Source organism: Ranitomeya variabilis, chromosome 2 (assembly GCF_051348905.1).
Source record: "Ranitomeya variabilis isolate aRanVar5 chromosome 2, aRanVar5.hap1, whole genome shotgun sequence".
NCBI lineage: Eukaryota > Metazoa > Chordata > Amphibia > Anura > Dendrobatidae > Ranitomeya > Ranitomeya variabilis.
In genome coordinates, this window is record NC_135233.1 from 790,152,789 (window position 1) to 790,296,967 (window position 144,179).

At 43.4% G+C, this 144,179-nt stretch overlaps 2 protein-coding genes and 1 long non-coding RNA gene across 6 annotated transcripts in view; 1 reads left to right on the forward strand and 2 right to left on the reverse strand.

Moving 5' to 3' along the window:
* The window catches only part of LOC143809925 (uncharacterized), a 17,467-nt gene extending 5,391 nt beyond the window's left edge, over positions 1-12,076 (reverse strand). Inside the window, exons 1-5 of the mRNA XM_077292882.1 lie at positions 11,681-12,076; positions 5,342-5,392; positions 3,369-3,506; positions 2,849-2,995; positions 2,109-2,473 (exon numbers count right to left, since the gene is read on the reverse strand). Of these exons, the coding sequence (XP_077148997.1) occupies positions 2,109-2,473; positions 2,849-2,995; positions 3,369-3,506; positions 5,342-5,377 (686 nt within the window). The 5' untranslated portion in view covers positions 5,378-5,392; positions 11,681-12,076. The remainder of the gene's footprint in view (positions 1-2,108; positions 2,474-2,848; positions 2,996-3,368; positions 3,507-5,341; positions 5,393-11,680) is intronic.
* Positions 12,077-27,425: 15,349 nt separating this feature from the next.
* Positions 27,426-32,155, reverse strand: LOC143809926 (uncharacterized). Its single transcript, XR_013222536.1, has 3 exons — positions 31,347-32,155; positions 28,416-28,686; positions 27,426-28,327 (listed from the first exon to the last, which is right to left on the reverse strand). It is a non-coding gene; the product is annotated as an uncharacterized LOC143809926 (long non-coding RNA).
* An 11,521-nt stretch (positions 32,156-43,676) lies between these two features.
* Positions 43,677-103,663, forward strand: HMGN3 (high mobility group nucleosomal binding domain 3). 4 transcript variants are annotated; one of them, XM_077289843.1, is made up of 6 exons: positions 43,677-43,954; positions 100,412-100,462; positions 100,899-100,928; positions 101,303-101,353; positions 102,493-102,606; positions 103,121-103,663. In XM_077289843.1, the coding sequence occupies exons 1-6, from the start codon at positions 43,940-43,942 to the stop codon at positions 103,157-103,159; spliced, it is 300 nt and encodes a 99-aa protein (XP_077145958.1). In that variant the 5' UTR covers positions 43,677-43,939; the 3' UTR covers positions 103,160-103,663. The 4 variants fall into 4 exon arrangements, with proteins under 4 accessions (XP_077145958.1, XP_077145956.1, XP_077145957.1 ...); XM_077289841.1 differs by lacking the exon at positions 103,121-103,663 and adding an exon at positions 102,711-103,109; XM_077289842.1 differs by lacking the exon at positions 103,121-103,663 and adding an exon at positions 102,711-103,114 and having other exon boundaries at positions 43,752-43,954; positions 102,496-102,606.
* Positions 103,664-144,179: the final 40,516 nt, after the last annotated feature.

Genomic DNA, 144,179 nt, shown 5'->3' on the forward strand with positions numbered 1-144,179 from the left:
GACCAATCCGCTGCGGATCCGCATCCAAATCCGCACCGTGTGCACATAGCCTAATTCTGACCCTAATTCTAACCCTAATTCTAGCCCTAAGTGCAACCCTAGCCCTAAGTGCAACCCTAGCCCTAAGTGCAACCCTAAGTGCAACCCTAAGTGCAACCCTAGCCCTAAGTGCAACCCTAGCCCTAAGTGCAACCCTAAGTGCAACCCTAAGTGCAACCCTAGCCCTAAGTGCAACCCTAAGTGCAACCCTAGCCCTAAGTGCAACCCTAAGTGCAACCCTAGCCCTAAGTGCAACCCTAAGTGCAACCCTAGCCCTAAGTGCAACCCTAAGTGCAACCCTAAGTGCAACCCTAGCCCTAAGTGCAACCCTAAGTGCAACCCTAGCCCTAAGTACAACCCTAAGTGCAACCCTAGCCCTAAGTGCAACCCTAAGTGCAACCCTAGCCCTAAGTGCAACCCTAAGTGCAACCCTAAGTGCAACCCTAAGTGCAACCCTAGCCCTAAGTGCAACCCTAAGTGCAACCATAAGTGCAACCCTAGCCCTAAGTGCAACCCTAAGTGCAACCCTAGCCCTAAGTGCAACCCTAAGTTCAACCCTAAGTGCAACCCTGGCCCTAAGTGCAACCCTAAGTGCAACCCTAAGTGCAACCCTACCCCTAACCCTAACCCTACCCCTACCCCTAACCCTAATGGAAAAAACAAAAATAATTATATTTTCTGTATTTTATTATTGTCCCTACCTATGGGGGTGATAAAGGGGGTGATTTATTTACTATTTTTTTTATTTTGATCGCTGTGATAGAACTTATCACAGCGACCAAAATGTGCAGGAACGAATCTGCCGGCTGGCAGATTCGGCGGGCGTACTGCGCATGCGCCCGCCATTTTCCAAGATGGCGGCGCCCATGAAGCAGACGGCCGGACACCGGGAGGGACATCGGAGCTAGGTAAGTATGGGGGGGTGAGACCGGAACACGGGGGGGGGGATCGGAGGACCTGGGGAGCGGACAGGAGGACCGGGGGAGCCGACAGGAGGGAGGAGGGGAGCGGAACGGAGATCGGGGCAAAAAGGACGACTGGGGGGGCGATCGGTGGGCTGGGGTGGGGGCAGATCGGGGTCTCCAGCCATGGCAGATGCTATTGCAGCATCGGCCATGGCTGGATTGTAATATTTCACCATTTTCATAGGTGAAATATTACAAATCGCTATGATTGGCAGTTTCACTTTCAACAGCCAATCAGAGCGATCGTAGCCACGGGGGGGTGAAGCCACCCCCCCTGGGCTGAAGCACCACTCCCCCTGTCTCTGCAGATCGGGTAAAATGGGAGTTAACCCCTTCACCCGATCTGCAGGGACGCGATCCCTCCATGACGCATACGCTGCGTCATAGGTCGGGAAGGCACAGACTTTCATGACGCAGCGTATGCGTCAAAGGTCGGGAAGGGGTTAATACAAAATTGAGAAATGAGCATTGTATTACACTATATGGAGGAGTATGAAGAGTGTATTATGCTATATGGTGCACGTTGAGGAGTGTAATTAAATTTTATGGAGTAGTGTAAAAAACTATATAGAGGACTGAGGAGTGTACTATACTATATGGGTGACTATGGTGAGTGTATTTTCCTTGAAGGAGGACTATGGGGGTGCATTATACTTCTTATATGGATTCCCAATGAATTTTATGTTAGCCCCGGATGAGTATAATAATTTACTTTATTATAGAAATTACCTAACAATTAAATAACGGTGGACTAATATAAGGCAGGATGGTGTTCACCTTAGTTATGCAACTGAGGTGACACTAGAAAACTGTGCAATAAAACTATAGTGTGGGTAAAAGTACGTTTGAGAAACTGATTTTGTTATGAAAATCTTTTGGCATGGTGGGGTGGAACTTTTAGAAATTTTGCACTGTGGCCCATAACTTTTGGAGTTACGATACTGTATTCAAGGTGTGAATTATCCCCCCAAAATTTAAAACAGATTAGAAAAGTTAAAGTCAATGCAGTTTTAATTTTTAGGAAACCATACAATCGTACTTTTGAAAAACATATAGAATATTATGCTTGCTCCGGAGTAAAAATAATACTGTAAAAGTAATAACCTTTTCATTTCCTTGGATGGAGGTGGATGTAAATTATGATCCACAGTTCTTAGTACAATGTTAACTGTTTCACTCCGTTCACAGAATGTGTGAAAAAACTCGTGTAGAGTTACACAACTAAAATCCAACATATATGGTTCAGCATTTGGAATTTCTTGACAACAAATTGATTCAATAGCGGTTGGCATTGGAACACAGTTTCCACATTGACACCAATCATTTTTCCCACTTCTATTTTCATCCGTGTCATCGTTGAATTCAATGTAATTTTGATTGTTGATCCGCAAAGGGTTGGAAGGAAAGCACTGTTCACTTTCACAATCCCCACCAAATTTTCGATGAAGTTCTGCAAGCATTGTTTTCATCTGTGGAGAAATGTAAAGTAAAGATTTATTATTATTTTTTCAATTTTAAAATTTGTTAATTAAACATTTCGATATAGTTAGCATATATTTTTTCTATAGGTGTCTCTCTGTATATATATTTATATTTAGATATAGATGTATAGTAATCGTAATCTATTTAGATATTTAGTGAGATATATTTACATATATTAATACATGCTACATCATGTAATGAGATGCAGGGATATATATGTGTCGATGATGCCAGGAGGGTGAGTCAAATGTGTTCTGCTACCACAACCACACTCCACAGCCATAACAGATTGTGTTGAAGTCTCTAGGATAATTTAATTACACAAACTGCCTATTATACAAGAGTATATCCGTTAAACACACCTCTTCATCAGTGCTATCAGCATGAGTCATCATGTTACTCTCTGGGATCACAAATCCTTCATCCAATGGTCTATCATCAAGATAATTAATATCAATAACATTGTTTGTTGAGTTACTGGCAACATGTTCTTCCTCAGCAAATAACGTCTAAAAAAATAAATGATAAATTTTACATCAATTTTTATAGTAACATAAAATGTTAATGAAGTGAATAATTATTTTATTGTTTCGTATAAAATGAGAATGTATTTTATTAATTGTATTATTGTTCAAAAATAAAAGCCTGATTCCGTGTCGAAAGGCATGATTAATAAGCACATTGGATAAAATGTGAATGAGCAGTAACAATAATACACTAAATATATGTGTTGTTAGCAAGGTAAAAATATTTTTATTTATTTTTTGGCTGTATTGAAAGAAATAAAAAATTGTTTAAAATTTAAAAAAATAATGACAACAGTATTTGGTTTTAAATATATGTATATGAAAGTTTAATATAAATATTTAGAAGTTCACATACCTGTATGTCTTCGTATTGATCTTCAACAATACATGACAAAACGTTGTAGTTTGTTTGCAACACCAACTCTGAATCATCTCCCCTTGATATTTGCATTATTAGACCATCACCGTCAGTTATCAAAATGTTTTCTTCTGCCTACAATACATAAAATCAATATGTTAAATATTATATTAAAACCATATCATGAGGCTATTGACCAATTAAACGCATAATCGTCACAGCGCTCTGATGTAGAGTAATATTATATCTGCAATAACCTTTGAAAATAATACTATTATGAATGTTAGTAATTAAAAAATTCTGCATTGTACACTTTGGTGTGATGTTTAACCCAAGCGCCGGTAGTCATATTGACTTAACAAAGTACTGAAAGCTCAACCAACACATGCCCCAAGTACAGCGCCATAGTTATAAAGTCAGGCAAAGAAAATGTGGAATAGAAATTCAATAGATACAATACTTTACAATGGTTGGATGAATGTGATGAATCAGTGATAATTAAAAATTGAAAAATAAAGAAAAGTAGGTAGTTGACATAATTATCTGTGAACAATAATACCGTATAAATATTTACAAAAACTTACAATTTTTTGAATAACGTGTTGAAAAAAGGTGTATTACAAATACAAGTATTGATACTTCACCATCATGGAATCCTCCTTATTGCGTCATTTTAACTTTCCTTAAAACTTCACGTTATTTCTAAATCATAATGTAAATTTTAAAAATGTTGAGATCCTAAATTAATATTTCTAGGCCCTTCAAAAAATGAATATAATTACATATATTTTTTATTATTATGGTGCTTTGACCTTAGGTTCAAGGAATATATTGTAATCAGATTTCGTATATGTTATTATTATTCTTCTCCGCGTTTTCCACAATTAATGCTGCATGAACCACTCGGCGCAGAGACCTCGTTCTGGCTGCGTTTCAAAGCCCTTTGTGGGGACAGGTGTGCTATGTATTTGAGGAGTTTTTTTGTTTGTTTTTTTAAAGATAGCATTTCAAACCAAAAATTTCTCAGACAAATTCATAGCAAAATTTCCATGACCACAAACTTGACCTTCCAAAGATGGCAGCTATGCAAATTTATGGCATCAATTTTATGACATGATCATTTACGAAAGTAACAAATATCAAAATAAAGTGACTATGACACTCACACACTGCGACAACCGACACTCCTATACCCTTACAACCTACACTGTAAGTGACCCCCCATCCTGTATGTTAAAGGGACTCTGTCACCTGAATTTGGAGGGAACAATTTTCAGTCATATGGGCGGGGTTTTCGGGTGTTTGATTCACCCTTTCCTTACCCGCTGGCTGCATGCTGGCCGCAATATTGGATTGAAGTTCATTCTCTGTCCTCCGTAGTACATGCCTGCACAAGGCAATCTTGCCTTACGCAGGCATGTACTATGGAGGACAGAGAATGAACTTCAATCCAATATTGCAGCCAGCGGGTAAGGAAAGGGTGAATAAAAAACCCGAAAACCCCGCCCATATGACTGAAAATTGTTCCCTCCAAATTCAGGTGACAGAGTCCCTTTAAAAATAACTGGCCCCGTTTCCGTGTGTGAAAAGTAACTGCACCCCCCCTTCCCATTTGTTATTAAGTAATTGCACCCACTTGTTCACGTGTTTGCAAATTAAGTCAAACCCCGCTACCGTGTGTGAAAAGTAACTGCACCCCCAGGCTCATTTGTGAAAAGTAACTGCACCCACTGGCCCTTGTGTGATAATTAATTGAAACACAATGCCCGTGTGTGAAAAGTCAGTGGACCCCTGGTCCCGTGTGTGCAAATTTATTGCCCCCCCCCCCGATCCCTTGTGTGAAATTAACGGCAACCCCCCTTCCTAGTTGTGCAAAGTGCTGCTGCAAAGCTGGCAGCGCTGTTCAAGCACCATGTATTTCAGTAAGGAAATGGCCATTTAGTTTTTTTAGTTTGCTTAATTGTACTTACCACATTAATTACTGTTTCCTGTTCAGTGCTTTCCATTCTAATACTAAAAATCTAAAAATACAATGTTAAACAGAAAAATAACTTGTTAAAATTGTAAAATTTTTGAAATGTTAATAGCTTTTTTAATATATATATAAAATGTTATACAGATATTCTTTAAAAAGGAGGCTTGAAAGTCAATCTTGCACCACCACAACATATAAGAGGTAAGTAAAAATTAATCTGGGTCTTATGTCCAGCACTGTCAAATTCCGACACTGTCCCGTGAAATGTATGCAAAAAATATAATATGATACTCATCAAGGGGCGGTGCATGCATATGTGATGGACGTTGCGTATTGGGTACGGCACTTCACTTTTTCATAAGATGATGTACTCTTCTTGTCTTCCTGCATAAGCTACGGTGCAGGCATACTTAGTCTGCCTTGTTACAGGTAGAGTAAATACTGCAGTGCGCCGGAGTTTAGGATTTTTAACCTTTCCATGCGCCCGGGCACTGCCTTACACGGAGCGTGACGCCCATCCAAAAATACCGTGACGACCATGAAAACGTTCTGCAATGCCCATTGAACATGACCGCCCCTGGGTGGGTATAATATAAAGTCTTTGATTTCTTATTTTTATGGATACATTGTGGGGTTATCTATAGCATTACAGAATGCATTTCAGAATGCTGTAGATAAGCCCTTAAAATGGTGGCCTCAGTTCAAATCCATTGTTTGTGGTGACAGCTTACCTATTAGAAAACATAGATAATTCGTCTTAGTTTTATTGAAAATTTTAATTGTTATTATTGTAGTAGAATTATTTTGTTTCAGCACAGGTTACTTTGCATTTTGATGTACGATAAATGTTGAATTTCTGAAATATCATATAACAATTATTTAATAGATAGCGTATATAAAACATAATGTGAAGATGAAAGCAATGATTATCATAATTTTATAAATGTTTTGACATGTGCCCGTAGTTTCCATATCTCATTATCAAATTTTGCAGTGATTGTACGTTGTAAGCATGGTTGGAGTCTTTAACATACGCCCACTACCTTTGATGGATTGTGTATTTGGCTAATGTTTTCGATAAGCCACTGATATAATGTAAAAGACCATGAAAATATTAATTAAAATAATGTACGAGTGTGGATCAGATTAACCACAATGGCCCTAGTGGGTCTGGTTCATTGCACGGCGAAGTTGTTATATTGAAGAAATTTAACAAAATAGACAAACAAATATTAAATGCGCAAAAGGTACCACCAAACAATCAACGGATATGTTGACAGCTAATCATTGCTTATGTATAGGACCATTCATATATTACCCTTACTGTTAACCAAAGTGGATATATGGCACTATATAAAAAATTTTCCAAACTGTATCAGGATTAAAATTACAGATAGATAGCAAAACTTCATGAATCCCATGGTGTGAAGCAAGTAACGATGTTAGAAGTTTGACATAGAATCCCCAAATAAATTTAAAAAAAAAAAAAAAGGGTGCTGCCGCGGAAATTTCTGCGCCAGAGGGGGAAAGCCGATGGCCGTGGACCAATATTTGTAGCCTGCTATGAATATCAGCCCGCAGCTGTCTGCGTAGCCTTTAATGGCCATTAAAATAGGGGCCCCCCCCAAAAAAAAAAATTACGTGGGGTCCCCCTATATTTTATAGCCAGAAAGGCTACGCGGACAGCTGCGGGCTGATATTCATAGCCTAGAGAGGGGCCATGGATATTGCCACCCTCCCCCCGGCTACAAACACCAGTCCCCAGCCTCCCCGGAAATGGCGCATCTTTGGGAAGCGCCAATTCCGGAACTTAGGCCCTCTCTTCCCACTCCCGTGTAGCGGTGGGATATGGGGTAATAAGGGGCTAATGTGACCTTGCTATCGTAAGGTGACATTAAGCCGGGTTAATAGCAGATAGGCGTCAATAAGACGCCTATCCGTTATAAATCCAATGATAGTAATGGGTTTATAAAACACACGCATTGTTTGAAAATTTATTTTTAATATTCTTCATTTGACCATACTTACCATAGTTCTGCACCTGTAAAAATACTAAAATCATACACCGTATACTACCTGTATTAACCGGAGTACAATAACTATCGCAGGTCCCACGACGATCTCCCGTATAGAACAGTGAGATCGGGTGATGTCACTGCTCTATAGGACCCTCAGCGACACACTGACAGGAGACAATGGCTCCTGCACTGCATCACTGAAGAGGTTAACCTTAGTTCATAGTCTCAGTTTCTGTCAAAGGTGCCTGAACAGCATTGCCAGAAGTGAGGCCAGGGACTATTTTCTCACAATGGTGTAGGAATATATTGTGAGGAACACATTGTGGATGGATATCTTCCATCATTGTGTTCCTGTAGCCCCGGGAGAGCAGTCACATCAACAGATGCTCCTGCTCTCCACGGTAGATCGTCGTGGGACACTCGTTTACATTGGATTTCTGCGGACAGGGTGTTAATTAATTTTTTTTGTTTAAAGATGACACTGGCTTCGGGGATAAAAGTGACAAGTGATGGTGAGTATGTAATGTATGTTATATGTACTGTATGTCTGTATTGTATGTATGTTGTGTATGGTGTATGTTGCATGCTGCATGTCGCATGCTGTTGCAACTCACATGCTATCACATGTGGCATGGTTCTGCATGTTGCATTCTGACGCATGTTTTTTGCATGTCTCATGTGTTTGCATGTCGCACGTAGTCTGATGTTGTTGCATGTAGTCGCATGTTGTTGCATGGCGCATGTACTCGAATGTTGCATGTTGTTGCATGTAGTCGCATGTTGATTGTTGTTGCATGTTCTTCCATGTAGTAGCATGTCGCATGTAGTAGCATGTTGTTGCATGTCGCAAGTTGCATGTTGTTGCATGTCGCATGTCATTGTATTTAGTCGCATGTTGACGCATGTCGCATGTATTCTCATGTTGCACGATGTTGCATGTCGCATGGGGTTGAATGTTGTCGCTTGTCGCATGTTGCTGCATTTAGACTCATGTTGTTGCATGGCACATGTAGTCGCATGTTATAGCATGTTGCATGTAGTGGCATGTTGCGTGTAGTCGGTAGTTGCATGTCGAATGTAGTCGCATGTAGTTGCATGTCGCACGTACGTCACTTGTTGCATGTCGCATGTAGTAGCATGTTGTTGCATGTCTCATGTAGTCGCATGTCGCATGTTGTTGCATGTTGTCACATGTCGTCTCATGTAATTGCATGTCGCATGTTGTCACAATTTTATTTCATGTTGATGCATGTCGCATGTAGTCGCTTGTTGGCGCATGGTGTATGTAGTTGCATGTGTCATGTAGTCGCATGTGGCATGTTGTTGCATGTCGCATGTAGTTGCATGACGCATGTAGTCGCATGGTGCATATTGTTGAATGTCGCATGTACTCACATGTAGTCTCATGTTGCTTGTCGCCTGTTGTTGCATATCGCGCATGTAGTCGCATGTTGCGTGTAGCATGTTTTCATATGTCGCATGTTGGAATTGCACGTTGCATGTCGAACACAGTATGTTGCATGTCAAATGTGGTAAGTTGCTAGTCGTATATCGCAGGGTGTATGTCATAAGTGTTTATGTTGCCGGGTGTATGTTTTATGTAATCTGCTCTTAGATAGATGAGATAGACACATAGATATACAGAGGGAATAAGAAAGTTAGAAGGTATACCATAGATAGAATGGGATAGCTAGCTGAAAAGAGATAGATAATAGATAGATAGATGGATACATAGATAGAAAAATAGATATATAGTAAGAACGATAGATAATTGATAGATAGAATGATCGATAGATAGATTAAAGATAGACAGATAGAAATAACGATAGATAAATAGATAGTAAGAACGATAAATAGATAGAAAGATCGATAGATAATAGATAGATAGATAGAAAGAACGATAGATAGATAGATAGAAAAAACAATAGATAGATAATAGATAAATAGAAAGATCGATAGATAGAATGATAGATAGATAATTGATAGATAGAATGATTGATAGATAGATTATAGATAGACAGATAGTTTAAAGATAGACAGATAGAAATAACGATAGATAAATAGATAGTAAGAACGATAAATAGATAGATAGAAAGATCGATAGATAATAGATAGATAGATAGAAAGAACGATAGATAGATAGAAAAAACAATAGATAGATAATAGATAAATAGAAAGATCGATAGATAGAATGATAGATAGAAAGATAGATCGATAATTGATAGATAGAATGATTGATAGATAGATTATAGATAGACAGATAGAAAGAACGATAGATAAATAGATAGTAAGAACGATAAATAGATAGATAGAAAGATCGATAGATAATAGATAGAAAGAACGATAGATAGATAGAAAAAACAATAGATAGATAATAGATAAATAGAAAGATCGATAGATAGAATGATAGATAGAAAAATAGATATATAGTAAGAACGATAGATAATTGATAGATAGAATGATCGATAGATAGATTAAAGATAGACAGATAGAAAGAACGATAGATAAATAGATAGTAAGAACGATAAATAGATAGAAAGATCGATAGATAATAGATAGATAGAACGATAGATAGAAAAAACAATAGATAGATAATAGATAAATAGAAAGATGGATAGATAGAATGATAGATAGATAATTGATAGATAGAATGATAGATAGATAGAAAGATAGATAGATAATTGATAGATAGAATGATAGATAGAATGATTGATAGATAGATTATAGATAGACAGATAGATTAAAGATAGACAGATAGAAAGAACGATAGATAAATAGATAGATAGAAAGAATGATAGATAGATAGAAAAAACAATAGATAGATAATAGATAAATAGAAAGATGGATAGATAGAATGATAGATAGATAGATAACTGATAGATAGAATGATAGATAGATAGAAAGATAGATAGATAATTGATAGATAGAATGATAGATAGAATGATTGATAGATTATAGATAGACAGATAGAAAGAACGATAGATAAACAGATAGATAGTAAGAACGATAAATAGATAGATAGATCGATAGATAATAGATAAATAGAAAGATCGATAGATAGAATGATAGATAGAAAGATAGATAATTGATAGATAGAATGATAGATAGATTATAGATAGACAGATAGAAAGAACGATAAACAGATAGATAGTAAGAACGATAAATAGAAAGATAGATCGATAGATAATAGATAGATAGAAAGATCGATAGATCATAGAAAGAAATAACGATAGATAGAAATAACAATAGATAGATAGATAATTGATTGATAGATTGATCAATAGATAGAATGATAGATTAATAGATAGCTGTATAGGTATAAACAACGATCGATAGATAGATCCATAGATAGATAATAGATAGAAAGATCAATAGATAAATTGAACGATAGATAATATATACTTCGAAAGATCGATAGATAGAAAGAACGATAGATAATACATACATCGATAGATAGATAGATCAATAGAAAGAACGCTAAACAGATAATAGATAGAAAGAAATAGAAAAACAGATAGCAAGATAGATAGATAGAAAGATAGATAATTGATAGATAGATAGAATGATAGATAGATAGATAGATAGATGATAGATAGAAAGAACGATAGATAGATAGATAGAAAGAACAAAATATAGATAATAGAGAGATAGATAAAAAAAAATCGATAGAAAGAAAAAACGATACATAGATAATAGATAGGTAGAAAGATGCTGAAGGGAGAACGTTGTGAGGTGAAGGCTGCTGGTAGCCATGAAATAGGATGTCTGTGCCAAATCCTTGCTTGCTCTCACTAATTGGGTGCATTTAACACCATCTGTATGCGGATTTTCGATAGTGATGTAGAATCGGTAGCAGAACAGTTTCAAGTATGACCAGCGGTGCATGTAAACACTGGCAGTGTTGATGGTGAGCTGAGATACGTGAATCGATGCCCCATGTCCTGGATGAGGTTGGCAGCTTGTTGCCGGTACGACAGCTCCTTATCGGCCTCCACTACGCTGCGCCTGGACGGGCTGATCTCCAGCTCCTCCCGGGTGAAGAACCAGCAAGGATTCGGCTCTCGGCAGTCCGCCATCACCGTCTGCCGCTGAACCCCAGGGCGTCACAATCACCGGAAAGATATAGATAATCGATAGAAAGATAGATAGATAATAGATAGATAGATAGGAAGAGCGATAGAGAAATAAGAGATAGAAAGAAGGATACATAGATGATAGATAGATAGAGCGATAGATAGATAGATAGATAGATAGATAGATAGATAGATAGATAGATAGATAGATAGATAGGTAAGGAATCTTGGCACCAAACTTACGATCGCAGCTGGGGAAGAGAAACTGTTACCGGCATCCACATAAACACAACGTGCATATGATAACTTCCGGGGCACCCAGGGAGTGACGACCCGCGCATGCGCACTGATGTAAAGTGTGCTATGCCCACAGATGGGAAAAGCATAATACGCAGGCGCCAAAGTAGAATTAACTGCGCAGGCGCTAAACACAACGCCAACGGCGGTAATAAATTTCGCAGGGAAACGCAAGAGGTGGGGGAGGAACCGTTATTTCTCAACGCCCATATGACCTGACCAGACTGAGTGACAGCCCAAAACGGAGACTTTGCAAAGATATTTCGGCAGCTTCGGTGGGTAATAAATGCATAACACACACACTAATGTAACGCCCACCTCTGCCCCTATTTAACGCTGTTTTTAGCCCATCTTCCAAAAACGTGGTGACAGGTTCCCTTTAACATTCTTAGAACCCGGAAGATTCGAGACCACAAAATCAAAGCGGGAGAAAAACAGGGACCATCGGGTCTGTCTAGGATTCAGCCGTTTGGCAGACTCGAGATAAATCAGATTCTTATGATCGGTCAAGACCACAATACGGTGCTTGGCCCCCTCAAGCCAATGTCGCCACTCCTCAAATGCCCACTTCATAGCCAACAACTCACGATTGCCGACATCATAATTGCGTTCCGCAGGCGAAAACTTTCGAGAAAAGAAGGCACACGGTTTCATCAAGGAACCATCAGAATTCCTCTGAGACAAAACGGCCCCTGCCCCAATCTCAGAAGCGTCAACCTCAACCTGAAAAGGAAGAGAAACATCCGGCTGACGCAACACAGGGGCAGAAGTAAATCGGCGTTTAAGCTCCTAAAAGGCAGAAACAGCCGCAGAGGACCAATTCGTCACATCAGCGCCTTTCTTCGTCAAATCGGTCAGGGGTTTAACCACACTGGAGAAGTTGGCAATGAAACGGAGATAAAAATTAGCAAAGCCAAAAAATTTCTGAAGGCTCTTCACGGATGTGGGCTGGATCCAATCATGAATGGCCTGAACCTTAACCGGATCCATTTCTATAGATGAGGGAGAAAAAATGAAGCCCAAAAAAGAAATCTTCTGTACTCCAAAGAGGCACTTAGACCCCTTCACAAACAAGGCATTATCACGAAGGATCTGAAATACCATCCTGACTTGTTTCAGATGAGACTTCCAATCATCTGAAAAAATCAAAATATCATCCAAATATACAATCATGAATTTATCAAGATAATTCCGAAATATATCATGCATGAAGGACTGAAACACAGATGGAGCATTAGAGAGTCCGAATGGCATCACAAGGTATTCAAAATGGCCTTCGGGAGTATTAAACGCAGTTTTTCATTCGTCACCCTGCTTAATACGAACAAGATTATATGCCCCTCGAAGGTCAATCTTAGTAAACCAACTAGCCCCCTTAATCCTAGCAAACAGATCAGAAAGCAAAGGCAAAGGGTATTGGAATTTGACCGTGATCTTATTCAAGAGGCGATAATCAATACAGGGTCTCAAGGAGCCATCTTTTTTGGCAACAAAAAAAAACCTGCTCCCAATGGTGAAGAAGATGGCCGAATATGCCCCTTCTCCAAGGATTCCTTAACATAGCTCCGCATGGCGGTATGTTCTGGCACAGACAGGTTGAAAAGTCGGCCCTTAGGGAACTTACAGCCTGGAATCAAGTCAATAGCACAATCACAGTCCCTATGCGGTGGAAGGGAACTGGACTTGGGCTCATTGAATACATCCTGAAAATCTGATAAAAACTCAGGAATTTCAGAAGAGGGGGAGGAGGCAATTGACATCAAAGGAACGTCACCATGAACCCCCTGACAACCCCAACTAGTCACAGACATAGATTTCCAATCTAATACCGGATTATGCACCTGTAACCATGGGAAACCCAGCACAATAGCATCATGCAAATTATGCAACACCAGAAAACGACATTCTTCCTGATGGGCTGGCGCCATGCACATGGTCAGCTGTGTCCAAAACTGAGGTTTATTTTTAGCCAACGGTGTAGCATCAATGCCCCTCAAAGGAATAGGACTCTGCAAAGGCTGCAAGGGGAAACCACAACGTCTGGCAAATTCTAAGTCCATTAAATTTAGAGTGGCGCCTGAATCCACAAATGCCATGACAGAAAATGACGATAATGAGCAGATCAGGGTCACAGATAACAGAAATTTAGGTTGTACAGTACTGATGGTAACAGAACTAGCGATTCTCTTGGTACGCTTAGGGCAATCAGAAATAACATGAGCAGAATCGCCGCAGTAAAAACACAACCTATTCTGACGTCTGAATCCTTGTCGTTCAGCTCTAGACACAATCCTATCACACTGCATAGGCTCAGGACTCCGCTCGGAAGACAATGCCATAGTGTGCACAACTCTGCGCTCGCGCAAGCGCCGATCAATCTGAATGGCCAGAGACATAGAATCACTCAGACCAGCAGGCGTGGGGAACCCCACCATAACATCTTTAACGGATTCAGAAAGACCCTTTCTGAAGATTGCCGCCAAGGCATCCTCATTCCATTTAGTCAGTACAGACCATTTTCTAAACTTCTGGCAATATGATTCTGCCGCTTCTTGACCCTGAGACAGGGCCAACAAGGTCTTCTCAGCATGATCCACTGAATTAGGTTCGTCATACAATAACCCAAGCGCCTGAAAAAAGGTGTCTACATTAAGCAACGCCGGATTCCCAGGTTCCAGGGCAAATGCCCAATCCTGGGGGTCACCACGCAGCAGAGATATAACAATTTTAACCTGCTGGATGGGATCACCAGAGGAACGGGGTTTCAGAGCAAAAAACAGTTTACAGTTATTTTTAAAGCTCAGAAATTTGGACCTATTCTCAAAAAACAAATCAGGAGTTGGAATTCTAGGCTCTAAAACCGGAGTCTGAACAATATAATCGGGAATACCCTGTACTCTAGCAGCAAGTTGATCCACACGAGAAGCCAATCCCTGAACATCCATACCAGCGCTGAACTCCTGAGCCACCCAGAGGTAAAGAGGGAAGAAAAAAAACCACAACAGACTACAGAAAAAAAAATGGCTCAGCACTTTCCTTACCTTCTTCTGAGATGCGGTTAACTCATTGTTGGCCAGTTGTACTGTTATGATCTGGTGGCCTAAGAGCAGCATGAGACGTACTCTGGAGAAGGTGGTACCTGTACTGACCGCAGACCCTGAACCTAACACCGCAACTAGAAGTAGCCGTGGAATGTACCTAGCGCTCCCTGGACATCTCGACACAGCCGGAGGACTAATTACCCCTAAAGATAGAAAAGGGAAAACTATCTTGCCTCAGAGAAAATTCCCAAAGGATAGGCAGCCCCCCACAAATATTGACTGTGAGAGGAGAGGGAAAAAACATACACAGACTGAAATCAGAATTTAGCAAAGGAGGCCACTTTTAGCTAAATAGAAAGGATAGGACAGAGTACTATGCAGTCAGTATTAAAACACTAGAAAATATCCACCACAGAAAATACAAAAACTCCACAGCAACTAAAGATATGGAGGGTATATCTGCATCTCCAGAGATACCACATGGAAAAGAACTGAACAATAAGGCCACAGCATGTGGACAGCAAAAAATCAAGGCCAGAACTTATCTTTGTTGAAAAGAACTGCAAAGCAGGAGAGACCAGGCAGAGATGTGAATCCTCCAGGAACAATGGACAACTGGCACTGACTAAAGGGTGAAGCAAGACTAAATAGCCCAGTCAGATTTGCAAAAAGTGAACACACCTGACAAATGCTGCGACTCAGAGACAGCAGCGCTACCACTTACAACCACCGGAGGGAGCCCAAGAGCAGAATTCACAACACAGTTCATAGCTACACCACGCTCCAGAGTGCAGCACCCCTGCAGCAAGCAGCAAGACCGCCATCAGGGCATTACAGCCATTACTACAGTATGGCGCCCGGTGATGAGGAGCAAAAAGTGGGGCCCGAGCACGCTGGCAGCCCGGTCCGCGCTCAGCTCAGGCCCCCCTGACATTTTATTCAGGCTGCCGATTACGCCAACAACACTGTGGTGCAATGCAACAGAAATGAGCGCTGTAGCTTTAAGCTGCCGCCCACGGCCCGGTGCTTCATGGGCCAGTTTGTGACGTCACACGCTGCACTGCTCCACTTCCTCATTCCGGAGCAGAGCGGCGTGCGGTGTGCCACGTGGCTGCGGACGGCGGAGCAGAAGAAGCAGGCGGCAGCGGGGGACCACCGGATGACGAGGGACCGGACTAAGCGACGGGGGACACTGGCAGGACGGGCCGAGGTCAATGTGCAGGCTGCAGACCGGACGAGCAGGTGAAGGCGGCGGGCGAGCAGGGTGAGTACCGTGAGGCGTGCCGCGTGAGCTGACTCTAGGCTTAGCCCACATTCAAACAGGGTCCGGGGGAAAGGGGGTTTGCTGCCCGACTGGGGGCAGAGATGCTGGACACGCTGGGGCAGAAATGCTGGACACACTGGGGCAGAGATGCTAGACACGCTGGGGCAGAAATGCTGGACACGCTGGGGCAGAAATGCTGGACACGCTGGGGCAGAGATGCTAGACACGCTGGGGCAAAGATGATGGACACGCTGGGGCAGAGATGCTGGACACGCTGGGGCAGAAATGCTTGACACGCTGGGGCAGAAATGCTGGACACGCTGGGGCAGAGATGCTGGACACGCTGGGGCAGAGATGCTGGACACGCTGGGGCAGAGATGCTGGACACGCTGGGGCAGAGATGCTGGACACGCTGGGGGCAGAGATGCTGGACACACTGGGGGTAGAGATGCTGGACACACTGGGGGCAGAGATGCTGGACACGCTGGGGGAGAGATGCTGGACACACTGGTGGCAGAGATGCTGGACACACTGGGGGCACAGATGCTGGACATTGGGGGCAAAGATGCTAGACACACGGGGGCAGAAATGCTGGAGACACTGGGGGCATAAATGCTGGAGACACTGGGGGAAGAACGGAGATACAGGCATGATTGGAGACACGGGGCAGAATGAAAGACATGGGGGCATGATTGGAGACACTGGGGGCAGGATTGGAGACAGATCATGCAGGATCATGGAGCAGGATGGATACGATGGAGACAGATGGGGCAGGATGGGGAGATCATATGGGGTAGGATGGGGAGATCATATGGGGCAGAATAGATAATCATGAGGGCAGGATGCGAGAACATATGGCTGGAGCCAGGATGAGACACACGGGGCCAGGATCGGGGATATTATTACCATAGGGGCTAATTAAGGGATATTATTACTGCAGTGATGTATTTATTTTATTCTTTGAGTATACTGTTTTAAATGGGGGGGCGGTCCTGTTACTGTGTAGAGTGATACTATGTCACCTTTTTTTCTTCATGTGCTGTAATGTAAAGTTGGGAAAAATTAAGTAATGTGTTCTGCAAGCGGAGCTCGAGATAACTGTGTTATTTCCTGCAGAGACAAGTCCTGGCTGGAAGAAGTGATGGCGGTAGGCGCTGGATGAAAGATGAAGGACTTCACCTAGAGACGTCACTGGTGAGTCAGTGTTACCTATACACTGACACTATACACTATATACAGAGCTCATGTGTATAATGTCACCAGTGATCACTGTATTACCTCTACACTGACACTGCATGCTAAGTACAGATCTCCTGAGTATAATGGCACTTATGGTGATGGTATTGTGTTTTTTTTATTACTGATCAGTATTGTAGCATTCGGTCACTTTGTGGTGGTAATATGTGGTCTGGTCATGGTGTGGTGGTATTTGTTCCTTGTATGTGATATTATTCGGTCACTGGTGGTAATATATGGTTTGGTCATGGTGCAGTGGTATTTGTCCTTTGTATGTGCCATTTGGTCACTATGTGGTAATAATATGGTGTCTGGTCATGGTGTTGTGGTATTTGTTCCTTGTATGTGATATTATTGGTCATTTTAACCCCTTAATCCCATATGACGAACTATCCCGTCGAGGTGGGGTGGGCCTTAATTCCCACCGACGGGATAGTACGTCATACTGTTTAATGCGACATTGCGACTTAAGTCGCGGTGATCGCATTAAATTTCCGGCGCCATCTTACCTGGATGAAGATGGCGCCGACATCCCCGGGCCTGGCTCCGCCCCCCAGGCCTCTGGTTCGCTGTGATTGGCTGTTCAGAATTGAACAGCCAATCACAGCGTTCCTCATTGTTTCAGCCAATCGGAGCGGCTGAAACAATGAGGTCGCAGGCTAGGATCGAGTACCGATGTACTCGATCCTAGGGCCGGTGCCTGGCAACGCCAGGCACCGGCAAAACCCCCCGGATTGGCGCGATCGCCGATGGTATCGATCTCGCCAATCGCAGGGCACAGCGGCGGTATTACCGCCGCTGTGCCCTGCTGTACTGGCCTGGATCGGTGCTGCAATAGCACCGATCGTAGGCCAGAGCCTAGTGCAGGCCCAGCAGGGCCTGCAGGAGCTGATTGGCGCGATCGATGCGATCGACGATCGCGCCAATCACAGGGCACAGCGGCGGTCACAACGTAGGATCGGAGGGATCCTAGGCAGTTGCCATGGTCACCAAGCCCTGCAGGGATTGGTGGGATCGATGTTATCATTCGATCCCACCAATGACAGCTCACAGCAGCGGTGTGACCGCTCTGTGACCTGTCTGTCACCTGCAGGTGACCTGTGTCACCGCTCTGCAGGGGTCCTCACTCTAGCTGAGGGACTCCTGCTGAGCCGTCACACAGCCAGATCCTGTCTTGCTGGGCCTTGTGGTGCTACAGAAGCCTGTAACACCACAATCCCCTGCGATACATAAAAAGCGAAAGAAAACTGAAGAAAGAAAACCAAAGAAAGAGAGACTACAAAAGGTAAGTGCTAACAGCCCCTACCTGGTCTCACTTCACCCCCCATCCCCCCTTCCCCCCTCCATCCACCCCTCCCCCCCCTCCCCCCTCTTTTTTACCCCCTCCGTCCCTCTTTGCACCGCCTCCGTGCACACGTTTAGCAGCCGCCGAGCGTTGATTGGTGACGCAGTTCACCGATCAACACTCGTGCTCGCTTTTTTTTCAGCAGCCCCCTTTGCCAAATTCCGTACACCCATCCCGCTGCCGCCAAACTTTGATAAGTGACGCAGTTCACTTATCAGAGCTTGTGCCTGCCGTTTTCCTTTTTTTTTTCACCACACCTGTGCGCACACCCAGCAGCCGCCGAACTTTGATAAGTGACGCGGTTCACTTATCAAAGCTCGCGTGCCTGCCGTTTTCTTTTTTTTTTTACACATCCCCATGCGCTCACCCAGCCTCCGCATCTGACCCTTGCCTTCCTTTTCTTTTTTTTTCCCCACATCTCCGTGCGCTCACCCCGCCGCATCTAACCCGTGCTTTCCTTTTTTTTTTTCCCACATCTCCGTGCGCTCACCCCGCCGCGTCTAACCCGTGCTTTCCTCTTTTTTTTTTCCCCACATCTCCGTGCGCTCACCCCGCCGCGTGTAACCCGTGCTTTCCTTTTCTTTTTTTTTCCCCGCATCTCCGTGCGCTCACCCCGCCGCGTGTAACCCGTGCTTTCCTTTTCTTTTTTTTTTTCCCCACATCTCCGTGCGCTCACCCCGCCGCGTCTAACCCGTGCTTTCCTTTTCTTTTTTCTCACATCCCTGTGCACGCACCCAGCAGCCGCTGAACTTTGATAAGTGACGCGGTTCATTTATCAGAGCTCTCGTGCCTGCGGTTTTTTTTTTCACATCCCCGTTCACACACCCAGCAGCAACTGAACTTTGGTAAGTGACACGGTTCATTTATCAGAGCTCTCGTGCCTGCGTTTTTTTTTTTCACATCCCCGTTCACACACCCAGCAGCAACTGAACTTTGGTAAGTGAGGCGGTTCATTTATCAGAGCTCTCGTGCCTGCGGGGTTTTTTTTCACATCCCCGTTCACACACCCAGCAGCCGCTGAACTTTGATAAGTGACGCGTTTCATTTATCAGAGCTCTCGTGCCTGTGTTTTTTTTTTCACATCCCCGTTCGCACACCCAGCAGCCACTGAACTTTGATAAGTGACACGGTTCATTTATCAGAGCTCTCGTGCCTGCTTTTTTTTTTTCACATCCCCGTTCACACACCCAGCAGCAACTGAACTTTGGTAAGTGACGCGGTTCATTTATCAGAGCTCTCGTGCCTGCGGGGTTTTTTTTTTCACATCCCCGTTCACACACCCAGCAGCCACTGAACTTTGATAAGTGATGCGGTTCATTTATCAGAGCTCTCGTGCCTGCGTTTTTTTTTTCACATCCCCGTTCACACACCCAGCAGCCGCCAAACTTTGATAAGTGACGCGGTTCACTTATCAGAGCTAGGGCCTGCTGTTTTATACTTTTATTTCACAGGTATTTTTTTTTCCTTTAGCTTTTTCTTTTCAGAGTAGTTTGCACCAAGCACTATCCCCCCACACTTACACATAGTTACCAATAAAGTACACCCAAGCACCACACTTACAAAAAAAATGTCCCGCTCGTCCCGTTCGTCCCAACAGCGCTATTCAGCGGAGGAGGCATATTCTTTCCTTGTCTCCGACACTGATAGCGAGGGAGAGGATCCCACTTTTCTTTATTTTTCTGATTCTTCCTCATCCTCTTCCCACTCCTAATCTTCCTCCTCCGGCCCTGCGGAACCGCCACGCAGACGCCGCAGGACAGAAGATGAGGCTAGGCCCATCGTTGATGAAGATGAAGATGAAGCGCCCACCATTGCTGAAGACGAAACAGCGCACCCCACTGCGGACCCCATATGGACCTCGCCACCCGAAAATTACGAGCCACTTATTCCTGATTTTGTAGCAGAATCAGGAATCAAGTTTGACACCACCGGCCTCACAGAACTAGACTTTTTCAAAGTCTTTTTCTCTGAGGCTTTCGTCAACCTCATGGTGGAGCAAACTAATCTGTATGCTCGGCAATTTTTGGACCAAAACTCGGGTTCATCATATTCTAACTGGTCTCCTGTAGACGCAGTTGAAATGATGCAGTTTTGGGGCCTGGTCCTCCACATGGGGATCCTGAAGAAGCCTGAACTTCGGCAATATTGGAGTGTGGATATTTTATAACACTCCAGTACTCAGAATGGTCATGACCCGGACCCGTTTTGAGGCCATCCATAAGTTCCTGCATTACAATGATAATGCACGGTGTCCCGCACGAGATGACCCCAACTTTGACCGTCTGTTCAAAGTTCGGCCGGTCATCGAACACTTCAACAAAAAGTTTGCAGAAGTGTACGTGCCTCAAAGGGACATCTGCGTGGATGAGTCCTTAATTCATTTTAAGGGGCAGCTTAGATTCCGTCAATACCTGCCCAGCAAGAGGGCCAGGTACGGAATCAAACTCTACAAGCTGTGTGAGAGTACCTCAGGGTACACCCACAGCTTTAGAGTCTACGAAGGGAAGGACAGCAGGATTGAACCGCCTGAGTGTCCTTCTATCCTGGGAGTGAGTGGGAAAATTGTGTGGGATTTGGTGCACCCACTGCTGGATAAAGGAAACACCTCTATACCGATAACTTTTATTCCAGCATCCCACTCTACAAATCTCTCTTTGCGCGAGGTACCGCAGCCTGCGGTATTGTCCGCAAAAATCAGAGAGGCCTCCCGAAGACGCTACTTGGGCAGATTCTCAGAAAAGGCGAGAGCAAAGCCCAATGTAGCAACCACCTGCTGGTTGTCAAGTACAAGGACAAAAGGGATGTCCTTCTGTTGACCACCATACATGGTGATGGCAGAGCCCTCAGCACTATACGGGGTACCTCTGCACAGGTCTTCAAACCGGACTGTGTACTTGGGTACAACAAAAACATGGGGGGCGTTGATCTCTCCGATCAACTCCAACTGTACAGTGCTTTGAGAAAGGCCAGGGTGTGGTACAAAAAGCTGTCCGTGCACATCGTACAAATGGCAATGCTCAACGCTTTCCTGCTGTCACGATGTGCACGCAACACCGATACGTCGTACCTTCATTTCCAGGAGGTAGTGGTTAAGGCCCTGATGTTTGGCACGAGGGAAGGAGCGGGCCCCAGTACTTCTGGAACTGAAGGTGCACGTATCGTACCAGGCCAGCATTTTCCTGGGGTGGTCCCGCCAACTGAAAAAAAAGGTAAGCCGCAAAAAAGGTGCCGAGTGTGCTACAAAAGAGGAATTCGAAGGGACACCATCTATCAATGCGACACCTGCCCCGACAAACCTGGCCTGTGTATGAAGGATTGCTTTAAATTGTACCACACCTCCATGCACTACTAATTTACTTTACAGGAAATAGAATAATTCCAAAGTTGGCACATCTACGTAAGTTCTCTGGGGGTCTACTTTCCAAAATGTTGTCACTTGTGTTTTTTTTTCCTGTTTAGGCACATCAGGGGCTCTTCAAATGGAACATGACGCCCGCAGACGATTCCATCAAAGTCTGCATTCAAAAACGTCAGTACTTCCCTTTCGAGCCCCAACGTGTGCCCAAACAGTTTTTTCCCACATGTGGGGTACCAGCGTACTCAGGGCAAATTGGACAACAACTTTTGTGTCCAATTTCTCCTGTTACCCTTGGGAAATTAAAAAATTGGGGACTAAAAGATCATTTTTGTGGGCAAAAAATATGATTTTTTATTTTCACGCCCGGGCGTTATAAACTTTAGTGAAACACTAAAAGTTCTCACCACACATCTAGACAAGTTCCTTAGGGGGTCTAGTTTCCAAATTGAGGTCACTTGTGGGGGGTTTCCACTGTTTAGGCACATCAGGGGCTCGGCAAACGGAACGTGACGGCCACAGACAATTCCATCAAAGCCTGCGTTCCAAAACGTCACTACTTCCCTTCCGAGCCCTGACGTGTGCCCAAACAGTACTTTTCTCCCACATATGGGGTATTGTCGTACTCAGGACAAATTGGACTACAACTTTTGTGGTCCAATTTCTTCAGTTACCGTTGTGAAAATAAAAAATTGGGGACTAAACGATCATGTTTGTGGAAAAAATACGTTTTTTTATTTTCACGCATGGGCGGTATAAACTTCTGTGAAGCACTTGGGGGATAAAAGTGCTCACCCCACATCTAGATAAGTTCCTTAGGGGGTTTAGTTTCCAAAATGGGGTCACTTGTGGGGGGTTTCCACAGTTTAGGCACATCAGGGGCTCACCAAACGCGACATGGCGTCCGATCTCAATTCCAGCTAATTTTAGCTTGAAAATGTCTTATGGCGCTCCTTCCCTTCTGAGCCCTGCCATGCGCCCAAACAGTGGTTCCCCCCCACATATGGGGTATTGTCGTACTCAGGACAAATTGGACTACAACTTCTGTGGTCCAATTTCTTCAGTTACCCTTGTGAAAATAAAAAATTGGGGATTAAACGATCATGTTTGTGGAAAAAATACGTTTTTTTTATTTTCACACATGGGCGGTATAAACTTCTGTGAAGCACTTGGGGGATAAAAGTGCTCACCCCACATCTAGATAAGTTCCTTAGGGGGTTTAGTTTCCAAAATGGGGTCACTTGTGAGGGGTTTCCACTGTTTAGGCACATCAGGGGCTCACCAAACACGACATGGCGTCCGATCTCAATTCCAGCTAATTTTAGCTTGAAAAAGTCTTATGGCGCTCCTTCCCTTCTGATCCCTGCCATGCGCCCAAACAGTGGATCCCCCCCCACATATGGGGTATTGTCGTACTCAGGACAAATTGGACTACAACTTTTGTGGTCCAATTTCTTCAGTTACCCTTGTGAAAATAAAAAATTGGGGACTAAACGATCATGTTTGTGGAAAAAATATGTTTTTTTATTTTCACGCATGGGCAGTATAAACTTCTGTGAAGCACTTGGGGGATAAAAGTGCTCACCACACATCTAGATAAGTTCCTTAGGGGGTCTAGTTTCCAAAATGGGGTCACTTGTGGGGGGTTTCCACAGTTTAGGCACATCAGGGGCTCACCAAACGCGACATGGCATCCGATCTCAATTCCAGCTAATTTTAGCTTGAAAAAGTCTTATGGCGCTCCTTCCCTTCTGAGCCCTGCCATGCGCCCAAACAGTGGTTCCCCCCCACATATGGGGTATTGTCGTACTCAGGACAAATTGGACTACAACTTTTGTGGTCCAATTTCTTCAGTTACCCTTGTGAAAATAAAAAATTGGGGACTAAACGATCATGTTTGTGGAAAAAATAAGTTTTTTTATTTTCACGCATAGGCGGTATAAACTTCTCTGAAGCACTTGGGGGATAAAAGTGCTCACCACACATCTAGATAAGTTCCTTAGGGGGTCTAGTTTCCAAAATGGGGTCACTTGTGGGGGTTTCCACAGTTTAGGCACATCCGGGGCTCACCAAACGCGACATGGCGTCCGATCTCAATTCCAGCTAATTTTAGCTTGAAAAAGTCTTATGGCGCTCCTTCCCTCCTGATCCCTGCCATGCGCCCAAACAGTGGATCCCCCCCCCACATATGGGGTATTGGCGTACTCAGGACAAATTGGACTACAACTTTTGTGGTCCAATTTCTTCAGTTACCCTTGTGAAAATAAAAAATTGGGGACTAAACCATCATGTTTGTGGAAAAAATAGGATTTTTTATTTTCACACACGGGCGGTATAAACATCTGTGAAGCACTTGGGGGATAAAAGTGCTCACCACACATCTAGATAAGTTCCTTAGGGGGTCTAGTTTCCAAAATGGGGTCACTTGAGGGGAGTTTCCACTGTTTAGGCACATCAGGGGCTCACCAAACGCGACATGGCGTCCGATCTCAATTCCAGCTAATTTTAGCTTGAAAATGTCTTATGGCGCTCCTTCCCTTCTGAGCCCTGCCATGCGCCCAAACAGTGGATCCCCCCCCCACATATGGGGTATTGGCGTACTCAGGACAAATTGGACTACAACTTTTGTGGTCCAATTTCTTCAGTTACCCTTGTGAAAATAAAAAATTGGGGACTAAACCATCATGTTTGTGGAAAAAATAGGATTTTTTATTTTCACACACGGGCGGTATAAACATCTGTGAAGCACTTGGGGGATAAAAGTGCTCACCACACATCTAGATAAGTTCCTTAGGGGGTTTAGTTTCCAAAATGGGGTCACTTGTGAGGGGTTTCCACTGTTTAGGCACATCAGGGGCTCACCAAACGCGACATGGCATCCGATCTCAATTCCAGCTAATTTTAGCTTGAAAAAGTCTTATGGCGCTCCTTCCCTTCTGAGCCCTGCCATGCGCCCAAACAGTGGATCCCCCCCACATATGGGGTATTGTCGTACTCAGGACAAATTGGACTACAACTTTTGTGGTCCAATTTCTCCTGTTACCTTTGGGAAAATAAAAAAATTGACGCTAAAAGATCGTTTTCATGACTAAAAAGTTACATTTTCATTTTTTCCTTCAACATTGCTTTAGCTCTCATGAAGCACCAGAAGGGTTAATAAACTTCTTGAATGTGGTTTTGATCAGCTTGAGGGGTGCAGTTTTTAGAATGGTGTCACTTTTGGGTATTTTTTGCTATATAGACCCCTAAATGTGACTTCAAATGTGAGGTGGTCCCTAAAAAAAATGGTTTTGTAAATTTTGTTGTAAAAATGAGAAATTGCTGGTCAACTTTTAACCCTTATAACTCCCTAACAAAAAAAAAATTTGTTTCCAAAATTGTGCTGATGTAAAGTAGACATGTGGGAAATGTTACTTATTAAGTATTTTGTGTGACATATCTCTGTGATTTAAGGGCATAAAAATTCAAAGTTGGAAAATTGCAAAATTTTCAAAATTTTCGCCAAATTTCCATTTTTTCAGAAATAAACGCAGGTAATATCAAAATTTTTTTACCACTATCATGAAGTACAATATGTCACGAGAAAACCTCGGGGCTTAAGGGGTTAAAAATTGAAAAATAAATAAAAATATACCTAAATTGTATTGCATATTTTAACAAATATTTCATAGGTTACAGCAGAGTAGGGCCCGGCCAAAAGTGTCTACCGTGTTATGGTGGCGGCTTAAAAAATCTTTTGGCCAAAACAAAAGCTGCTGGCTATATGTGTGATCTGGTGATGGGAACTGTTAGGCCATGTTCACACTTTGCGGTTTTTACTGCGGAACCGCGGCGATTTTGATGCTGCGGGTCCGCATCAGTTTCCATAGCGTTTCCATTTACATGTAAACCCTATGGAAACCGCAAACCGTTGTGCACATGCTGCGGGAAAAACCACGCAGAAACGCAGCGGTTTAAAACCCGCAGCATGTCACTTCTTTGTGCAGAATCGCTGCGATTCTGCACCCATAGGAATGCATTGAACCGCTTACTTCCCACATGGGGCTGTGCCCACGTTGCGGGAAGTAAGCAGTTAATGTGCGGGTGGTACCCAGGGTGGAGGAGAGGAGACTCTCCTCCAGGCCCTGGGAACCATATTTGGGGTAAAAAAAAAGAATAAAAATAAAAAATCATGATATACTCACCTCTCAGCGCTGCACGCGGCCGGCCGGTCAGAGTTGCTGTGCGAACAGGACCTGCGGTGACGTCGCGGTCACATGACCGTGATGACGCCCGGGTCACATGACCGTGACGTCACGAAGGTCCTTCTCGGCAGAGCATCTTTGGAACCGGAGCGCCGCGTGCAGCGCCGAGGAGATCCGGACATCGGAGGGTGAGTATAACCAATTTTTATTATTTTTAACATTACTATTGATGCTGCATATTGCTGCATATGCAGCATCAATAGTATAGGAGTAATCCCGCAGCGGAAACCGCGGAACAAACCGCGATAAATCTGCAGGGATAACCGCAGCGGTTTTGCCCTGCAGATTTATCAATTCCGCTGCGGGAGAACCCGCAGAGGGACGCCGCAAAGTGTGAACGTGGCCTTAATGTGTGATAGGTGAGAAGTGGAGTTTTTCCAAGAGAGAGCAGTGGGACTGTGGACAGTTCGAGGGGTGGAGCGTGGAGGCGGGGCTGGGGTGGAGCCTGGGCGAAGTCTCAAGGGGGCCCCGAAAAATTTGCCAGTATGGGGCCCCGAAATTTCTAGTGGCAGCCCTGGCAAGCAGCATCCACCACGCTCCAGAGTGCAGCACCCCTGCAGCAAGCAGCATCCAACACGCTCCAGAGTGCAGCACCCCGGCGGCAAGCAGCATGCATCTCACTCCAGAATGCAGCACCTCTGCAGTAAGCAGCATCCACAACGCTGAACAGTCCAGCACCACACGCTGCTACAGAGGCCAAAACAAAGAAACTCAGAAGGACTCCAACTATTGACTTGGCACCGCACCGTAAGACCAGGAGCAAGAAATCTCGGCCAAAACAGCTCTTACCACCTCCACCCTCACCTCCCAATGTGTCTCTGTTGTCTAATATGTCACTATCTTCCCTTGGTTGTCCCCCTTCCAATTTGTCTATCCCTTCCCACAGTTCAACTCCAAATGTGTTGTCTATTCCCAATGTGTCCAGTCCCATCCAGGAGCCAATCCTTCAATTAATTGCCCTGTAACCCCTTCATCATCAAATGTAACTCAATCATCCCAGCACAACACCCCCAAGGTCCACAATATATTACCGTCATACAGAACCCGAACATAAAACCCATTGTTTTTGTTGTTAAATAAAATTATATTGTTTGCACAATCCTTGTTTTCTTTATCTCTTTATGCGAAAACACACACGTGTCTATTGTATTGTTGAGTCAAGTTGTAACGGGTGTTTAACTGGAGGTGTTTTATTAGTAGTTAAGTCAGCAAACATATTTAGTAAGTCAGCAAACATAAACATTTACTTAAAGTGACTTAAACCATATTGTCTTGCCATGCAAGACGTCCAATATCCTAAACAAAGTAAGCAGCAAACTTGTCCCTCATGTGGGCAACTTCCACTGTAGTCCTCAGAGGGTGATCACGGTAATCCTGCAAAGTGGTATCAACAGGTTCGTCAAGTTGTAACTGTAGTCACGTTTTTGCCAGGATGTAATTGTGCATAACAATACACGTTTTGACCACATCATCAATTGTCTCTGTTTTTAGATTGATTGGTGTTCCCAAAACACACCATTTTGACCCCAGCAAACCAAAGGTAAAAACTCCACAGTTCTTTGTGCCCTTGTCAGTCGGTAGTTGAAAACCCTTTTGGCATGATTCAAATCCCGACTCGAGTAGGGTTTTATGAGGTTGGCACACATTTGAAATGCCTCATCCCCAACCACAACAAACGGCATTGGCGGTCCATCAGTGTCCGGCAGAGGTTGTGGTGGAGGAAAATTAAAATCATTAGCATACAAACGTTGTCCCATGTCAGAGTTTTTGAAAGTCTGTGAGTAATTTCCTCGTCCAATTGAGCCAACGTCAATAGCGACAAATCGACCCTCAGCATCTGCCATGAGAACAATCGAAAAGTATTTTTTGTAATTGAAATACTCGGATCCACTTCCAACAGGTTTCAGAATCCGAATGTTTGCAGTCCACAACTCCCACACAGTTAGGAAAATAAAAAATTACAGCCAGAGTTCAGTTGTGGAAGGAATTCTGCACGCAGAACGCCACATAAAGCACGGCAGGTTTCTCCAACAATCCCAGAAAGGGTGGACACTCCAATCCGGAATTGGAAACGTAGAGATCTTAAGGTCTCTCCGGTAGCCAGGAATCTGACGAACAGAAAATGGGAAAAAAAATCAGTACATGGCTTTTCTAACAATAATACAAACGACGTGTTAATTTTTCAATATTATGCACCTCAGGGTCACCAACAGATGTTCCTCAGCAGGAATTGCTCTACATAGATGCGTGTCCTGCCTGGTGATAGATCCTCGCACACGTTGCAGCAATTCATCGAAGCTCTGTTCAGACATCCATGTGTAGTCGAAAACCTTCTCTGGGTTTGCACGCAGCTCGGTGTACAACAAGTGGTAGGCTCCATGGCTCTCTCAGACTTCAACGATGGGGTGTTGCCAGTAGCAATGACATCTTCTCCGTCTTGCTCTTCTTCTTTCTTTTTTGCAAGCCACTGCAAAGGCAAAAGACAATGTCAATTTCAAATCCAGATTACGATAGAAGCTCTCCATGCCAAGATCCATCTTGTAGCTGTAAACAGCAGCAAAAGGTGAGGGATTCATCTGTGTAGGGTCTATATATACAGAATCGCCATGAGACGTGCCCATTGGGTGTGGCTTTTGTCAAGGAAATTCTTTGAAACTTCAAATGCATGCGCTGAAAAAATGCAAATGCATGCAAAACCACACACTAACTTTTTTTGACATCATGCGTAAGCTGATGCGGATAAAAAATGCTGCATAACCATGGGTTTGCATGCGTTTGCACATGCAGATGATACGCTGCGCACAGAGACGCTAATGTGAACTTAGCCTAAGCCAAACATCCAACTCCTCAATTTCCCTGACTTCCGACTCCACAGCACTGCCTCACTACTGAGCATGTACATAATGTGCAGTACAGATTCATCTCAACTAAAAGCCTTGATCAGGAATAGAACAGAAATTTATAGGACATTTCATAACTTTGCCAAATTCTTATGAAAAAATTTACATCACATACTGCATTGAACTACTGCCTACATTTGTTGGTCCCATCTGGATACGGGCATATCCACCAACAGTCATGTACTCTGTCATGTGTCATTTTCGGGTGTATGCACATACTGGAGGAAGAAACCCAAACGTAGTCTACTACATGTAAGTGTCCGCCTATAGTGGGCGTATATGCCCGAAAGTGATGCATGACAGAGTACATGTTGACTCCGTCAGCGCACACCCCCAAATCTCGCTTTGCGGGGGCATTTGGGCAAGCCCCCATAGGACCAACATGCTGTGTGAAGGGAACCTTTCTCCTGACAAAGCTGTGCGTCTACAGCGAAACGCATGAGGTTCTCTCTTGCTCCTGCTACTCTCCTCCTGGGTATATCGCCATAGGCGCCAGTAGGTATAGCTGTCGTCCCTCCTCACTTGAGGTGCGGCCAGTGCTATTTGTCTTAAAAGGAATCTGTCACCTCAAATTGGCGGGCTATGTAAATGCCCTGTGTCCATTCCGATGGGCGGTGTTTCATCTTCTTTTCTCCACCCCATCCTTCCCCGCTATCTGCAATATTTTCGTGAATTTGAGTAGGTGTCTTCCATAGTTCGCGTGTGCGCAATGCAATCTTGCCTCGCGCACGCGCAGTATGCTTTGCCCAACTGCGGGCAAAGCCAAAAAGCACTGTGTATGGAGGACATCTACTCAAATTCACGAAAATATTGCGGACAGCGGGGAACGTTGGGGTGGAGAAAAGACGAAATACCGCCCATTGGACCAGACACAGGGCATTTACATAGCCCGCCAATTTGAGGTGACAGATTCCCTTTAAGAACTGACAGTTTTCTTTTGCGACCTACTATCCTTACCTACTTTCTATGGAAGGCAACCGAGAATATATCTTGGTATGATTACTCCATTCTACATCATAGCTTTTACATCTTTTGCGCATTAGATTGGTTAAATATAATATTTTCTATACCATATACACCAGGAGGCACTATCTACATGCCAGACATATGGGCTTGTATCTGATTATATATCTGTGATATGCATGTCTAAGTGCTATTAATAGATTCCCAGTTAGCACTGTTGTATAGCCCCAGTTCCGAATATTCTTTGCCATCATATCACTGAGGTTATCTGCATAATACACTCACCGGCCACTTTATTAGGTACACCTGTCCAACTTCTTGTTAACACTTAATTTCTAATCAGCCAATCACATGGCGGCAACTCAGTGCATTTAGGCATGTAGACATGGTCAAGACAATCTCCTGCAGTTCAAACCGAGCATCAGTATGGGGAAGAAAGGTGATTTGAGTGCCTTTGAACGTGGCATGGTTGTTGGTGCCAGAAGGGCTGGTCTGAGTATTTCAGAAACTGCTGATCTACTGGGATTTTCACGCACAACCATCTCTAGGGTTTACAGAGAATGGTCCGAAAAAGAAAAAAAATCCAGTGAGCGGCAGTTCTGTGGGCGGAAATGCATTGTTGATGCCAGAGGTCAGAGGAGAATGGGCAGACTGGTTCGAGCTGATAGAAAGGCAACAGTGACTCAAATCGCCACCCGTTACAACCAAGGTAGGCCTAAGAGCATCTCTGAACGCACAGTGCGTCGAACTTTGAGGCAGATGGGCTACAGCAGCAGAAGACCACACCGGGTACCACTCCTTTCAGCTAAGAACAGGAAACTGAAGCTACAATTTGTACAAGCTCATCAAAATTGGACAGTAGAAGATTGGAAAAACGTTGCTTGGTCTGATGAGTCTCGATTTCTGCTGCGACATTCGGATGGTAGGGTCAGAATTTGGCGTAAACAACATGAAAGCATGGATCCATCCTGCCTTGTATGGAGCATCTTTGGGATGTGCAGCCGACAAATCTGCGGCAACTGTGTGATGCCATCATGTCAATATGGACCAAAATCTCTGAGGAATGCTTCCAGCACCTTGTTGAATCTATGCCACGAAGAATTGAGGCAGTTCTGAAGGCAAAAGGGGGTCCAACCCGTTACTAGCATGGTGTACCTAATAAAGTGGCCGGTGAGTGTATATTTGTATATACTGTTGGGTCTACTTAATAATAATTGCCAAAAAAAGAAAAGAAAGAAAATGAGCACCGCTGTAGTGCACTTACCCCTCGTGTGTGGAATTTATCCAAGTAGCTGAGACTCCATCGTCTCATATGGTCGGCTCTTTGAGGGTGCTGCAGCCTGTGAGATCCAACATAATCAAGTCCAAAGAAAAAGAATGTAGCGCACTCCTCAGGCCGGACAAAAAAATCGTTTTCTTTATTCTTTAAAAGGACATTTTACAGAGTCAAGCGGGCGGGAGGGAACGTGCTGGAGGAAAAAAGGACAACAGTTGTTTCGCGCAGAAGGCGCTTCTACAGGTCCCGGTGATAGACGGAAATGGGGAGGAGGGATTTATAGTCTTATCCAGACATTGTTACCTCCCCATATTGCCGTGCCTCACAGGTAATACAAATTAATTGTTTATTTTATAACGATACAAAAAAAACATATAGCAGATTTAAAACAAGTGCTCATACACATACTTTAAAAACCGAAGTGAAGTGTGCTAAGTCATATTATATTTAACACAGCTTAGAGAGAGGAGAAAAAAGGAAGGATATGTATCTAACGCAGCAAGAGGGATATCTGTAACAAATTTGTGAGTGCGGATTAAAGGAAGACCGACATGTCTATCCGTTCATTTAGTCCCATTGGGCCAATAGCGTTTGTACGCATTATCCATCGAGCCTCACATCTTAATAGAAGCTGATTTAAATTCCCCCCTTGTTGCGGTGAAAACACCCGTGAAATGCCAGCAAAATGTAATGTTTGAGTGTTACCTGCATGAATTTGCCTGACATGATTTATTAAACGGGGGACACCCTTTCCTGTTCGGACTGAAGCAAAATGTTCTTTTATACGAATGTATAGGGGGCGGATGGTTTTACCTATATAATAGAAACCACACTGGCAAAAGATGACATACACTACATAGGTGGTTTTACAGGAGATGAAATCTTTGACGGTGTGCTTTATTGGTCCTATTTTAATGGTATTACCCGTTATATGTTGTGTACATAGGTTACAATGTCCGCACTTAAAATTTCCCTTAGGGGTATCTTTGTTGAGCCAATGTGTGCGGTCAGTGGTGATTCGATTTCGTACCAATATGTCCCCTATGTTTTTGCTGCGTCGGCTAGCAAACAACGGGCCTTTTTCAAGTCTGTCAGTCAACTCTGTATCTTTACCTAGTATATGCCAATTTTTCCTGATTATTGACCTTATGTGCGTGTCCATCGGTCCATATTTGAAACTGAATATAAACCGTTTATTATCACTGGTGTTTTTATAATTATCCAATTTTTTGGAAGGGGAAGCTTCTTTTTCTGCCCTTATTAGGGCTGCATCAAGTAAGGGGAGTGGATATCCCCGATTTGCGAAGCGCTTATACAACATCTGCGATTGTTTTTTGAAACCCCTATCAGTGCTATTGATCCTTTTGACCCTTAGAAATTGGCTAAACGGCAAAGCCTGTTTTGTATAGAAGGGGTGAGCGCTTTGGAAATGGAGGAGTGCATTGGAGGAGGTGGGCTTACGGAAAACCTCAGTGTTTATTTCTCCTTCTTCTATCATGATTTTTACGTCCAAAAAGTCTAAACTTTGGTTCCCATACAGAGAAGTGAAACTCATGTTCATGGTATTATTTTCAGATAAGAAGGAAACAAAGTTAGAAAAATCATCTGCTGAACCATCCCAGATAACCAAGACGTCATCCACATACCTAATAAATAGCTTTATATGTTTAAGGAAAGGATTGACCTCAGAATAGACATACTTGTCCTCAAAATATGCTAAATAAAGGTTAGCCAGGGTACATGCGACTGATGTACCCATGGCTGTACCTTCTCGTTGGACATACCATTGATTATCAAATATAAAAGCATTACGTTTGAGTACAAATGTCAAACCGTCACATATAAAGCTAATAGTTTGGTCGTCTGTTGGTGTTTTATGTAATATTTCTCTTATGACCTTGACCCCTAGATCTTGTGGGATCCTGGTATATAAGCTTTCTACATCAACTGATGCTAAGCTGAAAGTTTCCTGCCAGGTAAAATTTTTTATTACCCGTAATAAATGATTAGTGTCTTTAATGTATGAGGGTATATCTTGGAGAAGGGGGCGTAGGAGCCAATCCAAATACCTCGATAGAGGCTCCGTAAGGGAGCCCACCCCTGACACAATTGGTCGACCTGGGGGGTTAGTTATTGATTTATGAACTTTTGGTACGTGGTACCAATGAGGTTTATTTGGTGAGTCCGGTATTAGTTTTTCTGCCTGTTTCTTTGAAATTGTCCCCCTCTCTACATATACCCTCAACATAGATCTTAATTCATTCTGAAATTTTACTGTGGGGTCACTTTTAATTTTTTCATAGGTTGTACCGTCTGTCAATTGTCTAAGAGCCTCCGTTATATAGTAGTTTTTTGTCAAAAGAACGATATTGCCTCCTTTATCTGATGCTCGGACTACTGTGTCTTGCCAATTTTGTATTTCTTTCAAAGCCCTATTTTCTACTGTAGATAAATTCAATGGCATTGTTTGATAGAGTAAAGCTTCCATATCTTTATTAACTTGTGTCTCAAAGATATCCACTGGGTTGCCCGGGGCAACTGGAGGCATAAAGGTGGACTTGACCCCTCCCATGAATGGCTCTATTGAGGTTTTTTGAGCGGGTGTCAATTCTATCATAGGGTCCGTTAAACTTAACAGTAGCCGAGCATCTTCTCGTATAGGTGGCATAAAGCCCAGAGGACCCACCTTGCATGGGGTTTCTCCGGGTAAAATGCTCCGTTAGAGTTGTTATTTTTGGTTTTAAACATTTTAAACAGATGTATTTTTCTCACTGCTTTATACATATCGATCTTAAAATCTACCAAATCGAAAGGCTCAGGAAGACAAAAGTTCAGACCCTTAGCAAGCACAGAAAACTCAGAAACTGCTGATCTACTGGGATTTTCACGCACAACCATCTCTAGGGTTTACAGAGAATGGTCCGAAAAAGAAAAAAAATCCAGTGAGCGGCAGTTCTGTGGGCGGAAATGCATTGTTGATGCCAGAGGTCAGAGGAGAATGGGCAGACTGGTTCGAGCTGATAGAAAGGCAACAGTGACTCAAATCGCCACCCGTTACAACCAAGGTAGGCCTAAGAGCATCTCTGAACGCACAGTGCGTCGAACTTTGAGGCAGATGGGCTACAGCAGCAGAAGACCACACCGGGTACCACTCCTTTCAGCTAAGAACAGGAAACTGAGGCTACAATTTGTACAAGCTCATCGAAATTGGACAGTAGAAGATTGGAAAAACGTTGCTTGGTCTGATGAGTCTCGATTTCTGCTGCGACATTCGGATGGTAGGGTCAGAATTTGGCGTAAACAACATGAAAGCATGGATCCATCCTGCCTTGTATGGAGCATCTTTGGGATGTGCAGCCGACAAATCTGCGGCAACTGTGTGATGCCATCATGTCAATATGGACCAAAATCTCTGAGGAATGCTTCCAGCACCTTGTTGAATCTATGCCACGAAGAATTGAGGCAGTTCTGAAGGCAAAAGGGGGTCCAACCCGTTACTAGCATGGTGTACCTAATAAAGTGGCCGGTGAGTGTATATTTGTATATACTGTTGGGTCTACTTAATAATAATAATCTTTATTTTTCTTGACACACTGTTGCTTACTGGGTTTTTGAATATTCTTATGGTACATTTACATGTTCCCTAGGTATATGGCTACAGACTATTATTGATTTTCTAGATGTTATTCTTATCTGCCTTATACACTATGTTCCAAATTATTATGCAAATTACATTTTTCTCAGATTTTCCTAAAAGTTCGGGGCAAATGACAGTCAGTATAATAAAAGTCATCACCCGTTAGATTATACATTGAATTTTATTGAGAAACCTCCCAATGATAACAGTATAATCTCCAAAATGAATACAAACTCAAAATGCACTGTTCCAAATTATTATGCACAGTAGAATTTCTAAACATTTGATATGTTTTAAAGAACTGAAAATGCTCAATTGTGGAATTTGCAGCATTAGGAGGTCACATTCACTGAACAAAAAAGCTATTTAACTCCAAAACATCCTAACAGGCCAAGTTACATGTTAACATAGGAACCCTTCTTTGATGTCACCTTCACAATTCTTGGATCCATTAAACTTGTGAATTTTTGGAGAGTTTCTGCTTGTATTTCTTTGCATGAAGTCAGAATTGCCTCCCAGAGCTGCTGTTTTGATGTGAACTGCCTCCCACCCTCATAGATCTTTTGCTTGATGATACTCCAAAGGTTCTCTATAGGGTTGAGGTCAGGGGAAGATGGTGGCCACACCATGAGTTTATCTCCTTTTATGCCCATAGCAGCCAATGACTCAGAGGTATTCTTTGCAGCATGAGATGGTGCATTGTCATGCATGAAGAAGATTTTGTTCCTGAAGGCACGTTTCTCCTTTTTATACCATGGAAGAAAGTTGTCAGTCAGAAACTTTATGTACTTTGCAGAGGTCAATTTCACACCTTTAGGAACCTTAAAGGGCCCTACCAGCTGTTTCCCCATGATTCCGGCCCAAAACATGACTCCTCCACTCCTTGCTGACGTCGCAGCCTTGTTGGGACATGGTGGCCATCCACTACTCCATCCATCTGGACCATCCACAGTTGCTCGACACTCATCAGTAAACAAGACTGTTGGAAAATTAGTCTTCATGTATGTCTGGGCCCACTGCAACCGTTTCTGCTTGTGAAAACTGTTTAGCGGTGGCCGAATAGTAGGTTTATGCACCACAGCAAGCCTTTGAAGGATCCTACACCTTGAAGTTCGAGGGACTCCAGAGGCACCAGCAGCTTCAAATATCTGTTTGCTGGTTTGTAATGGCTTTTTAACAGCTGCTCTCTTAATCCGATTAACTTGACTGGCAAAAACCTTCCTCATTCTGCCTTTATCAGCACGAACACGTCTGTGCTCAGATTCAGCCACAAATCTCTTCACAGTATGATGATCACGCTTAAGTTTTCGGGAAATATCTATTGTTTTCATCCCTTGACCAAGGCATTGCACTATTTGATGCTTTTCAGGAAGAGAGAGATCCTTTTTATTTCCGATATTGCTTGAAACCTGTGACCTGCTTAATAATGTGGAACATCATTTTTAAGTAGTTTTCCTTTAATTAGAATCACCTGGAAAACTAATTATCACATGTGTTTCAGATTGTTTTCAGTGATCCATTGAGCCCTGAGACACAATACCATCCACAAGTTTATTTGAAAAACAAAACAATTAAATCTTTACGACACTGAAATCCAATTTGCATAATAATTTGGAACACAGTGTAGACAAGCCATCTATTACAACCATCCGTGTATATTGTGGGGCTCAGTTTGGGCATATTATTGCTTAGGGGATTGCTACAAGATATAAAACCATTTAAAACCAATTACTGTATATACTCGAGCATAAGCCGACCCGAGTATAAGCCGAGACCCCTAATTTTGCCACAAAAAACTGGGAAAACTTAATGACTCGTGTATAAGCCTAGGGTGGAAAATGCAGCAGCTACCGGTAAATGTCAAAAATAAAAATAGATACCAATAAAAGTAAAATGAATTGAGACATCAGTAGGTTAAGTGTTTTTGAATATCCATATTGAATCAGGAGCCCCATATAATTCTCTTATAGTTCATGATGGACCCCATAAGATGCTCCATACAAAATACGCCCCATATAATGCTCCAGTTTATGATGGGCCCCATAAGATGCTCCATACAGACATTTGCCCCTTATAATGCTGCACAAATGCTGATTATGGCCCCATATGATGCTCCATAGACACATTTCTCCCGTATAATGCTCCACAAATGCTGATTATGGCCCCATAAGATGCTCCATAGAGATATTTGCCCCATATAATGCTGCACAGATGCTGATTATGGCCCCATAAGATGCTCCAGACACATTTGCCCCATACAATGCTCCACAAATGCTGATTATGGCTCCATAAGATGCTCCATAGAGATATTTGCCCCATATAATGCTGCACAAATGCTGATTATGGCCCCATAAGATGCTCCATAGACACATTTGCCCCGTATAATGCTCCACAAATGCTGATTATGGCCCCATAAGATGCTCCATAGAGATATTTGCCCCATATAATGCTGCACAAATGCTGATTATGACCCCATAAGATGCTCTATAGAGATATTTGCCCCATATAATGCTGCACAAATGCTCATTATGACCCCATAAGATGCTCTATAGAGATATTTGCCCCATATAATGCTGCACATGGCCCCATAATATGCTCCATAGAAATATTTGCCCCATACAATGCTGCACAAATGCTGATTATGGCCCCATAAGATGCTCCATAGAATATTATACCCCATATGCTGTTGCTGCGATTAAAAAAAAAAAATCACATACTCACCTCTCGTCGCTCAGGCCCCCGGCACTTGCAATATTCACCTGACCTCGTTCCACCGTCGGCGCCGCTGTGTCTTCCACATCCTCTGCACTGACTGTTCAGGCAGAGGGCGGTGCGCACACTAATCACGTCATCGCGCCCTCTGACCTGAGCGTCACTGCAGTGGACGCAGAAGACACAGCGGCGCTGACGGTGGAACGGGGAACAGGTGAATATCGCGCACTGCCCCCCCGTCATACTCACATGCTCCCGGCGTGGTTCCTGCACGTCCCTGGTTCTCCGGGCGCCGGAAGCTTCTTCCTGTATTGAGCGGTCACATGGTACCGCTCATTACAGTAATGAATATGCGGCTCCACTTCTATGGGAGTGGAGTCGGGTCCATATTCATTACTGTAATGAGCGGTACCATGTGACCGCTCAATACAGGAAGAAGCCGTCAGCACCTAGAGAACCAGGGACGTGCAGGGACCGCGCCAGGAGCAGGTGAGTATTATTAGACAGTTGCCACTCCCCCTCCCCTGCTGACCCCTGGGAATGACTCGAGTATAAGCCAAAAGGGGCAATTTCAGCCTAAAAAAAATTAGCTGAAATTCTCGGCTTATACTCGAGTATATACAGTATATATACAGGTCCTTCTCAAAAAATTAGCATATAGTGTTAAATTTCATTATTTACCATAATGTAATGATTACAATTAAACTTTCATATATTATAGATTCATTATCCACCAACTGAAATTTGTCAGGTCTTTTATTGTTTTAATACTGATGATTTTGGCATACAACTCCTGATAACCCAAAAAACCTGTCTCAATAAATTAGCATATCAAGAAAAGGTTCTCTAAATGACCTATTACCCTAATCTTCTGAATCAACTAATTAACTCTAAACACATGCAAAAGATACCTGAGGCTTTTAAAAACTCCCTGCCTGGTTCATTACTCAAAACCCCCATCATGGGTAAGACTAGCGACCTGACAGATGTCAAGAAGGCCATCATTGACACCCTCAAGCAAGAGGGTAAGACCCAGAAAGAAATTTCTCAACAAATAGGCTGTTCCCAGAGTGCTGTATCAAGGCACCTCAATGGTAAGTCTGTTGGAAGGAAACAATGTGGCAGAAAACGCTGTACAACGAGAAGAGGAGACCGGACCCTGAGGAAGATTGTGGAGAAGGACCGATTCCAGACCTTGGGGAACCTGAGGAAGCAGTGGACTGAGTCTGGTGTGGAAACATCCAGAGCCACCGTGCACAGGCGTCTGCAGGAAATGGGCTACAGGTGCCGCATTCCCCAGGTAAAGCCACTTTTGAACCATAAACAGCGGCAGAAGCGCCTGACCTGGGCTACAGAGAAGCAGCACTGGACTGTTGCTAAGTGGTCCCAAGTACTTTTTTCTGATGAAAGCAAATTTTGCATGTCATTCGGAAATCAAGGTGCCAGAGTCTGGAGGAAGACTGGGGAGAAGGAAATGCCAAAATGCCTGAAGTCCAGTGTCAAGTACCCACAGTCAGTGATGGTGTGGAGTGCCATGTCAGCTGCTGGTGTTGGTCCACTGTGTTTCATCAAGGGCAGGGTCAATGCAGCTAGCTATCAGGAGATTTTGGAGCACTTCATGCTTCCCTCGGCTGAAATGCTTTATGGAGATGAAGATTTCATTTTTCAGCACGACCTGGCACCTGCTCACAGTGCCAAAACCACTGGTAAATGGTTTACTGACCATGGTATTACTGTGCTCAATTGGCCTGCCAACTCTCCTGACCTGAACCCCATAGAGAATCTGTGGGATATTGTGAAGAGAAAGTTGAGAGACGCAAGACCCAACACTCTGGATGAGCTTAAGGCCGCTATTGAAGCATCCTGGGCCTCCATAACATCTCAGCAGTGTCACAGGCTGATTGCCTCCATGCCACGCCGCATTGAAGCAGTCATTTCTGCCAAAGGATTCCCGACCAAGTATTGAGTGCATAACTGAACATTATTATTTGATGGTTTTTTTGTTTGGTATTAAAAAACACTTTTATTTGATTGGTCGGGTGAAATATGCTAATTTATTGAGACAGGTTTTTTGGGTTATCAGGAGTTGTATGCCAAAATCATCAGTATTAAAACCAGGGTGGATAAAAATCAATGTTTTTTAAAAAAAAATCAAAAAAATCGGATTTTTTTGATTTAAATCGGATTTTTTTGATTTAAATCGGATTTTTTTCAATAAACTGCTTTTTGAGGAAAATATTTTACCATCCAAAGGTTCTTCCATCATGAGATAAAGCTGAGTTGTTTAACTCAGTAGAATAAAGGCTGTATATGTGTAACATTCACAATGCCATGCTCTTCCAGAGGTTTCTGTAGGATGCTGACTATCCAACAAGTTTGGGCATGTCAACTGAATGGAAAAAGAAACTAAACCAAAAGTGAAACCAAGCTAGAAGTGTGGAATTAAAGGGGCAGTATGAACAAAATGTGGAGGCTATTAATAGTTTATACAATTAAGACATGCTGCTTTTAAACACCTACCTATTGCCATATAGTAAAACAAAAAAGATTTTTACTTACTTTGGGGTCCCCCCCTCACCCTGGCGTTAGATCGTTGCCCCTAGTTTCGTCCGTGTAACTATGGGCGCACATGCGCACTGCTCTCACTTCTCATTTTAATCGTGATTTATATTAAAAAAAACCTTTTGATTTAAATCAGTGATTTAAATCATGATTAAAATCATGATTTAAATCGATCCGATTTAAATAGAAAAAAATCTTTTGATTTAAATCGTGATTTAAATCATGATTTAAATCGGTGTGATTTAAATCAATCCACCCTGATTAAAACAATAAAAGACCTGACAAATTTCAGTTGGTGGATAATGAATCTATAATATATGAAAGTTTAATTGTAATCATTACATTATGGTAAATAATGAAATTTAACACTATATGCTAATTTTTTGAGAAGGACCTGTATATAGTCCACGTTTCTCTAATAAACTTTTTATACATTTTATCTGCATTTGGGTGTGCTCATCGATATGTGGCATCCTTTTCTTGTGTTTGTTGCCAAGGGAGCGTAAGCAATGCACAAGGTGGAACACACCAGTCCCAGACATTGTACTGAGCATTAACTGACATGCAAGGGAATAGGAGAGAACACCCATAGATCTAATATTGATGACCTATCTAAGGCCTCTTTCACACTTCCGTTTTTACAGTCACAATCAGTCAAATTGTTGAAAAGACGGATCCTGTGCTGATTGTAAAAAACGGATGCACTGGAGCCCTTTTTTTGACGGTTCCAGTGCATCCTAGAATGCTATGTGCACACGTTGTGTATGTCTTCGCAGCGGTTTTTCGCTGCGAAAACGCATACATGACACAACCCATGATAAAAATTTTAAAAAATCGTGATATTCTTACCTTGCAGGGTCCCGCGCAGCCTTCCCGATGCTTGTGATGTTCCGTTCCCAGTGATGCATAGCGAGACAATGACCTGTGATGTGTCATTGGGTCATTTCGCTATGCATCACAGGGAACTGAAGCTGCCGGCAGCATCGCGGGACACCGGAAGGTAAGAATATCACGATTTTTTATTATTTTTAACATTATATCTTTTTACTATTGATGCTGCATAGGCAGCATCAATAGTAAAAAGAGAGAATTTCCCTGACGGGAAATTCTTCCACTCATGCTCAGTTTGAAAAGACGGCATCCGTCGCTGGATTCCGGCTTTTCACAGTCAGCGACGGATCTTGCGTCCATAAGCTTCCATTATAGCCAACGACGGACAGCCAGGATCCATCGCTGAGCGATTTTCCGACGTACAGATAAAACGTTCCTCTGTGCGTTGTCTCTGCCCGACGGACGAGAGAGAGAGATAGACTTTTTCTCGGAGTTGAAAATCCTTCCGGGCATGCTCAAAGGGGAAAAACGTGATACGTTGGTGGATTCCTGTGTGTGACGCTCAGCGACGGATCCTGCGTCCATAGGCTTCCATTATAGCCGACGACGGGCAGCGCAGGATGCGTCGCTGACCGATTTTCCGACGTACACAAAACGTTCCTCTGAACGTTTTCTCCGCACACGACGGACCATTATTTTCCGACGGATCCAGTGCATGACGGATGACCATCCGTCGCTAATACAAGTCTATGGGAAAATGCAGGATCCTGCAAATTTTTTTGCTGGATCCTGCATTCGCAAAAAACGACGGATTGATGGAAGCTGAAAAACGCAAGTGTGAAAGAGGCCTTATAAACAAGTCATCTCCTATTCAGTGGCGATAATTTGCTGACTGATGTGGGTCCAACCATAGACCGGCAACGCAACTGTTGCTCCATTCATTCTCTATGGGGCTACTGTAAGAAGCCAAACGAAGAGCTTGGCAACGACATGAGAATGAAAAGAGCGACAACCAAGCATACGCACTGCCACTCCATTCTAATGCTATGTTCACGTTACGTTTTTGCAACGGTTTTGATGCAAATTTTCATTCGCGTTTCACATTACCAGCAAAATCTGTGATTTCAAAAATCTCATACAATCTCATCTTGTTTTTTTTCCTGACTGTTTTGTCAAAGAGTTGTGTTTTTGCAAAATGCAGCATGTCATTTCTTTCAGCGGTTTTCAATGAGTAGTGCAAATAAAATGCGGGTATCAGGTATTGAAGCGTTTTTGTTGCTAAAACCTGATGAAGCTGAATCAAATTTTTCTAAACTTTATCAGCATCCAACAGACTAATGTACCCGGACAAAACCGCAGTAGAAAAATTACACTGCAAAACCTGTTTTTTGTAAGCAGCTTAAACTTGGTATAAAAAAAATGTTGCAAAAACACAACACGTGAACATAGCCTAAGGCCAGGTGCCCATGATCCGCAACTAGCAGCGCTTTGGACAAAGTGCATGTCCGCTGTGTCCAAAGCGCTGCCGTCTATTGAATGCAGGTAAACCCGCATGTGACCACTGAACCGTGCGGACTCACCGCGTCCAATACATTCTATTGATGTAATTTCTCTTGCGGAGACTCGCATCTCTGCAAGATAGACGCTCCGCATGTCCGTCTCCACGGGTGATCCTTGGGCGTCTATGGACACATAGTGGACAGGGGATTTCTAGAAATCCTATCCACTATGCCGTAACATCTGGACACTGCTGGTTGGATGCTGCACGAGCACTCGGCGTCGAACCCGCAGCGTTTATGGATGGTGGGCTCATTCTCTAATGGGGATAACAATGCTCCTTCTGCCAATAACACAGGTCCAGTCAGACCACCACCGATCAATGAATTAGCACCTATCATGTGGATAAAGATAAGCGCTTTTCTGTGAACAACGCATTCAGCAGCAATAAATTGTCCAAAAATTGTTGGCAGGTTTAAACTGGGTTCATTGCTGTGTTATGTGAAAATACAGGTAATGGAGTAGAACACACGGTTATAGTATGGCAGGATCAGCCCCCCTGATTGTGGCTGTACTGTATAGGACAATACACTGAAGAACCGCAGAGAGGAGGACGGAGTGTGCAGCTGTGAGAGCAGGAGCGGGTCCCGGGGTGTCAGTGTTATCGCTCTGGCGGAGTGTGGTGACCCCACTAACCACTATGCAGGTCGGGGGCTTCTCCCAGCCGCCCATGCCCCATCACAGTGTAATGGCGTCAGACACACGGCCGGGTCACCGCGTGCTGCCCGCGCACACGCTACATTGTGCTTTCCGCAGCTGCTGTAAAATGGCGGGTAATGGATTATTACCTCAGGAATTAGCGCTCGTCACACAATTCAAAAATAAATAGCGCACTCCACAGAGGGGAGGAGCCAAGCGCACGCTACGCGCCTAACGGCTGAGGGGGAAAAACCCGCCACGGACAGTGATTGGCAGCCGCTGGTTCACGCCCTGAAACTTCTCATTTGAACTGCTGAAGCCGAACCCGAAGCGCTCATTGGTCCGTAGAAAGGAGAAAGGCGGAGACGCAGGGCTGTAGTAAATCACCCGTGACGTAATAAGGCGTGGCACGCCCATCTAGGGTCCGGCTTTAGGTGGTTTGCTCTGGGGGAGGGCGTGTCTTGTGGAATTTGTAAACTGGGTTCCGCCAATGAGAACGCTGCAATGAAGAACGAACCAGGATTGGAGAGGGGGGAGAGACTGTAGTTGTGCGGAAAGCGGTTGTTAGGCTTCAGTCGCTGCGTTTCGTTCACAGATTCAGTTCCCTCATCTACGTCCAGGCGAGACCGTCACCCAGCTCACAATGCCCAAGAGAAAGGTGAGTGTCCCCGTGCGCGCAGTGCAGCCCTGGCCCTCCTCACCGCTCGCCGGTAATCCCCTTTCGCGCTGTTCCCGCTTCTTGCAGCGCTTTGCCCGCGCCTTCTCCTTCATAGCCCTGCTGGCCCCGGGGGGCTGTGGTGGGGGAGGGGTCGCTCCTCCATATTTTTCTATTATTGGATAGCGTGGAGCATGGCGTCCATGTTTGTAGCGCTCGGATGGCTGGGGTCGCCGCCGCAGCAGCAGGGCCTGTGCCCGCCCTCCGGGCTGTGCAGCGCTCCGTGCCCGCATTCCTGCACAGCCGCCAGCGCGGGGGAGACGGGCGCCGAGCACGTTCTGTCTGTCATGGCCGCCAAGGCGATGGCTGTGCGTTATCTGCGCCGTCTGTGCTGGCTCATGGGGGATATATAACCTATATTCTATACGTCTGGCGGTGTACAATAACTAAATACATATTTGTGTGTGGAGATGGCCACCTACCTACCAGCCACCTATACTCTGACGCCTTTTGATTCCGCCCCATAAGTCCTCTATGAAATCCAGAGAAGTGTCATGGAGCCTACAATGGTGTGAGATTACATCGGGACGGACTAAACTGCATATTGGGATGATGGGATGATGGGATGATGGGCTGCAATACTAGACTTGACCACTAGATGGCAGCACATTTTCCAAATGCAGACCAGGAAATGACTTCTTGTAATATAGCAAGCAGGGAATTCAATGGAAATACTTAAATGAATCAGAACATCCACAGGGCTGGATTAAAGTGTAATAATAGAACCAGGGAAAAAAGATTGTAACTATATGGGATTATGTGTAGAATATCGGGTTACACACGCCTGGTGATATATCTCATCAACATCTCATAGGAATATGGGTATAACTATTGATCTGTGTGGGGATTATGGGTGAAATATCACACATACACATGCCCAGGAACATACTTCATCTACTTCTGATAGGAATATGGGTATATCTATTGATCTGTATGGGGATTATGGGTGAAATATCACACATACACATGCCCAGGAACATACTTCATCTACTTCTGATAGGAATATGGGTATAACTATTGTTCTGTATGGGGATTATGGGTGAAATATCCCAAATACACATGCCCAGGAACATACTTCATCTACTTCTGATAGGAATATGGGTATATCTATTGTTCTGTATGGGGATTATGGGTGAAATATCACACATACACATGCCCAGGAACATACTTCATCTACTTCTGATAGGAATATGGGTATATCTATTGTTCTGTATGGGGATTATGGGTGAAATATCACACATACACATGCCCAGGAACATACTTCATCTACTTCTGATAGGAATATGGGTATATCTATTGTTCTGTATGGGGATTATGGGTGAAATATCACACATACACATGCCCAGGAACATACTTCATCTACTTCTGATAGGAATATGGGTATAACTATTGTTCTGTATGGGGATTATGGGTGAAATATCACACATACACATGCCCAGGAACATACTTCATCTACTTCTGATAGGAATATGGGTATATCTATTGTTCTGTATGGGGATTATGGGTGAAATATCACACATACACATGCCCAGAAACATACTTCATCTACTTCTGATAGGAATATGGGTATATCTATTGTTCTGTATGGGGATTATGGGTGAAATATCACACATACACATGCCCAGGAACATACTTCATCTACTTCTGATAGGAATATGGGTATATCTATTGTTCTGTATGGGGATTATGGGTGAAATATCACACATACACATGCCCAGGAACATACTTCATCTACTTCTGATAGGAATATGGGTATATCTATTGATCTGTGTGGGGATTATGGGTGAAATATCACACATACACATGCCCAGGAACATACTTCATCTACTTCTGATAGGAATATGGGTATATCTATTGTTCTGTATGGGGATAATGGGTGAAATATCCCAAATACACATGCCCAGGAACATACTTCATCTACTTCTGATAGGAATATGGGTATATCTATTGTTCTGTATGGGGATAATGGGTGAAATATCCCAAATACACATGCCCAGGAACATACTTCATCTACTTCTGATAGGAATATGGGTATATCTATTGTTCTCTATGGGGATTATGGGTGAAATATCACAAATACACATGCCCAGGAACATACTTCATCTACTTCTGATAGGAATATGGGTATAACTATTGATCTGTATGGGGATTATGGGTGAAATATCACACATACACATGCCCAGGAACATACTTCATCTACTTCTGATAGGAATATGGGTATATCTATTGTTCTGTATGGGGATTATGGGTGAAATATCACACATACACATGCCTAGGAACATACTTCATCTACTTCTGATAGGAATATGGGTATATCTATTGTTCTGTATGGGGATTATGGGTGAAATATCACACATACACATGCCCAGGAACATACTTCATCTACTTCTGATAGGAATATGGGTATATCTATTGTTCTGTATGGGGATTATGGGTGAAATATCACACATACACATGCCCAGGAACATACTTCATCTACTTCTGATAGGAATATGGGTATATCTATTGTTCTGTATGGGGATTATGGGTGAAATATCACACATACACATGCCCAGGAACATACTTCATCTACTTCTGATAGGAATATGGGTATATCTATTGTTCTGTATGGGGATTATGGGTGAAATATCACACATACACATGCCCAGGAACATACTTCATCTACTTCTGATAGGAATATGGGTATATCTATTGATCTGTGTGGGGATTATGGGTGAAATATCACACATACACATGCCCAGGAACATACTTCATCTACTTCTGATAGGAATATGGGTATATCTATTGTTCTGTATGGGGATAATGGGTGAAATATCCCAAATACACATGCTCAGGAACATACTTCATCTACTTCTGATAGGAATATGGGTATATCTATTGTTCTGTATGGGGATAATGGGTGAAATATCCCAAATACACATGCCCAGGAACATACTTCATCTACTTCTGATAGGAATATGGGTATAACTATTGTTCTGTATGGGGATTATGGGTGAAATATCACAAATACACATGCCCAGGAACATACTTCATCTACTTCTGATAGGAATATGGGTATATCTATTGTTCTGTATGGGGATTATGGGTGAAATATCACACATACACATGCCTAGGAACATACTTCATCTACTTCTGATAGGAATATGGGTATATCTATTGTTCTGTATGGGGATTATGGGTGAAATATCACACATACACATGCCCAGGAACATACTGCATCTACTTCTGATAGGAATATGGGTATATCTATTGTTCTGTATGGGGATTATGGGTGAAATATCACACATACACATGCCCAGGAACATACTTCATCTACTTCTGATAGGAATATGGGTATATCTATTGATCTGTGTGGGGATTATGGGTGAAATATCACACATACACATGCCCAGGAACATACTTCATCTACTTCTGATAGGAATATGGGTATATCTATTGTTCTGTATGGGGATTATGGGTGAAATATCACACATACACATGCCTAGGAACATACTTCATCTACTTCTGATAGGAATATGGGTATAACTATTGTTCTGTATGGGGATTATGGGTGAAATATCACACATACACATGCCCAGGAACATACTGCATCTACTTCTGATAGGAATATGGGTATAACTATTGTTCTGTATGGGGATTATGGGTGAAATATCCCAAATACACATGCCCAGGAACATACTTCATCTACTTCTGATAGGAATATGGGTATATCTATTGTTCTGTATGGGGATTATGGGTGAAATATCACACATACACATGCCCAGGAACATACTTCATCTACTTCTGATAGGAATATGGGTATATCTATTGTTCTGTATGGGGATTATGGGTGAAATATCACACATACACATGCCCAGGAACATACTGCATCTACTTCTGATAGGAATATGGGTATAACTATTGTTCTGTATGGGGATTATGGGTGAAATATCCCAAATACACATGCCCAGGAACATACTTCATCTACTTCTGATAGGAATATGGGTATATCTATTGTTCTGTATGGGGATTATGGGTGAAATATCACACATACACATGCCCAGGAACATACTTCATCTACTTCTGATAGGAATATGGGTATATCTATTGTTCTGTATGGGGATTATGGGTGAAATATCACACATACACATGCCCAGGAACATACTTCATCTACTTCTGATAGGAATATGGGTATATCTATTGTTCTGTATGGGGATTATGGGTGAAATATCACACATACACATGCCCAGGAACATACTTCATCTACTTCTGATAGGAATATGGGTATAACTATTGTTCTGTATGGGGATTATGGGTGAAATATCACACATACACATGCCCAGGAACATACTTCATCTACTTCTGATAGGAATATGGGTATATCTATTGTTCTGTATGGGGATTATGGGTGAAATATCACACATACACATGCCCAGAAACATACTTCATCTACTTCTGATAGGAATATGGGTATATCTATTGTTCTGTATGGGGATTATGGGTGAAATATCACACATACACATGCCCAGGAACATACTTCATCTACTTCTGATAGGAATATGGGTATATCTATTGTTCTGTATGGGGATTATGGGTGAAATATCACACATACACATGCCCAGGAACATACTTCATCTACTTCTGATAGGAATATGGGTATATCTATTGATCTGTGTGGGGATTATGGGTGAAATATCACACATACACATGCCCAGGAACATACTTCATCTACTTCTGATAGGAATATGGGTATATCTATTGTTCTGTATGGGGATAATGGGTGAAATATCCCAAATACACATGCCCAGGAACATACTTCATCTACTTCTGATAGGAATATGGGTATATCTATTGTTCTGTATGGGGATAATGGGTGAAATATCCCAAATACACATGCCCAGGAACATACTTCATCTACTTCTGATAGGAATATGGGTATAACTATTGTTCTGTATGGGGATTATGGGTGAAATATCACACATACACATGCCCAGGAACATACTTCATCTACTTCTGATAGGAATATGGGTATATCTATTGTTCTGTATGGGGATTATGGGTGAAATATCACACATACACATGCCTAGGAACATACTTCATCTACTTCTGATAGGAATATGGGTATATCTATTGTTCTGTATGGGGATTATGGGTGAAATATCACACATACACATGCCCAGGAACATACTGCATCTACTTCTGATAGGAATATGGGTATATCTATTGTTCTGTATGGGGATTATGGGTGAAATATCACACATACACATGCCCAGGAACATACTTCATCTACTTCTGATAGGAATATGGGTATATCTATTGTTCTGTATGGGGATTATGGGTGAAATATCACACATACACATGCCTAGGAACATACTTCATCTACTTCTGATAGGAATATGGGTATATCTATTGTTCTGTATGGGGATTATGGGTGAAATATCACACATACACATGCCCAGGAACATACTGCATCTACTTCTGATAGGAATATGGGTATATCTATTGTTCTGTATGGGGATTATGGGTGAAATATCACACATACACATGCCCAGGAACATACTTCATCTACTTCTGATAGGAATATGGGTATATCTATTGTTCTGTATGGGGATTATGGGTGAAATATCCCATATACACATGCCCAGGAACATACTTCATCTACTTCTGATAGGAATATGGGTATAACTATTGATCTGTATGGGGATTATGGGTGAAATATCACACATACACATGCCCAGGAACATACTTCATCTACTTCTGATAGGAATATGGGTATATCTATTGTTCTGTATGGGGATTATGGGTGAAATATCACACATACACATGCCTAGGAACATACTTCATCTACTTCTGATAGGAATATGGGTATATCTATTGTTCTGTATGGGGATTATGGGTGAAATATCACACATACACATGCCCAGGAACATACTTCATCTACTTCTGATAGGAATATGGGTATATCTATTGTTCTGTATGGGGATTATGGGTGAAATATCACACATACACATGCCCAGGAACATACTTCATCTACTTCTGATAGGAATATGGGTATATCTATTGTTCTGTATGGGGATTATGGGTGAAATATCACACATACACATGCCCAGGAACATACTTCATCTACTTCTGATAGGAATATGGGTATATCTATTGTTCTGTATGGGGATTATGGGTGAAATATCACACATACACATGCCCAGGAACATACTTCATCTACTTCTGATAGGAATATGGGTATATCTATTGATCTGTGTGGGGATTATGGGTGAAATATCACACATACACATGCCCAGGAACATACTTCATCTACTTCTGATAGGAATATGGGTATATCTATTGTTCTGTATGGGGATAATGGGTGAAATATCCCAAATACACATGCTCAGGAACATACTTCATCTACTTCTGATAGGAATATGGGTATATCTATTGTTCTGTATGGGGATAATGGGTGAAATATCCCAAATACACATGCCCAGGAACATACTTCATCTACTTCTGATAGGAATATGGGTATAACTATTGTTCTGTATGGGGATTATGGGTGAAATATCACAAATACACATGCCCAGGAACATACTTCATCTACTTCTGATAGGAATATGGGTATATCTATTGTTCTGTATGGGGATTATGGGTGAAATATCACACATACACATGCCTAGGAACATACTTCATCTACTTCTGATAGGAATATGGGTATATCTATTGTTCTGTATGGGGATTATGGGTGAAATATCACACATACACATGCCCAGGAACATACTGCATCTACTTCTGATAGGAATATGGGTATATCTATTGTTCTGTATGGGGATTATGGGTGAAATATCACACATACACATGCCCAGGAACATACTTCATCTACTTCTGATAGGAATATGGGTATATCTATTGATCTGTGTGGGGATTATGGGTGAAATATCACACATACACATGCCCAGGAACATACTTCATCTACTTCTGATAGGAATATGGGTATATCTATTGTTCTGTATGGGGATTATGGGTGAAATATCACACATACACATGCCTAGGAACATACTTCATCTACTTCTGATAGGAATATGGGTATATCTATTGTTCTGTATGGGGATTATGGGTGAAATATCACACATACACATGCCCAGGAACATACTTCATCTACTTCTGATAGGAATATGGGTATATCTATTGTTCTGTATGGGGATTATGGGTGAAATATCACACATACACATGCCCAGGAACATACTTCATCTACTTCTGATAGGAATATGGGTATATCTATTGATCTGTGTGGGGATTATGGGTGAAATATCACACATACACATGCCCAGGAACATACTTCATCTACTGATAGGAATATGGGTATATCTATTGTTCTGTATGGGGATAATGGGTGAAATATCCCAAATACACATGCTCAGGAACATACTTCATCTACTTCTGATAGGAATATGGGTATATCTATTGTTCTGTATGGGGATAATGGGTGAAATATCCCAAATACACATGCCCAGGAACATACTTCATCTACTTCTGATAGGAATATGGGTATATCTATTGATCTGTGTGGGGATTATGGGTGAAATATCACAAATACACATGCTCAGGAACATACTTCATCTACTTCTGATAGGAATATGGGTATATCTATTGTTCTGTATGGGGATTATGGGTGAAATATCACACATACACATGCCCAGGAACATATTTCATCTACTTCTGATAGGAATATGGGTATATCTATTGTTCTGTATGGGGATTATGGGTGAAATATCACACATACACATGCCCAGGAACATACTTCATCTACTTCTGATAGGAATATGGGTATATCTATTGTTCTGTATGGGGATTATGGGTGAAATATCACACATACACATGCCCAGGAACATACTTCATCTACTTCTGATAGGAATATGGGTATATCTATTGTTCTGTATGGGGATTATGGGTGAAATATCACACATACACATGCCCAGGAACATACTTCATCTACTTCTGATAGGAATATGGGTATATCTATTGATCTGTGTGGGGATTATGGGTGAAATATCACACATACACATGCCCAGGAACATACTTCATCTACTTCTGATAGGAATATGGGTATATCTATTGTTCTGTATGGGGATTATGGGTGAAATATCACACATACACATGCCCAGGAACATACTTCATCTACTTCTGATAGGAATATGGGTATATCTATTGTTCTGTATGGGGATTATGGGTGAAATATCACACATACACATGCCCAGGAACATACTTCATCTACTTCTGATAGGAATATGGCTATATCTATTGTTCTGTATGGGGATTATGGGTGAAATATCACACATACACATGCCCAGGAACATACTGCATCTACTTCTGATAGGAATATGGGTATAACTATTGTTCTGTATGGGGATTATGGGTGAAATATCACAAATACACATGCCCAGGAACATACTTCATCTACTTCTGATAGGAATATGGGTATATCTATTGTTCTGTATGGGGATTATGGGTGAAATATCACACATACACATGCCTAGGAACATACTTCATCTACTTCTGATAGGAATATGGGTATATCTATTGTTCTGTATGGGGATTATGGGTGAAATATCACACATACACATGCCCAGGAACATACTGCATCTACTTCTGATAGGAATATGGGTATATCTATTGTTCTGTATGGGGATTATGGGTGAAATATCACACATACACATGCCCAGGAACATACTTCATCTACTTCTGATAGGAATATGGGTATATCTATTGATCTGTGTGGGGATTATGGGTGAAATATCACACATACACATGCCCAGGAACATACTTCATCTACTTCTGATAGGAATATGGGTATATCTATTGTTCTGTATGGGGATTATGGGTGAAATATCACACATACACATGCCTAGGAACATACTTCATCTACTTCTGATAGGAATATGGGTATATCTATTGTTCTGTATGGGGATTATGGGTGAAATATCACACATACACATGCCCAGGAACATACTTCATCTACTTCTGATAGGAATATGGGTATAACTATTGTTCTGTGTGGGGATTATGGGTGAAATATCACACATACACATGCCCAGGAACATACTTCATCTACTTCTGATAGGAATATGGGTATATCTATTGTTCTGTATGGGGATAATGGGTGAAATATCCCAAATACACATGCTCAGGAACATACTTCATCTACTTCTGATAGGAATATGGGTATATCTATTGTTCTGTATGGGGATAATGGGTGAAATATCCCAAATACACATGCTCAGGAACATACTTCATCTACTTCTGATAGGAATATGGGTATATCTATTGTTCTGTATGGGGATTATGGGTGAAATATCACACATACACATGCCCAGGAACATACTTCATCTACTTCTGATAGGAATATGGGTATATCTATTGTTCTGTATGGGGATTATGGGTGAGATATCACACATACACATGCCCAGGAACATACTTCATCTACTTCTGATAGGAATATGGGTATATCTATTGATCTGTATGGGGATTATGGGTGAAATATCACACATACACATGCCCAGGAACATACTTCATCTACTTCTGATAGGAATATGGGTATATCTATTGTTCTGTATGGGGATTATGGGTGAAATATCCCATATACACATGCCCAGGAACATACTTCATCTACTTCTGATAGGAATATGGGTATAACTATTGATCTGTATGGGGATTATGGGTGAAATATCACACATACACATGCCCAGGAACATACTTCATCTACTTCTGATAGGAATATGGGTATATCTATTGTTCTGTATGGGGATTATGGGTGAAATATCACACATACACATGCCTAGGAACATACTTCATCTACTTCTGATAGGAATATGGGTATATCTATTGTTCTGTATGGGGATTATGGGTGAAATATCACACATACACATGCCCAGGAACATACTTCATCTACTTCTGATAGGAATATGGGTATATCTATTGTTCTGTATGGGGATTATGGGTGAAATATCACACATACACATGCCCAGGAACATACTTCATCTACTTCTGATAGGAATATGGGTATATCTATTGATCTGTGTGGGGATTATGGGTGAAATATCACACATACACATGCCCAGGAACATACTTCATCTACTTCTGATAGGAATATGGGTATATCTATTGTTCTGTATGGGGATAATGGGTGAAATATCCCAAATACACATGCTCAGGAACATACTTCATCTACTTCTGATAGGAATATGGGTATATCTATTGTTCTGTATGGGGATAATGGGTGAAATATCCCAAATACACATGCCCAGGAACATACTTCATCTACTTCTGATAGGAATATGGGTATAACTATTGTTCTGTATGGGGATTATGGGTGAAATATCACACATACACATGCCCAGGAACATACTTCATCTACTTCTGATAGGAATATGGGTATATCTATTGTTCTGTATGGGGATTATGGGTGAAATATCCCAAATACACATGCCCAGGAACATACTTCATCTACTTCTGATAGGAATATGGGTATATCTATTGTTCTGTATGGGGATTATGGGTGAAATATCACACATACACATGCCTAGGAACATACTTCATCTACTTCTGATAGGAATATGGGTATATCTATTGTTCTGTATGGGGATTATGGGTGAAATATCACACATACACATGCCCAGGAACATACTGCATCTACTTCTGATAGGAATATGGGTATATCTATTGTTCTGTATGGGGATTATGGGTGAAATATCACACATACACATGCCCAGGAACATACTTCATCTACTTCTGATAGGAATATGGGTATATCTATTGTTCTGTATGGGGATTATGGGTGAAATATCACACATACACATGCCTAGGAACATACTTCATCTACTTCTGATAGGAATATGGGTATATCTATTGTTCTGTATGGGGATTATGGGTGAAATATCACACATACACATGCCCAGGAACATACTGCATCTACTTCTGATAGGAATATGGGTATATCTATTGTTCTGTATGGGGATTATGGGTGAAATATCACACATACACATGCCCAGGAACATACTTCATCTACTTCTGATAGGAATATGGGTATATCTATTGTTCTGTATGGGGATTATGGGTGAAATATCCCATATACACATGCCCAGGAACATACTTCATCTACTTCTGATAGGAATATGGGTATAACTATTGATCTGTATGGGGATTATGGGTGAAATATCACACATACACATGCCCAGGAACATACTTCATCTACTTCTGATAGGAATATGGGTATATCTATTGTTCTGTGTGGGGATTATGGGTGAAATATCACACATACACATGCCCAGGAACATACTTCATCTACTTCTGATAGGAATATGGGTATATCTATTGTTCTGTATGGGGATTATGGGTGAAATATCACACATACACATGCCCAGGAACATACTTCATCTACTTCTGATAGGAATATGGGTATAACTATTGATCTGTATGGGGATTATGGGTGAAATATCACACATACACATGCCCAGGAACATACTTCATCTACTTCTGATAGGAATATGGGTATATCTATTGTTCTGTATGGGGATTATGGGTGAAATATCACACATACACATGCCTAGGAACATACTTCATCTACTTCTGATAGGAATATGGGTATATCTATTGTTCTGTGTGGGGATTATGGGTGAAATATCACAAATACACATGCCCAGGAACATACTTCATCTACTTCTGATAGGAATATGGGTATATCTATTGTTCTGTATGGGGATTATGGGTGAAATATCACACATACACATGCCCAGGAACATACTTCATCTACTTCTGATAGGAATATGGGTATATCTATTGTTCTGTATGGGGATTATGGGTGAAATATCACACATACACATGCCCAGGAACATACTTCATCTACTTCTGATAGGAATATGGGTATATCTATTGTTCTGTATGGGGATTATGGGTGAAATATCACACATACACATGCCCAGGAACATACTTCATCTACTTCTGATAGGAATATGGGTATATCTATTGATCTGTGTGGGGATTATGGGTGAAATATCACACATACACATGCCCAGGAACATACTTCATCTACTTCTGATAGGAATATGGGTATATCTATTGTTCTGTATGGGGATAATGGGTGAAATATCCCAAATACACATGCTCAGGAACATACTTCATCTACTTCTGATAGGAATATGGGTATATCTATTGTTCTGTATGGGGATAATGGGTGAAATATCCCAAATACACATGCCCAGGAACATACTGCATCTACTTCTGATAGGAATATGGGTATAACTATTGTTCTGTATGGGGATTATGGGTGAAATATCACAAATACACATGCCCAGGAACATACTTCATCTACTTCTGATAGGAATATGGGTATATCTATTGTTCTGTATGGGGATTATGGGTGAAATATCACACATACACATGCCTAGGAACATACTTCATCTACTTCTGATAGGAATATGGGTATATCTATTGTTCTGTATGGGGATTATGGGTGAAATATCACACATACACATGCCCAGGAACATACTGCATCTACTTCTGATAGGAATATGGGTATATCTATTGTTCTGTATGGGGATTATGGGTGAAATATCACACATACACATGCCCAGGAACATACTTCATCTACTTCTGATAGGAATATGGGTATATCTATTGATCTGTGTGGGGATTATGGGTGAAATATCACACATACACATGCCCAGGAACATACTTCATCTACTTCTGATAGGAATATGGGTATATCTATTGTTCTGTATGGGGATTATGGGTGAAATATCACACATACACATGCCTAGGAACATACTTCATCTACTTCTGATAGGAATATGGGTATATCTATTGTTCTGTATGGGGATTATGGGTGAAATATCACACATACACATGCCCAGGAACATACTTCATCTACTTCTGATAGGAATATGGGTATATCTATTGTTCTGTATGGGGATTATGGGTGAAATATCACACATACACATGCCCAGGAACATACTTCATCTACTTCTGATAGGAATATGGGTATATCTATTGATCTGTGTGGGGATTATGGGTGAAATATCACACATACACATGCCCAGGAACATACTTCATCTACTGATAGGAATATGGGTATATCTATTGTTCTGTATGGGGATAATGGGTGAAATATCCCAAATACACATGCTCAGGAACATACTTCATCTACTTCTGATAGGAATATGGGTATATCTATTGTTCTGTATGGGGATAATGGGTGAAATATCCCAAATACACATGCCCAGGAACATACTTCATCTACTTCTGATAGGAATATGGGTATATCTATTGATCTGTGTGGGGATTATGGGTGAAATATCACAAATACACATGCTCAGGAACATACTTCATCTACTTCTGATAGGAATATGGGTATATCTATTGTTCTGTATGGGGATTATGGGTGAAATATCACACATACACATGCCCAGGAACATATTTCATCTACTTCTGATAGGAATATGGGTATATCTATTGTTCTGTATGGGGATTATGGGTGAAATATCACACATACACATGCCCAGGAGCATACTTCATCTACTTCTGATAGGAATATGGGTATATCTATTGTTCTGTATGGGGATTATGGGTGAAATATCACACATACACATGCCCAGGAACATACTTCATCTACTTCTGATAGGAATATGGGTATATCTATTGTTCTGTATGGGGATTATGGGTGAAATATCACACATACACATGCCCAGGAACATACTTCATCTACTTCTGATAGGAATATGGGTATATCTATTGATCTGTGTGGGGATTATGGGTGAAATATCACACATACACATGCCCAGGAACATACTTCATCTACTTCTGATAGGAATATGGGTATATCTATTGTTCTGTATGGGGATTATGGGTGAAATATCACACATACACATGCCCAGGAACATACTTCATCTACTTCTGATAGGAATATGGGTATATCTATTGTTCTGTATGGGGATTATGGGTGAAATATCACACATACACATGCCCAGGAACATACTTCATCTACTTCTGATAGGAATATGGCTATATCTATTGTTCTGTATGGGGATTATGGGTGAAATATCACACATACACATGCCCAGGAACATACTGCATCTACTTCTGATAGGAATATGGGTATAACTATTGTTCTGTATGGGGATTATGGGTGAAATATCACAAATACACATGCCCAGGAACATACTTCATCTACTTCTGATAGGAATATGGGTATATCTATTGTTCTGTATGGGGATTATGGGTGAAATATCACACATACACATGCCTAGGAACATACTTCATCTACTTCTGATAGGAATATGGGTATATCTATTGTTCTGTATGGGGATTATGGGTGAAATATCACACATACACATGCCCAGGAACATACTGCATCTACTTCTGATAGGAATATGGGTATATATATTGTTCTGTATGGGGATTATGGGTGAAATATCACACATACACATGCCCAGGAACATACTTCATCTACTTCTGATAGGAATATGGGTATATCTATTGATCTGTGTGGGGATTATGGGTGAAATATCACACATACACATGCCCAGGAACATACTTCATCTACTTCTGATAGGAATATGGGTATATCTATTGTTCTGTATGGGGATTATGGGTGAAATATCACACATACACATGCCTAGGAACATACTTCATCTACTTCTGATAGGAATATGGGTATATCTATTGTTCTGTATGGGGATTATGGGTGAAATATCACACATACACATGCCCAGGAACATACTTCATCTACTTCTGATAGGAATATGGGTATAACTATTGTTCTGTGTGGGGATTATGGGTGAAATATCACACATACACATGCCCAGGAACATACTTCATCTACTTCTGATAGGAATATGGGTATATCTATTGTTCTGTATGGGGATAATGGGTGAAATATCCCAAATACACATGCTCAGGAACATACTTCATCTACTTCTGATAGGAATATGGGTATATCTATTGTTCTGTATGGGGATTATGGGTGAAATATCACACATACACATGCCCAGGAACATACTTCATCTACTTCTGATAGGAATATGGGTATATCTATTGTTCTGTATGGGGATAATGGGTGAAATATCCCAAATACACATGCTCAGGAACATACTTCATCTACTTCTGATAGGAATATGGGTATATCTATTGTTCTGTATGGGGATTATGGGTGAAATATCACACATACACATGCCCAGGAACATACTTCATCTACTTCTGATAGGAATATGGGTATATCTATTGTTCTGTATGGGGATTATGGGTGAGATATCACACATACACATGCCCAGGAACATACTTCATCTACTTCTGATAGGAATATGGGTATATCTATTGATCTGTATGGGGATTATGGGTGAAATATCACACATACACATGCCCAGGAACATACTTCATCTACTTCTGATAGGAATATGGGTATATCTATTGTTCTGTATGGGGATTATGGGTGAAATATCCCATATACACATGCCCAGGAACATACTTCATCTACTTCTGATAGGAATATGGGTATAACTATTGATCTGTATGGGGATTATGGGTGAAATATCACACATACACATGCCCAGGAACATACTTCATCTACTTCTGATAGGAATATGGGTATATCTATTGTTCTGTATGGGGATTATGGGTGAAATATCACACATACACATGCCTAGGAACATACTTCATCTACTTCTGATAGGAATATGGGTATATCTATTGTTCTGTATGGGGATTATGGGTGAAATATCACACATACACATGCCCAGGAACATACTTCATCTACTTCTGATAGGAATATGGGTATATCTATTGTTCTGTATGGGGATTATGGGTGAAATATCACACATACACATGCCCAGGAACATACTTCATCTACTTCTGATAGGAATATGGGTATATCTATTGATCTGTGTGGGGATTATGGGTGAAATATCACACATACACATGCCCAGGAACATACTTCATCTACTTCTGATAGGAATATGGGTATATCTATTGTTCTGTATGGGGATAATGGGTGAAATATCCCAAATACACATGCTCAGGAACATACTTCATCTACTTCTGATAGGAATATGGGTATATCTATTGTTCTGTATGGGGATAATGGGTGAAATATCCCAAATACACATGCCCAGGAACATACTTCATCTACTTCTGATAGGAATATGGGTATAACTATTGTTCTGTATGGGGATTATGGGTGAAATATCACACATACACATGCCCAGGAACATACTTCATCTACTTCTGATAGGAATATGGGTATATCTATTGTTCTGTATGGGGATTATGGGTGAAATATCACACATACACATGCCTAGGAACATACTTCATCTACTTCTGATAGGAATATGGGTATATCTATTGTTCTGTATGGGGATTATGGGTGAAATATCACACATACACATGCCCAGGAACATACTGCATCTACTTCTGATAGGAATATGGGTATATCTATTGTTCTGTATGGGGATTATGGGTGAAATATCACACATACACATGCCCAGGAACATACTTCATCTACTTCTGATAGGAATATGGGTATATCTATTGTTCTGTATGGGGATTATGGGTGAAATATCACACATACACATGCCTAGGAACATACTTCATCTACTTCTGATAGGAATATGGGTATATCTATTGTTCTGTATGGGGATTATGGGTGAAATATCACACATACACATGCCCAGGAACATACTGCATCTACTTCTGATAGGAATATGGGTATATCTATTGTTCTGTATGGGGATTATGGGTGAAATATCACACATACACATGCCCAGGAACATACTTCATCTACTTCTGATAGGAATATGGGTATATCTATTGTTCTGTATGGGGATTATGGGTGAAATATCCCATATACACATGCCCAGGAACATACTTCATCTACTTCTGATAGGAATATGGGTATAACTATTGATCTGTATGGGGATTATGGGTGAAATATCACACATACACATGCCCAGGAACATACTTCATCTACTTCTGATAGGAATATGGGTATATCTATTGTTCTGTATGGGGATTATGGGTGAAATATCACACATACACATGCCTAGGAACATACTTCATCTACTTCTGATAGGAATATGGGTATATCTATTGTTCTGTGTGGGGATTATGGGTGAAATATCACAAATACACATGCCCAGGAACATACTTCATCTACTTCTGATAGGAATATGGGTATATCTATTGTTCTGTATGGGGATTATGGGTGAAATATCACACATACACATGCCCAGGAACATACTTCATCTACTTCTGATAGGAATATGGGTATATCTATTGTTCTGTATGGGGATTATGGGTGAAATATCACACATACACATGCCCAGGAACATACTTCATCTACTTCTGATAGGAATATGGGTATATCTATTGTTCTGTATGGGGATTATGGGTGAAATATCACACATACACATGCCCAGGAACATACTTCATCTACTTCTGATAGGAATATGGGTATATCTATTGATCTGTGTGGGGATTATGGGTGAAATATCACACATACACATGCCCAGGAACATACTTCATCTACTTCTGATAGGAATATGGGTATATCTATTGTTCTGTATGGGGATAATGGGTGAAATATCCCAAATACACATGCTCAGGAACATACTTCATCTACTTCTGATAGGAATATGGGTATATCTATTGTTCTGTATGGGGATAATGGGTGAAATATCCCAAATACACATGCCCAGGAACATACTTCATCTACTTCTGATAGGAATATGGGTATAACTATTGTTCTGTATGGGGATTATGGGTGAAATATCACAAATACACATGCCCAGGAACATACTTCATCTACTTCTGATAGGAATATGGGTATATCTATTGTTCTGTATGGGGATTATGGGTGAAATATCACACATACACATGCCTAGGAACATACTTCATCTACTTCTGATAGGAATATGGGTATATCTATTGTTCTGTATGGGGATTATGGGTGAAATATCACACATACACATGCCCAGGAACATACTTCATCTACTTCTGATAGGAATATGGGTATATCTATTGTTCTGTATGGGGATAATGGGTGAAATATCCCAAATACACATGCCCAGGAACATACTTCATCTACTTCTGATAGGAATATGGGTATATCTATTGTTCTGTATGGGGATTATGGGTGAAATATCACACATACACATGCCCAGGAACATACTTCATCTACTTCTGATAGGAATATGGGTATATCTATTGTTCTGTATGGGGATTATGGGTGAAATATCACACATACACATGCCCAGGAACATATTTCATCTACTTCTGATAGGAATATGGGTATATCTATTGTTCTGTATGGGGATTATGGGTGAAATATCACACATACACATGCCCAGGAACATACTTCATCTACTTCTGATAGGAATATGGGTATATCTATTGTTCTGTATGGGGATTATGGGTGAAATATCCCAAATACACATGCCCAGGAACATACTTCATCTACTTCTGATAGGAATATGGGTATATCTATTGATCTGTATGGGGATTATGGGTGAAATATCACAAATACACATATCCAGTAACATATTTCTTGTACTTCTGATAGGAATATTGATATTATTCGTATTCTATATGTGGATTTTGGGTCACATATCAGGAATACATATGTGAACAATTTTCAAAAAGAATGATTTTCCCCGATCCTTTAGGAGTGCAATACATGGTGTTATCTGTTGCCTTGTATTCCTCTGGTACTGAAGGGGTTAATTGGAGGGAAGATATTTTCCCGCTATTTTTTCTTAGGTCATGTCAACAAGGTGATAGGGCTAAGTGATTAGTGAGTGGGTCCAGCCACTCAGGGGTCAGTTGTAGGGCAGACAGTATTTTTTGCCCTGGTGACTGCCCCCTGATTGGTCTGGACTTTGGTTACTGGGTAAGTGCAGGGTGATACAAGTGGCCAGCGCCAGAAGTGTGTGTCTGTTCTCCGGCGCTGTCATACCTGGGAGCTGCCCCACCCTCCCTCCCCTATTTTATGCGTTTAGTCATGGCCGGGGTTAGTTGTCCAGGGATCTGGATGGACAGGTAATTTTGGTTAACGGGCTTGAGCCTTATGGCTAAGCTGCGGGTTGATAAAGGTTTTAACTTGGTTTTTAATAAAGTTGAAATATTTATTGGTTTATACTTTAATTTTATGAGTTTTTAATATTTTAAATATTTAAATTAAGGCCATGGCCAATTGTTTTCCATCTAATCAATGTGTCGAGTATGTTGTTTCTTGCGCTGTTTATATAAAGGTTGGGGTAATGTATAATGCTATGTGAGTTGTGGCAGGTTAACCACAGTAATGCTAGTTGTTGGTTGCTAGGAGGCCATATGGACACCCATCCCTGCAGCATAGGGGTTAATCTATTGGGTGCGTCAATTTGGACACTGTTGGGAGGGTTATTTGTTGGCCCTATGCCCTTACAGCAGTATCGTGCATTGCTCCAGGAGGGAGCCGGACCCGGAAGTCTGAAGGATCCCTTGCAGGCGAGAGAGGCCTGTGGGCAAGGAAAATTATTGGGCCATGGGGTCCAAAAGTGTTTGAACAGTGCTGTAACTGAGCCGTATCTTTTTCTGTTGAAATTAACCTGGCAGAGCCATGCCGAAATAATTTGTATACAGGAATCCAAATTCAAACACACAGATAACCCAAAATTTTCACATAAAAACTTCCCATATATCTACAAGTCTGACAACACAAAAAAGAAAGCCGGCGTGGTCACCATCATCAAAGGAACTATCTAATTTGAATTTCTGGAGGAGATCAAAGATGCTAAAGGGAGATTTCATATTCTTGTTTGTTCTCTGAATAACCAGATTTGCGCAATTGTTAATATCTACGCCCCCAACACGGGTCAAATAGGTTTCCTGGACAAAGTAAATAAAAAAGTCATGTCAGTCAAGAGAGGTGCCATGATTTGGTTAGGAGTAGTGTTGAGCGATACCTTCCGATATCGGAAAGTATCGGTATCGGAAAGTATCGGCCGATACCGTCAAAGTATCGGATCTAATCCGATACCGATACCCGATCCCAATGCAAGTCAATGGGACGAAAATATCGGAATTAAAATAAACCCTTTATAAACTTGTAGGTTAATTCTACATGAAGGAAAACAACTAAGAATAATGTAGGATGTATTGGGGGACGTGGCGGAGACATTAAAGGCACAGAGGTTTAGCCCAATGTAATAGAATAGCAGGATTTTGGTTTTTTTTATGACGTTCGGCGTTAGAAAGATTTTGACTATGTTAATTTTTTTTTTATTTTGTCAGATATTGATGTTTCACTACTTCCACGCCCTTCACCTTCTTTTTTACTTCTCCCACACTTTCTTCTTCATTATCCTCATCATCAGCTTCTTTGACATCAACTTCTTCACCTTATTCATCTTCTTCTTCATCTTCTACCTATTATTTTTTTGGTTACATTGTTCATATTCTTTTTATTTTACTATTATCTTCATCATATTCTACTTCTTCATCATATTCTTATTTGTGACAGGCATTCCCGTAGTTGTTATCTATAAAAGTTTGAAGATTACACCGTCCGTTCTGCCTGTCACAAAACAGTTACATTTGTCCGCGTTCAGTTTGGCCTGCAGCATCAGGCTTTATCCAGGGGCACCACGAGGAGGAACGGACTCACCCCCATACACTGCTTAGTCTTCTTCTGCTTATAATTTAGATAATATTTTTTGCTCTGATATTTAGTGTTATGCTTAATGTTCTTCTGCTCTTTGTTCTGCAGCCTCTTGTTCTTCTGCTTCTCGGTCTTCCAGGTCGTCGTCGTCTCCAGGGTCGTCGTCTCCGGGGTCGTCGTCATCGGGGTGGTCTTCAGGGTCGTAGTCTCCGGGGTCGTCGTCATCGGGGTGGTCTTCAGGGTCATCATCTCCAGGGTTGTCGTCATCACGGTGGTTGTCGTCTCTGGTGTCGTCGTCATCTTAGGGGTGGTCTTCCGGGTCATCGTGTTTAGTCTCTTGAACTTGGAAATGTAGCAGAAGGTACAAGAAGGCTGAGAAAATGCCGAGAACCAGCTGATGGAACTGGAACTCGGATGGCTACCCGAAGGTCCAAGAGCCAATGGAACTACCGAGGACCAGCTGACGTTACTGGAACCCGGTTACTAAGCAGGAGGTACCCGTGCTTGAAAGCACTACCAAGGACCACCTGACGTTGGTGGAACTCGGATACCCAGAGGGAGGCACCTAAGCCAAAGGCTCTGCCCGGAACCAGCTGACGGTACTGGAACCAGGATGGGGAGCAGAAGGTACAAGAGCAAAAGACAGTGCCGAGAACCAGCTGACGGTGCTGGAACCCGGATGGGTAGCCGAAGGTCCAAGAGCCAATGGAACTACCGAGGACCAGCTGACGTTACTGGAACCCGGGTACTAAGCAGGAGGTACCCGTGCCTGAAAGCACTACCAAGGACCACCTGACGTTGGTGGAACTCGGATACCCAGAGGGAGGCACCTAAGCCAAAGGCTCTGCCCGGAACCAGCTGACGGTACTGGAACCAGGATGGGGAGCAGAAGGTACAAGAGCAAGTGTCTGCGTGGCTTTTGCAGGACACGATGCCGGCTGCACAGCAGGGGAACAGCTGGCGGTGCTGAACCCCACTGACACATTGGCTGGTGTTTTTCTCTGTGCAGCTAGCAGTACCGGGCCCCAACTGGCGGTGTTAGAGCCCGGGGTCAGCAGGAGGAGGAGAGGGAGCAGAGTGTAGGCCGAAGCCTGCACTGGCGGCAGCTTTGGGTCTGTTGTGCCTGCGTGGCTGTTGCAGGACACGTTGCCGGCTGCACAGCAGGGGAACAGCTGGCGGTGCTGAACCCCACTGACACATTGGCTGGTGTTTTTCTCTGTGCAGCTAGCAGTACCGGGCCCCAACTGGCGGTGTTGGAGCCCGGGCTCTGCAGGGGGAGCAGAGTGTAGGCCGAAGCCTAATTGAACCAATTTCAAAGGTAACCTTTAACCCCCCCTCAGGGGTTACAAAGTAGAAGAGCCACAGCTTATGCAGCAGTAGTGCTGCACAAGTCAAAGGTTGCTCTTTTAATTTTGCTCCTTGCACACGCTGAATGAAACACGTATAACATTTAGCCCTTTATACAGTCAAACTGTGTTGGAGGCGCGAGTTCCCTTTGTAATGAGACGCAGCACAGATGTCAAGAATCCCACCTTGGTGCTGGGTGCAGCCTCCTGAGCGTTATTATTTGCTGTACAGGAGTCTGCGCTGTCGTGTTATCCCCTGGCCTAGCGCTGTTAGCGCTGCCCATCTTCTGACCTCATTTAATGTCGGCCGCTGCGGTTCGCGATGACCATGAATCCCAGCCCCGCGGTGTCTTAACATTGTTAAAACACTGCGGGGCTGTGATTCATGGCCTGGCGCAGCACATATGTTCGCCTCTCGCACTCGGGTCCCTACACCCGCTTCAGACTGTGCGGCGTCAGCTGATCCCTTATCGCATGCCACGGCCATGAAGCCGCACAGTCTGAAGAAGGCGGAAGGAGATGAGGGACAGGCGAACTGATGCACTGCTCATGCCCATCAATCACACCCTCGCAGTCCCAATAAATAAGACACCGAGGGGCGTTGTGTGGGTCAGGGCGGCCGCAGAGGCGCAGGCAGCCAAACAATGATGCCAGAAGACGGGCAGCGCTACCAAGGGGGTTGCAGCGTGTCATTACAAAGGAAAGTCACACCACCGGGACGGTTAAATGGTCACACAGAGGACACATTTCAGACGTGTTTTCAGTTCCACATGTGCGAGGAGAATACGTTTATGAGCCACCTTGCACACATGCAGCATTACCGCTGTACAAGGTGGCTGTAAAACGTAGAAACGCCTGGGGGAGGGGGGACAGGTTCCCTTCAATTTCAGTTCTCTTGTGTCTGCGTGGCTTTTGCAGGACACGTTGCCGGCTACACAGCAGGGGAACAGCTGGCGGTGCTGAACCCCACTGACACATTGGCTGGTGTTTTTCTCTGTGCAGCTAGCACATCTGGGCCAAAACTGGCGGTGTTAGAGCCCAGGGTCAGCAGGAGGAGCAGGGGGAGCGGAGTGTAGGCCGAAGCCTGCACTCGAGCAAGTTGAAAGGAAACCTTTAACCCCCCCCCCCCAGGCGTTTGTAGCTGAAAGAGCCATTGTGTACAGCACTAATGCTGGAAAAGGTAAACTTAGCTCTTTTAATTATGGTCCTTGCACATGCGGAACCTAACAGTTATGAAATGTGTCCCCTCACAGCGTTAAACCGTCCGGTAGGTGGAACTTTCCTTTGTCGTGTGATGCAGCACAGCCATCATTTTTACCCCCTTGGCGCCGTGCGCCGCCTCCTCAGCGTTGTTTGAATCTGTCCCGGAGCCTGCGCTGTTAGGTTAGCCCTTGGCCATGCACACATGTTGCGCTGCCCGTCTTCTGACATCATTTGGTGTCAGGCTGGCTGCGCCTGTGCGGGTGCGCTGGCCGAGATCCCGCCTCGCAGTGTCGTCTAATGTAATCCCACCACGGGCCTGTGATCCGTGGCCATGCGCAGTGCATATCCTCGCCTCTCACTCCCCTCCCTACGGCTTCTTAAGACTGTGCGGTGTCACGGCCGTGGCATGCTATTAGGGATCAGCTGACACCGCACAGTGTGTGTTTTATGTGTCCCTCCACATGCTTGTGCAGGGCAGGGACGGCTTGCCTGCTGAAGTAAAAGCGGCTGGGCACATTGTACTGTGGGACTGCCAATGACATCAAGTCACGGAAGCTCAGTCTCCACCAGCCTGAATGACAGCATTTCCAGTGACAGTCAGAGCCTGTGCTCGTGGGTGGTTTGACGAGAAAGGCCGCCTTTTCTCCCATGCCTGTACTACCGATGGCTGTAGACTGGGCTGGGAGTGTGTGGATGACTGGGAAAGTGGTGCTGCGGGTGGAATTACAGCGGGTCTCTGGACAACAGGGCCAGAGGTTCTTCCACGGCGATCCTGGGAGGAAGCCGAACCAGCTGCGTGTGAGCTGGAGGAAGAGGCAACACGAGCTGAAGAGGTGGTAGCTGCCGCTGTTGGTTGGCCTAGCTCTTCAGTGTTTTTCTAACAACGCCAGGTGCCTGGTGCGCACATGTTTCCACATGTTGGAGGTATTGAGGCTGCTGACATTTCGACCTCTTTTGACTTTGTGATGACACACCTTGCATTTGACATAGCAAATGTCAGCTGCAACTGTGTCAAAAAAGGCCCAGGCACTGCAAGTCTTGGGAGCGCCCTTTTTGGCTTTTGGAAGAGACATGCTCCTAACGGGTGCCAAAGCGGAGGCTGCAGGATCCGCAGTCTTCCCCCTCCCTCTCCCTCTTTGGGCCGTACGGGGAATCTCTTCCTCAGAGCTGCTCCCACCACCTTCCTGTCCCTCACGCCAAGATGGGTCAAGGACCTCATCATCTACACTACCCTCTGCCCCCAACTGCTCCTCCTGGGTAGTCTCAGCAGCAGAGCACGCACCAGTAAGTGGCACCTGAGTGTCATCATCAGCTGATGCGGCCTGCGATGTGGTGACCGGAGCCACTGGCCCACCCGCCTCTTCAGAGGAAGAGAGAAAAAGCTGTTGGGCATCACTGCACCCTGCCTCTTCTTCCATTTCTCCAATGCTGCTTGGCTGGCCCCCTGTTTCCAAGCCAAGAGATTCAGAGAACAGAAGTAGAGACGGCTCCTGTCCTGGGCTCTCTGTCTGCCTGGGCAATTTGGCAGGTGGTGAAGAGACAGATGGCTGCTCTCCAGTGCTCTGTGTCTGAGAGGATGTGGCACTAATTGAAGTTGATGCATTAGCTGCCATCCATCCGACAACGGCTTCAATTTGTTTTTCACGCAGCAGCGGTGTACGGCGCTCTGACACAAAGCTGCGCATGAATGACTGTTGCCTGGTGAAAGTGGGTGCTGATGAGTCACCGGTGCCCGCAGCAGGCACAGAATCCCCACGTCCCCTCCCTGCTCCGCACCCACACCCACGTGCCTTACTCACTGCCTTCTTCATCTTGGTTGACTGATAAAGATAAGCAGAAAAGTACTAACGGATTTGTGTGCTTATTCCTAAACAACTCCTCCTAACAGGTATAAGAAACACTAATTTTCTAAAGTGTGGACTAGACTTTAATATGAGCTAATGTGGCCTACACAAATGTAAAGTGGTGTAACTGGTGTGTTTGGTGAACTTTATTATTTATTTATTTTTTGGGGGCTGAACTGACAACAGATAGAGCTGCAGTCACACGGAGACCGTGCAGACAGCCGTAAACGGCGCTGCAAGGCCCAAAAACCCTCCTCTACGTTATCCTATGTAGTGTTTTTCCACAAATTAGCTGGAGACGGGTGGAAAGACACTAATAGGATTTTTAAAAAAAAATTAGCAGCAGACTACACTACTTAAAAGAAAAGGAAAATTGATTTTACGGTATGACGCAGTGAAGAACCCTGAGCTGGAGACAACCAGGCTATGGCTGCTCACAGACTACAGGGCGAGCTGCAGTCACACGGAGACCGTGCAGACAGCCGTAAATGGCGCTGCAAGGCCCAAAAACCCTCCTCTACGTTATCCTATGTAGTGTTTTTCCACAAATTAGCTGGAGACGGGTGGAAAGACACTAATAGGATTTTAAAAAAAAAATTAGCAGCAGACTACACTACTTAAAAGAAAAGGAAAATTGATTTTACGGTATGACGCAGTGAAGAACCCTGGGCTGGAGACAACCAGGCTATGGCTGCTCACAGACTACAGGGCGAGCTGCAGTCACACGGAGACCGTGCAGACAGCCGTAAACGGCGCTGCAAGGCCCAAAAACCCTCCTCTACGTTATCCTATGTAGTGTTTTTCCACAAATTAGCTGGAGACGGGTGGAAAGACACTAATAGGATTTTTTAAAAAAAATTAGCAGCAGACTACACTACTTAAAATAAAAGGAAAATTGATTTTACGGTATGACGCAGTGACGCACCCTGAGCTGGAGACAACCAGGCTACAGCTGCTCACAGATTACAGGGCGAGCTGCAGTCACACGGAGACCGTGCAGACAGCCGTAAACGGCGCTGCAAGGCCCAAAAACCCTCCTCTACGTTATCCTATGTAGTGTTTTTCCACAAATTAGCTGGAGACGGGTGGAAAGACACTAATAGGATTTTTAAAAAAAAATTAGCAGCAGACTACACTACTTAAAAGAAAAGGAAAATTGATTTTACGGTATGACGCAGTGAAGAACCCTGAGCTGGAGACAACCAGGCTATGGCTGCTCACAGACTACAGGGCGAGCTGCAGTCACACGGAGACCGTGCAGACAGCCGTAAACGGCGCTGCAAGGCCCAAAAACCCTCCTCTACGTTATCCTATGTAGTGTTTTTCCACAAATTAGCTGGAGACGGGTGGAAAGACACTAATAGGATTTTTTTGAATAAATTAGCAGCAGACTACACTACTTGAAAAAAAAAAAAAAAAAGGACAGTATGAGGCAATGAACCACCCTCCCTGAACTGAATACAACCAGCTATGGATGGCCTATGTGGCTGCACTCAGACTAGAGAGTGGGCTGCACTCACAAACACACACACACACAGACCTTGCAGATCGCTGTGAAAACCGCTACAAGGCAATAGCAAGGTGAATAGTAGGTGAACACAGCGGTTGCTAAATTAGCCTTTGGAAAGCACAAAGAAGCAAATCGCTATCTCTAAACTGGCCCTCAGTCAGCAAACAGCGTCCTGTCACTAACTGAATTCACAGCAGAGTGATCGCAAAATGGCGCCAGCGACTTTTAAACTGCAGCATGACATCATTTCAGCAGCCAATCACAGCCTTGCCAGTAGTTTCATGCCCTCCATGCTAAACAGGATGTGCCCACACTTGGAATCCTTCTCATTGGCTGAATTTGTGCATTTTGAATCTGGGAACTTCCGATTCCGGTATCCGATACGCGGCAAGTATCGGAATACCGGTATCGGAATTCCGATACCGCAAGTATCGGCCGATACCCTATACTTGCGGTATCGGAATGCTCAACACTAGTTAGGAGACTTTAATATGGTTCCGAATGCAAATATGGATTCCTCCAACCCAAATAGATACAGACCACACACTTTAGACAATTGGATACATAAAAATGAATTATTTGACATCTTTCGGTGCCTAAACACCACTTCAATTGAATTCTCCCATTTCTCTGACCCTCATCAATCAGCGTCAACAATTGACTTAATCTTATCAGATATCTTTCCATATAATTACTATAGAAAGGAAAACCTTCTCGGATCACTCCCCAGTTTCAGCGGAAATTCAAATTGGCCACACGATTAATAAAAATCCACTATGGAAATGTGACGCTAATCTATTACACAACCATTATCACAGATCAATAATAGAAAAATCATTAACAAATTATTTCACAGAAAATTCACCTACTGAAACAACCCCATTCACCCATTGGTGCGGCATAAAGCGGTCATAAGGGGCATCATGATCCAAATCTCTGCAAAAAGGAAAATAATGTTTAGAATCCAGATTGACGATATTCAAAATAAAATAAAAGATAAAGAAAGCGAACAACTAAATTCAAACCCTCCATCTACTCAAAATAAAACAGAGCTACTAAAACTCAGGCAGGAGCTCAAGAAAATCATATTTTCATCATACCACACCATGGTCAAAATTTCCAAAATGAAGCAGTATTCCTCAATTAATAAGCCAACACGATACATGACTAATAGAATGAAAAAAATAAGACAAGTAAACAGGATCACCAAAATACAAACGCAAGATGGTACAACAGTATCTCATCCCCAAGATATAGCCAACTCCTTTGCAGATTATTACAGCAAATTGTATAATTTACATTCCCAACCTTCCACCCCACATCCCAATATTTCTGACATCGAAAAATTTCTGACCTCAATTGACCTTCCAAAATTGACCCACAACGATTTAGAAAACCTAACTTCCCCATTCTCCCAAGAATAAATCGAAAAAACTATCCTCCAACTCAAGGACTTTAAATCACCAGGCCCAGATGGTTTCGGAAACGAATATTATAAAACTTTCACTAAATTACTCTCCCTACATCTCCAAAATCTTTTTAATATAGCTAGTTCCTCAGGTAATTTCCCAGCAGAAATGTTATAATCAACAATTATTTTGATCCCCAAACACAATTTCGACTTAACCCTTGTTAAAAATTACAGGCCAATTTCCCTAATCAATACAAATCTGAAGATTTACTCCAAGCTAATAGCAAATAGGCTCAAATCCTATTTGCCGTCATTGATTCATGGGGACCAGATGGGTTTTATTACGGGTCGTCAAGCGCCAGATGGCACTAGAAGACTTATTAACTCTTTCAAATTGATTCATTCCTCTAAAGTGCCAACGGTAATTATAACTCTAGACGCCGAAAAGGCTTTTGACCGACTAAACTGGCTTTACTTAACATCAGTTTTACGGAAATTTGGGTGTAACGAAAAATATATCAACAGTGTCATGGCACTCTATTCAAGGCCAAAAGCTAAAATTTATGCAAACAATTATTCCTCTACACCATTTGATATTTCAAATGGTACAAGACAAGGATGCCCCTTATCTCCGCTTCTTTTCATTTTATCAATGGAACCACTGGCGCAATCAATTAGGCAAAATAATAACATAAAAGGTTTACAAACGCGAACACGTCATTACAAGATCGGGCTTTTTGCCGACGACCTGATGTTTACCCTGAAGGATCCCTATGAATCAATTTCTGAGCTACAAAAAAACCCTTCAAATTTTTTCAAATATTACCTTCTTCAAGATAAATGAAAATAAATCAAAAATATTGCCATTTTACTTGACGGAATCAGAAACAAAGAAAGTTGAGGACATAGCTTCATTAAATTGGTCAGAAGGAGACTTAGACTTATCTAGGTACAATCATCTCAAAAAACTTAGACACAATAATGAGGAAAAATCTGGACAAACTCTTGGAGACTATAAACAAGGACCTAAATTTCCTCGGCACCAAAGATCTCTCACGGTGGGGAAAAGTATTGGTAATAAAAACTTTTATCGTCCCAAAAATTTCTTATATATTGAGAACACTCCCCCTAAAAGTCAACACTTCCTACCTGACTAGTATTCAATCCACAATTAATCTGTTTATTTGGAATAAAAAAAGGGCCCGCATTCCCACAAACATTTTATATAAATGCAAGAAATTTGGGGGCACAGGCCTACCAAACATAACCGCTATATATTTATCGAATTTAATAAAACAAAGCCAGTACTGGTTTATGCAAGCAGACTCTCCGAGCTGGCTTGATCTTGAAATTGCACATAACCATAATAAATCACCTAAAGAATTGGTTTTTGACCATATTCTAAACAGACCTTGTAATGCCTACGCTCATCACCCTATCTTTTCTCCCATTATATACGCCTGGGACAAACTGTCTAAACGAAAGAGAGGATCCAACAGGAAAATCCTTCTTCACAACACCCCTATAGAGATTATCATGCTTATCCAAAGTATTAACCCCTCTCCCATATGGAGAGACAATGGGATCAAAATTAAATGATATTCACGATGGGGTTAAATTTCTCAGCTTCAGCTCTGTAAAACAAAAATTTAAAATTCCCTCCTCAGCCTTTTTCCCTTATTTGGCACTGAAGGACCAAGCTCAAAACTTCATCACAAACAAACCAAAAATATCTGAAGCAATTATTAAATTATGAAAAAACCCCAAACATCATCTATTTTGGAGCAACAAGCAAATATATCGGTGGTTTAACAATGATATACATTTTAATAAGTTATCTCACATGACAAAATGGGAAAGGGATCTGAATACAACGTTCACTCCAGAACAGTGGGAAAATGCGATCCACTTTACTTATGCCTCAAACATCTGCATGACATTGAAAGAGGCATACTATAAAATCATCACAAGATGGTACTATACTCCGGTTCGCCTCTCTCATCTACCGTCAGGAGGATCTCCATTGTGCTGGAGAGAATGTGGAGAACACGGAAGTTTGCTACATGTGTTTTAGACATGCCCCCGGGTGAAACCCTTATGGAGACAGGCCATAAAATTAATCAATAAACTATTAACAGACAACACTATAGTCACCCCTGCAATGGCCTTGTCATTGAACTGGGAAAGCACGGACACAAATGTGAGATCTATTATAATTCATATCTGTCTCGTAGTTAAACAAATTATAGCCTTCCATTGGAAAAATCCGATCTTACCGGCCTTTACCGAAATTATAGACCAAATTAACCTACACAAGACATATGAAGAAAACTTCGCAATAGCAAACAATTATTATAAGAAATATGATAGGAAATGGAAGAAGTGGGTTGAGGTAGACTCCAACTTATCGCATTAAAAGGAAAGATGGTGGTTACCGCATACCTGTGAGGATAATATATGTTAATCTGTTAAAATTGTTAATAACTATCAAATTCTGTTATGTCTGGACAGCGTGTCCACAAAGTTGTACTTACCTTTTCCCATTTCCCTTACCTCCCTCCCTCTCCTTACCCTTATTCCCTTGAGAGCTGATTATATGACTATCTTCGCATGTTAATACTAAATTTCAAAGATACAATAAAAATTATTTGAAAAGAAATAAACCTGGCAGGAGCCAGAATTACCTTTAAAACCCATGTGAAGTGGCTTTAATTGAAGAGTGGCATCCGCCTGGAGACGCTAGCGGACATCCCGAGACTGAAGTTGTCACAGGGTATAAATATTTTTACTGGGAATTATGTTTGAAATACAATGAATACACATGCCCAGTAACATATATGATTTACTTCTGTTAGGAATATGGGTATAATGGTTCTTTGTGGGTATTATAGGTGATATATCATGAATACACATGCCCAGTGTCATATTCGATCAATTCCTGGTAAGAACACGTATGTGTACAATTATTGTTTTATATGTTGATTATTGGTAAAATATGATGAAACATTTCATTAACTTCCGGTAAGAATATGGGTATATTTATTATTCTATATGGGGTTATGGTCAGAATGCCATGGATATACAGATCCTGTAACCTATTTGCATCTGACAGGATTACATGTCCATTGACTTCTCCCACCCCTGGGAGATGTGAGCCCTGGCATCATAGGTCTTTGACCCAGTGTTCCCACCTCCTTATTATGCCGGCCATGTCATAGAGATGAGCAGTCTTGCACCATACCTCTTGCTTATATACCTATATTATTCTCAATACATTGTTCTTTATAGGATGTTGGATATTTAGCAGGATTTTATTGGTTACTTAGGTTTGTTGACATCAATAACTTTTAATGGAGATATATAGAATTTTTTTGAAAAAACTTTTAATAAAATAACAGGTTTTATCTTAACAAAAATATTTGGAAATGGAACATGTATTTTAGTGTATACTGGTCTCTAGGTTAATACGAAGGCCATCATAACAAATCCAACAAAATAGCTTTCATGGAACAATAAATGATCCTGCTTACGTTCATATGTCTGATGTAGGACTCGGTATTGCTTCTTCGTCAGTAGGCAAGGCATAATTGAATCTTATGTGCCTGTTTTCCATCCAGGTTCACTTGAATGGGAATGGAAACTTTCATATTGTTCCCCGCTATACAGGGCAGATTTTTTTTTTTTTGTGTGGCTGTTTCTGTGCTGCCACTATCATCCTCTGCTGTGCTTCGGAAACCCAGGTCCAGTGCATGGCATATTTCCTTCTACTTCTTCAAGAGAATTCTGACCTCTGCCGGAACACTCATGTGGAGGGGTGGACATCAGAGGAGGATGATGTCTGCCTGACATAGGTCACAGACATCATCCTCCCTCTCCACTGCAATAGGGATTGGTGGTGGGCAGACCTACTCACCCCTCTCCCTCAGCCCTCACTGCCTCCCTGATTGCACAGTTTAGCTGTGCCACCATCAAAGTCCTATGTTCAGCGCATTCGTTCCTGATGTACAGAACACACATTATGCCAATTGAGAGCCTTGATATACTCTTTACTGTATTTTATGGGCACTTTTGGAAAATAATCAAAGTCTAAAGCGCCCATAAAATAGAAATTACTTGTAAAATTCTGGATTCCAAGCTAAAAATATCAATCTTCCTTGTTTTTAATCAGTTTAAAGAGTCAGTGTACTTTTTACTTGTCATTTTCAGCTCCGTGCCGTCCTCCAGATGCTTTTTGGACCCACGATGCTGGGTCTCCTCATGCTCCTTCACCGCTTCTGACCCGCCGCAGCTCCGGAGTCCGGTGTCAGCACTGCGCTCCAACAAATGAGAAAAATCGGAGCGCAGCACTGAGACCGTGTGCCTGATTGGCTGGCTGCTCGCTGGAGTTTGCAGCTAGCCAATCAGGATCGCTGTATTAGCGCTGGCACTTCCGTGTCATGTGACACAGCTTGCTCAGCGCTGATACAGGATCCGGGATCTTCAGCGGGTCAGAAGCGGGTGAAGGAGCGCGAGGAGACCTGGCACCGCTGGACTGAGGAGGATCTGGAGGACAGCGCGGACCTGAAAATGAAAAGTTAGTAAAAAGGACAGTAACTCTTTAAAAAGTAAGTCCACATTTAAATATAAAGGTTTTTTTTTTTTTAAATATCAAGTCTCTCACCGTAAACAAAATGGCAATAACATTTTGCACTAGTTTCTTTTACATTGTAAACATAGGAAATATTTTGGTGGTCGGCCCATCGGTCCCGCACACTTCTGGTGATACCAATTTCGACACATTACACACAGGATCTGTTTTTCTTCATGATAACTGTCACCTGTGCAATAGCAAGACCTGCAAAATGTCCACCCTTCTGAATTGCTGTAGCGGGATGCAAGAGTACTTATTTCCTGCTCTGTTTCCTTTTCAATTATTTTGATCATTGATGGGCTGTAGGTCTTCATTTTCTCAGCCACAATTTTTTGTTGTGGTGTTTGTTTGTAGCTGAAATGTGAGTAATTAACTTCCCTAATCTTGGTCTGTATCCACCTTCTAACATTATTGCTGTCAAACCAATGAACATAGTTAATACCATTACATATCACATATGAATTTAGTATGACATGCACTCCACAGTCATATGAATTATTCTGTTTTGGGCAGTCGGCGCTCACAATAAAAGTCCATTCATCTTCAAGAAACTCCACAGAGGAGCATAGAGAGTGGATGCCATAGAGAATTTTTTTGAGAACAGCACAGTGTATGTTGTATTCGGAGATCATAGAGTCCATTATTGTCACTGTTTTAGATTTTAGGTCTGCTAAAGCCAAAAACCAGTGGAAACCTGGTCCGTATAAAGTGAGGTCACTGTTTATTGGAAATAGCAAAATGTCATAGTTTAACATTGCTAAGGAATCAGCAAATCTTAAAAAAGATGCGTGTCCTCCATTACTAATAGCATTGAAAAAATATGGAGGAACAGTCAAACAACCACTGGAAATTCCAGATTCCTTAACCAACTGTATTATGGCACTGTCTATTACTTCTCCTTCAAGCCAGGCCTTTGGTTTTAGACATAGTGTCAGACTGTCAATTAGGTCTACTGGTTGATCCCAAGGCTTTCTGTCTATAAAGCTATCAGGCTTTCTTGGTGTGCTTTCATACTTTGGAGATTGTACTGCAATATTCTCATCAGTTAATTCTTTACACGTGAGACTTTCACAGGAAAACGGTGACACTGGTTGGTTATCAATTTGTTTGTGTGAACTGGCAGACTGGTCTTGAGTATTCTCTATTAACTGCATAACTGTAGGTATCAAGATTGCATGAGATTCATTTGCTACATTCTCCTCTAGGTTTTTTTGGTTAAGATTTGGCTGTGAAGAGTTTGGCTGAGTTGCCTTCTCGGAATCTGGTGCAGCCTCTGTTTCATAGTCATAATCTCTCTTTCTTGCCTTTTTACGTCCTGATTTTCCATCTTTCCGACGTTGTCGTTTCCTCAAAGTGGAAAGATTATAAGTGAAATTATCTGGGATAAAAATTCCACATGCCTTTTGGACTGCTATTAAATGGAAACACAGTCCAGAGCTATTACAGGAACATTGAGGTTTTCGTGACAAGCACACTGAATGGACATCATTTTTAAATGGACTCTTAACAACAAACACCTGTAGTTGCCCATTTAAAGAAACTAAATTGTTCTCAATGCATAAGTTTGCAATAGCTGTCTGTGTCATTCTGTTAGTGGATTCTTTTTTAAGGCTGGGAACAATTGTGGAATTTTCTGATTTCACCTTCTCAACAATTTTCTCAACTGGTATATATAATGGGAATTGTGTGTACTCATTGGGGACTTTCTGCAATTTCTTGAATGTTGCTTTCAAGTGATACATTCCTAGACTATAGTAAGCCCTTTGGAACTCATAAACATAAAACAATTGTAAATGGAGTAAGCACAATAGAAGGCAGTCCAAAGACAATTCTTTCCAATCTGTTGCGTTTTTCAATATTTTGTTCATGCTTTCACTTACATTATTTGTTGACCCTTTATATTGAAATGCTGCAAACTTCTTAGTATAGAACCTGCTTGCAAATTTGAATATGTGTTCATGCAAATTATGTTCAAAATATTCAGCGAATGAGTGCGACCAGAGTATTTTGAACTCTTCATATTTGTTCCTCCATTCTTCTTCACTTTCAGAATCTTTCAGCTGTTCTACATGATCCTTCAATACCTTTATGTCATCGTTTTTTCCTCTAGCAGACTTCACCCAATATTCAATATCTCTCAAAATGTGATTTTCACATAACACAAGTGAAATAGATTGTGCCACTTTCTTCACAGCATTAATAATTCCTTTTTCACGATCAGTCACAAATGGAATAGTTTTGATGTCTTTTAGATTTAACTGATTAACAAGTTCTCCAATGAAGAGTTCATGGTATTTTTGAAACTTCCTTTCATGAACCATAAAAGCTACTGGAAATATTGGATTTTTCTCCAACATTGTATTTCTCATAACAAAAGTTGACATGTAGAAATCACCAAGGTTAAAGGTGGTGTCATAGGCAAACATTTGTTCTATTTCCATGTCTTGTAAGGCACTTTTTATTAACTCTTTTCCAAAATCCAATAACTCTTTTGACCACGCAAACACCACAAGATCTGGATATATTGTGACATGTCTTACAAAATCTGTTTGTTCTGCCAGCTGTATTGTACTAAAAATTTCATCTTTACCAATTTTGCGTCTGATAATTTCTGAATAGCGAACATTCTGTACTTGTTTTAGATTTCTTGGGCGATTTACGGCTGCTCTTCCATCATCTCCTCCTGCAGATGCCTCACTATGCAATTTTGAGTATGTGTTTTTTGGAGCACTGGAGTAATGTTGTCTACATTTTAGTAATAGCGATGGAGTGGACGGTATGAACATACGGTTAGATTTTGAATTTCCATGAGGGGTTGGAAGATTTACAGAATGATCTCCAAGATATTGTATAACTTTTATATGTTTGTGTGGCCCAGTCATGTATTGCCATACCTGGGAAAAAATGAAATCTAATGTTAAACAAACATCTTTTTGAGATGAGAACTAAAGAGACATAGTAAAACATTGTTTTTCATAAGTTATTTTGCACATTCAAAATGCTATGCATGTTGTGTTGATCAAATGATAACAGTCCGTTTAAAGGGTTTGGCCCAACTATTGGGACTTTTGGGGAGGGCTGCCCAGTCGCCCCAGCAGCCTAATGATGCGTGTTGCACTGTGGTGCCAGCTCCCGCCACCGCAGCATGAACCACAAAAGTCCCGGCGTGCGCTCCCGCTGAACGTGGTGGATGGATGACCACCGCTAGGGGGAACGCGACTGTGTACCTGAGCTCATGGGAGACTAAATCTCCCATAAATGCTCGTGGTCATGGCACACATGGCGCATGTGTGGCTATAGCCATGGCTATAGACACACATGCGCTGCAGCGAGCTATAGCAAAGAATGCTGGCCAGGGTATGCGCTAGTGCTCATGCCTGGCCAGCCCAGTTATAGAACTACAGGACATATACCTGGGTGATGCAAATAGCATCGCTCTAGGGGTGTCCTGCTTCAGCCCCCCCAGCGGACACAGGGACATAGGAAGCATATTGCAAAAAGTAATATGCTGCTGTGTTCTGTATAATGAGGGGGGATCTTTAAGTTGGTCCTACCCCTTTAAGTCTATTGGATTTGAATTTGTGTTTGACAGCAGCAAAAAGGACAAATGGTCCCGCTCAGCGCTCCGATTTTTCTGGTGGTGCATGGAGCGCTGTGTCGGGACTTAACCAGGCCAAGAAGAGGGTGAAGGAGCCGTCGGGGACCAGGAGAAGCTAATCCAGATGTGATAATCGTGCCGCCATGGGTCTGAATCCGGCAGGTAAGTTAAACCTATACTTCCTCTTTAACAAGACCTCCGGCTGCCATGTGAGTTTCATGGACGGCCATGAATTTAATTGCGGGTGTATGTGTTTCTGCAAGACCATGTAAATGCCACTTTCAGTGTTCACAGTATGTTAAACAGCCACAATCAGTTATCTCTGGTCATAGCCGTTTGCAGGTGTGTCAGCTTTCACAGTAGACAAGCACCATGCATGTACACAGCATATACCGACACCAGACAAAAGATGTGTGTGTGTATATATACAGCTGATGTCAGGAAGGGGTTAAATATGAAAACATAAAAATACTGTATCGTTTGACAGTAAACTACAATTGCTCTTATTGCTGTACCTGCTTTCTGAATGTCAGTAGGTACTGTTTACCTTTGCCATTTGGATCCTTTAAAGCAAAATACCTATAAAAGGAGTATTTACAAAATTAGTTGTAGTACACAATATAAACTTTTGACATTCACAGTATAAATGGAAAGAGAACATAAATTTACTTCAGGTCAAAATTGTACTGTCTTGTATTCATTTACTTTTTCATTTACCTGCAGCGCATGTCACATATGCACTCTGCAGCCGGCCTAAAGGTGTCGGCTCCTCCGAGGCAGCAGCGCTGAGAGGGTGCTCGCTATTGTCTGGTTGCTGTGTCAATCAAGCATGACTTATCAATCAGCCAATAGCCTTCTCAGCGCTGCTCCCATGCATGAAACCATGTCGGGTCGGCTGCAGAGCATCGCACCGGGACCCAAAGCTGCAGATAAGAGGGGAGAAAACAGTGTATTCTCCTATACTAAGGTTAGGAGAATATACTGTTTCCAGGGGTCGGGGAACATTTGCAGCACATTGCTGCAATAAAAATTTTGCATTCAGTTGCTCTTTAACCCCTTCCCGACATCCGCCGTACATGTACGTCGTATTTTGTCCAGACCAATGGACAGCCGCCGTACATGTACGGCGGAGTGCTTCTCCGGTCCCCGCATGCCGGGGTCCTCGCCTGCCGAGAAGCACAGTCTCTGTGCTTCCCTGCAGCTACGAGCGCTGCTATTGGCTGGGGCTGCTCAGGCGTACTTTCACGAGCAGATCTGGCAACTCGGGGTACGATTTAAGAAACAGCTGAACCACGAGGTTAAGCACATGAGCCAGGCATGGTACGTGTGTGATCTCATCTAGCCTCAGAGCCGCCACCAGGTTACGGCCATTGTCACACACGACCCTGCCGGGATGTAGGTTCAGCGGTCTCAGCCACAGATCTGCCTGCTCTTTCACAGCTGTCCACAACTCACAAGCAGTGTGAGGATTATCACCTAAGCTTATGAGTTTCAGCACAGCCTGTTGCCGCTTGGCGGAGGCAGTACTGCAGTGCTTCCAGCTTGTAACTGATGTGGTGATTTCTGAGATGGAGGCTGAACATTAGGAGGAGGAGGATGATGCGCAGGAGCTATACACTGTGGGGGCAACTATGACTGACATAGGGCCCGCAATCCTCGGTGTGGGGAGGACGTGTTCTGTCCCAAGGTCCGACTGGGTCCCGGCTTCCACTATGTTTACCCAGTGTGCCGTCAGAGAGATGTACCGTCCCTGGCCATAAGCACTTGTCCACGTGTCCGTTGTCAGGTGGACTCTCCCAGTAACTGCGTTGTTGAGGGCACGGCAGATGCTTTGGGACACGTGCTTGTGTAGTGCGGGGATGGCACACCGGGCAAAATCGTGTCGGCTGGGGACCGAGTACCGAGTGACGGCCACCGCCATAAGATTGCGGAAGGATTCCGTCTCCACCAGCCTAAAAGGCTGCATTTCCAACGCAAGCAGTAGTGAAATGTGCAAATTTAGGACTGTGGCCTGTGGGGCGTTATCTGCGAATTTCCGCTTTCGTTCAAAGGTCTGGGATATAGACAATTGAACGCTGCCGTGGGACGTGGACGTAGATGCTGTTTCTTGAGAAACTGCCATAACAAGTGAAGACTGAGAGGAGGGGGCATCTTTACATGCAGTATGGACAGGGGATTGCCTTGCACACACAACAGGGGGTTCTATTGCACGCACAACAGTGGAAGAAGCAGTGGTTACACCCGATGGAAAAAGGGTAAGAAAAAGGAGATTAGAACTGTGGAAGAGGAAAACCACAGTTCTATTTCTCTGGCCTACACCAGACTATTTTCAACAGATATATTTGTGTCTGAACTGTCACAGACACACTTTTTTTTTGGGGGGGGGGGACAACAAAAGGTTAATAAGACGGGTATTTGTACAGTGTGAAGGAGGAAAAAAAAAAGAGGATATAGATGAAAAAAAAAGGATTTTTCCTGTCCCCCGAGACCTGGAGCTAAGTCCAGAAATTTCAGCAACAGGAGCACACAGGACTGTAATGCAGCGTTTGCTGGTATAACCACTGCGTCTCCTATACAGCCTGCCTGCTTGATATCTGGGATGGATATTAGTCCTGAGAAGGACTGCTTGTTTGATCTGGCAGCCTTTAGAGACCCTACACTAACTATTTTGCAGTATAAATCTCTCCCTAGCTCAGCAGCGCTGTCCCTACACTGTCTAATCCGGAGCGACTGTTTCCAAGATGGCGGCGCCCGGTTTTAAATACTCGAGGTGACGCTGTGCGGCCAGCCAATCACTGTAATGCCCACAAACAACATGGATGCAGCATTCCAGTGACTGGCTGGCAATCTCTGCATGTTCATTGGCTCTGTAAAGAGCGCCAAACATGCAGGGCGGAGACCGGAGCTACTGCCCGAGTAACCCGGAAATGCTCGGTGCTCGCCGAACATCCCGAGTAGCGTGATGCTCGGGCGAGTAACGAGCAGTGTCGAGCATGTTCGCTCAACACTAGTTACGGTATGTATTTAAATCTATGGAATTTTTAACGTTTGGATACAATAATCGTCACTTGGCCGCTGCCGAATAACGAGCGAAACTTCAGTCCTGATGTGTCAGTTGTCCGGTGACCATTATTATAACTGTGTACATTCGTGCCACTTGTGTTGTCAATCCAAGTCGATGGAGATTAGTAACGCTCCGCTACTTCACCGTAAAGAATGGAGTTGTTACCCTCTGGTCTTAAGAGTGAACTAAAGCATGTGCGAACCTAACCTAACAATACTGACGTACGATGTGGACCAGAAGCTGCCTTCTAGTAGCTGTGGGTGTGAAACGGCAATTTCAGCATTGACAATAGCCACCTGTTTTGAGCCAATGCTAATCAGGAGGGCTGCGCCGCATTGCATTACTCAGGTCTCGCTATGGCTGGCGCCCGCACTGAGTTTATGCTTCAGCTCAGTGCGGGCGCTATTGCAAGACCTGTGTGAGGCAGCCTGATGCTAATTTTGTGGCCGATGCTGCATCGGCATAATGCGATGCAGTGCCACCCATGAAATTAGAATCAGGCTGCCTCACACAGGTTTCGCGGTTGGGCCTGCACTGAGTTGATGCTAATGCATCAGCTCAGTGCGGGTGTCATAGCAAGACATGAGTAATGCAATGCAGCGCAGCCCTCCTGATTAGCATTGGCCCAACACAGGCAGCCTGTGTCGAGGCTGAAATTCTGGCTCATGGTCACACTCGTCACTGACATGCGATGCAGTACAAAAGCCTTAATATGTGGAACTGTAGGTGCAAAATACAAGGTCAACCACTGTAGTGACATAAATAAATAATTGGTCACAGTTGCTCTTTCCAGATAAACTGAAGCAACACATGACAAAAAAAAAGACAAACTGATTTATTTTTACAGTCAGCTTTGTTTTGCACAGATTTTTGCAAATTCCCTTTCACAATAGAAAAATGATTTAGAGCCCACCTTTTTTGGAGTTGTGTTTCCACATACCACTTGCGCTGCTTGTTGTTTCCTCTTGAAATCCATCTGTATTGATCTTTTGAATAATCATTTTCTTGAAGACTATTTAGAGGCACAAAGATGTAAATTTCTCCTCCTTTGGGAGTCACTGGTGGACCATGCATCATTAGTTCTTCTGCAATTTCTCCTCTAGCTACCTTTTCAATCAGGTCAATCACCTGTTGATTTGTAAGGTCATCCTTCTTGTCTCTTAAATATGGTTTGTTCGCCATTAGATTGGTACAATGGTCAGAGAAAGAAAACTCCGTTTAACCCTCCGTCAGGCGCAATAGATCTGACAGGCACACAGTAGTTTCACTTCTCTCTCCTTGCCCACTTATCAGAAAACCCCACCCATCCTAGTTATCTCCTGACTCTACAGGCTCTGTGAAACCTTATCTCACAGTGACTCAGCAGACCCTCTAGTGAGCAGATATCAACACTTTGGCTTCTCAGGCACATTGCGCCTGATTTCAACACAAATTGAAAGTTTAGTATTTTCTTTTTTTATTCATCACGATTGTGTATTTAGCTTGTTTTATGAAGGATTAATGCTAAGTTAGTGTACATAAGTACTGTTTTCTTAGACAAAAGGAGGGTGGCTTCTAAGGCACATTGCGCCCTAACACATACTCTTTCTCTCTTGCTTCAGATTTTCTGCTGCAATGGCCAGAAAACAGTATGATTTATCTAAACCCCTTCATTTAGAAGAAATGAAGATTTTTTTGTTAGAAGATGATGAGGAAGAACCAGCAGTAACTGAGGATTTAGAGGAATCTAGTGACATTTCATCTGAAGATGAGGTAGCAGAATGTAACACTGATTCTGGAACAGAGCAGGATGGTGATGACACTGATACAGAGGAAACAGACACAGATCTAGGTTATTATTTGGGCAAAGATAAAAATACAAAGTGGAACAAAAAGGCACCCAAGAACAAACAGGGCAGAGAATCCCACAATATTATTCCACACCTTCCTGGAGTTATTGGAAGTGCTAGAAAAGCTAAAACTGCAGTGGAATGTTGGAGTAATCTAATTACAGATAGCATGTTGGAAACTATTGTTCGGTTCACTAAGGGTACCGTCACACATTGAAATTTCCATCGCTACGACGTTACGATTCGTGACGTTCTAGCGATATCGTTACGATATCGCAGTGTCTGACACGCAGCAGCGATCAGGGATCCTGCTGAGAATCGTACGTCGTAGCAGATCGTATGGAACTTTCTTTCGTCGCTTGATCACCCGCTGACATCGCTGGATCGTTGTGTGTGACAGCGATCCAGCGATGTCTTCGCTTGTAACCAGGGTAAACATCGGGTAACTAAGCGCAGGGCCGCGCTTAGTAACCCGATGTTTACCCTGGTTACCAGCGTAAACGTAAAAAAACAAACAGTACATACTCACCCGTCGGTGTCCTTCAGGTCCCTTGCCGTCTGCTTCCTGCTCTGAGTGCCGGCCGGAAAGTGAGAGCAGATCACAGCGGTGCTGCGATCTGCTCTCACTGTACGGCTGCACTCAGAGCAGGAAGCAGACGGCAAGGGACCTGAAGGACACCGACGGGTGAGTATGTACTGTTTGTTTTTTTACGTTTACGCTGGTAACCAGGGTAAACATCGGGTTACTAAGCGCGGCCCTGCGCTTAGTTACCCGATGTTTACCCTGGTTACCCGGGGACTTCGGCATCGCTCCAGCGCCGTGATTGCAACGTGTGACCGCAGTCTACGACGCTGGAGCGATATTCATACGATCGCTGCGACGTCACGGATCGTGCCGTCGCAGCGATGAAAATTTCAATGTGTGACGGTACCCTAACCAGTATATTGACACAATCCAAAGAGCAATTCTCCAGAGAGCGGGACATCAAAAACACTGATGTGCTTGAACTCAAGGCATTTATTGGCTTGTTATACCTAGCTGGTGCTTTCACAGCAAATAGGCAAAGTGTGGCGGAGCTGTGGGGGACAGACGGTGATGGCATCGAAAAATTCAGCCTTGTGATGAATCTGAAATGATTCAAAGTCCTGATCCGTTGCCTCCGTTTCGATGATCGAAGTACCCGGACAGAACGAAAAGGTTATGACCGGCTTGCACCAATTCGGGACATATTTCAACAATTTATTATGAATTGTCAAAAAAGCTATTGCCCGGGGCAAAACCTCACTATTGATGAGATGCTTCCAGGTTTCCGTGGAAGATGTGGTTTTCGGCAATATATACCATCGAAGCCAAACAAATATGGAATTAAAATTTTTGCCATGGTTGATGCAAGGATGATGTACACTATGAACATGGAAGTTTATTGTGGAAGACAGCCACCAGGTCCTTTCAATGTGAGCAAGAAGCCTAGTGATGTGGTAAAGAGAATTGCTGAGCCAATGTTTGGATCTGGTCAAAATATCACTGCTGACAACTGGTTTACTGACTTTGATCTGATTGATTTTTTAAAAACGAAAAAGCTGTCATATGTGGGAACTGTTAGAAAAAAACAAAAGGCAGTTGCCGCCAGATTTTCTATATACAAAAGGCAAACAACAGTATAGCACTATGTTTGGGTTCAGTAATGGAAAGATTTTAGTTTCTTACATCCCACGCGAGAGGAAAAATGTGATTTTGGTCTCTTCATTACATAATGATTACACCATTGATCCAGAGTCTGGGGAGCTAAGGAAACCAGGAATCATAACTTTTTATAATTTGACCAAAAGCGGCGTTGACACTGCTGACCAAATGTGTGGCAATTTCAATGTAAGTCGAAATACCAAACGCTGGCCGATGGTAATCTTCTTTACAATGCTGAATGTGGGTGGCATCAACTCACAAGTAATTTACCTCGGTAATGAACTTAAACAAATGCGCAGAAGAATGTACCTAAAACAATTGGCTAATGAACTGGTGAGTGGAGAGCTAAGCCTAAGAAGTACAAAGACGGTTGGAATGCCCCTTGCCCTGCAACACCGGTTGAAGAGATATCGTCCCAAGGACGTTCCAGAACAAACACCGACTCTACCACCTTCTAAAAGACGCAGTTGTACTACCTGCTCATTTGTATCTGGTTTCAGAAGGCTTTCTAAATATGACTGCAAAATATGTAAAGAATCAATCTGCCTTTCCCATGCAACTTTCGTCTGCCAGCCTTGCTTTTCTAAGTGTACCTGTGCTGCTTCTGCTGCAATTGAAACCACTGAAGATGAGTAGAAAATAATTAAGTAACATCTAAGTGCAATATCCTTTAAGTTTTTTTCCATAATTTTATATTTAAGCAATAGTTAAGTAAAGATAACTGGAGCCTATTTGGCGTTACTACCGAAAAGTGGTACTTTTACTTTTAATAAGTTTATGGTTAATAAATGGGTTTTTTTGCATCTGATTTGGTGTAATCTCTTTTAATACATTCCTATGAAGGTCACTGACTACTTCTATAGTCCTGAAATTGAAATATGTAGCTACTATCGGTGGTTTTCTGACCTGTGCTTGTCAGGCACATTGCGCCTGAACTGACGAGAATCTATATTGCGCCTGACGGAGGGTTAAGAATGTAGGCAGATTCTCCTTCATCCTGGGAGGGTCACTGAGAGGCTAGTAGTTGCATCTAATATATGTAACTTTTCCCCTAAGATGTTGCTTTGGTAAGAGTCAGGTGACCATCCTGAGCTGGATCTCTCCATGTATAGAGAAAGACATGCTGCAGTTGTAAAAGCCATTTAATCTGCCACCTCAAAATCATCTTTGCTTCTGACCTGCATTGACCTGCTGACACAGAGCATAATGAGACCAGCGGCGCTCCGATCCGATGTACAGTAAGGGTGCTACGGCCCCTGGAACGGAGCGCGTGCTGGGCTGTCATAGCGCTGGGACTAGTCCCATGATGCAGCTCCTCCATTGAACTCAATGGAGGAAACCATGTGACCGGACTAAACCCGACTCTGACAGGCAGCGTGCGCTCCGTTCCAGGGGCCGTAGCACCCTTACTGTACATCGGATCGGAGCGCCGCTGGTCTCACTATGCTCTGCGTCATCAGGCAAATACAGGCCTGCTGAGCACAGCACAGTGATCACAGCCACGCTCTGATCCAATGAGCTGTGCTACGGCCCCTGGAATGGAGCACATGCTGGCTGTCAGAGCCGAGATTAGTCCCGGTCACGGGGTCACCTTCCATTGACTTGAATGGGGGAGCTACGTCACAGGACTAGTGTCAGCGCTGTGACAGCCCAGCACGCGCTCCGTTTCGGGTGCCGTATTGCCCGAACGGCTCATTGGATCGGAGCGCGGCTGGGATCACTGTGCTGCTGTGCTGTGCGGCAGCAGGTCAATGCAGGCCTGCTGAGCACAACACATGTGATTTGGCACTGGCAGTCCCTTTAACAAAAAAGAAATTATATTCATTTTTTTTTTTGTGTGTGTGTTTTTTTTTTTTTTTTGGTGTGTATGTGGGAAAAAGATGAGGGTAATGTATACAGTCATGGCCAAAAGTTTTGAGAATGACACCAAAATTATATTTTCACATGATCTGCTGGCCTCTGGTTTTTATTAGTGTTTGTCTGATGTTTATATCACATACAGAAATATAATTGCAATCATATTATGAGTACCAATAGGTTATATTGACAGTTAGGCTGGAGTCACACTCAGCGTAAGACAATACGGAACGTATTATACGTCCATAATACGGCCATAATACAGAGAAATGTTCCCATAGTGATCCGTAGTCAGGGTGTGTCAGCGTATTTTGCGCATGGCATCCTCCGTATGTAATCCGTATGGCATCTGTACTGCGATTTTTTCTCACAGTCTTGCAAAACCGACATCTAATGGATTTATGTGCTCAAATGTTCGGTAAATCATAGATACAGTATATATATATATATATATATATATATATCATTGAGACACATATATATGTATATATATATATATTCTGTATTTATATTTACTTCAGCGCGATATCTGTGAAAAGCCGGTAATTCAATTGCCGGCTTTTTATTTCTCCTGCACAAACCCGACAGGATATGAGACATGATTACATATAGTAAACCATCTCATATCCCCATTTTTTTTGCATATTCCACACTACTAATGTTAGTAGTGTGTATGTGCAAAATTTCAGCGCTGTAGCTGCTAAAATAAAGGGTTAAATGGCGGAAAAAATTGGCGTGGGCTCCTGCGCAATTTTCTCCGCCAGAATGGTAAAGCCAGTGACTGAGGGCAGATATTAATAGCCAGGAGAGGGTCCATGGTTATTGGCCCCCCTGGCTACAAACATCTGCCCCCAGCCACCCCAGAAAAGGCACATCTGGAAGATGCGCCAATTCTGGCACTTGGCCACTCTCTTCCCACTCCCTGTAGCGGTGGGATATGGGGTAATGAAGGGTTAATGCCACCTTGCTATTGTAAGGTGACATTAAAACAGATTAATAATGGAGAGGCGTCAATTATGACACCTATCCATTATTAATCCAATTGTTGGAAAGTGTTAAAACACACACACACACATGATTTAAAATTATTTTAATGAAATAAACACAGCGGTTGTTTTAATATTTTATTGCTCTCTCAATCCGTTAGGAACCCCTCGCTTGGCAAAACAATAAACACACAATATACATACCCTCCGATGAAACGACCTACATTTCCTTCAGTCGCGGTGATGCGCCCCCTGGTGGATGTCCTCATATGACCTGGAGCGTGGGAAAAAGTTCCCAGGCTGCAGTTCATGAGGACATCCAGCAGGGGGCGCCTCACCACGACTGAAGGTAACTATAGGTCAATGACCTACATTTCCTTCATTCTCCGGGGAATTACAAGCACGAGCACACCGCTGCATTAGCAGGGCTCCTGCTTGTAAATTATTTTAACCCCTTCAGATGGATTACTTCATGGGACGAGACAGTTCATCGGAGGGTATGTATCTTGTGTGTTTATTGTTTTGCCAAGTGAGGGTGTTCCCAATGGATTGAGAGAGCAATAAAATATTAAAACAACCGCTGTGTTTATTTCATTAAAATACTTTGTAATCGTGTGTGTGTGTGTGTTTTTTAACCCTTTCCTACAATTGAATTAATAATGGATAGGTGTCATAATTGACGCCTCTCCATTATTAATCTGGCTTAATGTCACCTTAAAATAGCAAGGTGGCATTAACTCTTCATTACCCCATATCCCACCGCTACAGGGAGTGGGAAGAGAGTGGCCAAGTGCCAGAATAGGCGCATCTTCCAGATGTGCCTTTTCTGGGGTGGCTGGGGGCAGATGTTTTTAGCCACTGGGGGGCCAATAACCATGGACCCTCTCCTGGCTATTAATATCTGCCCTCAGTCACTGGCTTTACCACTCTGGCAGAGAAAATTGCGCGGGAGCCCACGCCAATTTTTTCCACCATTTAACCCTTTATTTTAGCAGCTACAGCGCTGAAATTTTGCACATACACACTACTAACATTAGTAGTGTGGAATATGCAAAAAAAAAGGGGATATGAGATGGTTTACTGTATGTAAACCATGTCTCATATCCTGTCGGGTTTGTGCAGGAGAAATGAAAAGCCGGCAATTGAATTACCGACTTTTCACTAACACCGCTGCTTATTTCTCGCCATGCACACGCATGGTCCGTGTGGAATCCGTATTTTTCTCGCCCCCATAGACTTTCATTGGTGATTTTTTTGCACAATACGCTGACAAACTCAGCATGCTGCGATTTTGTACGGCCGTAGAAAGCCGTATATTACGGATCCGTAATATACGGCTGATAGGAGCAGCCCCATTGAGAATAATTGTGCCGTATGTAATGCGAGTTTTACGGACGTAGTTTCTGCGCTCTTACGTCCGTAAAACTCGCATGTGTGACGCCGGCCTTAGAATGAGTTAATGCAGCAAGTCAATATTTGCAGTGTTGCCCCTTCTTCTTCAAGACCTCTGAAATTCTCTCTGGCATGCTCTCAATCAACTTTTGGACCAAATCCTGACTGATAGCAGTCCATTCTTGCAAAATCAATGCTTGCATTTTGCCAGAATTTGTTGGTTTTTGTTTGTCCACCCGTCTCTTGACGATTGACCACAAGTTCTCAATGGGATTAAGATCTGGGGAGTTTCCAGGCCATGGACCCAAAATCTCTATGTTTTGTTCCATAAGCCATTTAGTTATCACCTTTGCTTTATGGCAAGGTGCTCCATCATGCTGGAAAAGGCATTGTTGGGCGCCAAACTGCTCTTGGACGGTTGGGAGAAGTAGCTCTTGGAGGACATTCTGGTACCATTCTTTATTCATGGCTGTGTTTTTAGGCAAGACTGTGAGTGAGCCGATTCCCTTGGCTGAGAAGCAACCCCACACATGAATGGTTTCAGGATGCTTTACAGTTGGCATGAGACAAGACTGGTGGTAGCGCTCACCTCTTCTTCTCCGAATAAGCTGTTTTCCAGATGTCCCAAACAATCGAAAAGGGGATTCATCAGAGAAAATGACTTTGCCCCAGTCCTCAGCAGTCCACTCCCTGTACCTTTTGCAGAATATCAGTCGGTCCCTGATGTTTTTTCTGGAGAGAAGTGGCTTCTTTGTTGCCCTCCTTGAAACCAGCAGCCCTTGCTCAAAGAGTCTCCACCTCACAGTGCGTGCAGAAGCACTCACACCAGCCTGCTGCCATTCCTGAGCAAGCTCGGCACTGCTGGGAGTCCGATCCCGCAGCTGAAACAGTTTTAAGATACCGTCCTGGCGCTTGCTGGTCTTTCTTGGGCGCCCTGGAGCCTTTTTGACAACAATGGAAGCTCTCTCCTTGAAGTTCTTGATGATGTGATAGATTGTTGACTGCGATACTTTTCCCTGTTAGGCCATTTTTGTGCAGTGCAATGATGGCTGCACGTGTTTCTTTAGAGATAACCATGGTTAACTGAAGAGAAACAATGATACCAAGAACCAGCCTCCTTTTAAAGTGTCCAGTGATGTCATTCTTACTTAATCATGACTGATTGATCGCCAGCCCTGTCCTCATCAACACCCACACCTGTGTTAATGGATCAAGCACTAAAACGATGTTAGCTGCTCCTTTTAAGGCAGGACTGCAATGATGTTGAAATGTGTTTTGGGGGTTAAAGTTCATTTTCTGGGCAAATATTGACTTTGCAAGTACAGTAATTGCTGTTAAGCTGATCACTCTGACATTCAGGAGTATAGGCAAATTGCCATTAGAAAAAATGAAGCAGTAGACTTTGGAAAAATTACTATTTGTCTCATTCTCCATAGTTTTGGCCATGACTGTACAGCACTTTGCCAGCCAATTTACTGCTTTATCCAAGCATCCAGGCGGCTGCCCAGGGCTCCCCTTTTAGACACAAAAAAGGGACAAAAGCGGACAGTAGAACATAAAAGAGAAGTAGGATGACACAAAAGGAGGATACTCAGAGGGACAGAAGGATACAAGAGGGACAGGAAGACCCAAAGCGGGACAGCAGGATACAAAGGGGGGGCATTTTATTCAGTTGTTTGAGTTATCCCAGTTTTTCACAAATCCAAGCACCCTCTGCTCCCGTTTAGCTTGGATAAAAGAGACTCTACTGGATATTTTTATCAGGTAAAGGATAAATATGGGAGTTGGGATTTGAAGCCATGTTATCCAAATCATAATCCCCATATAAATGAATATTGATAATAATCAATAATATAATCATCCACATCTAATGATCATATCACATTACATTTTATGTGAAATTAGTGGGGTAAGGTGTTTGTTGGTTGACAGCACACGCTATGCACAATTGAGCAGCTAAGTATTAAATTTCACAAGGAAAACACTGGCTATTTTCAACTCGACGCTTTAAAGAGGACCTGTCATCACATTCAATGCCACCAAGCCGCAGCTATGGTGGCAGAGTTGACAGGTCCAGCTGTGTGGAGAGACCTTTGTCCACCTCCCTGGGTGCCGCCTGATTGAAATACTAAACTTTATTGCCCCCTTGACGCGCGTAACGGGAATCAAGAAGTGGTCCTGTTGGTGTTTTGGAGTGTGAACCAATCAGTGCTTGAGCCCTGCGCTGTGCCGTGTCATCAGTCGCTGGGCAGTAAAAAAATTCCTGCCCAGCAACTGATGACGCAGTGCATTGTAGATAGCGCAGATTTGTTCACACTCCATCGGACCGATACAGACACTTCATGCTTCCAGTGGTGCCCGTCGAGAGGAATAAAGTTTAATATTTTAGTGCGGAGGCACCAGGGAGGCGGATAGAGGGCTGTCCACACTGCTGGACCTGTCAGCTATACCACCATAGCTGCGGCTTGGTGGCATTGAATGTGATGACAGGTCAGCTTTAAGCCTTCTTTTCAGTACTGAAGATAAGCAGTTAAAAGTCTCTTAAATCAGCCTTTATTTACTTATTTCAGCAACCTTGACGTCCAACCACAAAATATATCAATAAAGTCACAAAAGCTATTTTCAAGTCAATGCTTCAGACAGTTTTCACGATCTTGAACAAAAAAAAAAAAAAAAAAAGCAAAAACTTTGTTAAACCCGTCTTTCCAGGCCTGTTTCAGCATCTTCGAGCGTATAAACACTGCATATGTCCAGGAAATCAATGCAGATATTTTCAAATTAATAGTTCAAACTGTTATCGCTATATTAATGAAAAGCCGTCATATAGAGACAATAAACAGCCTATACTGACTTATTACAGCGCTATTGAATGCAGAATTACCAAGCTGTAAAAGCAAATTACTTAGCCTATTTGACGCTGTAATATAAATGTACATATAGGCATTCATTTATTATGGAGCTTAGGTGCCCACAAGTTTTTAAAGATATTTTTTCAAACAAAGCTGCAAAATTATTTGGCCTCTGTAAATATAATATTTCACATTGAATTACCATGGAGGTGAATAATTCTATTCATATTTTTATGGGAAATTCATCAAATGTGGTACTGGGCATGACTATTTGGGATAAATATATATGTTCTTAAAATAATGATAAAATATGTTCCTGGGCATGTGTATTTGTGATATTTCACCCATAATCCCCATACAGAACAATAGATATACCCATATTCCTATCAGAAGTAGATGAAGTATGTTCCTGGGCATGTGTATTTGTGATATTTCACCCATAATCCTTATACAGATCAATAGATATACCCATATTCCTATCAGAAGTAGATGAAATATGTTCCTGGGCATGTGTATGTGTGATATTTCACCCATAATCCCCATACAGAACAATAGATATACCCATATTGCTATCAGAAGTAGATGAAGTATGTTCCTGGGCATGTGTATGTGTGATATTTCACCCATAATCCCCATACAGAACAATAGTTATACCCATATTCCTATCAGAAGTAGATGAAGTATGTTCCTGGGCATGTGTATGTGTGATATTTCACCCATAATCCCCATACAGAACAATAGATATACCCATATTCCTATCAGAAGTAGATGAAGTATGTTCCTGGGCATGTGTATTTGTGATATTTCATCCATAATCCCCATACAGAACAATAGATATACCCATATTCCTATCAGAAGTAGATGAAGTATGTTCCTGGGCATGTGTATGTGTGATATTTCACCCATAATCCCCATACAGAACAATAGTTATACCCATATTCCTATCAGAAGTAGATGAAGTATGTTCCTGGGCATGTGTATTTGGGATATTTCACCCATAATCCCCATACAGAACAATAGATATACCCATATTCCTATCAGAAGTAGATGAAGTATGTTCCTGGGCATGTGTATTTGTGATATTTCACCCATAATCCCCATACAGAACAATAGATATACCCATATTCCTATCAGAAGTAGATGCAGTATGTTCCTGGGCATGTGTATGTGTGATATTTCACCCATAATCCCCATACAGAACAATAGTTATACCCATATTCCTATCAGAAGTAGATGCAGTATGTTCCTGGGCATGTGTATGTGTGATATTTCACCCATAATCCCCATACAGAACAATAGATATACCCATATTCCTATCAGAAGTAGATGAAGTATGTTCCTGGGCATGTGTATGTGTGATATTTCACCCATAATCCCCATACAGAACAATAGATATACCCATATTCCTATCAGAAGTAGATGAAGTATGTTCCTGGGCATGTGTATTTGTGATATTTCACCCATAATCCCCATACAGAACAATAGTTATACCCATATTCCTATCAGAAGTAGATGAAGTATGTTCCTGGGCATGTGTATTTGTGATATTTCACCCATAATCCCCATACAGAACAATAGATATACCCATATTCCTATCAGAAGTAGATGAAGTATGTTCCTGGGCATGTGTATGTGTGATATTTCACCCATAATCCCCATACAGAACAATAGATATACCCATATTCCTATCAGAAGTAGATGAAGTATGTTCCTGGGCATGTGTATTTGTGATATTTCACCCATAATCCCCATACAGAACAATAGTTATACCCATATTCCTATCAGAAGTAGATGAAGTATGTTCCTGGGCATGTGTATGTGTGATATTTCACCCATAATCCCCATACAGAACAATAGATATACCCATATTCCTATCAGAAGTAGATGAAGTATGTTCCTGGGCATGTGTATGTGTGATATTTCACCCATAATCCCCATAGAGAACAATAGATATACCCATATTCCTATCAGAAGTAGATGAAGTATGTTCCCGGGCATGTGTATGTGTGATATTTCACCCATAATCCCCATACAGAACAATAGTTATACCCATATTCCTATCAGAAGTAGATGCAGTATGTTCCTGGGCATGTGTATGTGTGATATTTCACCCATAATCCCCATACAGAACAATAGATATACCCATATTCCTATCAGAAGTAGATGAAGTATGTTCCTGGGCATGTGTATGTGTGATATTTCACCCATAATCCCCATACAGAACAATAGATATACCCATATTCCTATCAGAAGTAGATGAAGTATGTTCCTGGGCATGTGTATTTGGGATATTTCACCCATAATCCCCATACAGATCAATAGTTATACCCATATTCCTATGAGATGTTGATGAGATATATCACCAGGCGTGTGTAACCCGATATTCTACACATAATCCCATATAGTTACAATCTTTTTTCCCTGGTTCTATTATTACACTTTAATCCAGCCCTGTGGATGTTCTGATTCATTTAAGTATTTCCATTGAATTCCCTGCTTGCTATATTACAAGAAGTCATTTCCTGGTCTGCATTTGGAAAATGTGCTGCCATCTAGTGGTCAAGTCTAGTATTGCAGCCCATCATCCCATCATCCCAATATGCAGTTTAGTCCGTCCCGATTACATCGCTTATAAATCTAACATCAGATTATTTTTTTCCCCCTCTTAGTGGTGGAACCTCCCCCAGAAGACCACCTTTATGAGAAATCCACCCCCTTTTTTACAGACCAGTCCCCCCCATAAGTTATCCGCACTAGCCCCATCATTAGAAGACCACTCATCATGCGGTCCTCAGTGGTCTTCTCCACACAGTTTAGCAGCGGATGTGCAATAATTACTGTTAGTTGTCGCACCGTTGAAGAGTCCTCGCAGCTTGGGACTTGTCGTGTAGAACATTAGCATGCCGCTTCATATAAGTAGACTCGGGGCTGATCCTAAGCACATGGGACGGGGCAAGGAGCAGGCTTAGTGACCGCAATTCTCACTTTGTGATTTGTTCTGCTCCCATGTTGGTAAGTAGCTGTGTTGTGTGTGTAACTTTTTTTTTTGCGTTGTCTTTAAAATTGCCAATTTGGTGTTGAACAGTTGGCACGTGTGCTGGAGCAGGGATGTAATACCCCTCTATTGTTAACCAGGCTCTGACCCTCAGGCTGTAACGTCTGTCAACTTGTTACAGTTGAGTATGAAAGCCAACACTTAAGTATTACATTTTTAATTACTTTCAAAATTTACATTTTGGCGCATACACTTTTTTTTTTTTTTTTAAATCAACTAAATATATATATATATATATATATATATATATATATATATATATATATATATATATATATATATATATATATATATATATATATGTGCATTTCATTGTATTATGGCCGACGCAATGCACCTTTTTGAGATGTTTCTGATTTTTCCATATTGACACACACACACACACACACACACACACACACACACACACACACACACACACACACACACACACACACACACACACACACACACACACACACACACACCTGATTCGTCAGAATTCTTACATAAGAGAGAATCCATCTTTTTTTGCACGATTTGTACTCGCACAAACATTTTGCCACTCTTGACATTTTAAAACCAATCTTTGCCAGCCTGTCCAATATCTTGCATTTGACAGAGAGGGGTCAAGGTCGAGTGCAACAGGTAAATTCTTCACAGAAATGTACTCAATTTTTGGCTGTAGTGTGTGGCTGGTGAAAGATATTACAAATTCAATGAGTATAAGCCTCTTGATGAATTTGGTGTATCCAGTGCGCGACTCATCTGGGGGGGGGAGGGGGGGTGCAGAGTGCCTGTATAGGGTGGAGAGATGAGGACCTTTGCAATCGTACATCATCCATAAAGCCTTTGATTCTGTGTCAGCTTGTCACCTATTATAATTGCCATTCCAGTAATATCTAGCTTAAAATTCCAACTTTTTTGACAAGATAGTGTTTGTAATTCCTGACAATTTAATATTGCCATTAAATTTCTTACATCATCATTTTAATACAATAATTACTACCCAGTTCTGAAAATAAAAAGCACTACATCTTCTGAGTTGACGTATAGCAAATGCAGATCCACTGATGGTCACTATTAAAAGTACACTTTCAGGTGTATTCTTTTTTACGCTTTAGTCAGTGGAAACAAAGCATCCAGCTCTGGGCTTTTCCAGCTAGCTGTGTGTGATTGTTAGTTGTACACCATATTATTTTCATTGTTTAAAGGCATACAACATTTCAGCACATGCTTACAAACAGCTGTCCCTGTGCTATATGATGTCCACTTTAGCACCTGTTTTTTGGCTTTTACAATTTGACAATAGTTGATAGTTGGATCCCTGCAATTTCTTTCCCCCACTTATATGCCTAGCTGAATGATTTAAAGGGAACCTGTCACCAGTTTTGTCATATTTCAAATAAAACTACTGCCTTATTCAGCACCTGTGCTGCATTTCACAAATGCTTGTATACCCCCAAAACACCTTTTAGTTCTGAGCTGTGTGGATATCTGGTCAGTCTTGTCCACTGGGTGTGGTTTCGGGGCTCTCCATCTCTTCCTACTGCTTGCTGTCTTCCGTTAATTGATGTGACTCCTCGCATCAACCACATTGCTGGGTGATTTGTGCGCAGTCGCAAGACTTCGCCCACCAACGTGGATGAGGCGAGGCGTCATCTGCGTCAATTAAAAGACAGCGAGCAGCAGTCGGGGACAGATGTAGAGCCCGTAACCAGACTGCTCTTACCTGATTTCCATATAGCACGTGAGAACCTAAAGTTTTTTGGGGGGGTGTTACATAAGCATTCATGAAGTGCAGCACAGGCGCTGAATAAGGTGGTAGTTGTAGTGGAAATATGACATAACTGGTGACCGCAACCCTTTTAATATTGGGTCTAGTGAAAAGTTACAGAAGCACATGGTAAACTTTTTAATTAGTGATGAGCGAATATACTCATTACTCGAGATTTCTTGAGCACGCTCGTGTGTCCTCCAAGTATTTTTTTAGTGCTTGAAGATTGTTTTCTTTGCCGCAGCTGAATGATTTACATCTGTTAGCCAGCATAAGTACATGTGGGGGTTGCCTGGTTGCTAGGGAATCCCCACATGTACTTATGCTGGCTAACAGATGTAAATCATTCAGCTGCGGCAATAAAAACTAAATCTCCGAGCACTAAAAAATACTCGGAGGACACTCGAGTGTGCTCGAGTATATTCGCTCATCACTACTTTTAATCCTTGTAATTGATGATACAGTGGGACAGATGTTGTAATACTGGGTTAGGTGTGGGCAGTGAAAAATGCTTAATTTGGTTTTATGTTTGAACATGTCACATGTCTTGATATGTTCTGAGATTGATCACATGGTCTAAAGATTGGCATGATCATGCATTTACTCCATTTCTCTACAGCAAAGTTCCCCTAACTCGAGTCCTGAAGATGCACTCTCAATGTTTTCAGCAGTGCTGTGGAGTCTGTAAGCCAAACCAGACTGACTCCGACTCCTCAATTTCCCTGACTTCTGACTGCACAGCGATGCCTCACTACTGAGCATGTACATAAAGTGCAGCACAGATTCATCTCCACGAAACGCCTAAGTCCTTAGATCAGGAATAGAACAGACTTAAGACATTTTATGACTTTATCAAATTCTGAAAAGATTTACAGCACACCCTGCACTGAACTACTGTACCCAATTATTCTATATTGTCGGAGTCTGTCCATTTTATACCGAATCCTCCAAAATGGCAACCAGCTCCACAGCCCTGGGTTTCAGGATTTCCTAAGTGTTGTACTGGTGATAGAATAACTCCACCCCACCCCGAGCAGTACAAAGGAAATCCTGAAAATATGATAGATCAGTGGCACTTGAAGACTGAAATAGGGGAACAATTCCCCACAATTTAAGTTAAACCCCTGCAATTTCCTTATTTCTTTTTCTCGTTTGAGAAAAGGGTTTGTCACTAAATACTTCTGTGCATAGGATAGACTGGTTATTGTGGTGGTCCTATAGCTGGGACAGCCACTAAACAGTGAAACAGGATTTTGGTCCTCTAGTTTTTGGTGTTGCAGTAAGCCCGCTTAACCATCACTCTAGTCACAGTCAATGGAGCACAGCACTTGCTCATAGTTATCGAATTGGTTATCACTTATCCACATAATAGATATATAAATCCTATTTATATTTACCTGATAGGTTACAAATATAAAAAAATGCACAAACTACAGTAAATCGGCAAATACATCTGCAGCAGATTTACAGTCATGACTAGATGTCTTCAGCCTCACTCAGTCCACTTGCATTAAGTGAAGCTACACATGTGATCTGCTCGTGGCCAGAAGTATGCAACACATACTTGCGGTCATGTGACTTCCCGCTATCGTCAATGGCAGCAGTGGTTCCTGACCGCTTATGATGTGCCCTGTGAGGGTTCAGAAGTCTTCATTCATATAGTGATTGTAGAACTACAAATTATTTGAATGTTTAAGGGGGGCAACTCTAAATCTTCTTTTGGCTTTCTTGTGTTGCAGTCTCCAGAGGGTGCTGAAGCCAAGGATGCTGGCAAAGTAACTAAGCAAGAGGTAAGTATGTGAGGTTTCCTTACATTGACTTGGCTGAAAGATGTCTTCAACCTCGGTCTGCTGATATCCGTTTTCCACGATGGTGGTAACGGGAACCCTTTGGCCCTTTGTTTGTTTTTTACATCTGGGAGAAGTGGTATGGCTGTATGGCTGTATGTTCCACAATAATGATTTATTGGGGGGGGGGTTTGAACAGATCTGATGAGCTACAAATCAGGAAGTGCAATGGAGGTGTGTTGGTACATATGGATGTCTTCCAAGTACTTTGGCACAACTAAACTTCACTTCCAGCCTGATTTGCATATGAGTAATTGTATAAGCGCCTATACCGGCATATCACCAATTATGCTGACAGGTTCACTTATGTTTTTTTTATCCAATCTATTAAGATTTAAACACTTGCCCTTCTTTCTCCCTGTTTTTTTTTTTTTCTCAGCCAACTAGAAGATCAGCAAGATTGTCGTCAGTAAGTATATAGCTGATGTCTGTATATTTATCAGTACCAGCTGCCTGATTAACAATTGCTGTGCATGAGTCAAATGTGTGGTTTTCATATTCTGATTACACTTTATACTGAAGGCTTCATTGCAAACCTGGATTCACACTACATGCCTTATGTCAACATCTGATATGCTAGAAAAGCAAATAGTAAATGTCATTTTTTTTTCCCCTTGTCTTTTACTTAAGTATTGCCCAAAAGAATGACCATCCTCACTTTTTATGTAAAAACGATTGCCTTTTACTTTGTCCTTGTTGTGAAATGTGTTTTAATACTTGTCTTTCTGTTTTTTACTGTGATTAAGTGTTGTACATTTCACCAAAATGTTTACTTGCTTATAGAAACCTGCCCCTCCTAAACCTGAAGCAAAACCAAAAAAAGCTGCAGCCAAGGTAAGCCTTTTTTCTTTAATTTTGTTTTTTCTTTCCAATACTATAATGTCCCATACATAATTTAGTGACCTTAACCTTGATGGATATTTTCTTAAAGGGATTCTGTCACATAGCAGCTAAAAATATCATGTTACTCAGCATCTGTGCTACAATCCCTAAATTCTTACATGATCCTCTGACTACCCTTGTATAGCCCCAAAAACCTTTTTGATTTCTCCAGCACTGTATGCTAATCTGGTCCGATGGTTGTGGCTTCGGTCCTCTCCACCCCTCCCCAGACTGCTGCTTGCTGACCTTCACATGGATAGCTATCTCCTGCGTCATCACTGTGAGAGAACGCGCACCTGCGCTGAATGCTGTGTCCAACTGCGGGCGAAGTCAAAAAGATGGGGGGGGGGGAAGGATGGAGAGGACCGATGCCAAGCCCATAGAACTGGATGAAAACGCTAAATAAGAATTTATTTATTTTTTTTAGCTGCTATGTGGCAAAAAATTGATGACCGGGTCCTTTTTAAATACATGGAGCATGTCGGGAATTGCTACAGTTACATATTCCCAGCAGTTGATAAATGTTGGAAAACTGCCACTGTTTAAGCTGGGTAGGCAAGACAACACCCTATTCGTATCCCATCAGTGTCTTGCTTAAAAGGGTTGTCCAGTCCAAATTGATAAGATTATGAATTCCGCCAGCATGCGCACTGCAGGGATTTGCTGTTTTTTGAGCTGGGACCTGAGGGTATGAGTTATACATACTCCTGGCCAGTACCTATTGGTGTGGTCTCTCTCCACACAATTGTATTAAGTGGGGCCATGCCCTGACTAGTGAACACATTTATGTTCTAGTCACGTGGACACGGTACGAAGCCTGTTACACACGATCACAGCTCATTAAACTACATCAGTGCTTTCATGTAGTCATCACACGACCCTTGCAAACTTGTATTTCCTGGGAGTAAACAATGGGAGTTTCCATTCAATGACAGGCAAGATCTTAAACTGAGGAATTTCTACAAAAAGCATTGGAAAACTGCAATAGCTTCTTAACCATTTTTACTTTATGGCACACTGGTTTTACGATGCATGTTAACATTTTTGTTTAACTTTTTTTTTTTTTTTAATTTCCCCACGTTATTATAAAGAAGGAGCCAGGATCAAAGGGTAACAAAGGTGCTAAAGGGAAGAAGGAAGAAAAACAAGAAGCTGGAAAGGAAGGTACTGCTCCCTCTGAAAATGGTGAAAATAGAGCTGATGAGGTACTTTTCAGAGAGTGAATCAGTGGTGGTGTTTTTATACAGTCGTACAACCATTGATTGCATGTTCATAATACTTATTTTTGTTGACTGAAATGTTATTACAGATTCACATCTCTCGCTCAACTGTTAATGTTTCCACATCCAGAGGTGCCATGCCCAGCACACTGTCAATAAAAGGGCAGATTGAAACAGTGAAGGTTAAGGGTACGGTAGATCAATATTTTTGTGTGCAGTGCATAGAAAGCTAGTGGTGTGGTGCTTATTCTATGTGGATATAATGGAAGCTTTCAGGTAAGGCTTCTTGGGTTTTTACATTTTGAGAAAGTTGAACAAAGGTTTCCTTAGAAGGTCTTTTTACATATTCCATATTTTCTTCTAGAGAAGATTCAATTTTTCTACTATTTTTATTTTTTATACAATTTATAGACCACCACTAGCTGAGGGTTGGGGTCTTTAGTACTGGTCAAACTATTCTGACTTATCCTTTTTTTTTTTATTTTGTTAAATCTCCTAGGCACAGAAAACTGAACCAGTGGATGATGAGAGCGAATGAAATGGTCATGGAAATTTTTCGTTGATTTTACGTACCTCTTGAAGAACTTTAAGAAAAAAAAAACAATATTTTTCTCAAGTATTTTGTAAATGCTAATTTTTTTAGGACAAGTGTAGTTAACTTTTACATATATAATGTACATGAACATTTTCTTCTACATATTCATGCTTTGCTGATTATGATTTTCCTCATTGTCTGCAAGTTTTAAGCAAAAAATATAAACATTTTAGCGTTAGTGGGTGCATTTGAGGCTGTTTTACATATCTTATTGCTTTTAAAAACTAAAAAAAAAACTTGTGCATATAGTGATTTTTGTTTGTTTTTTTTTTTACTGTGCATTTATGAAATTTTCCATGGCATTTTCTATAGCAATAATTAGTGTGGTGCTTTTGTACTTACGGTTTTGTGGTTTTGAAAATGACTAAATTGTTGTGACCATCTGCTGTTTTTATTTTTTTTGTTTTTCATTTAAAGTATAAAAATAAAAGGGTGTTGCCTTTTTAATTGCGGTAAAACACTTTTTTTGACCTTCTGAAGTTCTATTATCAAAATTGTTCTTGATACAAGAGAACACAAATTTCTTAAAGGGTAAACATTTGCCTTGACTGGCAAGGAGAAAACAGTTAAAGGGAACTTGTCACCTGAATTTGGCGGGTCCTTTTTTGGGTCAAATGGGCGGTGTTTTCGGATCTTTTATTAACCCCTTTCTTTCCCGCTGGTCGCGAAATTGACTTGATGATGATTCTCTTTACTCCCTAGTTAATGCGTGCGCAAAGCAATCTTGCCTTGGGCACGCGCAGTATGCTTTGCCCAACTGCGGGCAAAGCCGAAAACCATTAGTGCGCATGCGCCGTCACACTATGTCCCGGAAGTATTTCGCTGTGTCAAGTCAATTTCGCGACCAGCGTGCGGCCAGCTGGAAAGAAAGGGGTTAATAAAAGACCCAAAAACACCGCCCATATGACCCAAAAAAGAACCCGCCAAATTTAGGTGACAGGTTCCCTTTAAACAGTGGTATCCGGTAAGATATGTGCAACTAAGAGTTTTGAAAAGGGGGTATTTAAATAGGTAACAAAGTAGACCACATTTCTGACTTTGTGTGGGACCTTACAGACTCTGCTGATGGCAACTTTCTTTGCCTAAAAATATAAACTCATGCTAGATTAAAAATGCTGTGCACATTAGAATTGTAAATGCACATTAGGTTTAAAATGGCCTTTTCTGTCTTACTGGTTCTACTCCGGACTTGCTAAATAAGATGTACAGTAATTTTAGTTTGGGTAATCTTTTGCATCATGGTACTAAACAATGTTCAACTGGCAGACTTTAAAACCTAAAGCAAAACTGTTTGTGGTACAACCCTTTTAAACTTAAGGCAAAATACTGTATTTTGCAGACTATAAAAACTCACGATTTGGGAGGAAAATGTACCTTACCTAGGGGAAGCTGCAGTGGAGCAGGATCACTGATAGAAGTGGGGTGGTGCTGCAGGCCCTGAGCTGGCAGAGGAGGGTTGTCCCACTGGTGGGCTTCAAGAAAATGTTGACCATGTACGGCAAGTGCAGATACCGCTCTGTACGTTGCTGTCCTGGCAGTGGGCTTCACGAAAATGGCTGGCGCATGCACACATTTAGATCTCTGCTCAATCGGCTACCTGCAGCAGTAACCCCACATCCTGTGACCAACCCCGCACAAGCTAAATTTGAACTACAATGCGGGCCCCAATTTGACACAACCTTTTTTGCTGTGAGGATGTCTCATGACAGGAGGTAGTCCTCATTCTCTAGGGAAAGGAAACACAAGAAGTTAAAAGCCCCTCACCTTATGTTTTTTTTCCTGTACGTGGCAAGACAGGCACATGAGGAGTGTGCATCGTCACAAATACATACCTGGGAGCTTGGGGATCGGAGAGAATCCATCTCTTCTGTGAAGAGGCTCGGGGCTGACACCCCAGTGGTGGGCTTCAGCCATGATCCACCGCTTCCCTCTGCCCCACTCAGATGGTTCAGAGCACATCTCCTCACAGAAGGGCTGGATGTGTGATGGAGGAATAGTTAGAGGAAGAAGTGGGTTTGTATTAGGCCTCTTTCACACCAGCTTTTTTGCCATCGGTCACAATCCTTCGAATGATGGAAAAAAATGGATCCGTCGCAGATTGTGAAACTGATGCGACGGATCTAGTTTTTTTGTCTTTTCTTTTGCCGGATCCGGCTAATTGGATCCTAAAAAAATCGGAGCATGCTCAGTTAAACAATTAATCTGTCGCCAGATTCCATCATTTGACAGAGCCGGTGCCATAGGCTTCCATTCTAGCAAACGACAGATCCAGCGCTGTCCATTTTTTCGACGGACGCAAAAAAAAGTTACTATGTCTGTTGTCTCCGGCCGCTGGACAAACAATTTTCGACAGGTCTGGCGAACGACGGATGAAACGTGAGGCTATCCTATGCTAATACAAGTCTATGAGAAAAAACTGATCCGGCGGCATCAGTTGCCGGGTCCGTGTTTTTTTTTTTTTGTTTGTTTGTTTTTTCCCCAAAATTCACCAGATTGCAACTGATGGCAAAAAACTGATGTGTGAAAGGGTCCTTACTCTCATCCAGACCTAGAATATGAGGAAAATACAATTTTTCATGGTTTGGGAAGAGATCCCAAAAATTGACATTCCTTTTCTCAAAGAAAAATTCTTCCTTTTAAGATTCATTATGTCTCTGAGATGCTATAGATAGAAAGGCTGAGGGGGGTTACTAAACAGGAGCCGAGGGGCTTCAGCTGCTAACATATCTGCTATCTCAGTAGCAAGGTCCATGTGTCGATTTGATGAGCTAATGGCCCAATTAAAATCAAACACTCCCAGAGACCTTGTTAGAATCCCTGCCAATGTTAAAAATTGACACCGTTCATGGCGGAATTTGAGTTTTGCAGCCAGAAGCAATGTCCTGTCTAATTCAGTGAGGTGGGCAATCTGGGTGAAAACTTGGTCAGGGCATAGTCGCTCAAAAAAAAAAAAAAAGCTCTGTTCCATCCTATTCTCAGGGATACGTGTGGTTGGTCCCGTATTAGATTAAATACTAGAGGGGCTCTGACAGTTTGTTTTTTTTTTTTTTTTTTTTTTTTCTGAAGAGAAGCCTAGGAGATCTCGCTTTCGAAAATCCGGTCTATCCCAGAGACAGGATTTCAAGGGAAAGAGTAAAATGGGAAGGTGGAGTTACCCCAATGGAGTTAAGGTTGGAGCTACCCAGTTTACTTCAGACCCATCCGGTCATCCTTGACAGCAGGGGAGTTTTCTGGTAGGCCATCTCAGGAAATTGTCGATTTTACAAACCATAGGGGAAGGTTACAGGATAGAATTTACCCAGCCCACCCCTCACAAAGTTTTTGCCTCATGGTACCTCAATCACAATCCTCCTTTAAAAAGACTCCAGTGTAGCCATTCTAGTACCCCCTTAAGGGTCCCTTTCCACTTGCGAGCGAAAAAATGGTCCGGTTAACGGACCAAAAAAAACGGAGGAAAATCGTGCGAGTGTCATGCGATTTTTTTTATTTTATTTTTTTATTTTTTATTTATTTATTTTTTTTCTTCGCAACATCCGTATGACATCCGTATTGCTGTCCGATTTTTACGCACCGGTGTCCTTTGAAAAGCTGGCAAATCAGTGCTGTGTACAGTAAAATCACACTGACAGGTTAGAATAGAGTAGATATATACACATAGAAAAGGTATATATACATATATATGTCAGTGAGACACCTATGTATGTATATTTATATTTAATGCAGCGCTAGATCGCATAAGCCGCTAATTCAATTGCCGGCTTTTGCTCTCTCCTTCACAAACCCGACAGGATACGAGACATGGTTTACATACAGTAAACCATCTCATATCCCCCTTTTTGCATATTCCACACTACTGTTAGTAGTGTGTATGTGCAAAATTTGGCCGCTGTAGCTGCTAAAATAAAGGGTTAAATGGCGGAGAAAAACTGGTGTGGGCTCCCACGCAATTTTCTCCGCCAGAGTGGTAAAGCCAGTGACTGAGGGCAGATATTAATAGCCTAGAGAGGGTCCATGGTTATTGGCCCCCCTGGCTACAAACATCTGCCCCCAGCCACCCCAGAAAAGGCACATCTGGAAGATGCGCCTATTCTGGCACTTGGCCACTCTTCCCCCTCCCGTGTAGCGGTGGGATATGGGGTAATGAAGGGTTAATGCCACCTTGCTATTGTAAGGTGACATTAAGCCAGATTAATAATGGAGAGGCGTCAATTATGTCACCTATCCATTATTAATCCAATAGTACGAAATGGTTAATAAAACACACACATTATTAAAAAGTATTTTAATGAAATAAACAGGTTGTTTTAGTATTTTATTTTATTGCTCTCTCAATCCATCCGGAAGACCCTCGCTTGGCAAAATAATAAACCAACAATATACATACCTTCTGATGAACTGTCAGGTCCCACGAAGTAAATCCATCTGAAGGGGTTAAATCCTTTTACAGCCAGGAGCTGCGCTAAAGCACTGCTCGTGGCTGTAAAAACCCCGTGTGCTGAAAGGAAAGCTGGGTGATCTGTACTTACATTGAGTCGCGGTGAGGCGCCCTCTGGTGGATGAACTCATGAACTGGAGCCTTGGAAAAGTTCCCACGCTCGAGTTCATATGAGTTCATCCACCAGAGGGCGCCTCACCGCGACTCAATGTAAGTACAGATCACCCAGCTTTCCTTTCAGCACCCGGGGTTTTTACAGCCACGAGCAGTGCTTCAGCGCAGCTCCTGGCTGTAAAATGATTTAACCCCTTCAGATGGATTTACTTCGTGGGACTTGACAGTTCATCAGAAGGTATTTATATTGTTGGTTTATTTTGCCAAGCGCGGGTCTTCCGGATGGATTGAGAGAGCAATAAAATACTAAAACAACCTGTTTGTTTATTAAAAAGTATTTTAATGAAATAATGTGTGTTTTTTAACCCTTTCATACAATTGGATTAATAATGGATAGGTGACATAATTGACGCCTCTCCATTATTAATCTGGCTTAATGTCACCTTACAATGGCAAGGTGGCATTAACCCTTCATTACCCCATATCCCACCGCTACACGGGAGTGGGAAGAGAGTGGCCAAGTGCCAGAATAGGTGCATCTTCTGGGGTGGCTGGGGGCAAATGTTTGTAGCCGGGGGGGGGGCAATAACCATGGACCATCTCTAGGCTATTAATATCTGCCCTCAGTCACTGGCTTGACCACTCCGGCGGACAAAATTGCGCGGGAACCCACGCCAATTTTTTCCGCAATTTAACCCATTATTTTAGCTACAGCGGCCAAGTTTTGCACATACACACTACTAACAGTAGTGTGGAATATGCAAAAAGGGGGATATGAGATGGTTTACTGTATGTAAACCATGTCTCATATCCTGTCGGGTTTGTGAAGGAGAGAGCAAAAGCCGGCAATTGAATTAGCGGCTTTTATGCTATCTAGCGCTGCATTAAATATACATATATAGGTGTCTCACTGACGACAGACAGACAGACAGACAGACCCACACCCACCAAGTAGTATTCAACCCCCTGCAGATTTAGCAGGTTTAATAAGATGCAAATAAGTTAGAGCCTTCAAACTAGAGCAGGATTTATTAACAGATGCATAAATCTTACAAACCAAAAAGTTTTGTTGCTCAGTTAAATTTTTATAAATTTTAAACATAAAAGTGTGGGTCAATTATTCAACCCCTAGGTTTAATATTTTGTGGAATAACCTTTGTTTGCAATTACAGCTAATAATCGTCTTTTATAAGACCTGATCAGGCCGGCACAGGTCTCTGGAGTTATCTTGGCCCACTCCTCCATGCAGATCTTCTCCAAGTTATCTAGGTTCTTTGGGTGTCTCATGTGGACTTTAATCTTGAGCTCCTTCCACAGGTTTTCAATTGTGTTAAGGTCAGGAGACTGACTAGGCCACTGCAACACCTTGATTTTTTGCCTCTTGAACCAGGCCTTGGTTTTTTTTCTTGGATGTGTGCTTTGGGTCGTTGTCTTGTTGGAAGATGAAATGACGACCCATCTTAAGATCCTTGATGGCGGAGCGGAGGTTCTTGGCCAAAATCTCCAGGTAGGCCGTGCTATCCATCTTCCCATGGATGCGGACCAGATGGCCAGGCCCCTTGGCTGAGAAACAGCCCCACAGCATGATGCTGCCACCACCATGCTTGACTGTAGGGATGGTATTCTTGGGGTCGTATGCAGTGCCATCCAGTCTCCAAACGTCACGTGTGTGGTTGGCACCAAAGATCTCGATTTTGGTCTCATCAGACCAGAGAACCTTGAACCAGTCAGTCTCAGAGTCCTCCAAGTGATCATGAGCAAACTGTAGACGAGCCTTGACATGACGCTTTGAAAGTAAAGGTACCTTACGGGCTCGTCTGGAACGGAGACCATTGCGGTGGAGTACGTTACTTATGGTACTGACTGAAACCAATGTCCCCACTGCCATGAGATCTTCCCGGAGCTCCTTCCTTGTTGTCCTTGGGTTAGCCTTGACTCTTCGGACAAGCCTGGCCTCGGCACGGGAGGAAACTTTCAAAGGCTGTCCAGGCAGTGGAAGGCTAACAGTAGTTCCATAAGCCTTCCACTTCCGGATGATGCTCCCAACAGTGGAGACAGGTAGGCCCAACTCCTTGGAAAGGGTTTTGTACCCCTTGCCAGCCTTGTGACCCTCCACGATCTTGTCTCTGATGGCCTTGGAATGCTCCTTTGTCTTTCCCATGTTTGAGTGCTGTTCACAAGTTTGGGGAGGGTCTTAAATAGTCAGAAAAGGCTGGAAAAAGAGATAATTAATCCAAACATGTGAAGCTCATTGTTCTTTGTGCCTGAACTACTTCTTAATACTTTAGGGGAACCTAACAGAATTCTGGTGGGTTGAGGGGTTGAATAATAAATGATCCTCTGAAAAGACTTTTTAAAAAAAAAAATAAACAAAGAAATAACATTCATTTTTGCTGCAGTGCATTTCACACTTCCAGGCTGATCTACAGTCCAAATGTCACAATGCCAAGTTAATTCCAAATGTGTAAACCTGCTAAATCTGCAGATGGTTGAATACTACTTGTAGGCACTGTATGTATATATACACATTCTATGTGTATATATCTATTCTATTCTAACCTGTCAGTGTGATTTTACTGTACACCGCGCTGAATTGCCGGCTTTTCAAAGGACACCGGTGCGTAAAAATCGGACAGAACTCGCATGGTGCGAGTGCTGTGCGATTTTTGTCTCGCACCCATTGACTTGCATTGGCGAGTCTCGTCCGAGAATCGCAGCAATACGCAGCATGCTGCGATTTTCTTCTCAGCCGATCCAGATTTTTCTCAGTCCGATTTCGGCTGAGAAAAAAATCGCAAATGATTATATTGGATTATTAGGGGAGGCATTTATTAATATTAGTAATATTCACATCAGAGCTAAAATATGCATATTATCATGTGGCCATCCTGCCTGCCAACAGTTCCTTAGGTTTGCACTGTAGTATCCGAATAATCCGCTACTTTCAACTTGTGTCTGTTTGGCCTGTCAGCGGCACCTCATGTATTTCTCTATCCCCATGATGGCACCACGGAGAGAGGGGTCCGCCCCCAGGGACAGGAAACCTACAGGTGAAAAAGGGCGTACCTCTCTCCCACATCAGTTGGTTTCCGGTCCCTGACGGGGAACCTACAGCACGTACCTGAAGGATCTTCGTGGGATTCCAGGGGCCGGTCCAGTCGGTTCCTGACGGGGCGCCCTGCCACGGCTGGGTTGAGCGGATTTTCTCTCCCCCCTTTTTCCCTTCCCTGAAGCACCACCGCTGGGGTCGGCGGGCCTTATGGGTGAGTGTGAAGGGGGAGGCAGTGAAGAGGATCAAGCCTGCCTTCCCCACGGGGGGGAAAAAAAAAAGGAGGTGGCGGCGGTCACCAAAATAGCCTCTGTACCAAGGCACAGCGGTACATGGAGGTAGCGGCGGCTACTTTTCCATGAGGTCCCAGACAAAGCCGGATGGAGGCCGGCAGGCCGGAGCGACATGTGGGACCGCTGAAACGCCGGCGCCATTGCCGTCCGAACCGGAAGCTCCAAACAGGGCGCAGGCAGGCGCCGGCAGACGGAACGCTGAGGCGCGCGGGCGTCCCAGCTTGTTTCTTCCCCTATGTGAGCGCCTGTGGTCCGGGGAAGTCAGGCGGGCGCATGCGCAGATCGCCACTTCCGCCGGCGGCGCAAGCGATTAAAGGAGCGCTTTCAGGCGGGAGAACGTGGACAATTCAAACCTCCTTTGCACTAAACGCAGTGTGGAGGCCACTATGAGCGACAAGGAGCTGCAGGAGATCGTACAATTATCGCCTTAACAAGCGCAGGTACAGCGGCACCAGCGCTCACAGTATCAGCGCAAGGGAAAGTCTTCCTCTCAACAGCGCAGCAGCAGCGGACGCTCAGTCACAACGCAGCCAGGTTTCTGCAAAACCACACGACCGGTGACGAATCCAGTGGTGGATATAGTCCCCAGGCCTGAGACGGTATCTCTTATCCACAGGGGGTGAGTGATCTACGTGAAAGTGCTGAGTTTAATACGGGGTTACTCTTTCTCCTAGGGAAGAAAATGTACAGGCAAATCAAAGCACAAAGTATGTGCTATATGTTCAGAAGAACTTCCTTCCTCCTGGGAGAAAAAACTATGCAGCACTTGCATAGAGAAGACAATTCAGGAAGAATCCCCTGGCATTTGCCTCAGACCTAAAATCATTAATAAGGAGTCAGGTGGAGAGTGCCCTCAAAGGCATTAAAACCTCAAAGAAAAAATGCAAAACAAGTCAGATCCCCTGAATCTAGTGTGGACGAGTCGGAAAGCGAAATATCTCATTCTAGTGATTCATCAGCCTCTGACACCTCTTCGCTATCCTCAGAAGGGGGACAAAGTTGCTTCCCTATCGAAGAGACAGACGCCTTGGTAAAAGCCGTCAGGACAACAATGGGTCTGGTAGATGAACGCCCTAAAAAAACGGCGCATGATATAATGTTCAGCGGTTTGGAACAAAATAAAAGAGCGTTCCCAATAAATGAAAAAATTCACTCTCTAATCAAGAGAGAATGGAAAAAAACACAAAAAAGTTCTCTTGACTCCCAAGAGAAAGTACCCTTTCGATGACCCAGCCTGCTCATCCTGGAGTATGGCACCAAAATTAGATGTGGCCATAGCAAAGGCCTCTAAAAAGTTTGCCTTACCCTTCGAGGACATGGGTACCTTAAAAGACCCGATGGACAAAAAAGCTGAGACTTTCTTGAAAAGCTCCTGGGAAGCGGCAGGGGGTGGACTAAAACCAGCCATCGTGGCCACTTGCACAGCTCGCGCCTTAATGGTGTGGCTCGAGCACTTGGATTCCCAATTAAAGGGAAAAGTCTCAAGAGTGACAATTCAAAAGTCAGTGTCTGTGATGAAAGGTGCATCAGCCTTTTTGGCTGACGCATCGGTAAATTCAGCTAGATTAGCAGCCAGGTCAGCCTCCTTCTCAAACGCCGCAAGATGTGCCCTGTGGCTAAAGTGTTGGCCAGGGGATTTGCAAACGAAAACGAAACTATGCTCAATACCTTGCGAAGGCGAATTCTTGTTTGGGTGAACATTAGACAACATCCTCGACAAAGCGGGGGATAAGAAGAAATCTTTTCCCGGGTTCCCCAACCAGTCTTACAGGTGTCCCTTTCGGAACAGAAAGTTCATGCGGAGGAGACCCCCAAAAGGGAATAAAGACGCATGGGAAGACAAAATAAATAAGAACAGATAATAAGAAAACACAATGAAGGTATTCCCCGGGTCGGAGGGAGACTAGCCGGTTTTCTTCCAGCCTGGGAAAAAATTTCAAACAGTTCCTGGATATTAGGCATAATACGAGAAGGTCTCAAACTAAAATTCCGCATTCCTCCTGGCAATTCCTTCATGGTAACACGGCAGAGACAATCACACGAACAGTCCGCTCTCCAGGAAGAAATTTTGAACTTAATCCAGAAGGGAGTCTTACAAGAAGTCCCATACCAGGAAAGAGGCATGGGCTTCTACTCTCCCCTCTTCCTTCGGAGGAAACCGGACGGATCATACAGGACGATCATAAATCTCAAAAGATTAAACAGTTTCCTCGAGATTCAACACTTCAAAATGGAGACAATAAAATCTTGCGTGAAAATACTCTTTCCCTTGTGTTTTATGACTGTTCTAGACTTACGAGACGCATATTACCATGTGCATATCCACAGGGATCATCAAAAGTATCTCAGACTAGCAGTGAATATCCAGGGGGAAGTGAAACACTACCAATTCCAGGCTCTCCCCTTCGGGTTAGCTATCGCACCTCGGGTGTTCACGAAGATAATGTCAGAAGTGATGGCCCACACACGGGAACAGAATGTTCTAATAGTTCCCTATCTGGATGACCTCCTTGTGGCAGGGACCTCATTCCAACATTGCAAACAACAGTTGGATTTGGTCATGGCTTCTCTGTCGAGTCTAGGTTGGCTACTGAACATGGCCAAATCCAGAGTAGTGCCAACCCAGGTACAGGAGTACTTAGGGATAGTCCTGGACTCGACCACGCAGAAGTGTTACCTTCCTCAGGGGAAAATTCAAAAAATGACACAGGCTGTGTTACAGTTGACGATATCTCCAGTCACTACTCTCAGAAAAGCGATGTCCCTGCTAGGCTCCATGACAGCCTGTATCCCGGCAGTGCAGTGGGCACAGTGTCATACCCGGGACCTACAATGGGAGACTTTAGATTCAAGCCTATCTCTGCGTGAAAATTTAGACGGGCAATTAAGTATTTCAGCAAGCACGATACACTCCCTAGTGTGGTGGGCAGACCCAGTGAATTTAACCAAGGGGGTTCCTTCGGCACTACCGACGGAAAAAATCCTAACGACGGATGCAAGCCCCTGGGGGTGGGGAGCACACATAGACGATCAAGTGGCACAAGGGAATTGGAGCAAAAGTCAAGAGCTAGTCTCTTCAAACATGAAAGAACTGTTAGCGGTAAAGTTCGCCCTAACGCACTTTCTAAAACTCCTTCACTCCCATCACGTAAAAATCTTTTCAGACAACCAGGTAGTGGTAGCATATCTAAACCACCAAGGGGGCACCAGGTCTCGAGCACTGATGGAGGTAACCCAATCCATCTTCCACATAGCAGAACACAATCTGAAGTCCTTAACAGCTCTCTACATAAAAGGCTCAGAAAACCAAACTGCAGACTTCCTGAGCAGGACATGCTTAAAACAGGGGGAGTGGGAGCTGAAACAATCGGTATTTAACCAGATCGTAAAACGTTGGGGACAGCCAGAAATAGACCTATTTGCGAACAGTCAAAACCAGAAAGTAAAAACATTCTGCTCAATCGATCCCCGGGGGGCCCAGTAGCTCTGGACGCCCCTCCAATTCCCTGGAACTATCGCCTCGCCTACGCGTTCCCTCCAATATCCCTCATCCCCTTAGTACTGAGGAAAATTCGGGAAGAGGGAGCAACAGTGATAGTAATAGCTCCATTCTGGCCCCGCAGAATATGGTTTTCTTGGCTGTTGTGAATTTGGTTTTTGGGCTCCCCCGGTGGTCGCTGGTGGTACTGGACTTGTGTGCTTCACTTTCTCTGTTCACCTGTTTCCATCAGGATGTGGGAGTATCCTATTTAGCCTTGCTGCTCAGTTATTCTAGTGCCGGCCATCAATGTAACCAGAGCCTTTCTGTTGCATGTTCCTGCTTCTAGACTACTATCAGCTAAGTTGGACTCTTAGTCCTAAGTTTGTTTGCATTTTTGTTCCAGTTCACAGTTATGTTATGTTTCTGTAGCTGGAAGCTCTTGTGGGCCGAAATTACCACTCCGGTGTCATGAGTTGACACATGAGTCTTAAAGTAATTTCTGGATGGTATTTTAATAGGGTTTTCAGCTGACCGTGAAGTTCCCTATTGTATCTTCTTACTATCTAGTAAGCGGACCTCGCTTTGCTGAACCTACCTTCATACTGCGTATGTCTTTTCCTCTGAACTCACCGTCAATATATGTGGGGGTCTTCTGTCTCCTTTTTGGGGGAATTTCCCTAGAGGTAAGCCAGGTCTGTTTTTTCCTCTATTAGGGTTAGTTAGTTCTCCGGCTGGCGCTGGGCGTCTAGGGATAAAACGTAGGTACGTCACCCGGCCACTGTTAGTTGTGTGGTAGGTTTAGCTCACGGTCAGCTCGAGATTCCATCACCCAAGAGCTAGTCTTTTATTTAAGTTCTCTGACGTTCCCTTGCCATTGGGAACCATGACAGTATGGCCGGCCAAGGGTTAAAACCGTTGGCAGAAGAAAGGAGAGAAAAAGAAGTCTGCAGATTTTTTTTTTTTTTTTTTTTCCTCTGAGCTTGCTCTATAGTTTACTCAGTTGCATTTCTGCTCTAATTGCAGCCTTTGCCTCTCTCTCTCCTTCTAATCCTTGAATGGCTCTGATCTCACCTGATTAAAATGGATCCTCAGAGTTTGGCTACAGGTTTGAATAATCTTGCTACGAAGGTTCAAAGTTTACAGGATTTTGTTATTCATGCTCCTATATCTGAACCTAGAATTCCTATACCAGAATTTTTCTCCGGGGATAGATCTCGTTTCCTGAATTTCAAATATAATTGTAAATTATTTCTTTCCCTGAGATCTCGCTCCGCTGGAGATCCCGCACAGCAGGTTAGGATAGTAATTTCCTTGCTGCGGGGTGACCCTCAAGACTGGGCATTTGCATTGGCACCCGGGGATCCTGCGTTGCTCAATGTGGATGCGTTTTTTCTGGCTTTGGGGTTGCTTTATGAGGAACCTAATTTAGAGATTCAGGCTGAAAAAACCTTGATGGCCCTATCTCAAGGGCAAGATGAAGCTGAAATATACTGCCAAAAATTTCGTAAATGGTCTGTGCTTACTCAGTGGAATGAGTGCGCCCTGGCGGCGAATTTCAGAGAGGGTCTCTCTGATGCCATTAAAGATGTTATGGTGGGGTTCCCTGCACCTACAGGTCTGAATGAGTCCATGACAATGGCTATTCAGATTGATCGGCGTTTGCGGGAGCGCAAACCTGTGCACCAGTTGGCGGTGTCTTCTGAGAAGGCTCCAGAAAATATGCAATGTGATAGAATTCTGTCCAGAAGCGAACGGCAGAATTTTAGGTGAAAAAATGGGTTGTGCTTCTATTGTGGTGATTCAACTCATGTTATATCAGCATGCTCTAAACGTACAAAAAAGGTTGATAAGTCTATTTCAATTGGCACTTTACAGTCTAAGTTTATTTTGTCTGTGACCTTGATTTGTTCATTATCGTCAATTACCGCGGATGCCTATGTCGACTCTGGCGCCGCTTTGAGTCTCATGGATTGGTCCTTTGCCAGGCGCTGTGGGTTTGATCTAGAGCCTCTGGAAGTTCCTATACCTCTGAAGGGTATTGACTCTACACCATTGGCTAGTAATAAACCACAATACTGGACACAAGTGACTATGCGTATGAATCCAGACCATCAGGAGACGATTCGCTTCCTTGTGTTGTACAATCTACATGATGTTCTGGTGCTCGGATTGCCATGGTTACAATCTCATAACCCAGTTCTTGACTGGAAAGCAATGTCGGTGTTAAGCTGGGGATGTCAGGGGGCTCATGGGGACGTACCTTTGGTTTCCATTTCGTCATCTATTCCCTCTGAGATTCCGGAATTTTCATCTGATTATCGTGATGTTTTTGAGGAGCCTAAGCTTGGTTCACTACCTCACAGAGATTGCGATTGTACCATAGATCTGATTCCGGGCAGTAAATTTCCAAAGGGTCGTTTATTTAATCTATCTGTACCTGAACATGCTGCTATGCGAGAATATATTAAGGAGTCCCTGGAAAAGGGACATATTCGTCCTTCTTCATCTCCCTTAGGAGCCGGTTTTTTCTTTGTATCTAAAAAAGATGGCTCTTTGAGGCCGTGTATTGATTGTCGACTCTTGAATAAAATTACAGTCAGATATCAGTATCCTCTGCCACTGCTGACTGATTTGTTTGCTCGAATAAAAGGGGCTAAGTGGTTCTCTAAGATTGATCTCCGTGGGGCGTATAATTTGGTGCGAATTAAGCAGGGGGATGAGTGGAAAACCACATTTAATATGCCCGAGGGCCATTTTGAATATTTAGTAATGCCTTTTGGTCTTTCAAATGCCCCTTCAGTCTTTCAGTCCTTTATGCATGACATTTTCCGGGAATATTTGGATAAATTCATGATCGTGTATCTGGATGATATTTTGATTTTTTTGGATGACTGGGATTCTCATGTCCAACAGGTCAGGAGGGTTTTTCAGGTTTTGCGGGCTAATTCCTTGTGTGTGAAGGGTTCTAAGTGTATTTTTGGGGTTCAAAAGGTTTCTTTTTTGGGGTACATTTTTTCCCCCTCTTCCATTGAGATGGATCCTGTCAAGGTTCGGGCTATTTGTGATTGGACGCAACCTTCTTCGCTTAAGAGCCTTCAGAAATTTTTGGGCTTTGCTAATTTTTATCGTCGATTTATAACTGTTTTTTCTGATGTTGCTAAACCTTTGACTGATTTGACCAAAAAGGGTGCTGATGTTGCTGATTGGTCCCCTGCTGCTGTGGAGGCCTTTCGGGAGCTTAAGCGCCGCTTTTCTTCCGCCCCTGTGTTGCGTCAGCCTGATGTTACTCTTCCTTTTCAGGTTGAGGTCGATGCTTCCGAGATCGGAGCTGGGGCGGTCTTGTCGCAGAAAAGTTCCGATTGCTCCGTGATGAGACCTTGTGCGTTCTTTTCTCGAAAATTTTCGCCCGCCGAGAGAAATTATGATATTGGTAATCGGGAGCTTTTGGCTATGAAGTGGGCTTTTGAGGAGTGGCGTCATTGGCTTGAGGGGGCTAGACATCAGGTGGTGGTATTGACCGATCACAAGAATTTGATTTATCTTGAGTCTGCCAGGCGCCTGAATCCTAGACAGGCGCGCTGGTCGTTGTTTTTCTCTCGGTTTAATTTTGTGGTCTCATACTTACCAGGTTCTAAAAATGTGAAGGCGGATGCCCTTTCTAGGAGTTTTGAGCCTGATTTCCCTGGTGATTCTGAACCTACAGGTATCCTTAAGGATGGGGTGATATTATCTGCTGTTTCCCCAGACCTGCGACGGGCTTTGCAGGAGTTTCAGGCGGATAGACCTGATCGTTGCCCGCCTGGTAGACTGTTTGTTCCTGATGATTGGACCAGTAGAGTCATCTCGGAGGTTCATTCTTCTGCGTTGGCAGGTCATCCCGGGATCTTTGGTACCAGGGATCTGGTGGCTAGGTCCTTCTGGTGGCCTTCTCTGTCTCGAGATGTACGAGTTTTTGTGCAGTCTTGTGATGTTTGTGCTCGGGCCAAACCTTGTTGTTCTCAGGCTAGCGGATTGTTGTTATCTTTGCCTATTCCAAAGAGGCCTTGGACTCACATCTCTATGGATTTTATTTCTGATCTCCCTGTTTCTCAGAAAATGTCTGTCATCTGGGTGGTGTGTGACCGTTTTTCAAAGATGGTTCATTTGGTGCCCTTGCCTAAGTTGCCATCCTCTTCCGAGTTGGTTCCTCTGTTTTTTCAAAATGTGGTTCGCTTGCATGGTATTCCGGAGAATATCGTTTCTGACAGGGGGACCCAGTTCGTGTCTAGATTTTGGCGGGCGTTCTGTGCTAGGATGGGCATTGATTTGTCTTTTTCGTCTGCGTTCCATCCTCAGACTAATGGCCAGACTGAGCGAACTAATCAGACCTTGGAGACTTATTTGAGGTGTTTTGTGTCTGCGGATCAGGATGACTGGGTTGCCTTTTTGCCGTTGGCGGAGTTTGCCCTCAATAATCGGGCTAGTTCTGCCACTTTGGTTTCTCCTTTCTTTTGCAATTCGGGGTTTCATCCTCGCTTTTCTTCTGGTCAGGTGGAGTCTTCGGATTGTCCTGGAGTGGATACTGTGGTGGATAGGTTGCATCGGATTTGGGGACAGGTGGTGGACAATTTGGAGTTGTCCCAGGAGAAGACTCGGCATTTTGCTAACCGCCGTCGTCGTGTTGGTCCTCGTCTTCGTGTTGGGGACTTGGTGTGGTTGTCTTCTCGTTTTGTCCCTATGAGGGTTTCTTCTCCTAAGTTTAAGCCTCGGTTCATCGGCCCGTATAAGATTTTGGAGATTCTTAACCATGTGTCCTTTCGATTGGACCTCCCGGCATCTTTTTCTATCCATAATGTCTTCCATCGGTCATTATTGCGCAGGTATGAGGTACTGGTTGTGCCTTCCGTTGAGCCTCCCGCTCCGGTGTTGGTTGAGGGTGAATTGGAGTACGTTGTGGAGAAGATCTTGGACTCCCGTGTTTCCAGACGGAAACTTCAGTATCTGGTCAAGTGGAAGGGCTACGGTCAGGAGGATAATTCTTGGGTGACAGCCTCTGATGTTCATGCCTCTGATTTGGTCCGTGCCTTTCATAGGGCTCATCCTGATCGCCCTGGTGGTTCTTGTGAGGGTTCGGTGCCCCCTCCTTGAGGGGGGGGTACTGTTGTGAATTTGGTTTTTGGGCTCCCCCGGTGGTCGCTGGTGGTACTGGACTTGTGTGCTTCACTTTCTCTGTTCACCTGTTTCCATCAGGATGTGGGAGTATCCTATTTAGCCTTGCTGCTCAGTTATTCTAGTGCCGGCCATCAATGTAACCAGAGCCTTTCTGTTGCATGTTCCTGCTTCTAGACTACTATCAGCTAAGTTGGACTCTTAGTCCTAAGTTTGTTTGCATTTTTGTTCCAGTTCACAGTTATGTTATGTTTCTGTAGCTGGAAGCTCTTGTGGGCCGAAATTACCACTCCGGTGTCATGAGTTGACACATGAGTCTTAAAGTAATTTCTGGATGGTATTTTAATAGGGTTTTCAGCTGACCGTGAAGTTCCCTATTGTATCTTCTTACTATCTAGTAAGCGGACCTCGCTTTGCTGAACCTACCTTCATACTGCGTATGTCTTTTCCTCTGAACTCACCGTCAATATATGTGGGGGTCTTCTGTCTCCTTTTTGGGGGAATTTCCCTAGAGGTAAGCCAGGTCTGTTTTTTCCGCTATTAGGGTTAGTTAGTTCTCCGGCTGGCGCTGGGCGTCTAGGGATAAAACGTAGGTACGTCACCCGGCCACTGTTAGTTGTGTGGTAGGTTTAGCTCACGGTCAGCTCGAGATTCCATCACCCAAGAGCTAGTCTTTTATTTAAGTTCTCTGACGTTCCCTTGCCATTGGGAACCATGACACTTGGCTAAGAAAAATGTCCATAGCCAGCCCTTGGGTTCTACCAGACACTCCGAATCTTTTATCCCAGGGCCCAGTGTTTCATCCCAGCGTAAAGAACCTACACATGACAGCTTGGCTTTTGAAAGGAAGCTACTAAGTGATAAAGGTTTTTCACCCAATCTAGTGTCCACTCTATTACAGAGTAGAAAACTCGTAACCACCAAAATATATGGGAAAGTGTGGAAAAAATTTATGTCGGTATCGGGCGCAGACCCATCCGGGGAAATCCCAATAGGGAAAATTCTTGAGTTCCTGCAGAAGGGATTGGAAAAAGGCCTAGCTACAAGTACTCTGAAGGTTCAGGTAGCAGCCTTGGGAGCTTTGTATAATCATGATCTAGCCAGAAATCGCTGGATCATGAGATTCATTAAAGCCTCAGGTAGGTCCAGGCCTATCCCTCTCCATAATGCTCCTCCATGGGATCTAAACCTTGTTTTAAATGCTCTAACCAAACCTCCCTTTGAGCCCCTGGCAGACTCCCCTCTAAAGATCTTATCTCTAAAAACCACACTCCTAGTGGCCCTAACCTCGGCCCGTCGCGTCAGCGATATACAAGCATCTGCATCCCCACCCTTTACTCAAGTACCTGAAGACAGAGTCATTCTTAAAACTGACCCGGCTTACCTCCCTAAAATCGTGTCACAATTTCATAGAACACAAGAGATCTCTTTGCCCTCCTTTTGTCCCAGCCCCAAAAATGAGGGGGAGAAAACACTGCATACCCTAGATGTAAAAAGATGTCTGGTCCAATATCTATCAGCCACTAGGGAGTGCAGGAAGGATAGGGCTCTGTTTGTCTGCTTCCAGGGTCCACGGAAGGGACAAAAAGCATCGAAAGCCACGTTAGCGAGGTGGATAAGAGACGCCATCGCCCTATCCTACTCATCCGGCGGGATGGCCATCCCGGAGAATATAAAAGCTCATTCAACCAGAGCAGTGGCATCATCCTGGGCGGAGAGAGCTGGCACTTCGATACAACAGATATGTAGAGCGGCCACTTGGTATTCCCAGTCTACATTTTTCAAACATTACCGTTTAGACTTGACCTCCTCTGATCTCACCTTTGGGCGAAGGGTTCTAGAGGCAGTGGTCCCTCCCTAAGAGTTACAATCTATGCAAATCTCTCCGTGGTGCCATCATGGGGATAGAGAAAATTGTAGTTACTTACCGATAATGGTATTTCTCTGATCCCATGATGGCACCCGTATATTCCCTCCCTTTTTCACACACAGGTGTGCACATTATAATGTACTAGTAATTAGCTTTAGTCACGGCGGCTCTGTTAAGTTAAATTGGTTAAGTTTAATTTGTGCAAATATTGAGATGCAGCTGAAGTTCTGTATAAGGCTCTGTAAACCAACTGATGTGGGAGAGAGGTACGCCCTTTTTCACCTGTAGGTTTCCTGTCCCTGGGGGCGGACCCCTCCGTGGTGCCATCATGGGATCAGAGAAATACCGTTATTGGTAAGTAACTACAATTTTTCAAAGATAATGACGGTAGTGATGGCCTTCTTGTGAAAGGAGATAATTGTCATCCCATACATATTTTGGTAGCAGGCTTCTCTGTCAGTGTCTCATTGAGAAAAATCTAGGGTGGTAAATCAACTGGGAGAAGTACGATTTACAACCAGACACTGTCCTCCTCAACTCATCTCGGAATCTTCTCCCTACCCCTTATAAAAAGGGAAGAAATCAGAAACGATCTGATCCTTCCAGAGAGAGAACAGTATTGGACAGGTACTCTGAGAATCCTGGGATTGGTGATCTCTTGCATCCCAAGAGTGTTACACTATCTAGCGTTGAGATGGTGCATGGGTTGTATATTCGTGTATTTTTCTGTTTTTAAACACATGGCTCGATTTACTAGAATGGATTTCAAAGCCATGGAATTGTCCTGGTGTCAAAAAGCGACCAATAGTTTTAGGACAGATCCCTTACAACCAGCTATTGATACCACTATATCTGAAAGATCTTTTAAACCCCTTTCCCACCCAAGATGTATCCACACGTCCCTGTTACCTTTTGTCTTACCTGGGATGTATGGATATGTCCTGGCAATTTTGCATGCACAGAGGCTGTGCGCATGTGCAATTGTCGCCGGGTATGCGCTGATTCTCACAGCTGACACCCTGCGCTCAGTGTCAGAGCGGTCCTTCACAACTTCCAAGACTAACCCCTTGAATGGGGGAGCAAGCAAAAGAAAGACAGCCCTTCTGCCCTTGGATTAGAGACCCAGGGACATCATCATGGGGTCCCTTGTTGCCATGGTGACCCAATGTTGTCGTATAATCAGCAACTTTGTCAGTGCAGCGCTGAATAAAGAAATACAGTGCTCAAAAATATAAAGGGAACACACAACAGAATATAACTCCGAGTAAATTAAACTTCTGTGAAATCAAACTGTCCACTTAGGAAGCAACACTGTTTGACAATCAATTTCACATGCTGTTGTGCAAATGGAATAGACAACAGATGGAAATTATCAAGACACACTCAATAAAGGAGTGGTTCTGCAGGTGGGGACCACAGACCACATTCCAGTACCAATGCTTTCTGGCTGATGTTTTGGTCACTTTTGAATGTTGTTTGTGCTTTTACACTCAGGGTAGCATGAGACGGACTCTACAACCCACACAAGTGGCTCAGGTAGTGCAGCTCATCCAGGATGGCACATCAATGTGAGTTGTGGCAAGGTTTGCTGTTTCTGTCAGCGTAGTGTCCAGAGGCTGAAGGTGCTACCAGGAGACAGGCCAGGAGACGTGGAGGGGGCCGTAGGTGGGCAACAACGCAGCAGCAGGACCGCTACCTCAGCCCTGCAGGAGGAGCCCTGCAAAATGACCTCCAACAAATGTGCATGTGTCTGCACAAACGGTTAGAAACCGACTCCATGAGGATGGACTGAGTGCCCGACATCCACATATGGGGGTTGTGCTCACAGTCCAACACCGTGCAGGCCGCTTGGCATTTGCCACAACACCAGGATTGGCAAACTTGCCACTGACGCCCTGTGCTCTTCACAGATGAAAGATTCACACTGAGCACATGACAGTCTGAAGATGCTGTGGAGAGCGATCTGCCTGCAACATCCTTCAGCATGACCGGTTTGGCAGTGGGTCGGTAATGGTGTGGGGTGGCATTCCTTTGGAGGGCCGCACAGCCCTCCATGTGCTCGCCAGAGGTAGCCTGACTGCCATTAGGTACCGAGAGATCCTCAGACCCCTTGTGAGACCATATGCTGGTGCGATTGGCCCTGGGTTCCTCCTAATGCAGGACAATGTCAGACCTCATGTGGCTGGAGTGTGTCAGCAGTTCCTGCAAGATGAAGGCATTGAAGCTATTGACTGGCCTACTCGTTCCCCAGACCTGAATCTGATTGAACACATCTGGGACATCGTGTCTTGCACCATCCACCAACGTCACATTGCAGCACAGACTGTCCAGGAGTTGGCGGATGCTTTAGTCCAGGTCTTGGAGGAGATCCCTCAGGAGACCATCCAGAGCATGCCCAGGCGTTGTAGGGAGGTTATACAGGCACGTGGAGGCCACACACACTACCGAGCATCATTTCCTTGTCTTGAGGCATTTCCACTGAAGTTGGATCAGCCTGTAACTTCATTTTCCACTTTGATTTTGAGCATCATTACAACTCCAGACCTCCGTGGGATATTACTTGTGATTTACGTTGATAATTTTTAGGTTTTATTGTTCTCAACACGTTCCACTATGTAATGAATAAATATTTACAACTGGAACATTTCATTCAGTGATATCTAGGATGTGGGATTTTAGTGTTCCCTATAATTTTTCGAGCAGTGTATTTTCATGAAAAAAAAATATATAAACAACTACGCATTTGGTATCGTGCGTGTCCGGAATGATCCGACCTATGAAACTGTTCCACTACTTGACACCTTTAAAAAAAAAAAACTGCTTTATTATCATACCGCCAAGCAAAAAGTGGAATAAAATGCGATCAAAAAGGCAAATATAAACATGATACCTCTGAAAACGTTGTCATCTTCCTCAAAAAAACAAGCCATCATACAGCTCCATCAGCAAAAAAAACCAAAAAACTGATAGCTCTCAGTAAAGCGATGCACAAATAGTAGAAACTATTTTATAGAAAAAATTGTGTAAATACACAAAAAAAAGATCTCTGTAATCATACTGACTGAAGAATAAAGCTGCTTTATCAAATTTCCCACATGTGAAACAACATAATTTCTCTCCCTTTCCACCCAGAAACAAAACAAAATCCTGGATTTTGTTCATTCTGTCTCAAAAAAATTGGAATAGAAAGCGATCAAATAATGTCATATTTCTGAAAATGGTACCAATAAAAACGTGAACTTGTCCTGCAAAAAAACAAGCTTCGCATGACTCTGGGCCGATATATGGAAAAATGATAGCTCAATATATGGTGATGCCAAAACTAGTTTGTAATAAAGTGTCTTTTAGTGTGTGACAGTAGCCAAACATAAAAACATAAATCTGGTATCGCGGTAATCACACCATCCAGAATAAAGTTGTCTAATCACTTATACCGCACGAGGAATGGCATGTTCACCTGCTGTTTTCATTCTTGCCTCCAAAGATTGCAGTAAGGCTCGATGCACATTTTATCCTGCGCTGAGCGCTTATACTGTGTTTTCCGTGTAAATCTCTGAAATACGTGATTCAGATGGAACCCCCGTTGGAAGGTTCCCTATAATGTGGCAGATTGAAGCACTGTAGACGACATAGTACCTGTGTTTCAGCAGTGTCCATTTTTTTTAATTTTTAGGATTGCTTTTACGTGCCGTTGACCACCTTTTTATGCACTTATGAAAAGGACAATGCTGAACGGAGTTCAGATTAACTGCTGCCTCATAGCGAATGGATCCCTCGGAGGGGGGGAAGGGGTTTCATCTGAATCGTGTCACTCAAAGATTTAGATGGAACCCCAGAGTAAGTGCTCAGCTTTGAGCACCGGATAAATGTGATCCCAAAAGTTATGTAAAATGTTACCAATAAATGCTTCAACTCAATCCACAAATAAAGCGAGCCCTCACTCAAGTCTGTTAATGGAAATATAGGAGGCTTCCACGTTACTGGTAGTACAAAGACTCTGGAAAAGCAAATGGTCTTCTCGCTCCTCAAATGAAATTCAGGAAATTCTGCGCTCCAAATGCTCCCCCTAAAACTGAATCCCACAGTGTACCTAAACCACATATAGCTTTCCACATGTCTGGCATTTGTGAAGCAATGAAAGCCCGCATAACTTATAGGTACATGTCTCCAGAAGCGTGAGCTGGGCATAAAGTACTGTTAACTACAGCGTACTGGTCACTACAACGGCAGTTTGCAATTTTCACTCAGCATCATTCATTGCTGCTTGTTTCTGGAACATACCCATGGGGTCAAAATCGCCACTACACCTGTAGATAAATTCCCAAAGGCGTATAATATCCATAATGAGGCCACTAGAGGTGGGATTCTGCTCTTCTAGAAATTAGGGGCTCTGTATATGGAGTCCACAAACTGTTCTAGGAAAACCTGCGGTCCAGGAGGCAAATAAGCAATCCGTCCCTCCCGAGTATATCCATATGGCTAAGTAGTATTGTACAGCCATATATGAGGTATTGCCACATGCATAAGGCTAGGTTCACATTGCGTTAATGGGTGATCGCTAACGGACAGCGTTGCACGGCGAAAATGTCGCAATTAACGCCATGCAACGGGTCCGTTAGCGCACCCATTGACAGCAATGTTAATTTCGCCAGCAGCGCATCACTAGCGCGTGCCTTTTTCGGCTTGCGCTAGTGATGTGCCGTTCTTCTGTGACGCGCCTCGGACGCTGCTTGCAGCGTCCGTGGCGCGCCCGAGGTCCGTTCCCCACTCTCGCAGATCGGGGATCTGCGAGAGCGGGGACGTTAACGCGACCCCCAAACGCGATCCATAAAAATACATTGCGTTAGCGCAATCCGCTAGCGCTAAACGGATTGCCCTAACGCAATGTGAACCTAGCCTTATAAATTGTGGGACAAATTTAAATTTTGGTGCCATTTTCTCTGACGCCCACGACGGCACCATGGAGAGAGGGGATCCGCCCACCAAGGACAGGAAACCTACAGATAAAAAGGCGGTACCTCTCTCCTGCATCAGTTGGTTTCCTGTCCTTGATGGGAGACCTACAGATTCACCTCCGTCAGAGGAAAAAAGATTCTTTGTGGGAATTCCGGGGCCAATCAGCCAATCCAGGCAGCGGGGGCCCCCCTGCCTCGGCTAGATGTGGTGACCCGAAGCGCCACCGCTAGGGGCTAGTAGGCCTTTTAGGGTGCGCGGAGAGAGGTGGCAGGACCAGCGGCTGCCTCTCTAGGTAAGACTCACCAGCAGCAGCCATGTCCAAGGGGGGTCCCTCTATGGATAGGAGCCGAGGTCTTGCTCCCTGGCATCAGTCTGCGGGCTGCAGCTCCCGGGAGTTCCGAGGAGTCAGCATGCGGTGGTGCGTGGCACCATCTTGCCCCCATCTGCGCACGCGCGAGATAGGGCGAGATTTCAAGCGGGCCTTGAGCGCGCGCGTGCGAGCGCTGCGATCCTCGCCCTGTGCGCGCAGCCTCTGGAGGAACTGCGCAGGCGCGGGATTTCGCGCACGAGGCGAACTGCGCAGGCACGGGATTTCGGGCGCGAGTTTGAACTGCGCATGCGCAAAAGAAAAAAAAATGGCGCCTTCCACCGCTATTTTAGCAAGATACACCTGGGGGCAAAACGCTTCCAAATGGAGACCGGCCAGTGCTCACCAATGAGCGATGTGGAGCAAGTATCTCCCCTGCCCAGGGCATCTCCACAGCTGCCGCCGCAGCAGCAGAAGCGACAAACCCAGAAAGGACACCAGGACTCTACCGGGAAAGGACATTCTGGATCACTGCGCAGCAAAGGGTCCAGCGCGACGTCCGGCTCAAGGGATAAAGCGATAACAAACATGGATCGTCTCCAACCGGTATTTATGGGTCCATAAGGTGGTAAGTGATCTTCGTGAAAGTTAGTGATAGTGAGGGCCTATCTTTGTGTCTTTTACTATAGGGGAAGAAAAGCGCAAGCAAAACTAAACATAACATATGTGCCTTATGTAAAGAAGATCTTCCATCTTCATGGGAAAAAAGACTTTGCAGTATTTGTATTCAGCAGACAGTGTCAGAAGGCCTCCCCGGGTTCGCAGCAGACCTTAAAAATCTGATTAAAGTCCAGGTAGAAGAGACCTTTAAATCCCTCAAAGGAGGGAAAAAGCGAAGGAAGACTAAGCACAGATCTCCGTCTCCTGAATCTGGTGATTCAGGGGAAGATATGGATTCAGACACATCCAATTCTTCCTCATCATCTTCATCTTCCTCGGGAGGCCGTAGTTGCTTTCCTATAGAAGAAACTGACAGCCTGGTTAAGGCTGTTAGGAACACTATGGGGCTGGCAGACCCTCACCCAAAAAGGTCCCGTTCAAGACATAATGTTCGGGGGGCTTGACCAAAAAAAGAGAAGGGCCTTAATGAAAAAATCCAGGCTTTGATTAAGAAAGAGTGGAAAAAGCCTATAAGAAAGTCACTACTTACTCCGAAAAGGAAGTATCCGTTTGATGACCAATCCTGTTCCTTCTGGGATAAGGCGCCTAAACTGGATGTGGCAATTGCTAAGGCATCCAAAAAATATGCCCTTCCGTTTGAGGACATGGGGGTCTTAAAAGACCCAATGGACAAGAAGGCAGATGGCTTCCTCAGAGGTTCATGGGAAGCGGCTGGTGGAGGCCTTAAACCGGCAGTCGCTGCCGCATGTACATCTCGCTCCCTGATGGTATGGTTAGACCAATTAGAAAGCCAGCTCAAAAACAAATCATCCCGAGACTCAATTTTAAATATGTTACCTGTCATGCGTGGAGCTGCCGCCTTCTTGGCAGATGCCTCTGCGGATTCAATCAAACTATCCACCAGGTCAGCAGTGTTTTCTAATGCCACAAGGCGGGCCCTCTGGCTGAAATGTTGGCCGGGAGACCTCCAGACAAAATCTAAATTGTGTACCATCCCCTGTGAAGGAGAGTTCCTATTCGGGCCCACTCTAGATGATATACTGGAGAAAGCGGGGGATAAAAAGAAATGATTTCCCTCCCTGGGGTTCCCTTCATACAGGAGGCCCTTTCGGAGCAAGAGGTTCTTCCGAAGGAAGCCGGAAAAAAACCAGGATAGGTGGGAAGACAAGCGAAACAAGAACAAGGGTTTCATATTCAACAAAAACCCTAACGACAACAAAAAACCCGCACAATGAATGCTTGCCCCAGGTGGGAGGGGAGACTGGCCCTCTTCCTCTCAGCCTGGGAGAAAATTACCAGCAGTCCTTGGGTTTTGAACATAATAAGATCCAGACTGAAACTGAAATTCCAAAAGCCCCCTCACCCCTCGTTCATGACGACTTCGCTAAGATCTTCGGAGGAAGAGCAACTAGCGCTAGAAAAAGAGGTCATGGGACTAGTAAACAAAGGGGTTCTCATGGAAGTTCCCCTACAAGAAAGAGGTCAAGGGTATTACTCCCCCCTGTTCCTGAGGAAGAAGCCGGACGGTTCCTTCAGGACTATTATAAATCTGAAGGGCCTAAACAAATTCCTAGAAATCCAGCCATTCAAAATGGAAACAATAAAAACCTCGATAAAAATGTTGTTTCCACTGTGTTTCATGGTAGTCCTGGATCTGAGGGACGCCTACTATCACGTCCCTATCCACAAAGATCACCAAAAATTCCTCAGAATAGCAGTCTATATAAGGGGGGTGATATACCATTTTCAATTCTTGGCTCTACCCTTCGGGCTGGCTATAGCCCCACGGGTCTTCACGAAATTAGTTGCAGAGGTAATGGCTCACCTGAGGGAACAAGATACCCTGATAGTGCCATACCTCGATGACTTTTTGATAATAGGTTCCTCTCCACAACACTGCGAGGAACAGCTGAAAACAATCAGACATTCACTGGAAAAACTGGGCTGGTTAGTGAACTTAAAAAAATCCAGGTTGTTACCATGCCAGATCCAGGAGTACCTGGGTCTCACTCTGGACTCTATAAAACAAGAATGCCGTCTTCCAGAGGAAAAAGTTCAAAACATCATAAGTCTGGTATCCAGAAGGCGAGACACCCCCGCCATAACCCTGCGCCAAGCGATGTCCCTCCTGGGATCCATGACGGCCTGCATCCCGGCAGTCAAATGGGCTCAGTTACACACAAGGGGGCTTCAATGGCAAATCTTGTCAGAAGAAGTCTCTCTAAAAGGGAATTTAGAAAGTCGGCTAAATTTATCTCCAAACACGATTCGGTCACTAGATTGGTGGACATCGCAAGACAATCTTTCTCAAGGAGTCCCGTGGGTAACTCCAGTATCTCAGATAGTAACAACAGATGCGAGTCCCAGCGGGTGGGGGGCACACCTGAATGACCTGTTAGCCTAGGGGGCTTGGCCCCCATATTTGAGAAAAGTGTCCTCCAATATGAAGGAACTACTGGCAGTCAAATTTGCACTATTAGAGTTCCTAGGCCCCCTTCGGTCTCACCATGTCAGAGTTATGTCGGACAACAAAGTGGTGATAGCATATCTAAATCACCAAGGGGGTACCCGTTCTCGGAGTCTGATGGAGATAACCAGATCAATCTTCCACATAGCCGAAACCAACCTTCAATCCCTATCGGGCCTGCATATAAAGGGGGTGGACAACTACAGGGCAGATTACCTAAGTCGCTCTCACTTGAAACAAGGGGAATGGGAGCTGAATCAGTTAGTATTCGCTCAGATCTCGTTAAAATGGGGCACACCGAACATAGACCTCTTCGCAAACCATCTAAACAAAAAAGTGAACACCTTTTGCTCAATAACACCGTTGGGGATCCCTGTTTCCCTAGATGCGTTCCTGATATCCTGGAACCATCCACTAGCATATGCTTTTCCCCCTATTGCTCTGATTCCAGCGGTGCTGAGGAAAATTCGGGAGGACGGGGCTCACATAATCTTGATAGCTCCATTCTGGCCGAAGAGGACTTGGTTTTCCTGGATGATGAGAATGTCCATCTCCGATCCATGGGTACTGCCGGATCTCCCGAACCTTCTCTCCCAAGGCCCAGTTCATCATCCACAGGTGGCAAGTTTGCACTTGACAGCTTGGCATTTGAATGGGAGTTACTAGAAAGCAGGGGGTTTTCCCCAGGGCTGGTATCTACACTGCTACAAAGTAGAAAACTTGTTACAACCAGACAATATGGGAAAGTATGGAAAAAATTCCTTTCATCTTCAGGTGCCAAAATGGGGGAGGGCGTCCCCCTTAAAGCCATTCTTGAGTTTCTGCAGAATGGATTAGAGTTGGGTCTGGCCACAAGCACCTTGAAAGTCCATGTAGCGGCTCTAGGAGCTTTATTCAACTATGATTTAGCAGGGAATCGATGGATATCTAGATTCATCAAAGCAGCCGGTAGATCAGGGCCTCTTCCCGTGAAATCTGTCCCTCAGTGGGATTTAAATTTAGTTCTTAAAGCATTATCTAAACCTCCCTTTGAAGCCTTAGCAGATGCTTCAATTAAAATCTTATCCCTTAAGACTTCCTTGCTAGTCGCGCTCACTTCCGCACGTAGGGTCAGTGATATCCAGGCCTTGTCCGCCAACCCCCCTTTCACGCAAATCCTGGATGATAGGGTCATCCTAAAAACTGACCCGGCATATCTCCCAAAGGTGGCATCCCGTTTTCATAGGACACAAGAAATATCTCTGCCCTCCCAAAAACAAAGAGGAGGAGGCATTACATACATTAGATGTGAGGAGATGCCTGATGCATTACATAGAAGCCACTAGGGAGAGTAGGGAGGATTCCTCTCTCTTTGTATGTTTCCAGGGTCCCCGGAAGGGGAAGAAAGCATCTAAGGGCACCCTGGCAAGATGGATTACAGAAGCCATCAGCCTGTCATACTCATCGAGTGGCATACCCGTTCCGGGAAATATCAAGGCACACTCAACGAGAGCGGTGGCAACCTCTTGGGCGGAGAAGGCCGGAGCTTCAATTGAGCAGATATGTAAAGCTGCTACCTGGTCTTCACCGTCCACTTTGTATAGGTACTATAGATTGGACCTTATCTCCTCTTCGGACCTTACCTTCGGTAAAAGGGTTCTGGAAGCGGTGGTCCCTCCCTAATGTACAAATCTCTGCAATTCTCTCCGTGGTGCCGTCGTGGGCGTCAGAGAAAAATATAGTTCTTACCGATAACGGTATTTCTCTGAGCCCACGACGGCACCCGTACATTCCCTCCCTTCACTTCTTGGGTGTGCACGTTATTATAGTGCCTTATGCTAATAGTATAAATAGTCACGCGGTATCTCAAGTTAAGTCGTTAAGTAATGTTTAACCCCTTAACGACCGCCGATACGCCTTTTAACGGCGGCCGCTAAGGGTACTTAAACCACAGCGCCGTTAATTAACGGCGCTGTGGAAAAAGTGAATTTTTTTGTGTTTGCAGACTTGGTATTTATTCCTGAGACCCTCTGCCATTGGGGTCATAACAGTATGCCAGGCCAACATTGAATGTTTAATGCATTGCAGAAGTGGGATAATAAGAAAGGAAATTCTGAGTTTTTTTTTTTTTTCTTTTCCTCTCTTCCTCCCCTTTACCTCTGAGTGGCTTGAGCTTGCTGCAGACATGAATATCCAGACCTTGATTACAAGTGTGGACCAGCTTGCTGCTCGTGTGCAAAGCATACAAGATTTTGTTACCAGTAGTCCTATGTCTGAACCTAAAATACCTATTCCTGAACTGTTTTCTGGAGACCGATTTAAGTTTAGGAATTTCAGGGATAATTGTAAATTGTTTCTATCTCTGAGACCCCGTTCATCTGGAGACTCAGCTCAGCAAGTTAAAATTGTTATCTCTTTTTTATGGGGCGACCCTCAGGATTGGGCCTTCTCGCTAGCGCCAGGAGATCCGGCATTGGCAAATATTGATGCGTTTTTTCTGGCGCTCGGATTGCTTTACGAGGAACCCAATCTTGAGGTTCAGGCAGAAAAAGCCTTGCTGGCTATTTCTCAGGGCCAGGATGAAGCTGAAGTGTATTGCCAAAAATTTCGGAAATGGTCCGTGCTTACTCAGTGGAATGAGTGTGCTCTGGCTGCAAACTTCAGAAATGGCCTTTCTGAAGCCATTAAGAATGTGATGGTGGGTTTCTCCATTCCTACAAGTCTGAATGATTCCATGGCGCTGGCTATTCAAATTGACCGGCGTTTGCGGGAGCGCAAAACCGCTAATCCTCTGGTGGTGTTGTCTAAACAAACACCTGATTTGATGCAATGTGATAGAATTCAGACCAGAAATGAGTGGAAAAATCATAGACGTCAGAATGGGTTGTGTTTTTACTGTGGTGATTCTACACATGTTATATCAGCATGCTCTAAACGCCTAACAAGGGTTGTTAGTCCTGTCGCCATTGGTAATTTGCAACCTAAATTTATTTTGTCTGTAACTTTAATTTGCTCATTGTCCTCTTACCCTGTTATGGCGTTTGTGGATTCAGGTGCTGCCCTGAGTCTTATGGATCTGTCATTTGCCAAGCGCTGTGGTTTTGTTCTTGAGCCGTTGGTTAATCCTATCCCTCTGAGGGGTATTGATGCTACGCCATTGGCGGAAAATAAACCGCAGTTTTGGACACAGGTAACCATGTGCATGACTCCTGAACATCGGGAGGTGATTCGTTTTCTTGTTCTGCATAAAATGCATGATTTGGTCGTTTTGGGTTTGCCATGGTTACAGACTCATAATCCAGTCTTGGATTGGAAGGCAATGTCTGTGTCAAGTTGGGGCTGTCAGGGTATTCATGGTGATTTCCCGCCGGTGTCTATTGCTTCCTCTACTCCTTCGGAAGTTCCTGAGTATTTGTCTGATTATCAGGATGTGTTCAGCGAGTCCAGGTCCAGTGTTCTGCCTCCTCATAGGGACTGTTATTAATTTTGGAGAACAAAGAGTCAAAAACTGGCCAAAAAGGTAACATTAAAACATGTTTATTGGTAATTCAACTTTGCATATAAGCACATATATAGCACATATGGAAAAAACTTCATATAATAAAATGGTAGATTGTGACTGTGTCCTTTGGTGCAACCAGTACACCAGGTTCACAGATCAGGGCACGATTGTAAACATAGTGTGAATTATATGTTGCAGCAATAAATAACAATAAACTCCATATAAGTAAGGAGAATTAAATCTGATGCATGGCAACCAAAACAAATATTAGCAGCTAACAATGGTGCCGGTCATATGACCATACATACATATATACCTCGCAACATATAGGACATAAAGGTGTAAAGACTAGTTACCCATGAATGTTCAAATGAGCCCGACTGGATCCTGGATGTGTACACATCCAGGATCCAGTCGGGCTCATTTGAACATTCATGAGTAACTAGTCTTTACACCTTTATGTCCTATATGTTGCGAGGTATATATGTATGTATGGTCATATGACCGGCACCATTGTTAGCTGCTAATATTTGTTTTGGTTGCCATGCATCAGATTTAATTCTCCTTACTTATATGGAGTTTATTGTTATTTATTGCTGCAACATATAATTCACACTATGTTTACAATCGTGCCCTGATCTGTGAACCTGGTGTACTGGTTGCACCAAAGGACACAGTCACAATCTACCATTTTATTATATGAAGTTTTTTCCATATGTGCTTATATGCAAAGTTGAATTACCAATAAACATGTTTTAATGTTACCTTTTTGGCCAGTTTTTGACTCTTTGTTCTCCAAAATTAATAATATGATTTTGAGTCGCCTTATGTTTATATATTTACTGACGATTGTGTTAACATATGCTCATAGGGACTGTGACTGCGCCATAGATTTGATCCCAGGTAGCAAATTTCCTAAGGGAAGACTATTTAATCTGTCTGTACCTGAGCATACCGCAATGCGTTCGTATATCAAGGAATCTCTGGAGAAGGGGCATATCCGTCCTTCCTCTTCCCCTCTTGGTGCGTACAACCTTGTGCGCATTAAGCGAGGAGATGAATGGAAAACCGCGTTTAATACGCCCGAAGGTCATTTTGAGTACTTGGTGATGCCTTTTGGGCTCTCTAATGCTCCTTCAGTGTTTCAGTCCTTTATGCATGATATTTTCCGGAAGTATCTGGATAAATTTATGATCGTTTATCTGGATGATATTCTGTTTTTTTCTGATGACTGGGACTCGCATGTAGAGCAGGTCAGGATGGTGTTTCAGGTTTTGCGTGAGAATGCTTTATTTGTTAAGGGCTCAAAGTGTCTCTTTGGAGTACAGAAGGTTCCCTTTTTGGGGTTTATTTTTTCCCCTTCTGCGGTGGAGATGGACCCAGTCAAGGTCCGTGCTATTCATGATTGGACTCAACCCACGTCAGTTAAGAGTCTTCAGAAGTTCTTGGGTTTTGCTAACTTCTACCGTCGTTTTATTGCTAATTTTTCTAGCATTGCTAAACCTTTGACGGATATGACCAAGAAAGGTTCTGATGTTGCTAACTGGGCTCCTGCAGCCGTGGAGGCTTTCCAGGAGTTGAAGCGCCGGTTTACTTCGGCGCCTGTTTTGTGCCAGCCTGATGTCTCACTTCCCTTTCAGGTTGAAGTGGATGCTTCTGAGATTGGGGCAGGGGCCGTTTTGTCGCAGGGAGGCCCTGGTTGCTCTGTGATGAGACCTTGTGCCTTTTTCTCGAGGAAGTTTTCGCCTGCTGAGCGGAATTATGATGTTGGCAATCGGGAGTTGTTGGCCATGAAGTGGGCATTTGAGGAGTGGCGTCATTGGCTCGAGGCTGCTAAGCATCGTGTGGTGGTCTTGATTGATCACAAAAATTTGATGTATCTCGAGTCTGCTAAACGCCTGAATCCTAGACAGGCCCGCTGGTCATTGTTTTTCTCCCGTTTTGACTTTGTGGTCTCGTATTTACCAGGTTCAAAGAATGTGAAGGCTGATGCTCTTTCAAGGAGCTTTGTGCCTGACTCTCCGGGAGTCGCAGAACCAGTTGGTATTCTTAAAGAGGGAGTTATCTTGTCAGCCATTTCTCCAGATTTGCGACGTGTGTTGCAGAGATTTCAGGCTGGTAGACCTGACTCTTGTCCACCTGACAGACTGTTTGTTCCTGATAAGTGGACCAGCAGAGTCATTTCCGAGGTTCATTCCTCGGTGTTGGCAGGGCATCCGGGAATTTTTGGCACCAGAGATCTGGTGGCTAGGTCCTTTTGGTGGCCTTCCTTGTCACGGGATGTGCGGTCGTTTGTGCAGTCCTGTGGGACTTGTGCTCGAGCTAAGCCTTGCTGTTCGCGTGCCAGCGGGTTGCTCTTGCCCTTGCCTGTCCCGAAGAGGCCTTGGACACACATTTCCATGGATTTCATTTCAGATCTCCCGGTGTCTCAGGGCATGTCTGTCATCTGGGTGGTATGTGATCGCTTTTCTAAGATGGTCCATTTGGTACCTTTGCCTAAGCTGCCTTCCTCTTCCGATCTGGTTCCTGTGTTCTTTCAGAATGTGGTTCGTTTACACGGCATTCCTGAGAATATTGTGTCTGACAGAGGATCCCAGTTTGTTTCCAGGTTCTGGCGATCCTTTTGTGCTAGGATGGGCATTGAGTTGTCGTTTTCGTCTGCCTTTCATCCTCAGACTAATGGACAAACGGAGCGAACTAATCAGACTCTGGAGGCTTATTTGAGGTGTTTTGTTTCCGCGGATCAGGATGATTGGGTGACCTTCTTGCCGTTGGCTGAGTTTGCCCTTAATAATCGGGCTAGTTCCGCTACATTGGTTTCGCCATTTTTCTGCAACTCTGGTTTTCATCCTCGTTTTTCCTCGGGACATGTGGAGCCTTCTGACTGTCCTGGGGAAGATTCTGTGGTGGATAGGTTGCAGCAGATCTGGAATCATGTGGTGGACAACTTAAAGTTGTCACAAGAGAAGGCTCAGCGTTTTGCCAACCGCCGCCGCGGTGTGGGTCCCCGACTTCGTGTTGGGGATTTGGTATGGCTGTCTTCTCGATTTGTTCCTATGAAGGTCTCCTCTCCTAAATTTAAGCCTTGCTTCATCGGTCCTTACAAGATATTGGAAATCCTTAATCCTGTGTCCTTTCGCTTGGATCTTCCGGTGTCGTTTGCCATTCACAACGTGTTCCATAAGTCTTTGTTGCGGCGGTACGTTGTACCTGTGGTTCCTTCTGTTGAGCCTCCTGCTCCGGTGTTGGTTGAGGGCGAGTTGGCGTACGTGGTGGAGAAGATCTTGGATTCTCGTCTCTCCAGGCGGAGGCTTCAGTATCTGGTCAAGTGGAAGGGCTATGGTCAGGAGGATAATTCCTGGGTGGTTGCCTCTGATGTGCATGCGGCCGATTTAGTTCGTGCCTTTCACGCTGCTCATCCTGATCGCCCTGGTGGTCTTGGTGAGGGTTCGGTGACCCCTCCTTAAGGGGGGGGGTACTGTTGTGAATTGACTTTTTGGCTCCCTCTTGTGGTCACTAGTGGTATGACTCTAGGATTGTCTTTCTTCAGTTTGGAACTCACCTGGGTCGTTAGTCCAGGGGTGTCGCTATATTAACTTCCTGGATCCTTAGTCCAGTGCCTGGCATCGTTGTAATCAGATCCTTCTGTTGCTCCTGTCTGCTGGCCCTGGCTCTTGCAAAATTAAGCTAAGTCCTGCTTCTTTGTTTTTTGAGTTATTTACTTGCTCCTATTTTTGTCCAGCTTGTACTAAATGTGATTTCTTACCTTGCTGGAAGCTCTAGGGGGCTGGTGTTCTCCCCCCGGCCGTTAGTCGGTTCGGGGGTTCTTGAATATCCAGCGTGGATATTTTAATAGGGTTTTTGCTGACCATATAAGTCATCTTACTATATTCTGCTATTAGCTAGTGGGCCTCTCTTTGCTAAATACCTAGCTCATGCTTGTGTTTGTCTTTTCCTCTTACCTCACCATTATTATTTGTTGGGGGCTTTTATCCAACTTTTGGGGTCTTTTCTCTGGAGGCAAGAAAGGTCTTTCTTTTCCCTTCTAGGGTTAGTTAGTTCTCCGGCTGGCGCGAGACGTCTAGAACCAACGTAGGCACGTTCCCCGGCTGCTTCTATTTGTGGTGCTAGGATTAGATATATGGTCAGCCCAGTTACCACTGCCCTATGAGCTGGTTTTTTGTGTTTGCAGACTTGGTATTTATTCCTGAGACCCTCTGCCATTGGGGTCATAACAGCGCCCCCCAGAGTCGGATTTTCTCTGGGGTCTCGGTTGCCGAGGGTAGCCAAGACCCCAGAGAACATGATTCGGGGGGTTTTTACCGTCCCCCGAGTTGCGATCGCCAGTAATTAACCGTTTACCGGCGGTCGCAACAACAACAAAAAAACGCGATTTGCCATTTAATTTCTCTGTCCTCCGATGTAATCGCACAACGGAGGACAGAGAAATAGTGTCCTCGATGGCCCCCAATAGCCCCCCAATACTCACCTATCTCCCCCGGTGCTCCTCGTGGCTCCCGATGGGCGCCGCCATCTTTTTTCCGGGAAAAAATGGCGGGCGCATGCGCAGTGCGCCCGCCGCCCGGCACCCGGAAGATCTTTGGGGTCCCGGCTGCCGGGGGTAGCCGAGACCCCAAAGAACATGATCGGGGTCGGTTTTTACCGACCCCTGTTTTGCGATCGCCCGTAATTAACTGTTTACCGGCGACCGCAAAAAAACAAAAAAAAAAGCGATCTGTAATTCTCTGTCCTCTGATGTGATCGCACATCATAGGACAGAGAAATAGGGGGATTCGGGGACCCTATCATACTCACCCGGTGTCCCCGGGTCCTCCAGCGTCTCCTCTTGCCGGCCGGCTTCTTCCTCTGCAAAGAAAATGGCGGGCGCATGCGCAGTGCGCCCGCCATCTGCTGCCATCTGCCGGCCGGCAGGAGAGATGAGTTGGGGCTAAAATTAGAGTTAGGGTTAGGGCTAGGGTTAGGGCTAGGGTTAGGGTTGGGGCTAAATTTAGGGTTAGGGTTGGGGCTAAATTTAGGGTTAGGGCTAGGGTTAGGGTTAGGCTACTTTCACACTAGCGTTTTTTGGCTTCTGTCGCAATGCGTCGTTGGAGAAAAAACGCATCCTGCAAAAGTGCTTGCAGGATGCGTTTTTCTCCATTGACTTGCATTAGCGACACATTGCGATGGATTGCCACACGTCACATCCGTCGTGCGACGGATGCGTCGTGCTTTGGCGGACCGTCAGCACAAAAAAACGCTACATGTAACTTTTTTTGTGCGACGTGTCCGCCATTTCCGACCGCGCATGCGCGGCCGGAACTCCGCCCCCGCCTCCCCGCACCTCACAATGGGGCAGCGGATGCATTGAAAAAACAGCATCCACTGCACCCGTTGTGCGGCGCTTACAACGCTAGCGTCGGTACGTCGGCCCGACACACTGCGATGGGCCGAGTACGACACTAGTGTGAAAGTAGCCTTAGGCTACATTGAACTTTTTTTGTGACGACGGTCCGCCAAAACACAACGGATCCAGTGCACGATGGACGCGACGTGTGGCCATCCGTCGGTAATACAAGTCTATGGGCAAAAAAGGCATCCTGTGGGCACATTTGCAGGATCCGTTTTTTGTCCAAAACGACGGATTGCGACGGATGCCACACGACGCAAGTGTAAAAGTAGCCTTAGGGTTAGGGTTGGGGCTAAAGTTAGGGCTAGGGTTAGGGTTAAATTTAGGGTTAGGGTTGGGGCTAAAGTTAGGGTTAGGGCTAGGGTAGGGGCTAAAATTAGAGTTAGGGTTAGGGTTGGGGCTAAAGTTATGGTTAGGGTTGGGGCTAAAGTTAGGGTTGGGGCTAAAGTTAGGGTTAGAGTTGGGATTAGGGTTAGGGTTTGGATTAGGGTTGGTATTAGGGTTACGTTTGGGATTAGGGTTGGGATTAGGGTTACGTTTGGGATTAGGGTTGGGATTAGGGTTACGTTTGGGATTAGGGTTGGGATTAGGGTTAGGGTTGGGATTAGGGTTAAGGTTAGGGTTGGGATTAGGGTTAGGGGTGTATTGGGATTAGGGTTAGGTTTGAGGTTAGGGTTGAGATTAGGATTAGGGGTGTGTTGGATTTAGGGTTTTGATTAGGGTTATGGTTAGGGTTGAGATTAGGGCTGTTTTGGGGTTAGGGTTGTGATTATCGTTAGGGTTGTGATTAGGATTATGGATCGTGTTGAGATTAGGGTTAGGGGTGTGTTGGAGTTAGGGTTGGAGTTAGAATTGGGGGGTTTCCACTGTTTAGGTACATCAGGGGGTCTCCAAACACGACAGCCAATTTTGCGCTAAAAAAGTCAAATGGTGCTCCCTCCCTTCTGAACTCTGCCGTGCGCCCAAACAGTGGTTTACCCCCACATATGGGGCATCAGCGTACTCGGGATAAATTGGATAACAACTTTTGGGGTCCAATTTCTCCTGTTACCCTTGTGAAAATAAAAACTTGGGGAAAAAAAATATTTTTTTATTTTCACTACTCTGCATTATAAACTTCTGTGAAGCAATTGAGCATTCAAAGTTCTCACCACATATCTAGATAAGTTCCTTAGGGGGTCTAGTTTCCAAAATTTGGTCACTTGTGGGGGGTTTCTACTGTTTAGGTACATCAGGGGCTCTGCAAACGCAACATAACACCCACAGACAATTCTATCAAAGTCTGAATTCCAAAATGGCGCTCCTTCTCTTCCGAGCTCTGCCGTGTGCCCAAACAGTGGTTTACCCCCACATATGGGGTACCAGCATATTCAGGACAAATTGGACAACAAATATTGGCGTACAATTTCTCTTGTTACCCTTGTGAAAATAAAAACTTGGGGGCTAAAAAATCTTTTTTGTGGAAAAAAAAAATATTTTCTATTTTCACTACTCTGCATTATAAACTTCTGTGAAGCACCTGGGCATTCAAAGTTCTCACCACATATCTAGATAAGTTCCTTGGGGGGTCTAGTTTCCAAAATGGGGTCACTTGTGGGGGTTTCTACTGTTTAGGTACATCAGTGGCTCTGCAAACGCAACATAACGCCCGCAGACCATTCTATCAAAAGCCTGCATTCCAAAATGGCGCTCCTTCCCTTCCGAGCTCTGCCGTGAGCCCAAACAGTGGTTTATCCCCACATATTGGGTACCAGCATACTCAGGACAAATTGGACAACAACCTTTGGGGTCCAACTTCTCTTGTTACCCTTGTGAAAATAAAAATTTGGGGGCTAAAATATCTTTTTTGTGGGAAAAAAATATATTTTTTATTTTCACTACTCTGCATTATAAACTTCTGTGAAGCACTTGGGCATTCAAAGTTCTCACCACATATCTAGATAAGTTCCTTGGGGGGTCTATTTTCCAAAATGGGGTCACTTGTTGGGGGTTTCTACTGTTTAGGTACATTAGGGGTCTGCAAACGCAACATAACGCCCGCAGACAATTCTATCAAAGTCTGCATTCAAAAACGGCGCTCCTTCCCTTCCAAGCTCAGCCATGCGCCCAAACAGTGGTTTACCCCCACATATGGGGTACCAGCATACTCAGGACAAATTGGACAACAACTTTTGGGGTCCAATTTCTCTTGTTACCCTTGTGAAAATAAAAACTTGGGGGCTAAAAAATCTTTTTTGTTAAAAAAAAAAAAATTATTTTCACGACTCTGCATTATAAACTTCTGTGATGCACTTGGGCATTCAAAGTTCTCACTACACATCTAGATAAGTTCCATGGGGGGTCTAGTTTCCAAAATGGGGTCACTTTTGGGGGGTTTCTACTGTTTAGGCACATCAGGGGCTCTCCAAACGCGACATGGCGTCCGATCTCAATTCCAGTCAATTTTGCATTGAAAAGTCAAATGGGGCTCCTTTGCTTCCGAGCTCAGCCATGCGCCCAAACAGTGGTTTACCCCCACATATGGGGTGTCGGCGTACTGAGGACAAATTGTACAACAACTTCTGGGGTCCATTTTCTCCTGTTACCCTTGGTAAAATAAAAATTTGGAGGCAAAAAGATCATTTTTGTAGAAAAAATGCGATTTTTTTATTTTCACGGCTCTACGTTATAAACTTCTGTGAAGCACCTGGGGGTTTAAAGTGCTCACCACACATCTAGATAAGTTCCTTAAGGGGTCTAGTTTCCAAAATGGTGTCATTTGTGGGGGGTTTCCACTGTTTAGGCACAACAGGGGCTCTCCAAACGTGACATAGCCTCCGATCTCAATTCCAGCCAATTCTACATTAAAAAAGTAAAACGACACTCCTTCTCTTCCAAGCTCTGCGGTGCGCCCAAACAGTGGTTTACCCCCAAATATGGGGTATCAACGTACTCAGGAGAAATTGCACAACAACTTTTGTGGTCTAATTTCTCCTGTTACCCTTGTGAAAATAAAAATTTGGGGGCAAAAAGATCATTTTTGTGAAAACAAATGCGATTTTTTATTTTCACGGCTCTATGTTATAAACTTCTGTGAAGCACTTGGGGGTTCAAAGTGCTCACCACACATCTAGATAAGTTCCTTAAGGGGTCTAGTTTCCAAAATGGTGTCACTTGTGGGGGGTTTCCACTGTTTAGGCACATCAGGGGCTCTCCAAAGGCGACATGGCGTCCGATCTCAATTCCAGCCAATTCTGCATTGAAACAGTCAAACGGCACTCCTTCTCTTCCAAGCTCTGCGGTGCGCCCAAACAGTGGTTTACCTCCACATATGGGGTATCGGCGTACTCAGGGGAAATTGCACAACAAAATTTGTGGTTAAATTTCTGTTTTTACACTTGTGAAAATTAAAAAAAATGGTTCTGAAGTAAAATGTTTGCAAAAAAAAGTTAAATGTTCATTTTTTTCTTCCACATTGTTTCAGTTCCTGTGAAGTACGTAAAGGGTTAACAAACTTCTTGAATGTGGTTTTGAGCAGCTTGAGGGGTGCAGTTTTTAGAATGGTGTCACACTTGGTTATTTTCTATCATATAGACCCCTCAAAATGACTTCAAAGGTGATGTGGTCCCTAAAAAAAACATGGTGTTGTAAAAATGAGAAATTGCTGGTCAACTTTTAACCCTTATAACTCCCTAACAAAAAAAAATTTTGTTTCCAAAATTGTGCTGATGTAAAGTAGACATGTGGGAAATGTTATTTATTAACTATTTTTCGTGACATACAGTTAGGGTGGCAAAAAAAACAGGGTGGCACATGTTAAGGAGCTGAAACTCCTAAACCCTTCATCCAATTTTAATGTGGATACCCTCAAATGAAAGCTGAAAGTCTGAACTTCAACTGCATCTGAATTGTTTTGTTTAAAATTCATTGTGGTAATGTCTATAACCAAAATTAGAAAAATGTTGTCTCTGTCCAAATATATTTGGACCTAACTGTATCTCTCTGATTTAAGGGCATAAAAATACAAAGTTTGAAAATTGCAAAATTTTAAAAATTTTCGCCATATTTCCGTTTTTTTCATAAATAATCGCAAGTAATACCGAAGAAATGTTACCACTAACTTGAAGTACAATATGTCACAAAAAAACAATCTCAGAATCAGCGGGATCCGATAAAGCGTTCCAGAGTTATAACCTCTCAAAGTGACAGTGGTCAGAATTGTAAAAATTGGCTCGGTCATTAAGTACCAAATTGGCTCTGTCACTAAGGGGTTAAAGCAAGTCTCTGTTTATAGTCTCCCATCGTTCTCTAGTAAACAACTGATGCAGGAGAGAGGTACCGCCTTTTTATCTGTAGGTTTCCTGTCCTTGGTGGGCGGATCCCCTCTCTCCGTGGTGCCGTCGTGGGCTCAGAGAAATACCGTTATCGGTAAGAACTATATTTTTCTCTGACGCCCATGACGGCACCATGGAGAGAGGGGATCCGCCGATCAAGGACAGGAAACCTACAGATAAAAAGGCAGTACCTCTCTCTCGCATCAGTTGGTTTCCTGTCCTTGATGGGAGACCTACAGACTTACCGACGGAAGATGTCGTGGGAATCCAGGTCCAATCGGTCCGACTCAGGCAGTGGGGGTCCCCCTGCCTCGGCTGATGTGGTTGCCTGAAGCGCCACCGCTTGGGCTAGTAGGCCTTTAAGGGTGTGCGAGGGGAGAGGGTGGCATGGACAAAGCCCCCTCCCCAGGTAAGATGGGAGCAGCAGCAGCAGCTCCGGACATGGCTGCGGAAGCATCCAGAGGGGTCCCTCTGTGCATGTGGGGGAGTGATGCGGTTAGCATGCCGACTGCGGAATCTGGGGGCTCCGGTATGCAGCGTTCGGCGCGCGATGCGCGGCACCATCTTGGAAAGCCGGGCCGGTCTGCGCGTGCGCGGGATCTCGCGATTCTCACGCGATTCTCACGCGAATACGGGCTGCACAGGCGCCGGCCTACTAAGCAGAGCTGAGCAGCGCTACCGCGCATGCGCGGATTTGAAAAGACGGTGGGAACGCCGCATAAAGGGAAAATTGCCAGGTCAGGCGCTTCTATAGGCCAGCAGCAGCAGACTGCAGTAGGCAGCAGCAGAAGCAGCCGCAACATGAGTGACCCAGAGGCATCACCCCGGCAAAAATCACCACCGCCACCAATGTCGGCGCAACAGCAGCAGCAAAAGCGACGACCCCAAAAAGGACACCAGGAGGTCACCGGTAAAGGATGCCAAAGGTCCCTGCACAGCAAGGAATCCAGTACGGCATCAG

What these genes read in the sequence shown, in the direction of transcription:
- HMGN3 (XM_077289841.1), top strand. An exon ending in GATCAGCAAGATTGTCGTCA is followed by an intron (nt 100,929 to 101,302) that starts GTAAGTATATAG and finishes ACTTGCTTATAG; the next exon opens with AAACCTGCCCCTCCTAAACC. An exon ending in GTGAAAATAGAGCTGATGAG is followed by an intron (nt 102,607 to 102,710) that starts GTACTTTTCAGA and finishes ATGTTATTACAG; the next exon opens with ATTCACATCTCTCGCTCAAC.